The following is a 133225-nucleotide window of genomic DNA, read 5'->3' on the forward strand; positions in this document are numbered from 1 at the left end:
TTTAGCAGAGAATGAGATCCATTTATAGGCTGCTTTGCCTGAGTTAAAGCAGCAATCAACCTCCACATTTTAAATGTTAAACAAAATAAAAGATTGTATTTTTATTTTTATTTTTATTTTTTTAAAATATATTTTATTGATTTTTCACAGAGAGGAAGGGAAAGAGATAGAAAGTTAGAAACATCGATGAGAGAGAAACATCGATCAGCTGCCTCCTGCACATCTCCCACTGGGGATGTGCCCGCAACCCAGGTACATGCCCTTGACCGGAATCGAACCCGGGACCTTTCAGTCCGCAGGCCGACGCTCTATCCACTGAGCCAAACCGGTTTCGGCAAAGATTGTATTTTTAAAGTTAAATAAATAATGCCCTTTGTTTAATTATCACAGCCTCTGGTAAGGTTGGATATAATCCAATAGCCTCGATCACAAAAGATCAATACTTCACACTCTATCAGGCATGAGAATTCATCAATTCAAAAGGAAATTGATAAATACTACTGAAAATAGTCTTCATACTTGAAAAATATCCAAAGTGCAACATGAAAGCAGATGCAACATTCTGTCCCAACTGCTTGCAATGCTCAATAATGATTAGGTATGCTATGTCACACTGACTGTAGCAACAAATGCATTATTAATTTTATTATAATTGAGAATAGGTCAATCACAAGCTGTTCTGTAAAAACAAAATGCTACTGAAAAAAAGACACTGAAGGCTGACTCCCTAGCAGCCTTTTATTCTGTGAATTCTAATATTTATGCTAAGCATGGCCTGTTCAGATATTTTTAAAAATGAAGGAAAGTCAAAATTGAATAAAAGTGCTAGGGATTCATATATGCACCATTTCTTAAACAAAATTGTATATTGTTAGTTTGAGGGCATCTAGTTGAAATAATTTATTCAGCTTAAACTTCTGCCAGTAAAAAATATTTGCACCCATGGTAATACAAAAAGGACTTAAAAATCTGTCGCACATTTGGTTCAGAGAGCATACTGAGGCCTTGTTTATATTTTTTCCCTTTGGTATTCATATTCCTCATTTATAGACAGACAAGCAATTTATTAAATCACTTAGTTTTTTTTTTCCAATTAGGTGTGCATTAAAATGGTGGATAACGATGAACATACAATTTTTGACTCCAGAAAAATGGTTCACTTTTGTCTTCCAAATTGTCATCTGACAGGGGTACTTTATATTTCACAATTTCAAAACTTGGGGCAGAGAAGACAACCCTTCGGTGTTGCTTTATATCTGGTCTGTCTGTCCAAGGTTCCTAGGTAGAATTATAAATGAAAGCAGAAAGTGTTTTATATTTGCTTTTTATTACTTTGTTTTTATAATTGACTTTTTGTACTTAGCCTCATCTCAATAAATGTATAACATATTAAAGAATTGCAAAGCAATACATGAATACATGTGCATTATAAATATTCCTATGATGTAGGAGTATACTGAGGCAGAATTTACACAGTATAGCTTTCATATTTTTAAAATATGTTTTATTGATTTCAGAGAGGAATGGAGAGGGAGAGAGAAACATCAACGAGGAGAGAGAATCACTGATCGGCTGCCTCTTGCATGTCCCGCACTGGGAATTGAGCCTGCAACCCGGGCATATGCCCTGTCCGGGAATCGAACTGTGACCTCCTGGTTCATAGGTCTATGCTCAACCACTGAACCATAGCTTTTTTAACTTTATTTTTATTGATAACACTAATACAGATGTCCCTATCACTTCCTTACCCCCAACCCCCACCTAGCCCCTTCACCCAGCCCCTGACCCTCTTCCCTCCGGCCAACACCACACTGGTGTCTGTGTCTATGGGCTATGCATGTATGTTCTTTGGCTAATCTCTTCACTTTCTTTCACCCAGTCCCCACACCCCTCCCCCCTCTGACAGCTGTCAGTCTGTTCCATGTATGCACGCCTCTGTTTCTATTTTGTTCATCAGTTTATTTTGTTCATTAGAGTCACACTATAGCTTTTAAGAAGTTCATATAGAAATGACTTCCACTCTGAGAAAAGCACCATTAAAGATGTGCTGACTCATCAGTGTCAATATATAGAGGGTTTTTGGGTTTTTTTGCCAGCTCATGCTGATGTGAAGCCTGAACGACTGGTATTAATCAGGTTTAAGAATTTCAAAAATATGTGTTACCAAGAGAAATGTAGCTTTATACTATACAAAGGATATAACAAAGGGTTTTCAGCCTTGAACATGTAGATTAGAAAAATTCTACTCATAGAAGTAGAATTACTTGCAGTTTGCATATTACCCAAAACAATGAATTCAGTACAAGTTAAACTTACAGTCTTCACAGAAGTGCTTGCTTTTTTCTCCTTCTCATAAGCTTTTTTCATTTTTTCATTTTTCATTTTTGCTTGCTTGGATCGACGACCCAGATGTTTAAATTGAACTTGCTTTTGGAAGGGCCGATATAAACGTTGGCTACTCAACAGAGGTAAGTACCTTGGAAATATTTGTATTGCAGGCAGAAAAATTGTACAAAAGAAAAGTTAAACATACAGCAAGTTCCAAATTTTATTAAAGCATCCTCTAGCAAATATATCATAGATCTCAGTATTTGCAGCAATACTGCATATATATTTTTAGGCCAAAGTTATCATTTCTACTTTAGTTACATAGCACAGTTCTTTATCTGCCACAATGACATTGATATAATGATAAAAATTATAAAACGTGATTATCAATTGAAAATCAGTTTTCCTGGAAAATACTGTGTAGTAGCCATTTGAATATTTTTTTAACCCTATACTAACACAAAAAAGTATTAAATCTCATAATAGCTGAGAAAACACACACAAACTTTTTAAATCAGTGTTGGGCTCAGACATAGTTTGTACTATGCCCGTAGTCCCCTGGCTTTACCACTGCAGGGCACACAGCCCCAACTTCCAACTGCTAGCACTGATCTCACTCAGCCTGTGAGCTTTCTCGTGAAAACAAGAAGCCATGTTCGGGGAAACTGCCTGAGAATTAATACCGCCTCTCCTAAGCAATCCTTAACCAATGACTAATGGCCATTGGTGTACAAATATCCCAACTCCTTTGCCCCCTGTGGGATAACTTGAGTTGCATGTTCTGTACAGGCTCAGACATTCCCAGGAGAGATTCAGCTCGTTACCCACAGTGGTAGCTTGCTTGCTAACACACACTGTTTTGACTGCCTGCCCTTCCCCATTTCACTTCTCTACCCCCCTCTTATCAGTAGTTCCTGGGATAACCCCCCCCCCCCCAATAAACTACTCATACTCAAATCCTTGTCTCACTGTTTGCTTCTGGGAGATCCCAAACTAAGACTACATTTGAAAAAACCTTTAAGAAAGTCCTTTCCCCTCTTTAATTGATTTAGAATTTTGGCTACTTATTTGGTTTTTTAAAGCAACTCATTCTTGGATAATCAGTAGCATGAGTCCAAACAGCTAGGAGTCTAGGGTTATATATGGTGGCAGAGAAAATTACATCATTTATTTCACATTGGTGGTAATAGGGTTAAGTTCTGTATTCAGTGCTTACACGGATGAGTGAGAGGAAATCTATTTTATGATGACAGACTGTGCCCTACACCAGGCCATCTGTCTGGCAAATGTATAGTCTTGATCATAAAAATAAATGGGCTAAATTATGTTATTGGGTCAGCACCACTCTTCTCTACTGAAAAAAAACCCCACAGAACAACAAAACCCAGCATGTTTGTGTGACAATGGGTCACCAGTGTTTTCTTCAGGTACTAAAGGAGTATTTTTCATTTCAAATATGACAGTGTGAAAATGGACTACCAATAGGTCCTCTTCAGTCTTATTATCTTTTTCTTAAGAAAGAAAGCTTAATCTGTAAACAAGATGGGTTAGGTGAGACTTGGTAATGGAAGGAAAAAAGATATAATTGGAGTAGGCATATTCTGTTCATGTTGTTCAGATCATAATACAGTCCATTTCGCTACAACATGCATTTCTATAATGTGAATTGGCTCACATGCTATTGGTAAAGAAGGGAATAATGTCACTGTGATTTATATGCAATTTATCTTCAGCAAGGCGAGGCAGAGTAGCAAGAGCAGAATTATAACCTTCAGCAGAAAGGAAAAAGTCCTGAGCTCTGTGCAGCATGGGCAATGGGAGCCCCTCTAGATGTATTTATAAAAACAACAGTTAGCACCTGCACTAGAGCTCTCTCCCCAGGGAGGCACCCCACCCCCACAGTCCACCCTTACTGTCCTCCACCCTACTCCCCACCTTGGGTGGCTCTCGGTTCTTGGCAAGTTGCACTGACTCTCATGTCCACTTAAAAGGCAACCACTCTGGCCCAAGGCTCCACTTCTATCTGCACTCTCTCGATATCCACTGCTTGCTCTAATTAAAGAGTTGCCAGCATCTCTACCCTACATTTTTATATTTGCTGTGGTGGCCTCCAGCCATCCTAAACTGCCTGTCTGGTGATACAAGTCACCTCCCCAGGTAGCAATTGTCCTTTTTGTTGGTGCTATGTTTACAAAGTTGCATAAATTTTGAGCAATCTGCCTCAACCCTGTTATTACATTCTGTGAACTATTTGGCAGAATATGAACATTTTCAGAAATGTCTCTAGTATCATAACCCTAGTGAGGGGTCACTTTTACCTAGCTTGGGTAATAATCCGCATCTGGTTTTGACGCATCTCTTCTGTTCGTGGTCTCTGTAATAAGTACTTCATTTCTTTTCGCAGACGTCTTGAGACTACTCTAGACTCTGCATAATCAATTATGTCATACATTATCATTGTCTTGGGAATGTTTTTGAGGCTCAGTCTTCTCCAACAGTTATTTCTTCCACCAGAATATGCAGGGGTCTTATCCAGAACACTGGAATACTACAGGGTGGAACCAAAGTAGGTTTACAGTGATGAGTATGCGAAACACAGAGTTTATACTTGTATTATTATTTATTAACTAGAGGCTCGGTGCATGAAAATTCATGCACTGGACGGGTGTGTGTGGGGGTCCCTCAGCCCAGCCTGCCCCCTCTCACAGTCCGGGAGCCCTCAGGGGTGGGAGGCGACCTGGCGATCAGGGGAAGGCGACGCCCCCATCACACCTCTGCTGCTGCCACTGCTGGCAGCGCAAGCCTTGGCTGGCCCTGGTTACCTGAGCCTTGGGCAGCCCTGGGTGGCTGGGTAGCCACCGTCGGCAGCTTGCCTGTGCCTCAGGCCGGCCCTGGGCAGTTGGGCAGCTGTCATGTGAGGCTTGCCTGCGCCTCGGGCTGGCCCTGGGCAGCAGCCACCACCATCTGCGGCTTGCCTGAGCCTCAGTCAGTGGGGGGCGCAGGAGGACCCGAGGCCCCCAGTGGGGCTGAGGGGATTCCAGTGGCAGGTGCGCAGAGTGGCCAGCCCTGCCCCCGCTGCGGGCGCTGCCATCTTTGTGATGATGTGACAGTCAATTTGCATATTACCTTCTCATTATATGGGATTATTATAGTATTTTCCATACAAACAACTATAAACCTACTTTTGCCCCACACAGTGGAAAGAACAATTACGAATGATTGGTTGTGGTGCTCTAGAATGGTTTTAGACACATTTCTCAAGGTTCCACTCAAATGTCACTTCATTCTAAAGGTATTCCTTGAACATCTCTGATTTGATTGGTATCTCTCTTCTATGACTCTTACTGCTCACTAATTGATGTTTTAGCTGTCTGTGTATATCTTAGCTCCCCTACTGGAAGGCAGAATCCCTGTCACATAGAATCATGTACATGGTACCACACTCACTACATATTTCTTTAATGTATAAACATTTTAATGGCAAATATAACTCACATAAAAGGCTCTGATCAAAAATGGCAGTGGAGTAAGTGGAAGCTACACTGACACTCTTCCAGGATAAAACTGGAAATACAACCAAAATACAGAAAATATACCCTGAAAAGTCAACTGAAGACCAGCTGGAGAGAACCCTGATAACCAAGGGTGGAAAGTGGAGACCGCACAGAGACTGGTAGGAAGGGTGGAGGTGCGAGAGGGCTGGCTGGGCTCCCACAGACAACAGCTGAAGGTCTGGAGGGATAGCTTAGCTGTGGGGGGTTCCCACTGAGAACTCTGGGGTCTAAACCCCAAGCTGGACCCCCCAACCTAGAGCACCAGAACTGAGAAAGGTGCCCACATAACACCTGGCTGTAAAAAGCAGCAGCATTGCTGTCTGTCAGCCAGAGACTACTGGAAATGCAGGCACCGTCTTAACGGACCAATGCACAAAATTTTGTGTGCAGCCACTCACTTTGGGTTCTGGCAGAGGGAGGGCAGAGTAGACTGAAGCTGTGTGAGGAGAGTCCAGGTTTGGGGGCTTTGGGATAGGAGCTTGGATGGCAGCCACCCCAGTTTCCTGTGCTGAGTCATTCCCTCACACTGCGGAGGACATCATTCTCTGGGGACCTTTGCTATCCAGGCAGTTTTGGCCTGGGGGAAGGCAGTTATCACACCCTGCTGAAAGACCTCTAGTATCCTGTGGTCCATACCCGAGGCTAATCAAGGCTGATAACAATCATACTGCAGGTAGAGGCGGAACTCTGGAGGCTTTGAGTCTTTGCTGACCTCCTTCTGGGCCCGGGGCTAGGAAAAGCAGACCCAGGTGTACATCTTGGTCCTTTCCAAAGGCAATCAGCCACAGCAGAGGGACCCACTAGCTTCAGTTTGCTGGTAGCCCCAAACGGGGTACTCAGGGCCAGTCAGAAACAGCGTCTGACATTGTCCTGCAGTAGAGGCTGGGAGTTGTAGATCTACCTAATACATAGACACAAACCCAAACAGGAAGCCAAAATGGGGAGATAAAAAACAACCCCAAAATGAAAGAACAAGAGAATTCTCCAGAAGAGCTAAACAAAATGGAGATAAGAAATTTATCTGATACTAGAGGCCCGGTGCACGAAATTAATGCACAGGTAGGGTCCCTAAGCCTGGCTGGTGATCAGGGCCGATCTGTGGGCTAACCAGCGGGTGGTCAGGGCCCCCCACTCACACCTTCCTTGGCCGGCCTGGTGCTGCCCACTCACTGGCCCCACCCCCCCGATGCTGCCTGTCCCCTCCCTCTGTGGGGCAACTGGCGGGGCAATCGGGGCATGCCCATTCACACCCGCCTTGGCTGGCCTGGGGCCTGCAGGCTGGGGGCAGCTCCTGTGTTGAGTGTCTGCCCCCTGGTGGTTAGTACACATCATAGCAACCAGTCGTTCTGCTAGTCATTCCACCGTTCTGTCAATTTGCATATTAGGCTTTTATTATATAGGATAGAGTTCAGAATAATGATGGCAAAGATGCTCAACAGCATGAGAAAAGATATAGTAACTATGAAAAAAGACCAGTCAGAAATAATGACATAACACTAATAAAGAACAAATTGGAAGGAATACTCAGCAGATTAGGGGAAGCCAAGGTTTGGATCAGTGAATTAGAAGACAGGGCAGAAAAAAAATCACTCAATCAGAGAACCAAAAAGAAAAAAACAATTAAAAACCAGTACAGCTTAGCCGGCATGACTCAGTGGTTGAGCATTAAACTATGAAGGAGTGCACAGTTAGATTCTCAGGGCACATGCCTGGGTTGTGGGCTTGAACCCCAGTGGTGGTTGTGTAGGAGACAGCCCAATCAATGATTCTCTCTCATCATTGATGTTTCTCTCTCTCCCTCTCCCTTCCTCTCTGAAATCAATAAAAATATATTTAAAAACAAAACAAAAAAACAGGTGACAGCTTTAGGGAGCTGCTGGACAACATGAAATGTAACAATATTTGCATAATTGGAGTGCCAGAATTAGAGGAAAGTGAGCAAGGGATAGAGAAGGGGTTTGAGGAAATAATGGCAGAAAACTTCCCTAACCTCCTGAAGGAAAAAGTCACACAAGTCCAGGAGGCACAGAAAGTCCCAAGTAAGAAGAACCCATACAGGCTCACACCCAGACACATCATAATTAAAATGCCAAACATTAAAGACAAAGAGAGGCCGACACCGATTTGGCTCAGTGGATAGAGCGTCGGCCTGCGGACTGAAAGGTCCCGGGTTCGATTCAGGTCAAGGGCATGTACCTTGGTTGCGGGCACATCCCCAGTAGGAGATGTGCAGGAGGCAGCTGATTGATGTTTCTCTCTCATCGATGTTTCTAACTCTCTAACTCTCTCCCTTCCTCTCTGCAAAAAATCAATAAAATATATTTTAAAAAATAAATAAAGACAAAGAGAGAATCTAAAGGCGGCAAGAGCATTTTGTAGCATTTTGTTACCTACAAAGGAGCTCCCATAAAGCTGTCAGCTGATTTCTCATCAGAGACTCTACAGGCCAGAAGGGAATGGAATGAAGTATTCATGGTAATGAAAAGCAAGGATCTAAAACTAAGCTTGCTATGCCCAGCAAGGCTAACATTCAAAAAAGATGGTAAAATAAAGAGCTTCCCAGATTTTTTTAAAAAGAAAAGGCTAAAGGAGTTTATCACCACCAAATCAGCACTGCAAGAAATGTTAAAGGTACTGCTGTAATGAGAAGAAACAGAGAGAAACAGAGGCATACAGAATTAAAATGGCAATAAATAAATACCTATCGCTTGGCTAGCATCACTCAGTGTTTGCACGTCAACCTATGAACCTGGAGGTCATGGTTCGATTCCTGGTCAGGGCACATGCCCAGTTGCGGGCTTGATCCCCAAAGAGGGGCATGCAGGAGGCAACCAATCATTGATTCTCTCTCATCATTGGTGTTTCTATCTCTCCTTCCCTCTCCCTTTCACTCTGAAATCAATAAAAAATATATTTTTTCGAAAGTATATATGCACCCCTATGTTCCCGGCAGAACAATTTACAATAGCTAAGATTTGGAAACAACCTAAGCGCCCATCAGCAGATGAGTGGATTAAAAAACTGTGGTACATCTACACAATGGAATACTACACTGCTTTAAAGAGGAAGGAACTCCTATCATTTGCTACAGCATGGATGGACCTGGAGAGCATTATGAGAAGCGAAATAAGCCAGTCAGAGAAAGATAAATATCACATGATCTCACTCATTTGTGGAATATGATGAACAACATAAACTGATGAACAAAAACAGATCCAGAGACAGAGAATCATTGATCAGACCGTCAAACGGGGAGGGTGGGGAGAAGGGGAGAGATCAACCAAAGGACTTATATGCATGCATATAAGCATAACCAATGGACACATACACTAGGGGGCTGAGGACATGAGTGGGGGGTGGGGTGGGGAGAAATAGGTGGATAAGGACACATATGTAATACCTTAATCAATAAAGAAAAAAATATGTATTTTTAAAATGTACCTATCAATAATAACCTTAAATGTAAATGGATTAAATGCTCCAATCAAAAGACATAGGGTAGCTGAACGATACAAAAACATGACCCAATTATATGCTGTCTACAAGAGATCCACCTAAGAACAAAGGACTCACATAGGATGAGAGTGAAGGGTGGAAAAAAATTTTCCATGGAAATAGAAATGGAAAAAAAAACACTGGGGTAGCAATACTCATATATGACAAAATAGACTTCAAAATGAAGGCCATCGCCCTAGCCGGTTTGGCTCAATGGATAGAGCATTGAACTGCAGACTGAGAGGTCCCAGGTTTGATTCCAGTCAAGGGCATGTACCTTGGTTGCGAGCACATCCCCAGTAGGGGGTGTGTAAGAGGCAGCTGATCGATGTTTCTCACCCATCGATGTTTTAACTATCCCTCTCCCTTCCTCTCTGTAAAAAATCAATAAAATATATTTTTTTAAAAATGAAGGCCATCACAAGAGACAACAAAGGCCGCTACATAGTACTAAAGGGATCAATCCAAAAAGAGGCTATAACCCTGATAAACATATATGCACCCCATATAGGAGTACCTAAATATGTAAAAAAACCCAAAAACCTAGAGCAGTGGTTCTCAACCTTCCTAATGCCGCGACCCTTTAATACAGTTCCTCATGTTGTGGTGACCCCCAACCATAAAATTATTTTCGTTGCTACTTCATAACTGTAATTTTGCTAGTTATGAATTCTAATGTAAATATCTGATATGCAGGATGTATTTTCATTGTTACACATTGAACATAATTAAAGCATAGGGATTAATCACAAAAACAATATGTAATTATATATGTGTTTTCCGATGGTCTTAGGCGACCCCTGTGAAAGGGTTGTTCGACCCCCAAAGGGGCCGTGACCCACAGGTTAAGAACCGCTGTTCTAGGGAACTTTAAGGGAGAGGTTGACAGCAATAAAGTCATAGTAGGTGACTTTAACACCCCCTGATTTCACTGGATAGATCGTCCAGACAAAAAATTAACAAGAAAACAGTGACTCTAAATGACACACTGGATCAGATGGATTTAATTGGCATTTATAGAGCATTGCACCCCATAGCTGCAGAATATACATTCTTCTCTAGTACCCAAGGGTCATTCTCAATGATAGGTCACAAAACAAGTCTCTGCAAATTCAAGAAGATTGAAATCATATCAAGCATCTTCTCAGATCACAATGGAATAAAATTAGAAATCAACTAGGGTAAAAATACTCAAAAACTTTCAAACACTTGGAGGCTAAATAGCATGTTATTAAACAACTAGAGGCCTGGTGCACTAAATTTGTGCATGGGGGAGGACCCCTCAGCCCAGCCTGCACCCTCTCCAATCCAGGATCCCTCTTGCAATCCAGAAACACTGGCTCCTAACCGCTCACCTGCCTGCCTGCCTGCCTGATGCCCCTAACTGCTCCCCTGCTGGCCTGATGGCCCTAAATGCTTTCCCCTGCTGGCCTGATCTCTCTAACTACTCTCCCCTCCTGGCCTGATCCCTCTGCCTAACTGCTCTCCCCTCCTGGCCTGATCCCTCTAACTGCCTATCTGCTCTCCGCTGCTGGCCTAATCCTCCTAACTGCCTATCTGTTCTCCCCTCCTGGCCTGATCCTCTGTCTATCTGCTCTCTCCTCCTGGCCTGATCCCCCTAACTGCCTATCTGCACTCCTCTCCTGGCCTGATCCCCCTAACTGCCTATCTGCTCTCCCTTCCTCTCCACACCCTTCTTGGACTCTGCTGCAGCCCTACCCCCATTCTGATAGGTCCTTATGTGAGGGCGTCCTGGCCAATTTGCATATTCCTCTATTATTAGTATAGATGAATGGGTTACCAATGAGATCAAGAAAGAAATAAAAAACTTCCTGGAAACAAAGGAAAATGAACACACAACAACCCAAAATCTCAGGGACACAGCAAAAGCAATCTTGAGAGGGAAGTTTATAGCACTACAGGCCTACCTCATAACACAAGAAAAATTAATAATAAAATGATTTAACTCAACAACTTAAAGAATTAGAAAAATAACAAGAAAAGCCCTCGGACATCCTTAGTGCTGCCACGGAGGCAGGAGAGGCTCCCGCCACTGGTGCTGTGCTCGCCAGCCATGAGCCTGACTTCTGGCTGAGCAGCGTTCCCCTGTGGAAGTGCACTGACCATCAGGGGGCAGCTCCTGTGTTGAGCATCTGCCCCCTGGTGGTCAGTGCACATCACAGCAATCAGTTATTCTGCTGTTCGACTGATTTTCATATTAGCCTTTTATTATGTAGGATAATGAATTCTCAGAAAGAGAAACTGCTGGGGTCCGACCCCAGCAGGTCCAGGGGTTCCCCAAAGGTGTGGACGGAGTCAGCGAAGAAGGAATGACATGGAAACAGCGTTCAGCTGATCAGCAGCCTAGCCAGGATCTCTAACCAAGTTCTGGTCAGGATCTCCAGCCAGGTTCTGTGTCCATGTTCTCTTGCTAGGTTCTTCAGCCAGGTTCCCCAGGTTCCCTAGCCAGGTTCGGTCACCAGATTCTGTAGCCAGGTTCTTCAGCCAGGTTCTGGCTAGGTTCTCCAACCAGGTTCTGTAGCCATGTTCCCTCGCTAGGTTCTCCAGCCAGGTTCAGTCACCAGGTTCTAGTCAGGTTCTCTTGCCATGTTCTATCCAGGTTCTGTAGCCAGGTTCTCTCGCTAGGTTCTGTGTCTAGGTTCTGTGGCCAGTTTCTGTCCAGGATCTTTTGCCATGTTCTCTCTCTAGGTTCTGTGTCTAGGTTCTGTGTCCAGTTTCTGTCCAGGATCTTTTGCCATGTTCTCTCACTAGGTTCTGTGTCTAGGTTCTGTGGCCAGTTTCTGTCCAGGATCTTTTGCCATGTTCTTGCCAGCGAAGTTCTTCTGTCTCTAGGTTCTGTGTAGGTTGTGTGTCTAGGTTCTGTGTCCTGTTGTCTTGTTACATCTGTATTTATACCAGTTGATTCCAATCCTATCAATCTCTATTCCAAAGGTTAGGGCGTTTCTTATCTCCATTCCAGGGAGTAAAGATTATGTAGCTTAAGCATGATTGTTTGTAGTTAAAGTGATTAATTACCCGCCTGGCACTTAGTTAAGGGGTTTTATTCCCTCCCTATCTTCAGGGGAAAATCCCTACCTGGGGAAACAACCTTTCTCAGAGAGGTGACCTTGGTTAAAACACATAGTGCCAAGAAGGTGAGCAAACATATTAAGAACAGTATGCCATATATGCCAGTTCCCTTGAAACAGCAAGGATGGACCGGCTCCCGGCAAGAAACCAAGCAAACAATCCTATTTACCACTGCAACAAAAAAAATTAAGATACTTAGGAATAAACTTAACCAAGGAGTTAAAAGATTTGTACTTGGAAAACTACAGGATATTGAAAAAAGAGATAGAGGAAGATACAAACAAGTGGAAGAATATACTGTGGTCATGGATTGGTAGAATTAACATAATTACAATGTCCATACTACCCAAAGCAATCTACATATTCAATGCAATCCCTATTAAAATACCAACAGCATATTTCACAGATCTAGAAGAAATACTCCAAAATGTTATATGGAGCCAAAAAAGACTCTGAATAGCTGCAGCAATCTTGAGAAAGAACAAAGTTAGAGGGACCACAATACCAGGTATCAAGTTAAACTACAAAGCCACTGTAATCAAAACAGCCTGGTACTGGCACAAGAACAGGGATATAGTTCAATGGAACAAAACAGAGACCCCAGAAATTGACCCAAGCCATTATGCGCAATTAATATTTGACAACGGAGGCAAGAGCATAAATGGAGTAAGACAGTCTCTTCAATAAATGGTGTTGGGCCCTAGCTTCTTTTGCTCAGTGGACAAAGCACCGGCCTGTGGACTGAAGGGTTCAGGGTTCAATTCCGGTCAAGGGCATGTACCTCGGTTGCAGGCTCCTCTCCAGCCCAGGCACTGATCGGGATTCATGCAGGAGGCAACCAAACCATGTGTTTCTCTCACATCAATATTTCTCTCTATCTCCCCTCTCTCTTCCACTCTCTAAAAATCAGTGGGGGGAAAAATAAAATAAACGATTCTGGGAAAACTGGACAGATACATGCAAATAAATGAAACTAGACCACCAACTTACACCATACACAAGAATAAACTCCAAACAGATAAAATACTTAAATGTAAGTCGTGAAACCATCCAAATCCTAGAAGAAACCACAGGTAGCAAAATTGCAGATATCTCTCGTAGCAGTATGTTTACGGATACATCTAGGGCAAACTAAGGAGAAAATAAACAAATGGGACCACATCAAAATAAAAAGCTTCTGCACAGCAAAAGGAACCATCAACAAAATGAAAAGGGAACCCACTGTATGGGAGAACATATCTGGCAGTGATACATATGATAAACAGATAATATCCAAAACATATATATATGGAACTCATGTAACTTAACAAAATCCAATTTAAAATGGGCAAAAAATAGAGGATAAAGACTAAAATCCAGGAAACCAAGATAGCGACATAGGTAAACACCGGAAATTGCTGCCTCGCACAACCACTTCAAAAATACAACTAAAAGACAAAACGGACATCATCCAGAACCACAGGAAGGCTGGCTGAGTGGAAACTCTACAACTAGAAGGAAAGAGAAAAGCACACTGAGACTCAGAGGAGTTGCGGTGTGGAAGTAAAGTGCAGAGATACGGAGGCGCACGTGGAAAGGGCTGTCAACAGGATGCGGTTGTCTTTTTCAATCGGGAGAGAGACACAAGCTCCCAACTGCTCTGAACACCAGTTGCGGGTGAGTCTCTGGGTGCCAGAAGCCGGTCCATCCTTGCTGCTAGACACAGTCGCTGCAGGATAGAAACATCTGCACAGCATATGTTTCAAGGGACCTGGCGTATATAGCATACTGTTCTTAATATATTTGCTCCCTTAGCGCTGTGTGTTTTAACCAAGGTCACCTCTCCGAGAAAGGTTGTTTCCCCAGGTAGGGATTTTTCCCTGAAGTTAGGGAGGGGATGAAACTCCTTAACTAAGTGCCAGGCGGGTAGTTAATCACTTTAACTACAAACAATCATGCTTAAGCTACATAATCTTTACTCCCTGGAATGGAGATAAGAAACTCCCTAACCTTTGTAATAGAAATTGACAGGATTAAAATCAACTGGTATAAATATGGATGTAACAAGACAATAAAGAGCAGAACCTCTCTGGAGATCCAGACCAGAACTTGGCTGGAGAACCTGGACAGAACCTGGCTACAGAACCTGGATAGAACATGGCAAGAGAACCTGACTAGAACCTGGTGACTGAACCTAGCAAGAGAACATGGACACAGAACCTGGCTGGAGATCCTAACCAGAACTTGGCTAGAGATCCTGGCTAGGCTGCTGATCAACTGAACACTGCCTCCGTGTCCTTCCTTCTTTGGTGATTCCGTCCACACCTTTGCGGACCCCTGGACCCGCTAGGGTTGGACCCCGGCATCTGGGGACCCAGACTCATACGGGGAGAAACTGGACTGTCTGGCATCGGGCAGAACTCGAGGGTGGAGAGGTGCTTGCAGTGATTACCTCGGAACAGTGAGACCTGGGGACTCTTAGGGTAGGACTGAGGATCAGCCATAGCTGTTTGCTCCACCCTGTTGACTCCCTGAGAGCCCGCCCCACCCAAGCTGTGAGCAGAGGCTTTTGCATATGAATGCCCTGGCCCTTTGAAATCTAAAATTACCTAACTAACTACAGCTGGGTCAGAGAGACCCAGAACATTCAAAAGAAGGCCCAAGGCCCCACAGCAGCTTGCATTGCTTCACAGCTGGGCCTCATCCGGGCACCTCCAAACTCCAAACTCCAAACAAAGAAGAGGAATCTGCAGATCTCTCCATAGCTCCTGCTGGGTAGCCTCAGGCAGAGGCTAAATTAGCACCTCCTTAGAGATCCAAGAGCCAGTATACCCAGTGGTCAGAGTGGACCATCAAGATTACAACTCCTGCCGAAACCGGTTTGGCTCAGTGGATAGAGCGTCGGCCTGCAGACTGAAGGGTCCCAGGTTCGATTCCGGTCAAGGGCATGTACCTGGGTTGCAGGCACATCCCCAGTAGGAGATGTGCAGGAGGCAGCTGATCGATGTTTCTCTCTCATCGATGTTTCTAACTTTCTATCTCTCTCCCTTCCTCTCTGTGAAAAATCAATAAAATATATTTTTTAAAAAAAAGATTACAACTCCTCAGATCCATAAGGGACACACTCAGGGGGCAGACTCGGGGAGCACCAAAGCCCCACTGAAGCAAGTCTTGCCCCATAAGGGTGTCTCCAGCACAGAAGTTCTCCCACCATAACCACAGCTGATTCTCATAGCCAATTGGCCTGGAGGTCAATTCCTCCCAGTGATACCAACTACAATCAAGGCTTAACTACAACAAGACTGTGCACAAAGGGGTGTACCAAGAGTGTCCACCTCAGGTAATTGGGGAGGCTGAACCATTGGGCCCTATAGGACACCTAGCACAGAAAGCCACTCTACCAACACAGGGAAGCAGCCAAAATGCGGAGACAAAGAAACAGGTCACAAATGACAGAAATGGAGGAAAGCAAACTACTGGATATAGAGTTCAAAACCAAGGTTATAAGGTTTTTCAAGAATTTTCTAGAAACTGCCAATAAATTTAGTGAGACCCTCGAGGATATGAAAAAGGACCAACTAGAAATTAAGCATACACTGACTGAAATAAAAAATATTATACAGAGACCCAACAGCAGACTAGAGGATCCCAAGAATCAAGTCAAAGATTTGAAATACGAAGAAGCAAAATACACCCAACCAGGAAAACAAAAAGAAAAAGAATCCAAAAATATCAAGATAGTGTAAGGAGCCTCTGGGACAACTTCAAGCATACCAACATCTGAATTATGAGGGTGCCAGAAGAAGAGAGAGAGCAAGATATTGAAAACCTATTTGAAGAAATAATGACAGAAAACTTCCCCTACCTGGTGAAAGAAATAGACTTAGAGGTCCAGGAAGCGCAGAGAACCCCAAACAAAAGGAATCCAAAGAGGACCACACCAAGACACATCATAATTAAAATGCCAAGAGCAAAAGACAAAGAGAGAATCTTAAAAGCAGCAAGAGAGAAAAAGTTAGTTACTTACAAGGGAGTACCCATATGACTGTCAGCTGATTTCTCAACAGAAACTTTGCAGGCCAGAAGGGAGTGGCAAGAAATATTCAAAGTGATGAATACCAAGAACCTACAACCAAGATTACTTTATCCAGCAAAGCTATCATTCAGAATTGAAGGTCAGATAAAGGGCTTCACAGATAAGAAAAAGGTAAAGGAGTTCATCACCACCAAACCAGTATTATATGAAATGCTGAAAGGTATCCTTTAAGAAGAGGAAGAAGAACAAAAAGGTAAAGATACAAATTATGAACAACAAATACACATCTATCAACAAGTGAATCTAAAAATCAAGTGAATAAATAATTTGATGAACAGAATAAACTGGTGAATATAATAGAATCAGGGGCATAGAAAGGGAGTGGACTGATTATTCTCAGGGGGGAAGGGGTGTGAGGGGTGTGGGAAGAGACTGAACAAAAATCATACACCTATGGATGAGGACAGTGGGGGGGTAAGGGCAGAGGGTGGGGTGGGAACCGGGTGGAGGGGAGCTATGGGGGGAAAAAAGAGGAACAACTGTAATCTGAACAATAAAGATTTAATTAAAAAAATAAAATGGGCAAAAAAATAGACACTTCTCCAAAGTGAACATACAGATGGCCAAGAGACAAAAAGTGCTCAAAGTCACTGATCAACAGAGTGATGCAAATTAAAATGACAATGAGGTACCACCTCAGACCTGTCAAAATTACTACCATCAGCAAATCAACAAATGACTAGTGCTGGTGAGGATGTGGAGAAAAGCAAACCCTAGTTCACTGCTAGTGGGAATGCAGACTGGTGCAGCCATTATGGAAAACAGTATGGAGTTTCCTCAAAAAACTAAATATGATTCTAACTGGTTTGGCACAGTAGATAGATCGTTGGTCTGTGACTGAAGGGTCTTGGGTTTGATTCTGGTCAAGGGCACGCACCTTGGTTGTAGGCTCTGGTCGGGGCCCTGGCAGGAAGCAACCAATCAATGTGTCTCACATCAATGTTTCTCTTTCTCTGTCGCTCCTCCTCCCTTCCACTCTCTCTAAAAATCAATGGAAAAATATCTTTGGGTGAGGATTAACGAAAAATAGAATTTTAAAAAATTAAATATGGAACTGCCATTTGACCCAGTGATCCCACTTCTAGGAATATATCCTAAGAAACCCGAAACACCAATCAGAAAGAATGTATGCACCCCTATGTTCATAGCAGCACAATTTACAATAGCTAAGATCTGGAAACAGCCCAAGTGCCCATCAGATGAGTGGATAAAAAAGCTGTGGTACATTTACACCATGTTATACTATACAGCAGTAAAACAGAGGGACCTCTTACCCTTTAAGACAGCATGGAGGGACCTGAAGAGTATTATGGTAAGCGAAATAAGCCAGTCAGAGAAAGACAAGTATCACATGATCTCACTCATATGTGGAATCTAATGAACAAAATAGATCCAGAGACATAGAAACATGGAACAGATTATTGAATTTCAGAGGGTAGGTGGGGGTAGGGGGAAGTATGGGCTGGAAAAAAATCAACCAAAGCACTTGTATGCATATATGCATAAGCCATGGACACAGACAAAAGGGTGGTGAAGGCCTGGGGTTGGGGGTGGGGATGGGCTAGAAGGAGTCAAGGTGGGGAGAAAGGGGACCTATGCAATATTTTCAACAATAAAGATTTAATTTAAAAAATATAATACATCTAAATTAGACTCAGGATGAACCTAACATTTGATAATAGCTATGTGATCTGTATACCTGGTAGTGCTCCTTCATGACATGCTTGGGTTGAGATGACATTTGCATAAAGCTTTTTAGAAATAATGAGTTCGTATTTGGTGCTAAATGGCAAATTTCACTATTTTCATTTGAAGTATTTATAGAAATCCCACTTTTCTTTTTAAAATATAAAATTAGGAATTTTAAAAGTACAAATATATATAATCAGTTCAACCTTATAAATGCTCATTTAAGAGACAGGAATAGGGAAGGACGATCTATGATGCTAGGAAATGGACTAACAGCAAGACAGTTAAGGTATATACACACACAAACACTCACAAACACTCTCACACATACAGGCCACTCTCCCTTTGTATTATTTAGGCATCCATGAGTTTTAATTAGCACTATTTAGTTGAATAAGCCCAGTCCTCCAACACATGATTCAAATTTCAGTTACCACAGTATAATTGAGTAATTGCATAAAGTACAAACTCTGCTGCTAGCCCTTCAGTCCATAGATCACTGCATAAATAACAGATGTGTATGGTGATTATGACAAATCATGTCACTTCTTTCAAAGTGTGTCAATGATTGGTCACTGTGGGTCTGTTATTTAATTCACACACAGACAGCAAAGTAAATAGTTGTGTTGCCTCTTTGTCCCCTAGTAACAACAAAAAAATCAAAAGAGGGAATAGGCCAAAAAAGTAACAAAAAGTGATAATGCTGTAAGTGAAACTCAAATCCCATGTAAATGGACTTTTAGAAGAAATAGGTGACTGTGGGGATGTTGATGCAGCCATCATTCAAGAGACTGCACATAGGCAGCTAGAGGAACCTGGCGAAAGTGAACTTATCAGCATAAGTGAGGAAAGAGGCTGTAACAAAAGGGATGAAGCTGTCCCAGAGGAAGTGACCCTGACAAAAAAAGACACTTCACAGTAAAGGAACTCTGAGATATACACAACATTTAACGTCCAAAGGATAAGCCCTAGCCAGGTAGCTCAGTTGCAAACACTAAGGTTGTGAACTCAATCCCAGGTTAGGGCACACACAAGAAGCAACCAAAGAATGCATACATAAGTGGACCGACAAATCGATATTCATTCTCTCTCTTTCTCTCTCTCTCTCTCATCAATTAAAAAAAATTAATGTCCAAAGGATAAAATGTTGGTGGGTAATCCAAACTTAAAAGTATGACAATTTACCAAGGCATAGAGAAGATGCATTGTAAGTTGCATAAGAACAAGAAGGCAAGCCCTTTAAACTACTCTAGATAAACTGTTTTTTAGTAGCTTTATTGAGATTCACATCCCATACAATTCATTTATTTGTTTATTTTTAAATATATATATTTTTACTGATTTCAGAGAGGAAGGGAGAGGGAGAGAGAGAGATAAAAACATCAAAGATGAGAGAGGATCATTGATCAGCTGCCTTCTGCATGCCCCCTACTGGGATCAAGCCTGCAACCCAGGCATGTGCCCTTGACCAGTCCACAGGCTGACGCACTATCCACTGAGCCAAGCCAGCTAGAGCCAATTCACCTATTTAAGGTGTATAAGTCAGTGGTTTTCAATAGTTTAATTTTTTTTTTACAAAGAAATAAAACACTTTACAATGAAATAAAACACTATACTGGTACAGTGAGGACTGCCTGTATATTTTATTTCCCAAGAGTGGAGTAGTAAAATGGGTAAACATCTCAGCACTGTCAATAATCTGCTCTGCACTTATTAGCTATGTGACCTTGGGCCAGTTTTTAAAAAATCTCATTAAACTTAATTTTTTCTCATCTGTTAAAGGGTCACATAATTTATGAACGTGAAGATTAAAGGATATAAGAGGCATATAAATAGCTGAAGTCTGTGCTGTGTCCATAAAGTGCTCAATAAATATCAGGAATCACCATCTCTCTCTCTTCCAATATGTCAATCTGGGAACTTTTTTCTATGACACCAGTCCTTGGCATAGCCACGATCTGCAAGTATGAGACCCATGTCCTTAGCAAAGATAGTTGGCACCCCCAAGCTCTAGTTATTTCCTGGTCCAATGCCTAATCTTCTAGGTTAAGGCTGTGAAAGTAAGAAAACAGAACTGGGAGTCTCTAAGGCGCTATATTAATTTCAAGTTTCACATTGAAGCAACTGAGTAAATAGTGAAGGCCATGTGTTATTATTATGAGCTAGAATTTTGAGATCCCTTAGTCTTTAGAATGTGTGAAACAGGGTAATAATAATACCTATCTCTTAGGGTTGTTATGAGAATAAAAGGAGTTGGTATTACAGTTATGTGCTGCATAATGATGTTGTGGTCAATGACAGACCACATAGATGATGGTGGTCCCATAAGATTATAATGAAGCTGAAAAATTCCTTTCACCTAGGGACATCATAATGTACTACTCACATGTTTGTGGTGGTGCTGCTGTAAACAAACCTACTGTACAAAAAAGTACAGCACATACAATTATAGTAGCAAGCTATACCATCTAGACTTGCATAAGTGCAATCTATGATGTTCACACAATGCTAAAATCCCTAATGATGCATTTCTCAGAATGTATCCCTATCGTTAAGTGGTGCATGACTGTACATCGGCATTTGCTATTATTATTATTTAGGTATCTAGTGTAAGTTCCCTGATTCAGCACTGCTGTCCTATTAGCTACACAAACCAGAAGACTAGGAACCATATTAAGGAAGGCTAGGACACCTTTCTTTAATTTACCATCCTGTCACCAAGGCTAACTGCTTTTTTTTAAAAAAATAGATTTTTTTATTGATTTCAGAGAGGAAGGGAGAGGGAGCAATAGAAACATCAATGATGACAGAGAATCTTTGATTGGCTGCCTCCTGCATGCCCTCACAGAATTGAACCCAGGACCCTTCAGTCCTCAGGCTCACTCTCTATCCACTGATCCAAACCACCTAGGGCAAGGCCCACTGCTTTTATTCCCTAACTAGAGGCCTGGTGCACGAAATTTGTGCACTGGGGAGGGGGGGGGATCCCTTCAGCCTGGCTTGTTCCCTCTTGCAGTCTGGGACCCCTTGGGGGATGTCCATGTGCCTGCTCGCTGCTCCTTACCGCTCAGCTTGCTACTCCTTAGCGCTGCAGCAAGGTGAGGAGAGGCTCCTGTCACCGCTGCTGCGCTTGCCAGCTGTGAGCCTGGTTTCTGGCTGAGCAGCGCTCCCCCTGTGGGAGCACACTGACCACCAGGGGGCAGCTCCAGCATTAAGCATCTGCCCCCTGGTAGTCAGTGCACATTATAGTGTCCAGTTGTTCTGGTCTTTCAGCTGTAACAGTCGCTTAGGCTTTTATTATATAGATTATCTCTTGCATCTCCAGCCTCACTGCCCTAAACCAATATACCACCATCTCTCCTAAAATACTGCAGAAACCTCCAAACTAGAAGGCTGTTACTGTACTCTATTCTATATTCTACATTGCAGCCACATGGATCTCCTCGCTCATTGGATTCATCACCTCATTTCTTCTTCTTTTTTTTTTATTATTGCTTAAAGTAATACAAAGGGTATTACATATGTGTCCATTTCCCGCCCCCCCCCCGCCCTAGACAGTCCCCTGGCCTCCCCTATCCCCCAATGTCTTATGTCCATTGGTTATGCTTATATGCATGCATACAAGTCCTTTGGTTGATCTCTTACCCCCCTACCTCCTGTCCCCCAACCCTCCCCGGCCTTCCCGCTGCAGTTTGACAATCTGTTTGAGGCAGCTCTGCCATTATAAACTTTCATCACCTCATTTCTTGAAACACTGTACCAGCTTCTCATTGTACACAGAATCAAGAAATACCTCCTCCAAATAAAAAAAACAAAAACAGCCGAAACCGGTTTGGCTCAGTGGATAGAGCGTCGGCCTGCGGACTGAAAGGTCCTAGGTTCGATTCCGGTCAAGGGCATGTACCTGGGTTGCGGGCACATCCCCAGTGGGAGATGTGCAGGAGGCGGCTGATCGATGTTTCTCTCTCATCGATGTTTCTAACTCTCTATCTCTCTCCCTTCCTCTCTGTAAAAAATCAATAAAAAAAAACGAGAGAAAAAAACAAACACCTTACTATGGTTGAAAGCCCTGTATGATGATCTTAGTGGCCCTCCAGCCTGACTACATACCACCACACTCTGCTCTCTCTCCTCCAGTCCCACAGACCTGCTTCCAGGCCCCACAGCTCCTCCTGCCACAGAGCCTTTGCCTTGGGTATGCCACCTGCTCAGCCCCAGACTGAAGCTGTGACACATTGTTGATTGCCTACCCTTCAACCACTTCCCACTTCTCCCTTGCTCCTGGAGCCCTGATTTTTTTTTTTTCAGGTATGGTCCAGCAATATACTCTGGGAAGGAGAGCCCCAGCACACAAACCAGTGTTTGGTTTAGGGGGGAACATGCGATCTGGTTCTGACCAATGGGGCCTGAGGGGGTCTGTTGGGGTCTTCTGGGAGTTTTCTTTCTGAGATAAAAAGACTGATGGAGTCTCCTTCTCCCCACTTCTGATTGTAGTTGAGAATGTGATAGTTAAGCCAAGAGAACTGTAGAGAAGCTGACTCAGAACATTAATGTTCTTGAGCTGCCACATTAGCTAGTCCAGGACCCTCCGATCTGGGAACTTCTTGCATGAGACAATAAATGTCCTTTCCGTCTAAGTCTCTTGTGGCTGGAAATATTCTGTTACTTGTAGTAGAAAGCATCCCAACAATAAAAAGAATCCTTCCTTATTAGGTCAAATCCCCATGCACTCTCTTAGCACCATGTATTTATTTTTGATTTTTAATTGAGATAACATTTATATAAAATTCACCATTTTAACCATTTTATAGTGTACACGTCAGTGGTTTTTAGTAAATTCACACCATATATCACCACTATCTAATTCCAAAACATTTCCACCACACCAAAGAGAAACCCCACATTCCTTAGGTATCACTCCTCAGACACAAAAAGCCATACATTATATGACTGTATTAGTATGAAATATCCAGAATAGGCAAATTCAGAGAGACAGAAGGTATATCAGTGGTTGATTAGGGCTGTAGTGATAGAGGAATCAGGAGTGACTGCTTAATGGATGTGAGGTTTCCTTTTGGGGTGCCAAAAGGTTCTGGTACTAGATGGTGGTGAAGTTTGCACAACACTGTGAACGTACTTAATGCCACTGAATTGTTCACTTTAAAAATGGAACATTTTAGCCGAAACCGGTTTGGCTCAGTGGATAGAGCGTCGGCCTGCGGACTGAAGGGTCCCAGGTTCGATTCCGGTCAAGGGCATGTACCTGGGTTGCGGGCACATCCCCAGTAGGAGATGTGGAGGAGGCAGCTGATCGATGTTTCTCTCTCATCGATGTTTCTAACTCTCTATCCCTCTCCCTTCCTCTCTGTAAAGAATCAATAAAATATATTTAAAAAAAATAAAAATGGAACATTTTGTATTGTGTGTGTTTTTAAATAATATTTTTATTGATTTATTTTAGAGAGAGGGAAGGGAGCAGGAGAGAGAGAAACATCGATGTGAGAGCGTAACATCGATTAGCTGCCTCCTGCACACCCCATACCAGGGATCGAGCCCGCAACCCCAGCATGTGTCCTGACCAGGAGTTGAGCCAGCATGAGATGCTGCCCAACCTACTGAACTACATCAGGCAAGGCTACATTGTGTGTATTTTACCATGAAAAAAAAAAAAGTATGATTCTTGGAAGATAGGGTAAGAAGGCTTTTTGTTGTTGTTTGGTTTCAATATCTAAATCTAAATTCCTTACTGTCACGTAATCTTGCACGGTGATAATATCTATTTCATCAGTTATTTTGAACTTCTGGAAAAGATATTCATCTTCTAAAATTAGTTCAAGAAACTTCTTCCTCCCCATAATTTTGTAAGCATCATATGACGCCTATAAAAAGAACAGAGCACAGACTTTTAAAATAGTATAATAGCAATAATAATCAGCACATACTTTATGTATTTTTCTGACAAATACATAAAATATTGTTCTTTTCTTCCAACAGCTTGTATTCAATAAAAGGATAGTATTTTTAAAGAAAATATTATATAGGGATTTTAAAAACTACCTAAAATTTGTTCCTATAACCATATCTACGTAGTTTTAAAATGCAGCTAGAGCCCTAACCGGTTTGGCTCAGCGGATAGAGCGTCAGCCTGCGGACTCAAGGGTCCCAGGTTCGATTCCGGTCAAGGGCATGTACCTTGGTTGCGGGCACATCCCCAGTGGGGAGTGTGCAGGAGGCAGCTGATCGATGTTTCTCTCTCATCGATGTTTCTAACTCTCTATCCCTCTCCCTTCCTCTCTGTAAAAAATCAATAAAATACATTTAAAAAAATAATAAAAAAAATAAAATGCAGCTAGAGGAGCTGAGTCTACAGTCCTCGGAGAACCAGTTTTTAATTTTTTTTAAAAAAATTCTCATCTGAGGATATGATTTTAGAGAGAGAAGAACGGAGAGAGAGAAACATTGATGAGACACATCTATTATGTGCCCCAACTTGGGATCGAACCCACAACCTAGGTATGTGCCCTGACTGGGAATCAAACCTGCAACCATTTTGGTTTACAGGATGATGCTCCAACCAACTGAGCCACCTGGCCAGGGCAAGGACCAGTTTTTAAAAGATGTCTTTTACCCCTTAAAAAACATTCCTTTCCCTTAAAACAAAACAAAACAAACCTATAACACCATTCATGCTGTCCATGCAGAAAAAATTTATTTGATCTGCAAGAAAAGGTATCACTCGGCCAACTATCTTTTCTTTTTTCAAAAATATATTTTATTGATTTTTTACAGAGAGGAAGGGAGAGGGATAGAGAGTCAGAAACATCGATGAGAGAGAAACATTAATCACCCGCCTCCCGTACACCTCCCACTGGGTATGTGCTGGCAACCAAGGTACATGCCCTTGACCGGAATCTAACCTGGGACCCTTCAGTCCGCAGGCTGACACTCCATCCTCTGAGCCAAACCGGATAGGGCATAGACCAACTATCTTTATGTGTTAGTTAATATATAGTCCCCAAATGGCAACATGTACGTTTTAGATTGCTCAGACCTCTTTCTCCTTCAGACTTCATTCTCAGTAGCCAAAGATTGGCAAACAAAGGGTTTTTTACATTTGCTGCTCAAGGAAAGTACCCGAAAGGGCAAAGACAGAAAAATCATAGAAAATACTGACGCTCAAATCCTGTCTGGCCCTATCGGTACCAAACTCTTCCATGCACATTTCTCCTTGTTCCAAGAGCTATACATAGACTGTGAGTAGAGCTTTAAGTACGCCCCACCCTCTTTCCCACTCCCCATAGTATGCACTGCTTCTTCTAACACATATTTGTACTATGCATCTGTGCTTCTGGCCACAAAGGATATGCTTATGTGAAGGGAGACTAGCGAAGATGAAGATTTAAATATCTTTTGATTTCAGATCAGTCTCACTTTTCCTTTGTATCTCAGAATGTGACGCTAGTGAAAGTATGGGAACCCTGTGTTATATAATGCTGATGTAAGGCCACAGAGGAGTCACTGAGATAGGGTTGACTCAGAATCTGTTCTTTTTACTTACCACACAATACAACAGCGAGCCTTGATGATTTTCTATTTCAATTCTCACTTCTGTTATCTAGAATATTCCTGTTTAATTTTTTAAGTTTCTAAGCTTAGGACACAGATACATATGAAAAATAAAAGAAAATACATGGTGGCCCGGCTGGTGTGGCTCAGTGGTTGAGCATCGACCTGTGAACCAGGAGGTCACAGTTCAATTCCCGGTCAGGGTATATGCCTGGGTTGCGGTCTTGATCGTCAGTGTGGGGCATGCAGGAGGCAGCCAATCAAGGACTCTGTCTCATCCTTGATGTTTCTGTCTCTCTTTCCTTCTTCCTTCCTCTCTGAAATCAATAAAAACATAATCTATTTTTAAAAAGAAAATAGCCCTAGCTGGTTTGGCTCAGTGGATAGAGCGTCGGCCTGCAGACCAAAGGGTCCCAGGTTCGATTCTGGTCAAGGGCACATGCCTGGGGTGTGGGCTTGATCCCCAGTGGGGGGCGTGCAGGAGGCAGCCAATCAATGATTCTCTCTCATCATTGATGTTTCTCTCTCTCTCCCCTTCTCCCTTCCCCTGGGAAATCAAAAAAATATTTTTTAAAAAAGAAAATACACACTGAGGCAAAAGTAGGTGTATAGTTGTGAGTATACAAAACACAGTTTATTCTTGTATTATTATTTATTATTGTATTATTTCCCATATGAACAAATATAAACCTAGTTTTGCCCCACCCTGTATTCAAATGGTTGTAGTTTTATTCCTAAGGCAGTAAATTAAAGGGACAGAAATAGTTTACTAAAAATGTGATGGAAATTTCCTTTGGGCAGATCATTTTGGTTTTCCATTTCATTCGTTTCTTTCTACACTATGCATCTAAACAAAAGGCAGTATTGGCACGTAACTCCATTATGCTTTTTTTAAAATATATTTTTATTGATTTTTTTACAGAGAGGAAGGGATAGGGATAGAGAGTTAGAAACATCAATGAGAGAGAAACATCGATCAGCTGCCTCCTGCACACTCTCCACTGGGGATGTGCCCACAACCAAGGTATATGCCCTTGACTGGAATCAAACCTGGGACCCTTGAGTCCATAGGCCAACGCTCTATCCACTGAGCCAAACCAGTTAGGGCATCCACTATGCTTTCTTGCAATTAATTTTATGAGGGTCCTAATTAACCATTCCCACAGTGACTCTAAAGGTAAAAGCAAATAGATATACACTGAACAGGTCTGAAAAACCACTTAACTTCTGCTTTGAGCATTTCTTTAGATATAATTATATTTTACTTTAGAACAAGTTACTTAAAAAGGCACTTGTTATTTCCTCCCTACTCTACTCCACTCTGCCACCACCACCAATCTCTCCAAGCCCTGGTGTCTTTATTTGTACAGGGCCTCAGCTGTGTGAGGCCCATCCCCGTCTCTCAGTCAAAACTCTCTATGCCTGGCAGCACATGGCAGGCCTGCTGCCTACTTGTGACAGGGATTTGAAAAAGTTTGCCCTCCTGTGGCCAAGATGTTCTTTCTCATACCTCTGTCGTGTATGGCCAGATTCAGGAAAGTCCTTCATTGAAAGAGATGGGAAAGCAGAGCCCAGCCCCAAAAGGGAAGGGTAAAAACTAGGCAATGCTCTAGCTTGATCCCCAATTGGGGGTGTGCAGGAGGCAGCCGATCAATGATTCTCTCTCATCATTGATGTTTCTATCTCTCTCTCTCTGAAATCAATAATATATATGTGTGTGTATATATATATGTGCACGTGTGTGTGTATATATATATTAATTATATATATATATATATATATATATATATATATATATATATATAAAAATAAAAATAACTCCTAGCCCTGGCCGGTTTTGCTCAGTGGATAGAGTATCGGCCTTGGACTGAAGGGTCCTGGATTCCATTCCGGTCAAGAGCACGTACCTTGGTTGCAGGCTCAATCCACAGCCCTGGTTGGGATGTGTGTGGGAGGCAACCAATTGAGAGACACATCAATGTTTCTCTCTCTCTGTCTCGCCCCCTTCTTTCCACACTCTCTAAAAATCAACGGGAAAACATCCTCTGGTGAGGATTAATAAAAAAACAACACAAAATAAAACAAAAAACTAGGCAAGGATTCCAGGATAGCCGCCAATCAGACTAAGATTCAAGAGGCAGGTTCCATTCTTAGTGGGTGACTCAAAGGGTCAGAGGGGGGCATCTCTAAATTTGACACCTCCCCTGATACCCCGCATCAATGTGGCCTAGAAGCCCCCCCCTCCCTGTGGCTACTTGCTGGCCTAGATCCATACTTGGGCTATCAAGTTACTGTAACATCTCAAGTCTCTTCCCTGCCTGGCTGGAAATTCTTATTCATGAAGGTGGTAATAACTAGTATCTCTGCATGGGGACAGTTTATTGGTTTGAAACAGTTCAATTAGATACAGGCTCTGAATTAATAAAACCACCATAACGGCCTCAAAATGTGCACAGTACGCAGAGAAGTGTTCAAGTCTCAGTTCTGCCCCTGACAAGCCTCTCTAAGTTTCAGCTTCCTCATAGGCAAAAAGGGAATAACATGTTATCAGTGGTCATATAAGAGAACGTATTTAGTGGGGTTGCTGACTAAGGAGTGGTTAAGTGCATGAACTATGAAGTCAGGCTCACTGTTTTGTTTTTTTAATATATATTTTTTTATTTTAGAGAGGAAGGGAGAGGGAGAGAGAGCTAGAAACATCAATGATGAGAGAGAATCATTGACCGGCTGCCTCTTGCACACCCCACACTGGGGATCAAGCCTGTAACCTAGGCATGTGCCCTGACCGGGAATTGAACCGTGACCTCCTGGTTCATAAGTCAATGCTCAACCACTGAGCACACTGGCTGGGCAGGCTCACTGGGTTTTGATGTCAGTTCCTTCACTTTCTAGTTATGAAACCTTAAGTTACTTAGTCTCTTTAAAATGAAGATAACAGAATCTACATTCTAGAGTTTGTGAGAATTAAATAATAATGCACATAAAATGTTACACATCATACTTGATACTGTTCAATAGGGGTAGCTATTATTAATATTAATGTTTTTCTTTTTTACATAAATAAACAATCCTCAAAAAGAATGGGATCTTCAATTTAAAATAATAGTTACTGAATGTTAATATTTAAGAGCTGTCAGTTACCCAGAGGGGTTCCAGACCATGGTGGAGGGCACATTTAGGACAGTGCTCATGAAAATATATTGTGCCCAGGGTCACTTGGGCATCTTGTTAAAGGCAGATGCTGATTCAGTGGGTCTTGGGTAGGGACTGAGAGTATGTGTTTTTTGGTCAATTCTCACCTGAGGATATTTTTTCCATTGATTTTTACAGAGTGGAGGAGAGGTAGAAAGGGGTGAGATGGGGAGAGAGGGAGAGAGGGAGAGAGGGAAGGAGGGAGAAACATCGATTGATTGTTTCCCACATGTGCCCTAACCAGGGCGTGGGATTGAACCTGCAACCCTGGTACATGCCCTTGACTGGGAATCAAAATCACAACCCTTTGGTGTGTGGGCTGACGCTTTAACCACTGAGCACACTGGCCATGGCTAGGGATTATGCATTTAAAAAAAATATTTTTTATTGATTTTAGAGAGAGAAAGGGAGAGGGATAAAGAGAAACATCGACAAGAGAGAAAACTGTTGGCTGCTTCCTGCACACACCCTCACTGAGGATAGAGCCTGCAACCCGGGCATGTGCCCTAATGGGGAATTGAACCGTGTTGTAGGTCAGCAGGCCACACTTTGAGTAAGTCGCAAGGCTTTAGAATATTCTAAATATAGTTGGTGGACTAACCACAGTGACAACCCTCTGTAAATAAGTATTGCTCTGAAAATAGATCATCGAAGTAGGTAACTGAAATAAGATCTCTTTTTTCTACACACGACTATACAATTGTTCTCATATCATTTGAACTGTCTTGGCACCTTTGATGAAAATCAATTCATCATCTATGTGTAGGTCTATTTCTGAATACTCTATTCGCTCTCATTGATCTACATGTCTATATGTTATCACTACACTGCGGGGATTACTGTGGCTTTTTAAGTCTTGAAATCAGGTAGTATAAATTTTCTAACTTTCTTCTTCTTCTCCAAAGTTTGTTAGGCTACTCTATATCCTTTCACTTGTTTTTGCTTTTTTTTTTTTTTTTTTTTTTTTGGTGAACACATGAAAGATGCCTTTGGAAAATAAGGAAATGAAATTAGAAATGGCAATAAAAACAAGAGAAAAGCTAGAACAATATCCTGTGAAGCACCCCTCCTTCGTAAGTGAACTTAGATTAAACATCTGAGTGGACTAAAACTTAGCAAGTTGGATTAGTCTGCTGAAGACATAATTTCTACATTCAAAGAGCAAAGGAGTTAAGTAAACTTATAGTGAGAAAAATTCTACTTCTATCAACCATTAATCCAAGAGTTACCAGTTTGTTTTGAAGCTGAACTGAAGGGAAACAGGAACCCTAAACTGCTCTCCAAACTGGGTATGTCCTCATCATTTAAAACCCGTATACTATTTAGTGAAGAACTCAAGCTGAATGATATGATTGCATTTTTACAATAAGAACAAAAACAATTAAAAATATATCTGTGTGTGTATTTTCATGGGAAAAACATGAAGGGGTGATGGGAGCAGGCTAGAAGAGGTTAAAGGGGGAAAAAGGAGGACCTCTGTAATACTTTCAACAATAAAGATTAAAAGAAAAAAAAGAAAGAAAAACATGAAGGATACAAAGCAAACTGTTAACATTAATCACCCCAGGCGAGTGAAAGTTGCAGCACAGAGAAGAAAGCCATAAAGGCATATTTTCCTTTTTTTTTTTTTTTTTTAAAAAAAACCCTCTCTGTCCTATTTCCTTTTTAAAAACAGTTACTTTGTAATTTAAATAAAAACTGAAGTTATTATACAGCATTTTACAAGTTTTAATATACACACAGTGCTTTCCAGTCACAGCGTCCAAGGTTCTCATTTGCTCCAGCCTGGGGACAGTATGGGCCTCTAGGAGCTGACCCAGGAGAATTGCAGTTCCTGGAAAGGCCCCATTATGTAACCTCAGGAAAGCAGCAACTGATGCTATTTTCTAGGGCCAACTCTAAGCTTATTCTGTAGATTAATGTGGTATGAACATAAAGTAAATATCTACTTTTGTATTTGAAGTCCTCCTATATACATGAAAAATATTAATGTTTCTGAAACACTATATTCCATATGAAAACACATAATCCAGTTGATACATTTCTGAAACAGCGTTAAATTTTTTCCGATATTGCCTGAGAACAGAGAAAAGCAGTCTCTTTTCCTTTTCTAATATTCTTTGGAGAAGTGTTACACATGTTGGAGCTGATCAGAAACTGCTAGGCTGCGTGGTCTTCTATCCTGTGTTCATGCCATTACTGATTACTTCAGATGGCCCATACTTTTCATGTAAAATATTTCCAGAAGGCGACAGGAAAAGAACCTTTTATGGTTTATAAAAGGCTAAATATGAGTCCTAGCTGGTTTTTCTTAGTGGTTAGAGCGTCGGGTTGGATTCAGGTTAAGGGCAAGTACCTTCGTTGCAGGTTCGATCCCTGGCGGGAGGCAACCAATCCATGTGTCTCTCTCACATTGATGTTTCTCTCTCTCTGTCTCTCCTCCTCCCTTCCATTCTCTCTAAAATCAATGGGGGAAAAAATATCCTCGGGTGAGGATTAAGAACAACAACAAAAAAAGGCTAAATGTGACAATGCATATAAATATATTTTTTTACTCAATTACAGTCATATATAAGGGTCAACAGAATAAAACCTGTGTTGTAGATCCTTGCTATTAAAAGTGTGGTCCATGGGCCCTAGTTGGTTTGGCTCAGTGGATAGAACACTGGTCTGCAGACCAAAGGGTCTTGGGTTCAATTCCAGTCAAGGGCACATACCTTGGTTGCAGGCTCCTCCCTGGCCCAGGCCCTGGTTGGGGCTTGTGTAGGAGGCAACTAATCGATGTTTCTCTCTGTCTTTCCCTCTCTCTTCCACTCTAAAAAAATCAATGGAAAAATATCCTCAAGTAAGGATTAAAAAAAAAAAAAAAGTATGATCCATGGGAGCTGGTTAGATTCAGACCCCATCCCAGATCTACTGAATCAGAAACTGCATCTTTAACAAGATCCTCAGGTGATTCCTATGCTGCAGACAATTTTGGTGAATATTCATGAAACTTAAAAGAACACAGATAAAACAGGATAAATATTTTAAAAGTTCATTTCCAATAGTCCAGCATGGCTTTTTCTAAAGATGCTACCAGAATTGAAGAAACAATGATAAAATGCCATTCAGACAAAACTGAATCAAAGGTTATGCATAATTTTAAAGCACTGACCAATAGGCCACTTTAGTCCGTTACAGGGTTGGGCAAAAGTAGGTTTACAGTTGTGAGTATGCAAAACAGAAAATGTATTCTTTTAAAAAATATGCCATGCTGGTGTGCCTCAATGGTTGAGGGTTGACCTGTGAACCTGGAGGTCATAGTTTGATTCCCGGTAGGGGCACATGCCCAGGTTGTGGGCTCGATCCTCAGTGGGGGTATGCAGGAGGCAGCTGAACAATGATTCTCACTCCCTCTCTCTTCCTCCCTGAAATCAATAAAAATATATTTTATTGATTATATTTAAAATATGTATATTTATTGACTATATTTAAAATGTTTTATTATTATTATAGTTATTATTATTAACCTACTTTTTCCTACCCCTGTCTTAACAAACCAAAAATTTAATATTAAGAATAATGGTGGATATTTTTTAGAGCCTTATATATGTAATTACTCCAAATATTTTTTAGCTAATAAACAGACACTTTGAAACATATGGTTAAGAAAATACTAACTGCCTGCTGGGATGTTTAATGGTGAAATAATAGTCTGTATACTTAAATGCAATCCAGATACTACATATCTATGTTATCATGTTAAGATGTGTAAGAAGCTAAATAACATGAAATGTACAGTGTGAAACATCACCTTACTTGACGGCTTTAACATATTTTTTCCGCTGAAATACTTGTAACCATAGCCTCCAGTATGTAGAAAAATTTTAAACACAATAAAAGGTGGAAATTTTTCACCACTGAATCTGAAATAAAGATGAAAAATGTGTCATTTGGAATCAGGTTTGGGGCTCAGTTACTGCTCCCCCTTGTGCTTAAGATAGTTTCTTGCATGCAGGATAAAGGCTATACCAGAGCATAGAACAAACTGGTAATGAAATGGATTATAGAAGATGAAAGAGCCACACCTAGGGGCGTGTATCCTCACCTCTATTCTCATATGTGTGACAGGCTGGACACATCACGGGACACGAACTACTCTCAAGGCAACTTTTGGCCTAAGAGTCATGCCTCAGTTTCTTTACATAATAAATGTAAATAAAAACACATTTACTTTGCAGTAATATACTGAGAAGTTGTGAGGACTTAAGAAAACAAATATCTAAGATTGCTTCATATTAACTAAGTACTTCTTGAAATAAATCAGCATAGAAATATTACCTGAATTTAACTTTACACTTATTGCCAGCATCTTTAAGAAACTCAGCCTCCATGGGGCTCACATTCTTCAGTATATCATATGTCACACAATATTCCTGAAATAGATGATGGTGCTATAAATGGAAGGTGGTACCTTGCCCAGTTGCAATTTACTGAAAATAACAGAGACGGCATGATAAAGTGAACGGTATACCAGACTTGGGAGTTCTGAAGAACTGGGTTCTAGTGTTGGCTTCTCCACTTATCACCTGTGTGGCCTTGGAGTCAGTTACTCACTCTTTTGGCCTCCAAGTTTGGGTATGTGTTCCTCCTCAAGATCCCAGGCACTGTTCTTTCCCTATGATAACACTTCTCACAATCTACTGTAATTAACTACAAACTCCTTTTTATCTCCTGCTAGACCAGGGGTGGGCAAACTTTTTGACTCGAGGGCCACAATGGGTTCTTAAACTGGACCGGAGGGCCGGAACAAAAGCATGGATGGAGTGTTTGTGTGAACTAATATAAATTCAAAGTAAACATCATTACATAAAAGGGTACGGTCTTTTTTTTTTTAGTTTTATTCATTTCAAACGGGCCGGATCCGGCCCGAGGGCCGTAGTTTGCCCACGGCTGTGCTAGACTATAAGCTTAATGAAGGTAGGGGCAGTGTCCTTCTTCTTTACCACTGTATTCCCACCACCTAGTATAGTGCCTGGAACACAGCAGGTGCTTCACAGTATATGATACGAAATGAATCACTGTAAATGAGGATGATCATAGTACTGTTTGTAGCTTTTAAGCACTTTATATACCACATACTATGTTAGGTACCTTATACACATAACCTCATCTAATCCTTATAACTCAGCAATATTATTTGAATACTAGAGGCCCGGTGCACAAAAATTTGTGCACTGGCACGGGGGAGGGGGTGTCCCTCAGCCCCACTTGTGCTCTCTCGCAGTCTGGTACCCCTCGGGGGATAACGACCTGCTGGCTTAGGCACTGGGTGGCAGAGGGCAGGCCCAATCTCTAGGTGCAGCCACTGGTCGGGCTCAGAGCAGGGCCGACTGGGGAGTTGGGGCACCGCCCCCTGTCATGCACAGAGCAGGGCGGATCAGGGGGTTGCGATGCCACCCCCAGTGATGCTCAGGGTAGGGCCAATTGGGGGGTTGGGGCACCGCCCCGTCACACTCAAGGCAGGGCCGATGGGGAGGTTGTGGCGCCGCTCCCTTTCACGCACAGAGCAGGGCCGATCAGGGGGTTGGGGCACCACCCCGTCAGGCACAAAGCAGAGCGGATCAGGGGGTTGGGATGCCGCCCCATCACCAACAGAGCAGGGCCGATCTGGGGGTTGTGGCGCCGCACCATCATGCTGCTGCAGGGGCCAGGAGGCCTTGTGGCTCCGCTGATCCCTGTGCTGGGAGGCCTCGCAGCTCCACTGATCCCGGGGCCGGGAGGCCTCCTGGCTCCGCTGATCCCGGGGCCCTGAGGCTTCGCGGCTCCACTGATCCTGGGGCTGGGAGGCCTCGAAGATCCGCTTGACACCGGTGCTGGGAGGCCTCGTGGTTCTGCTGATCCCAGTCCCGGTAGGACTCGCGGTTCCATTGATCCCGGGACGGTGAGGCCTCGCTGCTCCGCGGCTTTGGGGCTGTTTGGCTTTGCTCCACCGCTTGGAGCCTGTGCATGCAAATTAACTGCCATCTTTGTTGGCGGTTAATTTGCATATCACCCTGATTAGCCAATGGGAAGAGTAGTGGAGGTACAGTTAATTACCCTTTTTGTCTTTTATTAGATAGGATTATCATTCCCATTTTATAAATGAGCAGGCTCTGGAAGTGTCTGTAACTTATCCAAAGGCATACAGGTAGTAAGTGGGGAAGCCAGGATTCAAACTTCGATCTGTTTGACTTTAAAGTCCCCACTTTTCTCCCATATGACCCTGTCCAACATTTATGCCTATGACAATCACATAAAAATGTATACCAAAGGGATTTTAAAATGACAAAGCAGTATTAATGTAAGGTAGTAACTTGAAGTATTAGGATAAAATAAAAAAAAGAATTTCATTCTTTCTGTCACTAAAAGAATCTAAAATGATAACAAAACCTGTATGATCATACTTAACACATTGTATGCGGGAAACGTATTTATACGTTTTACGTATTTATACGTTCTACCAGTGTAGTAGAGCACGGGACACGTATTAATACGTTTTTTATAGACTAGTGGTAGAATGTGGGTAACGTATAAATACGTAAACTAAAGTTATCGTAATTTTACTGAACGTTGCCATTTGCGCAAAAAATTAGCAAAAATGGCCCGCGCCACCTGTTAGCGCGCGATAAAAACTACCCGCAAACAATGTGTTAAATACAAATTCCATATGTGAAGACAATGAACCTGCAATGTCACAAGTTGACCTGGGTGGGTTTTCTCTGAGGTACTTTGCTGTCACTGACATCACAAATAGGTCTGTGGGGTCAGATGGTGAAGAGGTGTACACAGTGCTCAGACTGTATCATTTTTTCAAAGGGGCTAAAATTCCCTTAATATGACTATCTACAATAATAAAAGCATAATATGCTAATTAGACTGGATGTCCTTCCAGACAACCTTCCGGACGAAGCCAGAGCTGCGAGGGAAGCCTGGGTCCCGGGTGCCTGCCGGTGGCCGGAGGGAAGTCCGGGTCCCGGGTGTCTGCCGGGGGCCAAAGGGAAGCCTGGGTCCCAGGTGCCAGAGGGAAGCCGATGCCGGCAGCTGGGGGAAGGAAGGTCTACTCTTGCACAGATTTCGTGCATCGGGCCTCTAGTTACTAATAATAGACTACTATAATTATGGGTGATTCTATTAGAGTATTTGGTACTGTATGACAGAAGTTCTAATACTCTGCTAGGGTTGACAGAGTTTTTCTTTGAGGGGTTGGGGGATATGCATTTTATAGGACTGTATTATTTATACTGTTCTGCACTTGCCTTTTTCACTAGCACAATATCTTAGCTATCTTTCCACTGCAGAATTATATGCAAGGCTTCTAGGTTTAACACTATGAAAGCACCAACACTTACTTAACCATATAATTGATGAACATTACATGGTTTTACTTCCTTTGCTGTTACAAACAATAAATACTGCAGTGAAATGGTACATAGATTATAGAAGAGAGTCCTAGAAGTGAAATTGCTAGGTGGAAGGTAAGAGCATGTTTTTTCTTTTTATTGTGGTTAATTCTCACTGAGGATATTATTTCCATGGACATTTAGAGAGAGTGAGGGGGGCAGGGGAGAGAGAGGGAGGGAGGAAGAGAGGGAGAGGGAGAATGAGAGGGAGGGAGGGAGGGAAGGGGAGAGAGAGAGAAAGAAAGAGAGAGAGAGAGAAAGAGAGAGAGAGAGAGAGATTAATGTGAGAGACACATCGATTGGTTGCCTCCCACATGCACCTGGATTGGGGTCGGGGATCTAACCTGCAACCCAGGCACATGCCCTTGACTGGGAATCAAACCCGAAACCCTTGGTGTCACTGAAACTACTAAGCAACACTGGCCAGGGTGGAAAGGGCACTTTTAATTCAGAGATTTTTATTGTTGGATGATCACTGTCTCACATCGTCAAATAAACTGAATTTAAAAATACCATGTGAGTTTCAGAAAAAGAAATAATAGTAACCTATGTTAAAATAAATCCAGAAATATGCATTTAGGGCTAATCAAAGAAGCAATCCCAGAACCCTATACAATAATATTAGATTTAAATAGGAGAAAAAAGGTTACATATTTTATCCTTATTTAACAGGTACTTTAGCTTGATAAGTAATTAAATCTGTCAGAGAAAATAGAAAGCAAGATACATACTGCTGCACAAATTGTATGCTTTAGGAGTTGAAATATTGTCCTGTCCATATAAGATAGCCAAGCTCTTTGTATCTTGAGAGCTGAAATATCTCTACGAGTTCTGAGAGAAAAAAAAGAGGTTAAGATTTATGAAGTTGTTTTCATTTTCCTAAAATCTTGGGGAACTCTGAATTTATGCTTCCTCTTCCCTGCACCTCCCCACTCCCACCCTAAAACTGACCTAACGAGGAACATTTATATGTGGTCATTGGAGTTGGTTATTTGCTGAATCTAGTTAGAATGGGGATATGAAATACTTGCGAATATTTCCATTGAGATTAAAAAACCATTCTGATAAAAACTTTATCATCAAAAGGCATATCTACATATATAAAAAGAAGTAACATGCAAATGAGGTCTGGACTTCAGAACAGTCACAACCAGGGCCCTGAGCCTGAGAGAACAACACGCAGGTGCGGCCCGGAGCCTGAGAGATCAACACAGAGGGGTGCCTGCTCCAAGCCTCCGAGGCGCGGCTGGGGGCAGGCCCCCAGTGAACACACACACACACCCACAGGGGGCGCCTGCTCTGATCCTCCGAGGCGCGGCTGGGGATAGGCTCCCAATGGACACACACACACACAGGCGCCTGCTCTGAGCCTCTGAGGCCAGACTGTGGCTTAGGCCCACTCCCCATGGGGCAGGCTGGGCTGAGGAGCCCCCACCCCCACCCCCAGTGCATGAATTTCATGCACTGGGCTTTTTGTATATTATAAATAATGTATGAGGAGACAAACTTGTTTTCTAAAATCATCCATGACCTAAAATGATTTCTCTGTAGTTAGTTCTTAAAAACACTGTCCAGCCCTAACTGGTTTGGCTCAGTGGATAGAGCATCAGCCTGCGGACTCAAGGGTCCTGGGTTCGATTCCAGTCAAGGGCATGTACCTTGGTTGCGGGCACATCCCCAGTAGGGAGTGTGCAGGAGGCAGCTGATCTATGTTTTTCTCTCATTGATGTTTCTAACTCTATTCCTCTCCCTTCCTCTCTGTAAAAAATCAATAAAAAATATATTAAAAAAAACACACCACTGTCCAACTGCCCTAGCTGGTTTGGCTCAGTGGATAGAGCGTTGGACTGCGGACCAAAGGGTCCTGGTTCAATTCTGGTCAAGGGCCCTGGTCGGGATGCGTGCAGGAGGCAACCAATCGATTGTTTCTCTCACATCAATATATCTCTCTGTCTTTCCCTCTCTCTAAAAATCAATGGAAAAATATCCTCAGGTGAGGATTAACCAAAAAAAAAACAAAAACAAAAACAAAAACTGTCCAACTATTTCAAGTGCTAAGAAAATACAATGTGGAATTGTTGAAGTTTATAGTAAGCCCAATTTTCTTCTGAGAGCCGATTACCAGCCCTAGAAAAGAAACTCCTTTGTGATCTATGCTTGAACCAGGTTCATCCTAGTCAGGCCAGATAATTATTTTACTTTTGTTCATATCCCAGCACTGGCAAGTCACAGGGATCTCCTTCTCCCCAACCTCCCAACCCCATCATTACCCCACAGGGCTGCAGGCACAAAGAGAGGTATTCCTGTATAGCATCACTGTTGGCTGGCAAAATGCAGACTACAAGGTGTAGAGTAGAAAAAGCCTGGAGTATGGAAACAGTCCTTTGAATCTGAGTCAATGCCATTTATTAGCTGTCTGACCTTCTGCGAACCACCTACCTTTTCCCAGTTGCGGCGTCCTCATTTATAAAATGTAATAAGACAGCTTCACAGGGTTGTATCGGGATCAAAGAGATGTGCATTAACATGCTTTATAAATTATGAAATACTATCCTATGTAATAAAAGGCTAACAGGCAAATCGACTGAACAGCCGAACGACCGGTTGCTATGATGCACACTGAACACCAGGGGGCAGACGCTCAATGCAGGAGCTGCCCCCTGGTGGTCAGTGTGCTCCCACAGGGGGAGCACAGCTCAGCCAGAAGCCCTGAGCTGGGCTCACAGCTGTTGAGCGCAGCGGTGGTGTGGGAGCCTCTCCCGCTTCTGTGGCAGCACTAAGGATGTCCAACTGCCAGCTTAGGCTCGCTCCCTCATCAGTCGGACATCCCCCGAGAGCTCCTGGATTGCGAGAGGGCACAGGCCAGGCTGAGGGAATAGCCCCCCCCCCATCAGTGCATGAATTTCGTGCACTGGGCCTCTAGTAATTTTAATAATTATCCAAAAGTAATTTGAAAACACACAAAAATCTATAATTGATAAAACAAGAAGTGTTTGATGTTAGCTAGGTAAAAACTGTATGTAAACTGTCCAGTTGTGGAAAACGATACAAGGTGAAATTTGGCTACTCACGGTCGTACTGGCTTTGTCTTTTTAGTATTTGGCAAAGGTGTTTTGTGGCCTTTTACCACCGTTGGATCAGCTGATTTTCCATCACTAGTGGCCCCTGCCTTTGAAGAACCACTCATTTTTCTTATAATGAAGTAATCTGAAACTATATAAATTAAGCATTTGAGGTCATAATTTGTATTATTACATTGTTTGGATGAGACTCAAGTGTCATTGACTGTTGTACTAATTCCAGAACTCCTTAAAAAGGAAGGCATCATGTATCTCTTAATATTCTTACAGTTTACAGTCTTTGTGTACTAAAAATATTATAAGGAATGTGGGAAAGACAAAGGAATCTATCCAACTGCCTTCTAACTGGTCTCCCTGTCTCCAGGATCTTAGTCTTCCTTAGTCCTTCATTTTCCACTCTGCAGCTGGAGTTAACTTTTTAGAGCAATATCCCAACCTCATCACTCCCCAACTTAAAATATTTCAGGGCCTGGCCGCAGTGGCTCAGTCAACCTATGAACCAGGAGGTCACGGTTAGATTCCGGGTCAGGGCACATGCCTGGGTTGTGGCCTCGATCCCCAGTGTGGAGTGAGCAGGAAGCAACCAATCAATGATTCTCTCTCATCATTGATGTTTTTTTAAAAAAATATATTTCTTTATTGATTTCAGAGAGGAAAGAAGGAGAGAGAGATAGAAACATCAATGATGAGAATCATTGCTCGGCTGCCTCCTGCTCGTCCCCTACTGGGGATCGAGTCCTCAACCCAGGCATGTGCCCTTGGCCAGAATTGAACCTGGGACCCTTCAGTCCGCAGGCTGACGCTCTATTCACTGAGCCAAGCCAGCTAGGGCTCATCATTGATGTTTCTATCTCTGCCTCCCTCTCTGAGATAAATAAAAATATATTAAAAAAAAACAACACAAACTCTTTCAGGGTCACCTCATTTCCTCCAAGCTGAAGTCCAGACTCCCAAGTATGCCGTTCTAGCCTTTTCACAATCTAGTTCCATTCTCTGTCAAATCTCAAAATACCAACTTTCATCAGCATTCCTTGCTACACTCTGTGAGAACAGGAACTTCTTGCCAAAATCAGTCAATGTTTTACAACTCCGGACTGCTGATCAGGCCATGTCCTCTACCTGGAATGACTTCCCTGCTACCAGCAAACATCAATTTATCCTTGAAGATGCCAGCTCACTGATGTCTCTTAAGTTTTCCACCTTTTGTTTTTTTACAGAACTGCTCACTCCTGTCTCCAAGGTCCCATAGTGCTGTATATGTTTTTCTTTTAGAGTACTTCTCATATTGCATTATTATTTATTTTCCTGGCTGTCATCCTACTAGTTCATTGAAGGCAGGAGGCATATTGCTAACTATGGACTCCCTAATGCCTAGCAGAGTGCAGGGTTTTCACATGCTAGTCTAAAAAATTTCTACCCTGATTTTGTCATGGAATAGCTGTGAAACTTTGGGCAAGTCCCTTAAACCAGCGGTTGCCAACCTCATGGACCACCAGTGGTCCGCGGACCACCGGTTGGCGACTGCTGCCTTAAACTCTCAGTAACACAGTCCCCACCTTGGTAAAGTGAGATGGTGTGTACTAAATGATCTGATTCCATCTCTGATTTTCTATCCCTTGATGCATTACTCCAATTTGGATGCAGTTCCCAAATTCTTGGTCACTGCTTAGTCTCTTCTACTAAATCAGGGGCTCTTTCTCTTTTCTTTGGGTGTTGTGAATCCCTAAGGGCAGACTCCTTACAAGAACTATGCTTTTAAAAATGCACAACATAAAATATGTAGGATTCCAGAAAACTTCAATTATATTGAAATCACTGTTGCACTATTTTCAAAAACCAAATTACAGAGATATGTGCCTTCTTTCTGCATTAAATAAAATGAGAGCTCTAGTCACTATTGTACTTGTGAAGTGGTAAATGAGCAGAAATGATATCTCAAGAAATCTTCCATGACTAGAACATGATATGAAGACATCTGCGCTTTCTATTAATGACCAAGTCACAGGTACTGCTGATATTACTGTGGTTTGTTGCCTGCACTATAATGGAAAGAAATGGTAAAGTTCAGTTAGAGGTTAGTAAAAATAAAGTTGTAATTTTTTCCCATCCAAGTTCACATACTTCCCAAATTAAAAACTCCTGTCCTAATTTATCAATATACTTCACATTTTTATATACATATGTCATTCCATTACTAATGCAGAGTCTTCTCAATATTTCTCCTTAGGGATGTGGATGGGGGTAGCTTGGAACATACAATTCACTTGAGAAGGAGAAAAGCAGCCTTTAACATCTGGCACTCACAGCTGGGATTTGGTGTTACACTGGCTTCCTAACCACACCCAATCCAGAGCAAAGCCCGTTTCCTTGAACTTGCCCCAAAATCACCCAACGAAGCCCAAATCCTGTAATAAATCTTTCTAACACCCTCTTACTGAGATGTCCCACTGTGTCCCAAAGTGTGCGTTTTCCTTGCAGCAGTGAGAAATAAACCCAACTTGTTAAACCACACTGGTGTTCCAAGTGGTCTTTGACTGGAGGGCAGTGATGCCACCACACAAACCTCCCAAATCTTCCGGATGCCTGCCTGGGTGGCTTTACACTTCCTATGGGGTTAGGACATGAAATACAGGATGAAATATGAACACCCCCCCCCGCCCCATTATGACACATTAATACCAATTATTCACGCAAGATCACAGGCTTTAAACGTAGACTAGCTAGGTTTGATCCTGGCCTCCCACTTTCCTTCTGTGTGGCCTTTTACAAATTACTTCTCTATGCCTCAGTTTCGTCATCTATTAGGTTGGGAACAATAATCAGGCCCATCTACTTTGGTTGTCCAAAGTGTTAGATAAGTATGTGTAAGTAGTTGAGGGCTGAGCTGGGCACATAGTAAACGCCGTGTTAGAGCTTACTATCCTTGTTAATAGGATAATTATTACTTATTACGTATTAAGGGACAAACGATTGATTGCCAGTGAGGGGCATGCACTTAAGTATATCAAAGAGAAGACTAAAGGACGTAGCAAATTAGTTTAAGACCTCAGAACTCTAGCCCACCGTAAAAAAAAAAAAAAATCTGAAAACCTTTTGAGAGGTAAATCCAGGCCCCCGAAGTCGGCGGCTTCTGGGTCCGAGGCTTTCCAAGCGGCCCAAGGCCCTTCGGGCGCCCTCGCCCAGAGACCTCGCGCACAAGATTCTCAGCCCACGCCGCTAGGTGGCCAATCAGGCCTGCGAAAGCCGATTCCCAGCGCCGCGAGGCATCCTGGCGCCTCCCACCTCGCTCCCGCTAGTTCCGCCCACACTGAGCCGGCGCTTTCTGGCCGCTTAGCAACCACCGGCGCAGGGGCGGAGCTTCCGGGAGGCGGGCTTAAGCTCGCCCGTCGCGCGAGGCGCGACGCGCGACGCGCTGCAGCTTAGCGACGTCGCTTCTCACCCTCGCTTCCGAACTAAGCTTTCGCGGGACCAACTCGACTGTACCACCACCACCCGCACGGCGGCCCGCTGGTGGTAGGAAGAATCAGGACCCTATCCGGCCGCCGTAGCCGCCTCTCTGTAGTGGGCGGGGCCTAGGTCGGGGTGACCCCGCCAGAGCCGCCGTTGCCAGCGACATGTTCAAGGTGAGAGCGTGGAGCCCGGTCACAGCTGTCACCGCTCCCTCCCGGTATCCCGGCGCCTCTCTGGGGACCAGGCCCTACTCGCCCTGAGGTTCTTCCCGCCTCCGGGCCGGCCGCATCTTGGTGCCGCGGTTCATTCACCTGTCCGCTCGGAGCCAACGGCTGCCGGGCGGAGGCGTGAGACTCCGGGGAGGGTGGGTGGGGCCATTTGGGTCTCATTCTCGTGAATAAAACACTTTGAAAAACTAAAGTACCCCCCAAAGTACCCACCCTCTCCCCGTTGTGCCCTCTTGGGTTTGTGGGTAGGATGAGGCCATCTCGGAGCTTTGCGGGGTTCAGCTTTGGTTGCTTGGCAGGGTCAGATTTCAGAACCTTGTGTATGAATGGGGGAGGGCCACCCTCTTGAGAAGCTGCTGTAGGATGTTGGGGGTTGCTGGCTTAGGAGAAGTTGGGTGAGGGGGGAAGCTGGAGTTTTACTCTCCTCCTTAATGAACATTATTTAGTGTGGACAAGTCGAACTTTTTTTACATTTTATGAATTCGTGTCCTCCGAAAGAAATTGACTTGTACAGTGAAGACTTTTATCGAAAATCTGCATTTTAACAAAGTTATTATTCTACTACTTAAAAAAGTAAATGATAGTTTCTGTCTTGAAAAACAAATCACAAGCTACCAGAAATTTTTCTGCAAAAAGCATAACACCCATAAAATAATGCTAATGAAATTTCAAAAATATTGCTCAAAACTTTTATTGAGCTCCTGCAGTGTGCTTTGGGTGCATTAATATAGGCTATAAAACCAGAGCATAGATTTTTGCCTTCTTACCCTGGCATTGCCATTTTCTAGCTGTGTGACCTTGAGCAAGTCACTTAACCTCTTTGTACTTGTTTTTCTGCTAGTGAAATTGTAATAGCATGTACCTCATAGGGTTGTTATAAGAAATAAATAAGTTAGTGCAAAGCACTTGGAGGTCTCTGGCACATAGAGTTACCATCTAAGCATTCACTTTTATTTTGTCTTCAGGCAGCTCACAGTTTAGTCAGCATGAGATCCCAGACAACTTGCATTTATTTAATTTGTGTTGAACACCTATTATGTGCTGGAAGCTCAGCTCAGTTTTAGGGCTGCAATGACAAAGGATATGCTGTGATCAGTTTACATGGGTATCAACAATGTACTGTGTGGTAGTTAAAAGGAGAGCAGGATATACTCTGCCTAACCAGGACTTCTTAACATGTGGTCCTCATCCCCTCAAAAGTGTTTGGATAGAATCTAGGGAGTCCCTGATCTCTGATGGAAAAATAATATATTTTTTACCAGTCTCTAACTGAAATTTAGCAACTTCTCCTATTATGAATGTAGATAACTGTGTCAGTTATCTATTGCTGGAGAATGATCCACTGCAAGTCAGTGCCTTAAAACAACTGATTTATTCTATCTGTGGGTTGGCTGGGCAGTTTTGCTGGCATCTGCCAGCGGATGAATTCAGTTGGTGGCTATACTACAAGGTGATCTTATTCTCAAGTCTGGGGGCTTGGTACTCCTCAATGTGCCTAACTTGAGCTTCCTCACATGGTTCCTGGGTTACAAGAGGGCAAGTCTCAATGTGCAAACTTATTGGCTTGTATCACATTTGCTGATGTCAAGACAAGTCACATGACCAACCCCAGCGTCAATATGGTGGGGGACTACATAAGAGCATGGATATAAGGAGGTGTGGTTCAGTAGGAGCCATTAATTTATTAAGCTACTATAGCAACAAATCACAATAGTATTAGCAGTACCTGTCACCAGTAGAAGTCCAAAACCAATGCAAGTCATAGACTTTTTCACATCACATTACAGTTGTTGCACATGTCATTTATGCTCATCACTACTTCAAAATGACAGTAGTTATAGGACTCACTGTTAGATCTTTTTATTTAATGAGCTAATAATGAAGCACATATTACTATATCAGATTTTGGGTTTTAAAAATATTTTTAATAACTTGCAATATAATTAGTGTTTTATGCAGTTAGAAGCATTACTTTGAGAAGGGGTCCAGAGGGCTCACCAGACAGCCAAAGAAGTCTATGGCACAAAAAGGCAAGGAACCCATGGGGACTTCAGGAGAGGCTTCAAAGAGGAGACATTTAAGTTTACTGATGAAAGACTAGTAGGAGTTCCTGAGTTGGATGAGTTGTGGAACATTAGCACTGGTATTCCATTGGGGGCAATGCCAGGAACTCAGTTCTGCTGTGTCAAGGGAAATATAGAGTGAGATAAATAATTCAAATATGTAGTTGGAGTAGAAAAGATGCAAGAAACCTTGGAGAATACCAACATACAAGGAGTAGGCAGAGGAAGAGGGGAGGCCAGAGATGGAGAAGCAACTTTTTTTTTTAAATTTTGTTTTATTGCTTAAAGCAGTGGTTCTCAACCTTCCTAATGCTGCGACCCTTTAATACAGTTCCTCATGTTGTGACCCCAAACCATAAAATTATTTTCGTTGCTACTTCATAACTGTAATTTTGCTACTGTTATGAATCGTAATGTAAATATCTGATATGCAGGATGTATTTAGGCGACCCCTGTGAAAGGGTCGTTCGACCGCCAAAGGGGTCGCGACCCACAGGTTGAGAACTGCTGGCTTAAAGTATTACAAAGAGTATTACATATGTCTCCTTTTTTTTTTTCTCCCCTTGACCTTCCCCTGGCCTCCCCTCCCCCCCAGTGTCTTGTGTCCATTAGTTATGCTTATATGTATGCATACAAGTCCTTCGGTTGATCTCCACTCCCCCCAACCCTCCCTGGCCTTCCCGCTGTAGTTTGACAGTCTGTTCGATGTTGCTCTGCCTCTGTATCTATTTTTGTTCGTCAGTTTATAATGGTCTTAATGATCCATAAATGAGTGAGATCATGTGGTATTTTTCTTTCATTGACTGGCTTATTTCACTTAGCATAATGCTCTCCAGTTCCATCCATGCTGTTGCAAATGGTAAGAATTCCTTCTTTTTTACAGCAGCATAGTATTCCATTGTGTAGATGTACCACAGTTTTCTAATCCATTCATCTGCTGATGGGCATTTCGGCTGTTTCCAGATCTTAGCTATGGTAAATTGTGCTGCTATGAACATAGGGGTGCATATATCCTTTCTGATTGGTGTTTCTGGTTTCCTGGTATATATTCCTAGAAGTGGGATCACTGGGTCAAATGGGAGTTCCATTTTTAACTTTTTGAGGAAACTCTATACTGTCTTCCATAGTGGCTGCACCAGTCTGCATTCCCACATAGAGAAGCAACTTTTGAGAAGTAGAAGCACAAAACAGTGATGTTTAGAAAATTAAGGGAGGAAAGTTTCGAGAAGGACAGGCTATGCTAGGATACTTTCAGCTGGGAAAAACCAGTTGTTTAAATAGTAAGGCAAATTATCTCACAAAGTCCAGAGGAAGGGTGGACTCTTGTGGGTCAAACATGTTATCCAGGACCCAGTCTCTTTTCTTGGCTTTCAGCAGTAAGATTGATTCCCCTATGGTTGCAAGATGACTGTAACACATGCTTTCCCACTCACTAGAGCAAGAGAGAGGTGGCAAAACTGCCATGCTTGGATTATGCTCTTTCTTCAGCCTGATTGGACCAACACAGATCAGGTGTCTGCCCCTGACCTTTAGCGATCGCTACGGGAATGCTGTGCTCTGATTGGCTTAGCCACAGGATCATGTCTGAATACGGTCACTTTACCTTAATCACACAGGAGAAAGGAATTCATGAACACTGGGGGAATGGATATGTAACCAACAATGTCCATTGTAGAAAGATAGGTTAATTGAATTTGGAGAAGTTCATTGATTTGGGCAATTTGGAAAGCTTTCATGATACAGGTTTACTGATGGAAGTGAAAGCTAGATTAGTATGGTTGGTGCTTGAGAGATGTATAAATGTGCACAATGTTTGATAAGCTTGATTGTCAAGCTAGAGGGACATGTTGGGTCAGGATTCTAGAGTTGTCTTGTGGTTGTTGCAGTATTTCAAGATTTGACAATGTTTATGGCCTAGGGAGGAATGTGGGGAGGGAGCTTTTACAAGAGAGAATTCTTCAACTTTAAAAGGAGAGATAATCCCTCCCTCCTGTGAGATGGAAGGAGAAGGATGACAGTGATTGTAGACTAGTGGTTCTCATCTGGATGGTACTACCCCCTCTACGTACTTGGGTTGTTCTTCACATCTTTAATTTAGTTGTGTTGAACATTTATATAATGAAATCTAATTCATACATATCTTTCCTTTTTGTTCTCCATTATGTTACCATCAAATCAGTATACTGGTCTCTTTTTTGGACTTAAGTGGGTGATAAATTTTATTTAAAGACTAGAGGCCCAATGCACGAAATTTGTGCAAGGGGCCTGGCCTCTGCTACCTTGGCAGCCGCTTCTGCTTCAGCCCCCGCCCACCGTGTTGGCTGCCTCTGCCTCGGCTGCCTTTGCCTTGGCCCCCTCTGCCTCAGCTTCGTCTGGAAGGTCATCCGGAAGGACATCCGGTCTAATTAGCATATTATGCTTTTATTATTATAGATAGCAAAAGAATTACTTTGCCTAGCCGGCTTGGCTCTAGGCTTGGCTTAGTGGATAGAGCGTTAGCCTGCAGATTGAAGGGGTTTGATTCTGGTCAAGGTCATGTACCTCGGTTGTAAGTTCCTTCCTGGCCTGGGCCCTGATTGGGGCACGTGCAGGAAACAACCAATCGATGTGTTTCTCTCACATTGATATTTCTCTCTGTCTTTCCCTCTCTCTGAAAATCAATGGGAAAAATATCCTCGGATGATGATTTAAAAAAAATAAGGAATTACTTAAAAAATATTTGTCATAAAATGGTGGTGTTAGGTAGATGTTGTAGTTGAGAACCAGCACTTCTCAAACTGTAATGTGCATGTGACTCTTCTTAAAATGCAGCTTCTAATTCAGTAGTCTGAGGTGGGAGCTCAGATTCTCCATTAAAAAAAAAATCCTCACCTGAGGATATCTTTATTGATTTGAGAAAAAGAGAGATAGAGAGAGAGAGAGAGAGATTGGTTGTCTCCATTTGGGCCCAACTGGGACCAAATCGGCAACCTAGCTATGTGCCCTGACTGGGAATTGAACCCAAGACCCAGTCAGGGCAGATTCTGTATTTTAAACAAACTCCTGGGTGATACAGAGGCTGCTGGTCCCCTGTCATACTTTAAATAGCAAGAACTGAGGCAACTTGGTAGATGAATGGTTTCTTGTGTTTTCAAGGTGAGTAATTTTATGACTGCGGTGGGATTTGGAGGAGCACTGACCAAGGAACAAAAGAGATAAGTGAGAGGCTGAGAGCTGCTAGGGCAGGTGTATCATGATTGTAGCCCAGGAGTGGGGACAGAGCAAACAGTAGGATTGATTTGGGTTTGGGTGTTATCAGCTTGGGTCACCTGGGACCTGAGGGCAAAGGAGTTGATAGTATAGGTGTTGGTGGAAAAAGTACAGTGTGTGTGACTAGTTATGTGCATATACAATTAAATATTTGAACTGGAACAGGTTTTGATCTAGCTATTCATCTTTAGGCCAGCAGAGGGCACTGGTGGATTATAAAACACATTTGAAAGGCTGCCCAGTATTTGCATTTTATTGCAAGAAGCAGCTTTTCAGGGTGCTGCTTCAGGAAGCTTGAATATGTAATACATACACCCAAACCCCAGATTCACATTACTAGATTTCATTCATTACACAAATGCTTACCATGGTCCACCTATGAGCTGGGCACTGTGCTGTACCCTGGCGGGTACAATTGAAAAGACCCTGTTCTTACCTAGGAGTCTCCAAATTTGACCACACATCATAATTCGTCAAGAGAAAAATAGTTTCCAGGGCCTTGGCCACAGGTCATATTTAGTATATAAGTGAGGTTCAGGAACCTCTCTCTAGTTTTGAAACAACAACAACAACAAAACCCCAGGTGACTGTGAAACTTCCCTTTCAGGGTCTCACAATGCTGTTAGCAGCACAAACATAAACAGCCCATTCTAATGCAGTGGGGTAAGTGCTCGAATGTAAAAGTGTTGGGGAAATATAGAGCAGTGGATCTCAGTCTTGACTGCGCATTAGAACCACCTGGGGAGCTTCTATAAGTCCCATTGCCTCGGTTGCACCCAGACCAATGCCATTAGAATCTCTAGGGTTGGGATCTAGGCATCTAGGTTTTAGACTTGCAGCCAACTTTGAGAACCACTGACTTAAGGAGCAAGCACCAGCAGGGGGCATCAGGAGACTTTGTAGAGGAGACTGTGCTTGCGTTGACCTTTGAAGCTGGACAGACAAGGTTGAAAGGGCCTTCCAAGTAGAGCAGAAAAGTGCTCCCAGGGACACAGAAGTGAGAATTCAGCGGAACTGTGGGCAAGATACCAAAGTTCTCTGTAGCTGTATCCTCATCTGTAAAACAGGATGAGACTAGCACCAACCTCAAATTATTATGTGGATTAAATTAACTCAGACCTAAAGCTTAGCCTGGTGCTTGGTACAAAGTAAGTCTCGATAAATGTGAGCTGTTAGTAACTTTTAATTGGCCTCTTAACTTTTGATTGGCTGTAGGAGGTTGCCACAGCATTTTTTTCCTTTTTATTTACAGTAGTGTTATGGTGGTACACATTCTTGATGCTTTCCAAAAGTATTTATTCAAAACTTGGTAGTTGAATGGATGTGGCAGAGGAGAGAGAAAGAGAATTCAAGGATGCTGTTCAAGCTTTTGGCTTGGACAATTCAGTGGCTGTTAGAACCATTCATTGAAATGAGAAAGTGGAAGAAGGCTGAGTTTGGTTTGGGAGAAGACGATAATTTGATTTTGAAGAGGTTGGGCTTATTGTAATATCTGTGGACAGTAAGAGGTGAGATTCAGTTGGGATGGAACCCAAAAGTATGGAGTTTTCATGAGAGAGATGTGGGCTGGAGATGGGAGAATCCTCAGACGTCTCGACCTGAGAAGAGGAAATATAGTGAAAGCTGGTCTGTATCAGTTCCTTCGGTAAAGACAGATATGTGACTTGTACTCAGAGGTGACCATGTTTTGGGCTGTAGAGCATTATTACCTCACATATTCTTTGTGGTTGTTTGGTCTTTTAAAAAATATATGTTTTATTGATTTCAGAGAGGAAGGGATAGGGAGAGAGAGAGAGAAACATCAGTCATGAGAAAGAATCATTGATCGGCTGCCTCCTCCACGTCCCACACTGGGGATCGAGCCCGCAGCCCAGGTATGTGCCCTGACCAGGAATCGAACCGTGACCTCCTGGTTCGGTGATGGCAAACCTATGACACGCGTGTCAGAGGTGACACGCGAACTCATTTTTTTGGTTGATTTTTCTTTGTTAAATGGCACTTAAATATATAAAATAAATATAAAAAATATGTCTTTGTTTTACTATGGTTGCAAATATCAAAAAATTTCTATATGTGACACGGCACCAGAGTTAAGTTAGGGTTTTTAAAAATGCTGACACGCCGAGCTCAAAAGGTTCGCCATCACTGTCCTGGTTCATAGGTCGATGCTCAACCACTGAGCCGTGCTGGGTGGGCCTGTTTGGTCTTGATGTAAATGCCTTTATTGCCTATCTTACTTTCTGAAATTAATTTCCTTACCCTGAATAATATGTTACTGGTATAAACTGAGGGGAGAATTACACTGCTAAATGGAAAGGAAAATCATCTGTAAACTGGAAAAGAAATACTATAACTTCATTTTACTTGAATATTATTTTAAATGCCACATATCATGGAAGATAATTTAGATTCCCCCCCTTACAATTTAAGCATCTCTGAGGCAATTCTCCATGAGGAATTATAGTGAATACATTTTTACTCACATAAATACCTACTTATGTGAAGAACTAATTGGATGTTTTTTCCTTTTTACCCTTCAAAGATGTTGGGCGGTAGATCACAAAGAAGAAAAAACTGCCTGCACCGCTGGATGCAGTCAGATAGCACAGGCTGGCTTCTAGTTGTAGTGTTTCTGGTTTCTGAGTGGCCTTAATGAGGTTTCTTTATCTCCGAGTCCCTTTATCAAGGTACTGTGGGGACAGTAATATGCCCCTTCATATCAAACAGGATATTTGGGAGGTTCAAATGAGATAACGTATGTGAAAAGCATAGTAAACTACAAAGCACAATATGAATGTAAAGTATTTTCAGTTCCTGCAGCACATCTGTCCACTGAAGTGATCTAGAGTTTCAGGTTAGCACTGTGAACTTAGGACGGTATAAAGTAGATCAGCCCTGGCCAGTGTGGCTCAGTTGGCTGGAGCGTCATCATCCTGTGTACCAAAGGGTCTCGGGTTTGATTCCTAGTCAGGGCAGTTTTGGTTTGATCCCTGGTTGGAGCACATGCAGGAGGCAACCGATTATGTTTCTCTCTCTGTCTCTGTATCTCTCCCTTTCTCCATTTCTCACTTCCTCCCTTCTCCTTTCCCTCCCCCTTCCTCTCTCTAAAACTCAATTAAAAAAATAATAAAGTCTTTGAATATCCCCCTTTAAAAAAAAAGTTGATCAGACTTTTCAAATTCACTTCTCATTTGGAACTGACTTCTGCTTAGGTCACTGTAACACACTCTTCCATCTACTTCTAAAATGCAAATAGCCTCTCAGGTGCAGCTAACACTGGAAGAGGATACGGAAGAAGTAGATGAATTACACTTTAAAAGAATGAGGGGGGGCAGAGACAAAATGGAGAACAGTAGATAATACGTTAGACATTTTTGATAAATGAATTTATTATCTCATGAGACCTATGCATATTTGTAGGCTTTTATGATATATAGGTTTAATTTATAATCTGTATGTATATGTGCTCCACACCCATGTCCTTTCTAGATTAAACTGGAACTTCTTAGAGGCTAGGAAATGAATTTTGATATTTGCTTGTGTGGTACATTTAAAATTACTGCAAGTAATTCGATTGATAAGAAATCTCTAAAAAAAACCTCTATAGCAAATATATGTATCTATTTCAAAAATTTGAGAGTTGGGTTATTTGTAATATGACAGGAAGGTACCAAAAGTTTTTTTTTTTTAAATGAAAGGATTAAAAGAGTTTATATCAGTTGACTTTTCTGCAATAATGCTTAAGTGGAATTTTAGAGTTAGTGCATATAACAAGAAACTAGGCAGATATTTTCAGGGGAAAGTCTCAGTCTAAAGATATATCTTTGAACTTGAAAGTTGTTGTTTTTTGTGTTTTTTTTTTTTTTTTTTTTTTTTACTTTTGCTGATTTTTTCTTAATTTTTGCATGGCCTCATGCCAGTTTTATTAGAAAGCTTGAACAGTACCAATTTCTGCCTCCTGCACACCCCACACTGGGGATCGAGCCCGCAACCCACACATGTGCCCTGACTGGGAATCGAACCGTGACCTCCTGGTTCATAGGTCGGTGCTCAACCACGGAGCCACGTAGGCCGAGCTTAATGTAGCAGGTTTTAAAACTTGTGTCCATTGTACACAAAAACTTGTATACGCAAGAATTTAGTGGAAGGGTTGTAGAGTTTTCAGTATGCTGAGAGCCTGTAACTTTGAATATTAAGCTGTATCTTCATGATAATAGCATTATAGATAGTATAGTTGTATTTTGAATGAATATTGTCTTAAAGGCACTTTAAATACAGTCACCCTTTGTTTGCCTACTTCTTTCTGACTCATGGAAGCAATGTAGTGTGTTTTTTTAAAAAATATATTTTATTGATTTTTTATAGAGAGGAAGGGAGAGGGATAGAGAGTTAGAAACATCGATGAGAGAGAAACATTGATCAGCTGCCTCCTGCACACTCCCCACTGGGGATGTGCCTGCGACCAAGGCACCCTTGGGACCCTTGAGTCCGCAGGCCGACGCTCTATCCGCTGAGCCAAACCGGTTAGGACAAGCAATGTTGTGTGTTTTATTCAGAGCCCACACTGGTTCCAACTTACGGATGTCTTTAGTTGGGTGAGGATGAGAAGCCTTCTGTGGGAACTAGAGATAGATTCACAAGTGCATGTTCATTGCTTTAATGGGAGGGATACCCAGTGGTCTCTTTTTTTCAGATATGTCTATTCATACCTTTGAATGGTCTTTTAAAATAGGATATATGAAAATAACAAGGTACATTTTTCTTTTTCCCCCATTCCACAACTGTCAGTCCTTTCTGAATAACAGCCTGTTTCCTTTATGCTTGAAATGAACCTCCTCTTCCACTAGAGGGGCTGCTTCACGTGTTGCATTATGAAACGGGATAAGCTGGTGAGTAAGTAAGCACCAAGCCATAGGGGGACTCCAACAAGTTTACTAAATCCTCTGATGATGGCTTATCTCACTTGGCTAATATTTATTCTGAGCCGGCTTATGAAGTCACATCATTTGGGAGCACTGTTAAAAATTGTTGTAACCAAAGGACTTGTATGCATGCATATTAGCATAACCAATGGACACAGACACTGGGGCGGTGGGGGCTTGCCCTGGGTGGGTATGGCTGGGGTGGGGTGGGGGGTGTCAATCGGGGAAAAAGGAGACACATGTAAAACTTTAGACAATAAAAAGTAAATAAATAAATCGTTACTGAACCTCTTAAAAATTGTTGTATACAGTACAAATACTGACTTTTCTTGTTTTTATTCCTATTTTATTTTTAAATTATTTTTATTTATTTTTTAAAAAATTATCCTTATTGTTGCAGATGTCCTCCTTTTCCCCCCATTGACCCCCTCCACCCTGATCCCACTAAGCTATTGTCTATGTCCATGGGTTATGCATATATGCATGTAAGTTCTTATTTTAGCAGAAAGCTTCATTATGAATCCAGATTATTGTAGCTGAATTGAGCCTTGCACATGATTTTTTTTCAAAAAAATTTTAGGTTTTCTTTTCCTTAAAGATGAAAAGCCAGTCACTACCTGAGATGAGGTGGAAAACAGTTGTGGCCAGTGAATTTGGCATTCTCTGTGCACACAGTGGCCTATTAGGAAACGAAACCTATTAGGAAATGTTCTGTGTACACACAGTGATCTATTAGGAAAGAACCCTAAATAGACTTTACTTTGGCAGAATAGCTCTTCCTCTTAGAAGATGTAGATTTTTTTTTTTAGTTGCTTGAAAATATAGAAGCATTCAAAAGGCAAGCCTTGAAGTAAATGTTCCCCTGTGATTTTTTTTCCTACCTATGTTCCCTAACTCAGAAAAGAATAAGTGGATTTAGGGTGCCATCCATATATATATATATATATATATATATATATATATATATATATATATATATATGTGAGATTTAGATAAGCAGTGGTAAACTTTTGTCTGAATGAGGGAGTTGAAAAATATTTGAAACATGGTACATTACATGTCATCTGTGTTCCAATTGTGTGAAGCCAGTACAGCCTAACCAGATGACTCAAAATCTGTCTGAAGAAACAATTATCTCATTCTTTGCCCCTGAGGTTTCTTCCTTCCTGTTTATCAGACAAATTTATGACTTCTCTGTGTGAATTTAATAAAATCTGATAAGTATTTTTAATGAGTAGGAAATGAAATAATTATAGGTGAAACATAATTTCTTTGCTTTGCTGACCTAATTTTGTGGTGAATTCTGCCTTCTAAAGATAAAATAGAAGTTGGTTTTCTGTAAGAAAAAGGAAAATGTTAATCTTGAAAACAGCCTCATTTTTTTTTTTCTTTAGTCATCTCTAGATCACAGCGTATTTATAATGGATGAGAAAGAACTAGGGAATATCCATTACTCCAGAACAGAATTGAAAGTTTGTCATAAAATACTTACGTGTTTGTCATAGTTAGAAGACAGTTCTTTTTGTTGGCTCAAGTCTGAACTCTTAAAACGTTGGCTTCATAATCCCTTCACTGTGGAACAGATTGAAGTGATTGTGGTTTGTATTGTTGTTGAAGTTTAAGTGCTCCCAAATGTATACATTCAAGTGAGTGTCCATTAAAACAGTTATTTTGAAAGGACAGATTTAATTATTCTGTCAATATATTTCTTCCAAACACACAGTCACTGATCAATATAATTATTTCAAAAATATCATCACTGATCAAAACGTTTTTCCCATCTTCTTTTGGTGTTATCCTCATACTTTTTGGTAAATTCTTTTAACCCTCACCCGAGGATATTTTTCCATTGATTTTTAGAGAGGGTGGGAAAGAGAGGGAAAGACAGAGAGAAATATCAATGTGAGAGAAACACATCGATTGGTTGCCTCCTGCACAACCCTCACCAGGGCCCAGGTGGGGGGAGGAGCCTGCAACCAAGGTACCTGTCCTTGACTTGAATGGAACCCAGGACCCTTCTGTCCTCAGGCTAATGCTCTATCCACTGAGCCAAACCAGCTAGGGTGTAAATTCTTTTTTTAAAAAAAATAAATCTTTATTGTTCAGATTATTACAGTTGTTCCTCTTTTTCCCCCCCATAGCTCCCCTCCACCCAGTTCCCACCCCACCCTCTGCCCTTACCCCCCCCCCCACTGTCCTCATCCATAGGTGCATGATTTTTGTCCAGTCTCTTCCCGCACCCCCCACACTCCTCCCCCCGCCCCCCGAGAATTGTCAGTCCACTCCCTTTCTATGCCCCTGATTCTCTTATAATCACCAGTTTATTCTGTTCATCAGATTATTTATTCACTTGATTTTTAGATTCACTTGTTGATAGATGTGTATTTGTTGTTCATAATTTGTATCTTTACCTTTTTGTTCTTCTTCTTCCTCTTCTTAAAGGATACCTTTCAGCATTTCATATAATACTGGTTTGGTGGTGATGAACTCCTTTACCTTTTCCTTATCTGTGAAGCTCTTTATCTGACCTTCAATTCTGAATGATAGCTTTGCTGGATAAAGTAATCTTGGTTGTACGTTCTTGGTATTCATCACTTTGAATATTTCTTGCCACTCCCTTCTGGCCTGCAAAGTTTCTGTTGAGAAATCAGCTGACAGTCGTATGGGTATTCCCTTGTAGGTTACTGAGTTTCTTTCTCTTGCTGCTTTTAAGATTTTCTGTTTGTCTTTTGCTCTTGGCATTTTAATTATGATGTGTCTTGGTGTGGTCCTCTTTGGATTCCTTTTGTTTGGGGTTCTCTGTGCTTCCTGGACTTGTAAGTCTATTTCTTTCACCAGGTGGGGGAAGTTTTCTGTCATTATTTCTTCAAATAGGTTTTCAATATCTTGCTCTCTCTCATCTTCTGGCACCCTTATAATTTGGATGTTGGTACGCTTGAAGTTGTCCCAGAGGCTCCTTACACTATCTTTGTATTTTCGGATTCTTTTTTCATTTTGCTTTTCCGGTTGGGTGTTTTTTGCTCCTTCGTATTTCAAATCTTTGACTTGATTCTTGCGATCCTCTAGTCTGCTGTTGGGAGTCTGTATAATATTCTTTATTTCAGTCAGTGTATGCTTAATTTCTAGTTGGTTCTTTATCACAACATCGAGGGTCTATTAGATTTCTTGAGGGTCTCATTAAGTTTGTCGGCGGTTTCTAGAAAATTCTTGAAAAACCTTAAAAGTGTGGTTTTGAACTCTATATCCAGTAGTTTGCTTTCCTCCATTTCTGTCATTTGTGACTTGTTTCTTTGTCTCCGCATTTTTTTATGCTTCGCTGTGTTGATAGAGTGGCTTTGTGTGCTAGGTGTCCTATGGGGCCCAGTGGCTCAGCCTCCCCAGTTACCTGAGGTGGACACTCTTGGTGCACTCCTTTGTGGGCTTTGTGCACAGTCTTGTTGTAGTTAAGCCTTGATTGTAGTTGGTATCACTGGGAGGAATTGACCTCCAGGCCAATTGGCTGTGAGAATCGGCTGTGTCTACAGTGGGAGAACTTCTGTGCTGAAGACACCCTTATGGGGCAAGACTTGCTTCAGTGGGGCTTTGGTGCTCACTGAGTCTGCCCTCTGAGTGTGTCCCTTATGGATCTGAGGAGTTGTAATCTGGATGGTCCCACGCTGACCACTGGGTACACTGGCTCTTGGATCTCTAAGGAGGTGCTAATTTAGCCTCTGCCTGAGGCTACCCAGCAGGAGCTACAAAGAGATCTGCAGATTCCCCTTCCTTGTTTGGGGTTTGGAGGTGCCCAAATGAGGCCCAGCTGTGAAGCAATGCAAGCTGCTGTGGGGCCTTGGGCCTTCTCTTGGAAGTTCTGGGCCTGTCTGGCCCAGCTTCAGCTTTTTAGGTAATTTTCAGATTGCAAAGGGCCAGGCCCTTCATATGCAAAAGCCTCTGCCACAGCTTGGGTGGGGCGGGGTCTCAGGGGATCAACAGGGTGTAGCAAGCAGCTATGGCTGATCCTCAGCCCTGCCCTAAGGGGCCCCGCATATTAGTGTCCCGGTAGTTGCTGCAAGCACCTCTGAGAAAGCCGCTCTCGAGTTCCGAGTTCTGCTCGCTGCCAGACCGTCCAGTCTCTCCCCACACGAGTCCGGGTCCCCAGAGACTTCCCGGAACCGGAGTTCAGAGCAGTCGGGAGCTTGTGACTCCCTCCCGATTCAAAAAGACAGCTGCGTCCTCAGTCGTCAGACCTTGCTACGTGTGCCTCCATACCTCTGCACTTTCGCACCTCCTCTGAGTCTCAGTATGCTTTTCTCTTTCCTTCTAGTTGTAGAATTTCCACTCAGCCAGCCTTCCTGTAGTTTTGGATGATGTCCGTTTGGTCTTTTAGTTGTATTTTTTTAATTTGTTGTGGGAGGCAGCAATTTCCGGTGTTTACCTATGCCGCCATCTTGGTTTCTCTGCTTTTTTAAAAATATATGTTTTTATTAACATATTGTTTGCGGGTAGTTTTTATCGCGCGCTAACAGGTGGCACGGGCCATTTTTGCTAATTTTTGCGCAAATGGCAATGTTCAGTAAAATTACGATAACTTTAGTTTACGTATTTATACGTTACCCGCATTCTACCGCTAGTCTATAAAAAACGTATTAATATGTGTCCCGTGCCTTACTACACTGGTAGAATGTATAAATACGTAAAACGTGTAAACACGTTTCCCGCATACAATGTGTTAATTTCAGAGAGGAAGGGAGAGGGAGAGAGAGATAGAAACATCAATGATGAGAGAGAATCATCGACTGGCTGCCTCCTGCACATCCCACAATGGGGATTGAGCCCGAGCATGTGCCTTGACCGGGAATCCAACCGTGACCTCCAGGTTCATAAGTCAATAAACGCCTAGCCACTGAGCCACGCCGGCCAGGCTTTTTTTGGTTTTTTTTTGTTTTATAGTGACCATCCTAAGGGATGTGAGGTGAGAAAATGCCTATTTAAAAATTGTATAAGTAATACTGAAATAACTTTTCTTTGAAAAAAAATCAAAACAGTGCAGTGAAAGTAATGATCAGGTTTCGATTGTCCACTTCCCTCTAATCCCCTTCTCAGAGAAGCCTGTTACCAGTTTGGCATGTGGCCCTCCAGATGAGACAGGATTGCTGCATAAAATATAGGTACTGTACTGGATGCTTCTTTTGAGGGTGAGGGCAAATTATTTTGGTATATCAAGAATATGGACTCATTTAGTTTCTCTTTATTTTTAATTCAATTTATGACAAATTACTAAGGACAACAATGTAGCCTGATTTGGGCATAATTGTTGATTGTTTGAATCATTTTTTTTACCCTAAATTCTTTCACATAGTTTATTTTTGTTTTATGTTCTTTTTTAGAACAAGAATAAACTCAACTATATTGTTAGTTTTCAAAGACCCTTCTTAAAAACAAATTCATTTTAGATTTTTACTTATTAAATAACTGAAAAGAATCAGATTAAAAGCATTTTGTTTTTACATGAAAAATGCTTTCACATGAAAATTATTGCAGAAAATATTGATTGAAGATCAGAGAACCAGTGTAACATGGTGGGTGATACATAATTGTGCCTCATTTCCTATAAATAGGGGAATACCTAATTTTAAATGGCATTTACTTTAAAATGTCCCCAAATACATTTATTTTCCAAAGTGATAGATATAAAAATGATCTGATGCAATAACTTTGGAAACAGCTGTACATTTTAATGTACAGGTTATATAAGAGCTAAAATGCAATAATTAAAGCATTAGATTGCTCTGGCTGGGTAGCTCAGTTGGTTGAGCATCATCCCGTACACCAAAAGGTTGTGGGTTCGATTCCCATTCAGGGCACATACCTAGGTTGCAGGTTCGATCCCAGGTTGGGGCTCGTATAGGAGGCAGCTGATCGATGTTTCTCTCTTTCTATCTATCCTCCTCCCTCCTTCCCTCTCTTCTCTAAAAATTAATAAAAATTTAATAAAAGTATATCCTCAGGTGAGGATTTTTAAAAAAGCATTAGATTTATTTATGCAGTTTTTGATACCAAATTATTTTGAGTGGATTATCATCGAAACCCTATCTGACCTTGATGTATATGTACAGTGGAACCTCATTTCTTGAACTTAATTCATTCCAGAAGGCTATTCAAAAACCAAATCATTTTTTCCCCATTAGAAATAATGTAAATTGAATTAATCTGTTCCAAGCCCCCCAAATGATTCCATGTTTTAACCTTTCTTTTTTAAAAAATATATTTTTATTGACTTCAGAGAGGAAGGAAGAGGGAGAGAGAGAGAAACATCAGTGATGAGAGAGAATCATTGATTGGCTGCCTCCTGCACGCACCACACTGGGGATTGAGCCTGCAACCTGGGCATGTGCCCTGACTGGGAATCAAACCTTGACTTCCTGGTTCATAGGTCGATGCTCAACTACTGAGCCACAGGGCTTAACCTTTCTTATGTACAGTACATGTCTGTTGTACTGTTTAATCTATAAATAAACACTTTAAAAACAAAAAGGATATGAAATGTAAATGAAAATTTAACAAAAAGGAAAGGAAATGTACAGTAAAAAATGAAAATTTGACAATAATTGTAAGCAGCAAAAAAACACAAAAATATTCACAGCCCAATATCCTGATATTTTAACAGGTATAAACTGACTCATGTTTGCACATTCTCTCCTTCGTTTGTCACCTGAGAGATGTATGACATCATACAGGTATCAGCATGAAAGGGTTGCGAGGTTGAGAATCGAATTGTTCGAGAAATGAGGTTCCACTGTATATATTTTAATCCTCACCTGAGGATATCTTTTCCATTGATTTTTAGAGAGAATTGAAGTGACAGATAAAGACAGAGAGAGATAAACATCAATGTGAGAAAGACACATTGACTGGTTGCCTCCAGCATACACCCTGACCTGGCCAGAGGTCGAGCCTACAACCTAGGTATGTGCCCTTGACCGGAATTGAACCTGGGACCTTTCAGTCAGCAGACCAACATTCTATCCACTGAGTCAAATCAGCCAGGGCTCTCACCTTGATTATAAAAGGGGACTTTTAGATTTAGAATGTTTTTGATATTAAAGTAGTATCTGTGGTTTATGGTTGCCTATATTTGCTCTGTATAGCAGTCGAATCTGCTCATGGGTGTAGCTGAAAAGATTGTGGTGTGTCAGAAATCATCCTCATGTTCCAAACCTTTGGTTTCTTTTGTTACTTCTCTTTATAGCACCTATTCCTGGAGACACTGAGTCTTGGCATCGGTCTGTTGGGTGACTGCTAAAAAATAGAAGCGAGGGTGGCAGGAAGGCAGGCATAAACTTTCTGATTGTTGATTCCGCCTTTTCTCAGCAGTTGTTTCCCAGAATTTCTAGTTGTGGTACATTATTCCTTTTTCTTTGTTACTCCTGCCCCTTGTCTGTTAGTGCACTTCCACAGGTGGTGTGGTGTAATTATTTGTTTATCCGCTTTATTAGACTGCGGAGGCAGTGACCACATCTTATTGTTTTTGAAGTTTGTTTTCATGAAAGAGTTGCTTTGATGTTGTCCTTTGACTGTGTGGCTTGCCCAGCCATTAAATGAGGTAGGGAAACTCAGAGAAAAACAGGTTTCAGAGAAAGAAAATTCATTGTGAGGAAGTAATTGAAAAGCCTGGTGAAGATATCCATGGGGAGTTAAACATACAAGCCTGAGACTTAGGGAGAGGCCCGGTTGGGAATACTGATTTAGGCATTAATAACATAGGATTGGAGTTAAAGACTTAGATATAAATGAAATTGGCTCTGGAGTGAGAAGAGGAGAGGGCTTGAGGAGAGGGTTAAGGACTCATCAACCTTGAAGAGATGGACAGAGGAAGAGAAGGCCCAAAAGGAGAAAGAGTGCCCTACAAAGCTTGCAGAATGAAGCTAGAGGGGCATCTTGAAACAAAGGAAGAGAGAGCTTGAAGATGGTGGAGTGGTCACCAGTTTCAAGGTCAAGCAAGATGCCAGATGTCCATTGATGTTTACAGAACTGGGAGGCCTTGGGAAGAACAGTTTTAGGTGCCTTGAGTAGTGAAGGGAGGAAGGACTAAAGTAGAGAAAGCAAACAGTCTGTCTTTCTAACTCTGTGTTGAAATATACATACAGAAGAGTGCACAGATCACAAGTGAATTTTTACAAATTGACCATACTAGTGTATCTAGCACTCTAGAAGCCTGTTAATGTAAAAATCGTTCAAACCTGTAAAGACTATCTATGATTTTATTTGAGCCAAACTGCAGACAATTACTGGGAAGCAAAATCTCAACAATTTGAGAGAATGCTCCTGAAAATGGCAGTTTTACTACTTATTTTATACATCAGAATCCATTGATGGTAGACTGGGGAGGCAGTAGAAAGCAAAGTGCTTCGTTTGCTTGCACACTTTCCTGAGGGTGATCTCTGCACATCTTAACAGCCTGTCCCTTTTTAAATTCTGATATTGAATGGGTTAGCCCAGTGGTTGGCAAACTGGCCCCTTGAGTGTGGCTCTTCCACAAAAATACCACATGCGGACATGCATGTACAGTGTGATTGAAACTTTGTGGCCCATGCCACGGGGCCAAAGAGCCGCATGTGGCTCGCGAGCTGCGGTTTGCCGACCACTGGGTTAGCCTGAATACTCATTATGAATTCTACTAAATTATGATAGTCACCCAGCAGGAGTCCAGCGTCCACAATTTCCATTTGTGATAACATCTGGTCAGGTCCAGGCGGAATGGGGTGGTTTTTCACTAGAAAGAGCCCCCTTTGATGCCAGAAAGGGAAGTGAACCACCCAAGATGTTGGGCAGTACATCAGCACAGGCTTGTTTGCCTGTGGACCTTTTACCCAGGCTCCTCCTGTAGTTTTCATCACACATTCAATGCACCTGTTCTTTACCACACTCGGGTGTGCGCCTGACTCCTTCCTAGGAATGACCATTGGCCTGCAGTTGTTACCCATATGTTGGCATGAATTTGGCACAGTTTATGTGTGCATAGATTCCTTTTAAAATAGAGTTTGCATACAGTGTGATGCACAGATTTTAAGTTGTACAGATCTTACAATCTGATTTTTGACAACTTCTGTATACACCTTCTGTAACCCGCACCCCAATAAAATACAGATCATTTCTGTCATCCCAGAAAGTTCCTTTGTGCCCCTTCTCAGTAAGTCCATCCCCCCTCCACACATTACCCCCAGGCATCGACTGCTCTGACTTCTATGACCATGGATTAGGTTTGAGGCCATAGAGTTCAAAACATAGAGTTCCTTAAAGTCTGGATGGTAAGAGATATCAGCAAATACACTTAATTCAAGTAAATCAGTGCTTCTCAATGGGGCTGGGGGATGCCCCCCAGGAGACTATTGGCAGTGTCTGGAAACATTTTTTACTCATGCCGGGAGGCATTCCTGGCATCTAGTGGGTAGAGGCCAGGGATGCTGCTAAACCTCCTACATGCACAAAAGGCCTCACAACAAAGAATGATCCAGCAGTATCTCATATAATCTCTGCCCTGGGGAATGTTAATCTGTGGATCTCCCAAGTCTCCTGGGATGGCCTTTGTTTTGTTTATTTGTTGAGAGCCTGCGGGAAGCTGAAAGAGTGACTGCCGGAGGGAGCTTTGTTGGTTCTACTGACTTGTGGACACAGTTCTTGTTGTTGAGTGGGAGTGAGGGCGGACTTGGGGGGTAGACTAACAGGAGAAGTGGAAGAAGAAAACAATTTGGGCAATAAAGGGGCAGGCTTAGCGTAATGTTAAAACGAGAACAGTGGAAAAGACGGAAAAATAAAGTAGACATTAATAATCAAAAATCCAATACATTGTTAAATTTTAAAAGTCAGCAAGTTGAGATTGAAAATAAAAGATGAACAGCAGAATAATCATTTAAATTAAGAATTTAAAAAGTAGAAATCTGATTAAAATGATAGGCGGCCGTGAGATGAAAAGTGAAATATGTGGAAAGTACATAGGATTAAGGATCGAAAGCAGGAATAGAGACTTCAGAAGGTCAACATAAGACATTACACCAAAGGAGGATGAATGCCCTGACTGGTTTGGCTCAGTGGCTAGAGCAGGGGTGGGCAAACTTTTTGACCTGAGGGCCACAATGGGTTCTTAAACTGGACCGGAGGGCTGGAACAAAAGCATGGATGGAGTGTTTGTGTGAACTAATATAAATTCAAAGTAAACATCATTACATAAAAGGGTACGGTCTTTTTTTTTTTTAGTTTTATTCATTTCAAAGGGCCGTGGGCCATAGTTTGCCCACGGCTGGGCTAGAGCTTCGGCCTGCAGACTCAAGGGTCCCAGGTTCGATTCCGGTCAAGGGCATGTACCTTGGTTGCGGGCACATCCCCAGTAGGGGGTGTGCAGGAGGTAGCTGATCAATGTTTCTCTCTCATCGATGTTTCTAACTCTCTATTCCTCTCTCTTCCTCTCTGTAAAAAATCAATAAAAACAATAAAAATGACAAAGGAGGATGAAGATAGGGGTCAATATGAACCTAAAATGCTGGATGGGGAGTGAAAGGGGGCGGGCAGCTAGTACCCACGAGGAAGAGAATCAGAAACAAAGTCCAGGGTGGGGCCACCTGGCTCAGTGGAAAGTCTCCAGCTCAAGCAGTGTTGTTAGTAGGTCTGGGACAGACTCAGAGGGCAGAGAACACTGAGTTCACACCTCCAGATATCAGCAGCCTAATAGGCCCTCTCCTAGGGTGCGGGGAGGGACTACAGTAACTGTCAGCAGTAGCTGGCCAACCTTTACCCTGGAAGCAAAATAAAATTTTTTAAAATATATTTTACTGATTTTTACAGAGAGGAAGGGAGAGGGATAGAGAGTCAGAAACATCAATGAGAGAGAAACATTGATCAGCGGCCTCCTGCACACCTCCTCACTGGGGATGTGCCCGCAACCAAGGTACATGCCCTTGACCGGATTCAAACCTGGGACCTTTCAGTCCGCAGGCTGATGCTCTATCCACTGAGCCAAACTGGTTAGGGCAGCAAAAGAAATTTGTAGCAATATTTTCTTGAAATGAAGACCTTTCAAGATGAACACATAATACTTTCAGGGTGTGTTAATTATTTTTAAAGCAGGTAAAGTAATAATCACTTAAAAAAATAACTTCTAGCTATTTGCTTCTGAAATATGGGAATTTCCTTTTTTGTGTGTGACTCCAGGCATATATTGCAACAGACATTTTTGTTCTGGTTTATTTGTGTTTTGTGAGTATTAAGAATAGCCTAGTCTTTCACATTACAGACACTGCAAATCTCAGCACTGTGATTTCCGTGAAGCTGAATCATGCCAAAGTACATAGAATAAGTCAACCACTTATTTATATTTCACCTCTCTTCTGTCCATTTAGGCAGGCAATAAACAGTCAGCATTTGTTACGTGTGAGGCAGTCATGGGCACTAGAAATACAAAGTAAGACATGGCCCTATCCCGAAAGGGCTTCCAATCTGGTAGAGAGAACTTGATAAGCATAAATAAATGGACAGATAAGAAAAGCAATGAATCTCCCTGCTTTTTAAAAAAATCTTTATTGTTCAGGTTATTACAGATGTCCTCTTTTTTCCCCCCATAGCTCCCCTCCACCCGGTTCCCACCACACCCCAGGCCCTTGCCACCCCACTGTCCTCGTCCATAGGTATTGCATACATGCATATAAGATCTTTGTCCCATCTCTTCCCACACCCCCCCACATTTCCTTCCCCCCTAGAATTGTCAGTCCGCACCATTTCCATGCCCCTGATTCTATTATATTCACCAGTTTATTCTGTTCATCAGATTTTTTATTCATTTGATTTTTAGATTCATTTGTTGATAGGCATGTATTTATTGTCACTTTGTTGTTCATAATTTTTTATCTTTACCTTTTTCTTCTTCCTCCTCTTCTTAAGGAATACCCTTCAGCATTTCATATAATACTGATTTGGTGGTGATGAACTCCTTTAGCTTTTTCTTGTCTGTGAAGCTCTTTATCTGCCCTTCAATTCTAAATAATAGCTTTGCTGGGTAGAGTAATCTTGGTTGTAGGTTCTTGTTATTCATCACTTTGAATATTTCTTGCCACTCTCTTCTGGCCTGCATAGTTTCTGTTGAGAAATAAGCTGATAGTCGTATGGGTACTCCCTTGTAGGTAACTAACTGTTTTTCTCTTGCTGCTTTTAAGATTCCCTCTTTGTCTTTTGCCCTTGGCATTTTAATTATGATGTGTCTTGGTGTGGTCCTCTTTGGATTCCTCTTGTTTGGGGTTCTCTGCGCTTCCAGGGCTTGTAAGCCTATTTCTTTTACCAGGTAGGGGGAGTTTTCTGTCATTATTTCTTCAAATAGGTTTTCAATATCTTGCTTTCTCTTTTCTTCTGGCACCCCCATAATTCGGATGTTGGTACACTTGAAGTTGTCCCAGAGGCTCCTTACACTATCTTTATATTTTTGAATTATTTTCTCTTTTTGCTCTTCTGGTTGGGTGTTTTCTGCTTCCTTGTATTTCAAGTCTTTGACTTGATTTGGGATTCTCTACTCTACTGTTGAATCTCTGTGTATTATTCTTTATTTCAATCAGTGTATGCTTAATTTCTGACTGATCCTTTTCCATTTTATTGGCATTCTCACTAAGATCCTTGAAGGTCTCAGTAAGTTCCTCAAAGGTCTCACTAAGTTTCTCGGAGCTTTCTAGAAGATTCTTGAGTAACCTTACTGAAAGGGCGAGTAGTCGCAGGGCCTGACCACGCTGCTGGTGGCCTCGGGCACCGACTCCCCAGCCCATGGCGGGAGCCCGGCGCAGGCTGCCACCCGCCCGCCGCCCCCGGCGGCGGCGGCGGCAGCAGCGGCGGCAGGGCGGGGCGTGTGCCCTCGCCCGAGCAGATGGAGGAGGAGGCGATCGCCAGCGCCCCCGGGAACGAGACGGAGGACGTGGACTTCCTGTCTGGGCTGGAACTGGTCGATCTGCTGGATCCCCAGCAACCGGACTGGCCCCTGGAGCCTGGACTCAGCTTGCCCTTGGGGGGGCGAGGACTGCGCCCTCCATCTTGCCCTGGGTCCTCCATTTTTGGGGCGGCCACCATGTGCTCAGGAGAGTGCCTTCTTCCCGGAAGCCCAGGCCCCTGCTGGCCACGCCCAGGATTTCTTTAAACTAACCAATGACAACCAAGGGACGTGCACGCCAGAGAGATGACCACATCCTGTGTAACAAGACCCGACTCGCGCCTGGCCAATTGGCGGGGCCCACAGTCCCCTCCCCTGCCCTTACTATAAAACCCACAATCCCATCAGGCCTCGCTCTCTCTCGGCCACTGGAGCTTACCGTTGCATCGGTGAGTGTGGCAGGGGAGCCAAACCTAGGTTTGAAATGAATGACTCTTTGCTTTTGCATCGGACTGATGGGCTCCCTGTGGGGGTTCTTGGGAATCTTGAAATCTGGGCACAACACTTACAACTGTGGTTTTGAACTCTCTATCCAGTAGTTTGCTTTCTTCCATTTCTTTCATTTGTGACACGCTTCTTTGTCTCCGCATTTTGGCTGCTTCCCTGTGTTTGTTTACCTCCAGGCCAGTTGGCTGTGAGGACCAGCTGTGTCTACAGTGGAAGCGCTACGTGCAGGAGACACCCTTATGGGGCAGGACTTGCTTCAGTGGGGCTTTGGTGCTCACTGAGTCTGCCCCTTGAGTGTGTCACTTATGGGTGTGAAGAGTTGTAATCTGGAATGGTCTCACACTGACCACTGGGTACACTGGCTCTTGGATCTCCAAGGAGATGCAAAGTCAGCCACTGTCTGGGGCCACCCAGCAGGAGCTACAGAGAGATCTGCAGATTCCTCCTCTTTGCATGGGGTTTGGAAGTGCCCAGATGAGGCCCAGCTGTGAAGCAAGGCAGGGTGCGGCAGTGCTGGCCTTTGCCTTCTTTTGATAGCTTTGGGGCTCTCTGACCCAGCTGCAGTTTGACAGGTTTTAGGCTGAGAAAGGACAGGCCATTCATATGCAAAAGCCACTGGCACAGCTTGGGTGGGGTTGTAAATTGGGTGGGGTCTCAGGGAGTCTCCAGGGCAGAGCAAACAGCAAGGGTTGCCAGTCGGTCCTGCACTGGAGAGGTCCGACAACTGCTGCGTGCACCTCTGCCTGGAAGAAAGCTGCCCCCATGTTCCTGCCCTGATGCCAGACAATCCAGCTTCTTCCCGTATGTGTCTAGGTTTCCCAAAGTCTCACCTGGCACTGGAGCTCAGAGCACATGGGTGCTTGTATCTCCCTCCTAATTAAAAAGTGGCACACCCAGGTGCCAGCCGCTTCCGCACTTCTGCACCTCCTCGCCGTCGCACCGCCTTCCAATTTCAATGCTCTTTCTTCTTTATTTTTCTAGTTGTAGTTCTTCCACTCAGCCAGGTTTCCTGCGGTCCTGAATGTTAGTTGTTATGTATTTTAGTTGTAATTTTGATATGGTTATGGGAGGCAGCAAGTACAGGTGTTTACCTATGCAGCCATCTTGGTTCTCCATTGAATCTCCCTGCTCTTAGGCAAGTTGTGCAGAAAGATAAAGCCAGTATAGAACGTTCCAAGCAGAGGAATTAGCATGTGGGAACCCATGAAGCTGTGAAACAGTATGGGAGAAATATAGGGAATTCAGGTTTTGTGGGAGAAGGCAGAATGACAGAGATCAGGTTAGAGAAGGTGGTTGCAGTGAGATTATAATGGACCTTGTTTAACCCACATGAAAGTCCTAGGTGATGAGTTCCAAAGGATCTCAAATAAGGGTAGAAGATAATCAGGTTTGTAGTTTACAAAGGTTATTCTCTGGCAGTGTAGTGGTTTGAGCCATCAGAGGCCAGGTGAGCAGTTAAAATGCTGCTAAACAGTCCAGGAAAGAAGTGAGGGCCAAGGTGAAAACTCTACAGGAGGGGATGGAGAAAGTGAATTGAGGTCATTCAGTAGGCAGAATTAAGAGGACTTAATGACCAATAGAATGGGATGGCAGTGAAGGATGACCTCAGAGTTTCTGATTAGGTTTTCTGGCTGGGTGATAGCACCATTCCTGAGAAAGTAGAGGAAGAGGGGCACATCTAGGAACAGATGCTAGATGATCAAGTGCTGTGTAAATATAGGGGATTATTGAGAAAAAGCTTTCTGACTTGATTCCACAGCACACATCCATGCATTAGGCCTCGTGTGGACTTGGAGGTACAGATAAGATCCTGATGAGTTGGTTTTGGACATTCTTGATCTGGGAAGCTTGTGTCCCATCTGAGTAGAAATGTCCAGAAATCATAGGGTGAGTGAGTTGGTAGCTCAGGAGAGAGTTCTGGGCTGGAGTTGTATATATCTGGAAGTCACTGGGCATGAGTGACCCCAGTCAGGGAGAGCAAGGCACAGAAAGAGATTGAGTTTGGGAACTGAGATCGGGGAGACCAGCTCTGGATGGGAATGGAAAGGGGGAGCTTCTGAAAGTTTGATTAGCAGAATTACAGATATAATCTTCACTCTATTCAATGAATTGCTAGGTGAGATCATGAAAAACTCCTTCCCTTGTTGTTGGGAGATATATATATATTTTTTACTTGAAAGGCCAAGTAGAATAACTTAGAACCTACTGTCTTTGGGAAATTAAGATAAAGGTGACCTGAAATTTGAAGTACATGAAAACATGTTTTCCAGGCAGGAGTGGCTGAGGTTAGGAACATGCTTATGTTGTGCACATTCATTTCATAGCATTGAGATAAGGCTTAAGATTGCTTCTGTGTTTCAGGTAATCCAGAGGTCCGTGGGGCCAGCCAGTCTGAGTCTGCTCACCTTCAAAGTCTATGCATCACAGAAAAAGGACTCAACTCAAAAAGCTTCTGTGAACATTAGTGAGGTAACATGCTGTTCATGTTGTGATCTATTTTGAGCATCTGATTTACTGACCATAGGAAGTATACAAATTGTGTATCCGGAAGATACAACATTTTAGAGGATATTTAATAGGAGAAAATACATTTCCTTATAGTTTATTATTCTTTGTGAAGTAACCTGGCTTTTTCAACAGATAAATTTTAATTAATGGTACTTAGCGTAGGGCATAATATTTACTAATTTTTTAGTGGGGAATCTGCTGTGTCCCAGTAGATTGTAAGCACAGTTTGCTTCTAAATGACCTGCCCAATTCCAGACTGCTTATCATGTCAAGAAAATATTTTTCTTTTTCATCTCTAAAAAAAGAAAAAAGAAATTAAAGACCTGGCCTCATTCTGCTTCTTGGCCAGATTAGAAGCTCATAAATAGATGCTTAATGAATACTAAAGAAATAAAACAAGAAATCTCTCCATTTACATCCTTTTTTGTCTGTACTTGCCACTGATTATTTTGGATATTTGGTTTCTGTTGACAGTGAGTAAAGTGGCATAAACATCTACCTTCAGATGTGAGCAGGGTTACTTAAATGTGTTTACATAAAACTGAATAGTTTATCTCTTACCCTTTACTATCTTCTTCTCAGGCCTTGGGGCAGTGGAATTTTTGAGGGTGAGGAAGGCTGCCAGTAGTGGCTATAAAAAGTTTATTCTTTGGGTGGGGAACAAACCTGCTATCCTCCTTTGATTAGCACCAGACTGATCATTTGAACTAAGTAACATGCTCTTTAGTTATGCTGGAACTTTTTTCTACTCCCCTCCAGTCTACCCTTTAGAGCAGCGGTTCTCAACCTGTGGGTCGCGACCCCTTTGGCGGTCGAATGACCCTTTCACAGGGGTCACCTTAGACCAGCCGTGGGCAAACTATAGCCCGCGGGCCGGATCCGGCCTGTTTGAAATGAATAAAACTAAAAAAAAAAAAAAGACCGTACCCTTTTATGTAATGATGTTTACTTTGAATTTATATTAGTTCACACAAATACTCCATCCATGCTTTTGTTCCGGCCCTCCGGTCCAGTTTAAGAACCCATTGTGGCCCTCGAGTCAAAAAGTTTGCCCACCCCTGCTAGACCATCCTGCATATCAGATATTTACATTACAATTCATAACAGTAGCAACATGACAGTTATAAAGTAGCAACAAAAATAATTTTATGGTTGGGTCACAACATGAAGAACTGTATTTAAAGGGCCAGAAGGTTGAGAACCACTGCTTTAGAGCAAGCATGTCAAACTCACAGCCAGTGGACCTCATGCCTCGTTTAAATGAGTTTGACCTGCTTGATTTAGAGTAATATTCTTTTTTAAAATGTTTTTTTAAATTGATTTCAGAGAGAAGGGAGAGGAAGAGAGGTATAGAAACACCAATGATGAGAGAGAATCATTGACCGGCTGCCTCCTGCACACCTCACACTGAGGATTGAGCCCGCAACTGGGCATATGCCCTGACTGGGAATCGAACTGTGACCTCCTGGTTCATAGGTCGATGCTCAACCCCTGAGCCATGCCGGCTGGGCTAGAGTAATACTATTCTTTTCCCAAACTAAATCTAAGGTGGAACACCAAATTTCAATATATAAAACAGATAAAGGGGAGCTACTTTGTCTGCTACCAGTAATGGGGGGAGGACAGTAAAACACCTCATAGCCCTTGCTCTCTTGGCCTTGGCCTTATTGATTAAGGAAGTAAGGTGCAGAGATCCTGTGAAGCAAGGTTTAGGGCGCAGTTTATGAATTATTAGAAATACAGTGCCTACAAATCTGATCATTGATTATGTTATCTCATTGCTGTATAGACATTTTTATTTCTTTTTGTTCTGTTTTGTAATGTATGCAGCTTTCACTCTACTCTGTTCCCGAAGTTCAGTCTAAATATGTGGAGGAGCCAAGGACTCAACTTGAAGAGAGCATCTCACATCTCCGACAGTATTGCAAGCCATATACAAGTTGGTGTCAGGTACAGCTCTTCTGAAAATGGAGTGAACACATTTCTGTTTAGAGTCAGTAGTGAGAAGTCTGAATCAGCTGCATGTTTTCAGAAAAAGGCACGATAAAGGGTCTCAAGTTAAGAGTGCACAACTTACAAATGTTCATCAGTGCCATCTCGGGTCGGGGTGGGGGGAGCAGAGAGCTTCCTGGTGGTGCAATGGCCATAGCTGCACAGAGAATTTCCTTCCCACTGGGCAGGAGTGGAGGGCTGGTGAGTATCTTGGTCACAGCTATGAAAACACTATTGTCTACAGGGAGAGGATATGAAGTTGGAACTCTGAGGAAGGAAAAGAATACAATATAATGATTTTATGTCAAAATTGGGAAGTCCCCCCTAGAGATTCTACAAATCACAACTTTAAACAGTAATGGTTACAGAACATTTTGAATGCTATAATAGGAGGGTAAATAACTAACAAAGGGTAGAATTACATATTGAGTACTGAACTATTTGCCCCAATAATCCAACAACTACTGTACAAATTGGCTTCTACCACTGCTCAGGTTTTAGATCAGGCATTTGTCATTATGTTCACGAAGGCATTTCTGTGATGTTTAACATCTAAAATTGAAATTTACAGTCTACAGAATGCTTTTGTGGGCTTTGATACATATATTTGCTATACTTGATCTTGATTTTGAAAATTGATGGAAAATTAATAAGAAGCATGTAGATATGTGTCACCTGGTCTAGATTTACGTTGCTTGAGACTTACAAACTCAATTTTTATCCAGAACTTACTTAAAAATTTTAAATTTTCACTGTCTATATCAGCGCTGAACCAATTTAGAAAGAAAATAGTAAGCACAGACTCTATCAACAATATAATTAGGCCATTATACTTAAGTATCATAACCATATTATTGTTATGAAATACCTAAAGACTATATATGAGTTGTAAAACACTTAGACTTTATTCTCTTGTTCTAGAATATTTTTAAACCATCGGCTAGTGGTTAAGATAAGGTCAGCAAAGTTGTGCAAATATTTTTGTATTTGCATAGCTGCTGTTATTTCTCTCCTTTTTTTGGTTATGAAAATACTTTGTGTCTTGCTTTCAATCTAAGGTTGCTTTTTACTTTTTCATCTGTATATGATACTCAGTGCAGGAAAATACCTCTGTAGATGATAGAATAGTTATCAACATGTTTATTTGCACTAAATAATTTTTGTGATTATAATCATCTTATTTTCCTATAGAATAAAGTCTTTAGGAAAATAAGATGATTATAACCACAAATTAATTTATGGCTCCTTTTTTCAGGCCAAGAATTTTTAGCCCCTTTCTTCAAGAACTAATTTAATTTTTCTTCATAGTGAAAAGATTATGCCAGCAAAAAACATGGGCAGTCACTCTAGACATTGATCTGTAGCTTTGCTTTTTTTTAATGGGCAGCAAAAATCAATAAGTTTTAATGAAGTGATAATCAGTTTTTAAATGTTTTTTATGTCCCCCTTCAAATTTAGCATTTATTATTTAAGTCCATTTAACAGTATTAGGATAACTTGTTTTGATTTGAACTAAATTATATAAAACAAATCCTTTTCCAAGTGACAACTGGTTCTGATACCTTCTGATACCTGCAGATCTCTTTTCCTTTCTTCACTGGTAGACTTCTTGAAGGTGGGTACCTTCTAGGTAGTCTCTTGTTCTCTTTAGGATCATTTGATAGTCATGTCCAAAGCCTTTTTACTGTCATTGTTAAGGGAATGATAACACTTCATTTGCTTTGGGACTAGGGTAAATATCTCTTCAAACTTAGATACAGACTCCTTTGTCCCAGTAAAGCTAGTCATTCCTTCTTCAAATGGGCAGTTTTTTAGACATAGGCTTTAAAATCATGGCAACTCAGGAATTAGAATATGAAAGGACATATTTAATTTCACATGGAAAGGATTAATTATTGAGGGTATTGATTTTTGTCCATTCTCCTCAATTTTAACAGAGAATGAAAAGGCTGGGTTGTTGAAACCACTCTACTTGAAATCTTTGTTTCCTGTGGCAATCATAAGCCATTCTGCTGAACAATTTGTGGTAAAGGGGAAATTACAAAAGAAAAAAACACAAAAAACCCAGATAGACACTATATTTGTTTGAAGAGTGTTGATAATATGATAATTTATTCAGTAAGGGCAAATATATTTATTGTTACTTTATAATCAATAAATTCTACTCATTCATTTTCTTTTCACCCTTTTAGGAAATGTATTCCCAAACTGAGCCCAAGATGCAAAGTTTGGTTCAGTGGGGGTTAGGTAAGTTTATTTTTAATGAGATATAATCAGTTTCTTCATTAAAATTGGACCCTTTAACCAGGGTTCCATGGATGGCTCCAGGAAATGTGTGAATTACTTAAAATTGTATGCAGAATTTTAGAGAGCTATGTAGGTTTTTCTGGAAAGATGATTTATTATTTTCATCAGATTTCAGAGGATTTGTGTACCCACACACTCAGGTAAGTCTCTTCAAGATCATTAGGATTGTTGGGTTAGCAAATGCAGATAGATATACTGGATTTTTTTTCTTTAAATCTATTCCTGGTACAATGTCCTTAACTCGCACTAATCCACACTGACTCATCAATAGGTTTTCAGAATCAGGAGAGCTCTTTTGCATAGCTATTAATACATTTTATAGAAGTTTAAATGCAGGAAGGAAATGGGTTGGTGTGCCTCAGAAAGGCCTTATTGCATAATTAGTAGTGTTTTTGTATTTTTTTTATTGGTTCTTATTTTTTTCAAATTATAAAAGAAAGTTTATTTAAGAAATCACAGAAAGGTGAGCCAGCTGGGCTGTGTGGGCTCAGGAAACGAGTTACGGAGGCAAAAGAAGTGCCCTAGAAAGGTCCTTGGAGCTGAGGGGAAAGGGAAAAGTAATGCACCTGGGAAAGGAGAGGAGGGAAAGGTTCGGTCATGCTCCAGACAGAGAGAGACAGAGACAGAGAGAAAGAGTGTGTCTTCATTGTATTTTTAATTGTTGACAGTATTACAGATGTCCTCCATTTCCCCCTTCCCCTTTGCCCACCTCCTTCATTGTTTTTTTATTGTTCTTGATTGTTTTTCACAAGCACTTATCACATAGACGTATAAACTGGGTTCACCGTCTATGTTTTGACTAATCTCAGCCAGGAACTGGTAATATATTTCATTCCTCATATTGGACATCTTGGCAAATCAAACTCTTATTTTTACAAGTGCTTGTTTCCATGACAGAATAAAATAAAATGAGTATAGTTTATTTCTTGTGAAGATCATTATAGAGTGTTGATGTGCTGATAACCCTTAAACTACCAGATAAATAATTTTTCATTTGAAGACAGACATATTAATAGCCTACCGGTTCTTTAAATTATTCATGTATGTTCATAAGTAACATCTTAATTTTATTAATTTTATAAACACTTATTTAGTGCTTATTATGTACCAGGAACTAGTCTCAGTACTTTAAAAATATTAATTCATGGCCCTGGCCGGGTGGCTCAGTTGGTTGGAGCATTGTCCCATGCACCAAAAGGTTGTGGGTTCAATCCCCGGTCATGGCATGTACAGGAGGTAACTGATCGATGTTTCTCACATCCATGTTTCTCTCTCTGTCCCTCCCTATCTCCCAGCCTCCCTTTCTCCCCCTTCCACTCTCTAAAATCAATAAAAACATATCCTCGGGCGAGGATAAAACAATATATTAATTTATGTATAATCCTCATCACAGCCTTGACAGGTACTTTATTACCTTCTCTTTTTTTGAGGAAGGAAGAGAGGGAGGGATGGAAGGAGGAGAGAGAGAGAGAGAGAGAGAGAGAGAGAGAGAGAGAGAGAGAGAGAGAGAGAGGGAGAGAGAGAGAGAGAGAGAGAAAGAGAAAGAACGAGAACATTGATGTGAGAGAGAAAGATCAATTAGTTGCCTCCCATATGCACCCAAACTGGGGATTGAAGAACCTGGATATGTGCCTCGATCAGGAATCAAACCCACCACCTTTCAGTGTATGGGATGACGCTTCAACCAACTGTGCCACACTGGCCAGGGCTATTACCTTCATTTTTTTAAACCTAAGGAAACTAAAGAACTCCTGATCTTTTATCTGGATGTGTGTGACTGGACATGTGTCATTGTTACCTGTTATTTCCCATTGATTCAGAACAGTAGTCATTATTTGCAACATGTAGTTTTTTCTTCTCTTGAACTCATAGTTCAAGAATAAAGGTTCTTAAGAAATACTCCATTATGAGTTGTGTTGTTGTCTGCCAAGGCAATTAGTCCATTCCCCAGCACTCATAGCCAAGTCATGTTACCAGAAGCTAGGCTTCAGCTTCAGTGCAGTCCTATAGTGTCTCTTCTTTCCCATTTCTTTGTGATTTACCCCCTTCAGCTCAGCTCACCAAAGCCATCTGGTTGTCCTTCTGTCATCTGCTCTGTGTAAAATTGAAAACACCATGCTGATAGGCAGAAAATAAATGGAAGTAGAAAATTGTCTCAAATGACCCACGCAAAAAGATGGAAACTTAAAACTAGGTTAAAAGCAAAGTAAGCAAAAGGCCAGACAGGAATTAGTACCAACAACACAAGCCCTATAGCAGTATTTAAAATGACCACATTTCCCAAAGAACCCAGGAAACGGAAAACTAGGATGTGTCTGGTATTCTCTGGGGGAGAGAATTACTGAGTACTCCAGTTCGTTCAGTTCCGCATACGTCACCATAATGTCAAGCATTGAAGATCAAGGCTGATTAAGACAGTGGTCCAACCACTGCTGCGTATAATAAATCATTCAATATTAGTGCAAACACAGAGGTGGTCACAGACCACTGTAGAAGGTACAGAGGAAGGAGCCTGGTTTAATAGAGATTGGGGAGCTGGAAGCAGACAGGGAAGGATCTCTGTGATTAATCTTGAAGAAACCGAGGTAGCCACACCAAAACATGGGGGTAAGACTTGGGCAGCATTCCACACAGCAGGCACGGCACCATCAAGGCTTGGATGTATGACTCAGTGTTGCGTGTGCCGGGAACTGGAAGCAGATAGAGAGTGCTGAAGATGAGGTCGAGAAAGAGATGTGAAGGCTTTTTAAGTCATGACCCAGCTAAAAGCTATTTGTTAATTTCATGCATTATTCATCAATGCCTGGCAGTGTTTTTAATAAATTATCTGTTGTACGAACATTCACTGTTACCACTGAGGAAAGTCACATAGAAGTCTGAGCAGTGCACCATTAAGGATTGTATGTTCTTGTGGAGACATAAAATACACCCCTGATTGATTAAACACAAGGTAGAAGTAGTATCAAATTATGGTACAGAGAATAAATATGAGACTTTAGAGGAGGAAGAGAGGTGTGGGCCGTTGAGCATAGGAAAGGCTTTTCTGTGTGATTAGGACTTAAGCTGGCTGTTATTTGATGGGATTGGGAGAGGAGATGTGGCATCATGCAAGTATAAGGCATGTTCAGACGTGGCAGATAGGCCTACGTGTTGCCTTTATTTTTATTTATTTTATCACTATCAATAGTGACTATTTGCCACATATACTTGTGCTACAAGTTTCCTTCATTATCCAAATTTATTCTCTTCTTGAGTTCGAATAATTTCAGATAGCAAAGTATGCTTTTCCCCCTGAGCCTAATGTTTTTAGTTCCTTAGTCTCAGAGAGCAGGCAGCAAAGCTTCAGAGAGTGATAAATTTATCCAAATCTATAGGCTTACCCCATTTTCTTGTGCTTTACTTTATTGCATTTTTTTTTTTTTTTTTTTACAAATTGAAGATTTGTGGCAACCCTGCTTAGAGCAGGTCTATCGGTGCCATTTTTCCAACAGACTTTAGATGATGGTTAGCATTTATTAAGCAATAAAGTATGTTGTAATTAAGGTATGTACATTATTCCTTTAAACCTAATGCTACTGCACACTTAATAGACTGCACTACAGTATAAACATAACTTTCATAGGCACTGGGAAACCAAAAAATCATGTGGTTTGCTTTATTGTGGTGGTCTGAAACCAAACTTTTTTTTTTTTTTAAAGAGTTCTTAGATTTTAGATGAACAAATGGTTTGATGAAAATCTTTAGTTATTTTTTAAAATATTTTTATTGATTGCAAAGAGGAAGGGAGAGGGAGAGATAGAAACATTAATGATGAGAATCGTTGATCAGCTGCCTCCTGCATGCTCCCTACTGGGGATCGAGCCTGAAAACCCCGACATGTGCCCTGACCTGGAATCTCCTGGATCACAGGTCAATGTTCAACCACTGAGCCACAACTGGCCGGGATGAAACCAAACTTTTTATATCTCTAAGGTATTGTGTTTGGATGACAAGAGTTTGGATAGCAAGGATCTCTATTTGTATTTCTCCTCGTGTGAATAGTTGATTCTGGTCTGTAGCCTTTAGGAATATGAAGGTAATCTGACATTACTGTCAGTAGGTTGTCAGACCAAAAGTGTTTGGAAATTGGATACTTGGTATGTGAATAGTAAATCATAAGGCATGTTTTGGCATGGCAGATAGGCCTATATGTTGCCTTTATTTCATGTTTATCATATAAAAAGAATGTGTTGAAAAGAAGCATATTAGCAGAAAGCCAAGAATACATTATTTAAAAAGCATCTGATACTATATATACTAGTTATATTTAAGATATTTTGGTTTGTTTTTTAATGGGCAATTTATGGAACTGTTTCCTGGTCTGATTCTGTTGTAGACAGCTATGAATTTCTCCAAAATGCTCCTCCTGGTTTTTTTCCAAGACTTGGCGTTATTGGTTTTGCTGGCATTGTTGGACTCCTTTTGGCTAGAGGTAGGTACAATTTTGTGAGTTAAAAAAAAACACCAGTTCATAAGGGAGAGAGAAGATACATATTTGGTTCTTTTCATTTACCAGTTTTTAGAATGAGTTCGATCCTGGGTATGGCCTTCTTAATATATAATTGATATAGTTGTTTTCTCCAATATATTTGATTTTAAGCATATATAGAAATTGTAAAAAACCAAACAAAACAAAACCTTGAAAAGTTATATATTCTTGGTTGAAAAAAAATTAGTTATCCTTTATAGGCACATTTACTTGATCAAGTTACTATTGCTCTTGGTACAGAAAGAGTGAAGTTTTGTTAACCAAAGTCTGTCATACCTGAGACGCTGTTTTTAAATTTTCCACTCTTAAGAATAGGCTATTAATCACAGTAAATAGAACAGTGATTTCATAGAAATTTTTTAAATTTTTTGATTTATAAATTTTTTGTAGCTTTAGTCCTTGAGCATATAAAATTTTTTAAACACTTAAAAGTAAAAGCTAACAAATGCCAACGTAAAAATATTACTACACTACACTGATGGACTATAAAACATTTATAGAAAACCAAGGATGAAAACATCGTTCACTATAATGAAATGAATTTGTTATGCACTACTTGATGATTCACTGATTGTGAAATCCAGATTTTACATAATGTCCTAAAATAGAAAGTTTATGAACTCTGTAATCAAATCCCCATAAAAGGTAACTATAGACACTATAGTTTGGTATCCATTCCTCCACTTTTAACAATCTTCGCTGTACATGCCTTAACGGTAATATTAGAATCTGGAGAAACGCAGCACTGGTGCCACTCCCCCAACCTGTGAAATGAACTCTTGTTGGAGTTTCTGCGCCATCTTCCCATCTATATCAGAATTAAATTTAGAGCCCTGACTCAGTTGGTTGAGCACTAAACGTCCCATGCACTAAAAGGTCAAGGGTTTGATTCCCAGTCAGGGACATACCTGGGTTTCGGGTTCAATTCCCAGTCTGGCTGGGTGTGTATAGGAGGCAACTGATCGTTGTTTCTCTCTCTCTCTCTCTCTCTCTCTCTCTCTCTCTCTCTCTCTCTCTCTCTCCCTCACCCCCCTTCCTTTCTCTAAAATCAATAAAAAGCATTTCCTTGGGTGAGGATTTAAAAATACACACACACACATAAAACCAATAAACAGCCTTTATATGTTATCCTGTGTAAGTATTAATAATAAACATCGCACTAGCATCTATATGCATCCCATGTAAAAACACGTGTCTCTCAGTGGAGACTATTTCTCATGTCAAGTCAATTTCAAGTGTATTTCCCTGTTTCACCCTCTACATGTTTTCTTAACCTCATTCTCAGGTTTTTCCCAGCTCTCCATCCTGCTCAATTCCCCTTTTCCCCAGGCTGCAATCCTCTCAGTCTGGACTGACATTCAGCACAGCTGTTTTCTTGGGACACGGCTCCACACTCTGTTGGGTGTGACCCCCTTTTCCGGTTCCATGTCATCATCTCCTTGGTTTGCTCTGCCATGCTGTTGAACTACATGCTTAAGTCACTTTCAAAAAAGCCTATGTTGGAGGTAAACTTTCCAAGTCCTTGCAGGTCTGAAAATTGCGTTCTGCCCTCATACCAAATGATAGTGTGGTTGGGCATAGAGTTTGTTTTCCATCAACGCTTTGAAGGCCACGTATTCTAGCTCAGGAGTTGCAGATGTGAGAGTCAGAAGCCAGGCTGGAAGCTTGTTCCTTTTGAAGTAATTCCTTTTTTTTTTCTTTTTATGGAAGCTTTGAGGAGCTTCTCTAATCTGCAGTGCTCTGAATTTCCATGGTGCTGTGACTACATATAGTTGTTTCATTCCTGGTTAGGCATTTTGGTGGCTTGCAGTCTTCAGCTGCAAAAAGGCATCTATCTACTAGTATCTTGTATTTCTTTGAAAATTTACTCTTATCTTTTTCCTTCCCGGACTCATATGCATTAGTAATTAAGTTGTTTAAACTAGCCCTGTATATATTCTTATTTTATTTTATTCCTTTTGATTTTTTTTACTTGGCCATTTGCAAGACCTCTTTCTTGTTCTCTGAATGTTCCTTTTTCTTAGAACTTTTTTATAGTAGCTTCTTTTTTTTTAAATATATTTTATTGATTTTTTACAGAGAGGAAGGGAGAGAGATAGAGAGTTAGAAACATCGATGAGAGAGAAACATTGATCAGCTGCCTCCCGCACATCTCCCACTGGGGATGTGCCCACAACCCAGGTACATGCCCTTGACCGGAATCGAACCTGGGACCCTTCAGTCCGCAAGCCGACGCTCTATCCACCGAGCCAAACCGGTTTCGGCTATAGTAGCTTCTTGAATTTATTTGATGATACTTAATTATAGGTTTAGTTTTGTTTTTAATTTCTTGTTTCCTATAGGGTCATTTTTTCCTTGCTTATCTCAGTTTTCTCTTTTACATTGCAGGCTTTCCTCAAATGACTAGTGATCCTTGGTTGTACAGTCATGTTTAAGAGCAAAGCGATTGAAATGCCAATAGGAACTTTTTGGGTATAGATGGGGCTTGCTGGCAGGCAGGTTCTACCTCGGGATGAGCTAAATGGAAACTGACCTTAATATGAAAGGTGCCTACCCTTAGTGCCTGAGTGAGGAAGACTCTATCTACTCTCAGGCACTCACATGTATGTGCGCACTACACCACATATCTTGGTTCTCAACAAAAATCAATGGCATTTCTTTAGAGACAACTCATCCACTTTTAAAAATTTATTTTTTTATTATTGATTTCAGAAAGGAAGGGAGAGAGAGAGAGAAACACCAAGGATGAGAGAGAATCATTGATTAGCTGCCTCCTGCACACCACACACTGGGGATCGAGCCCATAACCCAGGCTTGTGCTCTGACCGGGAATCGAACTGGGACCTCTTGGTTCATAGGTCGACGCTCAGCCACTAAACCACACTAGCTGCGCCATTCCATCCACTTTTTAAATTTTTGCCTGGAGAGACGCCTGGCCACAGGCAGTTTTGCGCTGGGCTGGTGTGGGGGAAGGAGAAGGTCAACTGGTCCATGCACAGGACTTGAATTTATACCCCTGTCTTTTGTTTTGTTTTGTTTCGTTAATCCTCATCCAAGGATATTTTTCCATTGATGTTTTAGAGCAGCGGTTCTCAGCCTGTGGGTCGCGACCCTTTGGGGGTCGAACGACCCTTTCACAGGGGTCGCCTAAGACCATTGGAAAACACATATATAATTACATATTGTTTTTGTGATTAATCACTATGCTTTAATTATGTTCAATGTGTAACAATGAAAATACATCCTGCATATCAGATATTTACATTACAATTCATAACAGTAGCAAAATTACAGTTATGAAGTAGCAACAAAAATAATTTTATGGTTGGGGCCACCACAACATGAGGAACTGTATTAAAGGTTCGCGGCATTAGGAAGGTTGAGAACCACTGTTTTAGAGAGATTGGAAGGGAGGGGAGAGAGACAATATTGGTTGCCTCCCACACCCACCCGGACTGGGGCCATGGGTCCCATGGAGTTTGCAACCAAGGTACATGCCCTTGACCTGAATTGAACCTGGGATCCTTCATTCCCCAGGCTAATCTCTATCTATTGAGCCAAACAGCCCAGGGCTACACCCATGTCTTGATCCCTGATTGCCCTCTCCACCTTCCATAATACCTGCCATATCTGGGCTGCTGGGACATCCTGCTCCCTCCTGTGCTACAGCCCCTCTCTCCTCAGGACTTCAGGGCTGTGTGTCCTCTTGCTTCCGTCCACTCTTCATTTTCTTTCTTTTTTTAAAATATATTTTTACTGATTTCAGAGAGGAAGGGAGAGGGAGAGAGAGATAGAAACATCAATGATAAGAGAGAATCATTGATCGGCTGCCTCTTGCACGCCCCACACTGGGGATCGAGCCTGCAACCCAGGCCATGTGCCCTGACTGGGAATCAAACCGTGACCTCCTGGTTCATTGATCAATGCTCAACCACTGAGCCATGCTGGCTGTGATGGGGAAAATGAGACATTTCTGGGGGCTAGCAGTCTGAATCTGTGCCATTAACCTAATGCACATTCTTATTAGCCTATAGTCTAGCCCAGGGGTGGGCAAACTTTTTGACTCGAGGGCCACAATGGGTTCTTAAACTGGACCGGAGGGCCGGAACAAAAGCATGGATGGAGTGTTTGTGTGAACTAATATAAATTCAAAGTAAACATCATTACATAAAAGGGTACGGTCTTTTTTTTTTATTTTTAGTTTTATTCATTTCAAATGGGCCGGATGCGGCCTGCGGGCCGTAGTTTGCCCACGGCTGGACTCTAGCCACTGCCCCTTTAATTGTCTGGTCCTGCAAGACCTGTTTACTCCCGTTCCAGAGAGGCCATAAGCTATCCCCAGATGGAGTTATCATTGCTGGTGCCAGGCCAGGCCTTTAGTTGTGGTCTCAAGGCCACAGCACATGGGACTCTTTAAGAACTTGCAAAGGGGACTGGAAAAACCCTTATTTGGGCGACAAAGAACTGGAAAAAGCATAAATAGGGAAAGCTTCCTCCATGATTTTTTGCTCAGAATTTGAAAGACATTTTTCTCTGGGCCCGTGCATAATAATAATAAAGTATAACTCCATTTCTCTAAGCGTCTTGGTTTTTCTCCAGTCTTATGTAACAGCTGGGTACACTCTCCATTTTCTAAAAATTGGTTGATACTTCTTATCTGTCGGTGCCCCCTCCACACATTTCCTCTTTGTTGTGGGTTTATTATCTGTATTTTCGTCTTGTACTGTTATTACCACGGAGTATTAGAAAGGAGAGGAGAGGAATGCTTGTGTTCGGTATGTAAGTAGGAATTCAGTTTACTATAAAAGAACATACAACCTTAGAAACCAAAATTTCATGTGGTTTTTCTTTTCAAAACAATCTTTTTTCCTGCTTCCTTGAAAATGGTGGTTCTCTTAAACATTGCACTGATGAAAGAAGCCAGTCACAAGGACCACATATTATATAATTCACTTATATGAAATATCTAACTAGGCCAATCCTTAGAGATAGAAAGTAGATTAGTGGTTCCCCAGGACTGGGAGTGATGGGGGAATTGGGGGCAACTGCTAATGGATGTGGGTTTCTTTTGGGGGTGATGAAAATATTCTAAAATTAATTGTGGTGATTGTTGCACACCTCTCTGAATAACTAAAAGCTGAATTGTACACTTTAAAACACTTTGAACAGGTAAGTTGTGTGAATTCTATTGCACTGAAGCTGCGAAAATTTGGTGGTCCTTTTTTCTTATTTAATATATTTTTTATTGATATTTTACAGAGAGGAAGGGAGAGGGATAGTAAGTTAGAAACATCAATGAGAGAGAAACATCGATCAGCTGCCTCGTGCACACCCCCCGCAGGGGATGTTCCCGCAACCAAGGTATATGCCCTTGACCGGAATCGAACCCGGGACCCTTCAGTCTGCAGGCCGACGCTCTATCCACTGAGCCAAACCAGCCAGGGCATGTGGTGGTCCTTTTTTATGTTTGATATTAGTAGGTACATTTTTCTGTCAATCTTAGGACCAAAGAAATTTTATTCAGTATTAGATATACAGGCAAATTGTGATGGTAAAGGTGGACCTTTTATTTAATAGGTTCAAAAATAAAGAAGCTGGTGTATCCACCTGGTTTCATGGGATTAGCTGCCTCGCTTTATTATCCACAACAAGCCATCGTATTTGTCCAGGTAAGTTAGACCCAGTAAGTTAAGCTGTCCCTTATTCTTGCTTATGTATGTATGGGTTTACTGCTTACTTTTATTTTATAGCTTTTATAACACCAGACTAAAGTTTATTTGCACATATAAATGAATAGAGCAAATTTAAATGTTCTCCACTATGTACTTCAGCTCTGGCTCTCCTTTCAATCATGTCATTATTCAGAAAATATACAGTAATTTGGATATTAATTAAAAAAACACCTTAAGATCCTTTTTTTGCATGTTGACATGGAAGTCTAGAGACTCAAATTTCAAAGTTGATATTTATGGGTCATTCTCAGTTCAGGTGTCTCAGGCCACAGCGCCCTCCTTGGAGTTGCAGGCCTGGGCCTGTGCTCGGCCCTTTGTGCCTTCTCCCTGATCCTGGAGCTGGCCTCGCTTCCCTTGCTAGGTACTTCAGGGAGTGCAGTCCCGTCTGCTGGGAGCACTGCTCTCAGGGCTCTCAGTTGGCTACTCCTTTCTCATTCTTCAGGCCTTAGCTTGATGGCATGCTGGCAAGTAGAATACAGTGGCAGGCAACATGGATGGCTACAGCTGATGTCTTAGTCAGCTCGAGCTGCCATAGCAAAACACTACAGACTGTGGGGCTTAAATATAGAAATTTATTTTCTCACAGTTATAGAGGATGGAAGACCAAGATCAAGGTGTCCTCAAGGTTGGTTTCTCTTGAGGCCTCGCACCTTGGCTTGCAGATGGCCGCCTTCTTGCTGTGTCTTAACGTGGCCTTTTCACTGTACACTGTAAACCTCATTTAACATTAAAAGGCCCTATCTCTAAATATAGTTATGTTGTGGGGTAGGACTTCAACATATGAATTTTTAGGGCACATAATTTAGTCCATAACAGCTGATCCCTGGACCAGCAATATCAGGATCACCAGGGAACTTGTTAGAATTGCAAATTCTTATGGAACCTGCAGGAATCATCCATGTGGACAAATGAAAAATGCCTTTTGTCTACAAATTGCAGTGATCCTACATAAACATGGAGGCTTCTGTCTGGCTTAGGACAGCTGGCTAAGTCTGAGGGTTCCCCTCCATACAACCTTTAAAACCAGCACTCCAGGTGCTGCTTAGTTTAATAACTTGCCAGTTAAGTGCACTGGATTATTAATGGACAACCAAGTGAGGTTTCTTCTATGTCCATCTTAACTGGTTTTTGAAAATAGTAGTCCACTGTGCTGATTGCTGCTAACAGGGTACAGTTAATGACCCAGAGTTGATGTGAAGAGTTTACACAAGTTAAATCATATTTGATTCTGCTGAAATGCACCTGAAGCTGACAATGAGAGAAGACAGAAGGTGTCACGTTGTGTCTCTCCCAACGTCACCATGGGTTTTGGATTGTTTGAGTATTTTTTCTTTTACTCTTTTCCTCCTTTATGACCTCTGCTGACATGGAAATACCCAGGGAACACTCCCCCGTCAGTGTAACTCTATAGACTGCTGCGGTTGGTGGTGTGGTTATCAAATTTTTGTGATAAACGCATTCTTTTTTTTAAACACATTTTTTTAAATTACTATTTTTTAAAAAGTATTTTTTTTATTGATTTTACAGAAAGGAAGGGAGAGGGAGAGAGAGAAATATCGATCAGTTGCCTTAACCAGGGATCGAACCTGCAACCTGGGCAAGTGGCCTGATTGGGAATTGAACCGGTGACCCTTTGGTGCACAGGATGATGCTCAACCAACTGAGCCACACCGGCCAGGGCAAGAGAAACTCATTCTTTGGATAAAAATAAATGAAATGTTTTTAAAGTTGGAGAAAGAAATGCAAATTCTCAGGCCCCAACCCAGACCTACTGACTCAGGCACTGAGAGTTAGGGCTAGCAATCTGTGTTTTAGTAAGCCACCAGGGGATTTTAATCTATATGAAGTTTGAGAACCACTGATACAAACTGGATTCCTTTAGGGCAGTGATGTCTGAACGTAGTGGAACTCTAGACATGGTGTTCCTTGGAAAATTGGCAAGAATGAAGCAACCTGTAGGTTTTGAGTTCCTGGACAGCTGATGGAGACAGGGATCAGTTGCCAGAACTTGCGTATCACATGGAGACTCGGTCCTAGGAGGAGGAGCAGTGCTGCCACCAGAAATGGGCACTGAGGGCTCTGAGCCAGGCTGACATGACACTGAGCTCCCTGGAGTCCTCGTGACAGGATTGAGTGTAGATTCCTGGATTGTGCTGCAGTTGTAGATGGGACCTTAGTGATTCCAGTTATGGGAAATTGATGGCTTTGGTGGAAAATTCCAGTAAGATCTCTCTAGCATGGTGTTGACATTTTTTATTGAAGCCCTGAAGGCAGACAGTTTATGTTCCTCTGTCTTTCAGCCCCAGCTCAGGAACACTCTGTCTGCTCTAGGTCATAAAAATAATCTAACATCATGTCAATCTGCTATGGTTTAAACAGTAAATGGATAGGGTGGGCCTGGCTGCTGATTGACAGGCACAGGTGGCTGCCCTCTGAGTAAAAGACTTTTAAAAAATCCTATATGCCATAGCATATGTTGAAAAATATATTTTGTGTTCACAAACAAGATAGTAGGATGCAAATCTGAGTTGTATTCTAATTTATTTTTAAAGTCAGTGGGAAGGAGTTTTGTCTTTTATTTTGTACCTAGGGTAAGTCAGAACAAAACAATTAACTTTATTTTCACTAGGTATAAAGCATTAGTGATCCGTTTGGGATGTTGAAAAGTTCCAGAAATGGATAGTGATGATGGTTGCATACATTGTGAATGTATTTAATGCCACCAAATTGTACACCTAAAATGGTTAAAATGGTAAATTTTATGTCATGCTTATTTTGCCTCAGTAAAACAAAACAAATATCAGTGATTGAAAAAGATTTTCTGATATCATTTTAGTGTCATTTGGTTCCTATTTCATAGTTTAAGTTTTGTGTGTTTTTCTATGAATAGTGTGACTTTGGACAAACCTCTTAATCTACATTCTGTTTTCTGTTCAGTAGTGTTTGGATGAAAGTACCATAGAAAACCCTTAAAGTGATGGTGAATGTTATTTTCCTCTCAGAAATTTATAACACCGGAAAGTGTCATATATGTGGTAAATGTTTGACATGTCTCCCTGTGGGTCCGAGAATCATATCATATATTTTAAGAATGGTTGGAGCACCTGGAAGAATATAACTTGTAAGAAATCAGCATGTTACAACTACCACTGGATTTACTAGCACTGTGTATAGAATAGAGATAATTCATGTGAATGTGCTTTGTAAACTAAAATGCTATATATGGATAAATTATTACAAAAATTAGGAGGAGAATAATAACTTTTCTGAAAATTTGAATTACTGTCATGTGGAAGAGTAATCAACATTCTTTGTCATAAACAGGATCAATGAGTGCAAATTACTGGAAGCTTTTTTTTTTTTTTTTAAGAAAGCTCAATAATTTTTTAAAAAATTTCCAACCATTAAATCTAGCCAAAGGTGGACAAGTGCCTTTTAGGTAGTGAACTCCCTGACCCCTAAATATTCTCTGACTCTGGGGCCTACATCTCAGGATGTTGTAGAAAGGATTTTGGATCAGGAGGCAAAATCCCTGTAGAAACTTGAAGACTTTATATTTTGAGGGACCTGGGAAGACTGAGAGCATCTTCATTGGGTTCTCCAGTTTTTTACCTAAGCCCCTAACATGAATGATTGATTTTCAGCTTGGCAGTGTGACTTTGATTGGCTGTTATTTGCTAGATGTGGTAGGTAGAAGCCTTCTTTCTGTGTCTGATTTTCAGGAATTTCCCATGTCAGCAGTGATCTACATTTTTTCCCCTTGAAATTATGAAAGTTTGCAATATACACCTAATTGATGGCAGATTATTTTAAATAACTACACACAGCAAAGTATTTTTCTTCTTATTCTATCCCTCTTACTATTTTTTATTTGCTCATGTTGCACAGTTTTAATGTGTATGTATGTTTCCAGACTTCTGTGGTGATCATATGCTTAAATATAGTTCTATTGGAAACAGGAAAGTGGAAAATTCTATTCCTTACCAGTCATGTACTGACTAGCAGTGGATCTTTTCTATTTTGTTTCAAGGTCAGTGGGGAGAAATTATATGACTGGGGTTTACGAGGATACATAGTTGTAGAAGATTTGTGGAAAGAGAACTTTCAAAAGGTAAGAAAGACCTTTTTCATTATCTTCCTTTTGGTTTAAATATGTGGTTTCTCTAGAGCAGGGGTGAGGAACATCTGGCCTGTGGGCCATATAAGGCCCGAGAAATCATTTGGTCTGGCCCTGCCAAGGCATTAGGGCTGAATAAATTAAAAGTTTGACCAAATATAGCAGGCTAATTTTTAAGTTGATAATTTTGTATGCCCATGAATGATGTTATAAATATCCAAATGGCTCTTGGCAGAAAAAAAGGTTCCCCACTCCTGCTCTAGGATTTTGTAAAATTCTTGATAACCCTGTTGTTCAATCTTGCCTTTTCTGTTTATTTATTTGACCTCTTACTCAGATTCTCTGGTGACCATTAGTGGAGAAGCAATAGAACTTCTATGCTTTTCCTTATTATCAGCAGGTCTGAATAGATGGTAACCATAAAATGCATTCCACAGCAGTCTTATACCATAATTGCCATTGTATTATATTAATAATTTGTTTAATTAGATTGTAGCATAGTATCTGAAAGTTTTATCAAAACTGGATAGGAAGGGAACATTTGTGCTGCTAGGCCAAAGACATATAACCAAGTCTCCTCTTGCTGTTTTACCTGCCATGAGCTCCTGTTCTTTCCTCTAGCAATACTGTATCTCAGCTACAGACAAGATTATCTATCTGGCTGATGGACACGTGGCAGAGGTTGCATAACTATAAGGAGGTGTCATCGTTTATCTTTTCTTACAGCCATATAGCTAATAGATGTTGCCCATGTTTACTGGAATTTTCTCTTTTCCTGATAAGAATGAGCACAGAACAAGACATCATGTCTCCTTCAGGCACTCAGAGGCACAGCTTGCTAAGGAAGAATTAGACTTCTTATATTAGCATAACTTCTGCATTGTAAATTGAAGGAAGTTAATTTTGACTACTATCATCTCAAATCACAATAAAAATATAAATATCTCAAAATTAAAAACCAGAATTTGGTAATTTGGAAGTAATGTTATAGAATAAATTTATAAGCCCTCCTCATTGTATACATAAATAATCTTCCAGTGAAATCTTTTTTTTGTATTTGAATGCTTTTTTAAAATTATTGACACTATTACAGATGTCTCCATCGCCGCCCCCCCCTTACCTACCTCTGCTCCCCGTCCTCTGGCCATCACCACTTCCAGTGAAATCTTGACAAATTTTTGTACTGGTTTCTAAAGGAATTAATCTCTATTGAGCCTATTTAAACCAGCTCTTGAGTAGGAAGTTCTGTATTAATATCAAATGCCCTTTGGTAATCCCTTTTAAAGACTCAACACTCATTGTTTTACTTTCATTTCTCTGACATTTTCTTTAGAAGCTTCCTTTCCTGTTTTAAAAATTCCTCAAGTCCACACTGATTTTTATATGGGAAAGAAAATACTAGATTGTCAGGGAAGCTATACACAGCCCTAGAAAGAAGTGTGAAAAGTGAAACTCAGCCTCAGTTGTGCGTGTTTACTGTGTGGTCAGGCCAACACATGCACACCAAAGCCAAGCGGGGTTCCCCTGGAGCCTCTCAATTGGAAATAGTTTTCTCTGTTCTGATTCAGCCCAGCGTACAAGCAATGGGACCATAATTGGATTGCAAGTCAAACAGGCCAGCATTTTATGATAATTGGAAAATGTTAGATTTTAAAGCTACTCAAATTTATATACTTGCTTTTGGGGAGTGAGATAGTAAGGGGAGTGTGATAGTAAAAATCTTTAATTAGCTCATGGTTGCTCTGCATTTCTTTCTCTTGTTTGTTTTTTTAAGCCCTTGCTCTCTTCCGAGTCATAGAGAACTCATGTTCTTCCATTTGTTTATTCTCAAAACATAATTTTCTTAACAGCTGTTTGTTCTCAATAAAAGGTAATAAAGTCAATGATGATCACCTAAACCTTTAGCGCAAGTTTTAAATGAAAAAATAGCACAAGGCTCTAATCCAAGATTTGATATACTTAGATTTCAGGAATTATTTGATAAAGAAATGCCTTTGTTTTTTATTGATTTCTCTGCCCTCCTCTTATTTGATTTTGTGAGTTTCAGTGTCTTTTTTTGTTTTATTAACAAGAACAAAGATTTAACCTACCCTGGAACAGAAATCTTTTAGGTCCCAGGAACTATCTCTTTGATGGAAACTGGGGGACACTTGCCTGGCTGGTGTGGCTCAGTGATTGAGTGTCGACCCATGAAACAGGTCACAGTTGGGTTCCCCGTTGGGGTGCATGCCTGGGTTGTGGGCTCGATCCCCAGTAGGGGGCATGCAGATGGCAGCTGATAGATGATGTTCCTCTCTTATCAATGTTTCTGTCTCTCTATCCCTCCCCCTTCCTCTCTCTCTAAAAGTCAATTAAAAAAATTTTATACAAAATTTAACAGCTGATAGCTCAATTTTGAAAATGAAAAATGTATTTTAATAAACACTGCATTTGTAATTATTCAAAGTGTATGTTTACATTTTGGGGGATACCATATATATATATATCAAAATATAAATAAATACATAGTTTATCTAGAGGGAGTCTTACTATATGTCATTTTTAACTTGTTTTGTTCCCTTAACATTATGTTCATTGGCTATACATGGCTGTAGCTGCTTCATTTTCACTGCTATGGAATATTTCTTTGATGGAAAATGCCCATGTTGATGGCTGGTTGGGTGGTTTTCATTGTATTGTTGTTGCACACAGACCTGTAAGCGTTTTTGTACCTGTGTCATGGTTTATTAAGAGTTTTATAAGGCTTGGATTCTTTTTTTTTTTTTTTTTAATTGATTTTTTACAGAGAGGAAGGGAGAGAGATAGAGAGTTAGAAACATCCATGAGAGAGAAACATCGATCAGCTGCCTCCTGCACATCTCCCACTGGGGATGTGCCCGCAACCCAGGCACATGCCCTTGACCGGAATCGAACCTGGGACCCCTCAGTCCGCAGGCCGACGCTCTAGCCACTGAGCCAAACCGGTTTCGGCAAGGCTTGGATTCTTGATTCATAGGGTCTGCACCTCAATTTTACTAGGTGGCTCCAAGTAGGTTTCTAAAGTGGTTTCCATTTCTGCCGGTTGGCTGACTTTAAAATAGTTTGTGGGTGTATGTGTGGTTTTACTTTATCCCCCAATTTTTATTTTGAAAAATTCTCAAAACTACAGAATAGTTGCAGGAAGAATACAATGACTATACCCCTCCCTTAGATTCACCAATTAATACTTTGCTACAGTCGCTTTATTTTCTTGACACATGCGCGGGTGCTCACACACACTTGAGCTTTTCTGAGCCATTTGAGAGTTAGTTGTAGATGTCATTGCACTTTCCACTCATATCTAATTCAGCACGTATTTCTAAAGAACATGGACATTGTCTCATATAATCACAATAGCATCACTGTATTCAGGAAAGTTAACATTTCGCTGTTTTACATGAACATTACCTAATATACAGTCCATATTCAGTTTTCTCCAGTTGTCCCAAGAATGTGCTTTCCTTCAACAACTTAATTTTTTCATAGCTGAGGGTATTACTATAAGGCAAACACCCTTAAACCCATCATCATTAGGACAAAAAACGAGAACTTTGCCAACCAGAAGCCCCTGCATGTAGTCCACCTCAATCTCAGTCCTCTTCCTCCACCCAAAAATACCTACCATTCTGACTTTTATACTAATAACTCTCTTCTCTTTTTTTTTAATATATTTTATTGATTTTTTACAGAGAGGAAGGGAGAGGGATAGAGAGTTAGAAACATCGATGAGAGAGAAACATTGATCAGCTGCTTCCTGCACACCTCCTACTGGGTATGTGCCCGCAACCAAGGTACATGCCCTTGACCGGAATCGAACCTGCAACCCTTGAGTCTGCAGGCTGACGCTCTATCCATTGAGCCAAACCGGTTAGGGCTTCTCTTTCTTTATGGCTCTTTCATCTAAGTATTTATCACTATCACTTTAGTCTTGCCTGTTATTATTTCTGGCTTCATATGTCTTTTACTATCCCAGTTTTATAAATGAGGGAACTGCATTTTGGAGAAGTTAATTAATTGATCAAAATAATTCAACTGGTGAGGGACTCAGAAATTTAGGGGGACTGCTGTACCTCAGAGGTTTGGCTGGAAATCCCTTTTCACATGGCAGAGCATACTAGTTAGGAAGAAATGTTTTGATTAAAACAAATATTTCAATTTTGCTAATATAAATTATCATTCATGCTTGTGGACAAACATGAATTTTCTACTATAGCCTAGCCAAGCTGACACATCAAACTAACCATCACTGTGTTGTTTAACTTATTCCTCTAGCCCTGTGTAGTCCAATATGGCAGCCACTGGCTGTTGAGTACTTGAACTGTAGCTAGTCTGAATTGAAGTGTGCTATAAGTTTAAATTCACACCAAATTTAGAAGACATGATAGAAATAAAAAGAATGTAAACAATCTCATTATTTTTATATTGATTATATGTTGAAATAATATTTTACATACGTTGAGTCAAATAAATGTATTGATTACTAAAAGAACAATGAAACCTAATATATATATTAAAATTAGATTATAAGGAGAATGATAGAGTTGTAAAATATTTTAAATAAAATTATTTCTCTGAACCCATGGGCATAGAAAATAGTGTGGTTAAGGCCTGGGGTGTGGGCTAGAAGGGGTCAATGGAGGAAAAAAAGGGAACACCTATAATACTGTCAACAATAAAGATTTTTAAAAATAATTATTTGTCTGAAAATGCAAAAAAGTTCATTTCTGGCTTATGCTAAATCACAAACTGTCTTTTGAAGTTAGAATGTTGTTTTTTTCTGAGATCATGGAGGTTTCTGCCAAGAGAGATCTGATTTGTAATAGGGTAGATATTTCTTTAGTGAGATATTTGACGGTCATGCTTTGTTATACTATAAATGATATGTAACCAAACAAGAAAATTTTCTTAGCAACAGAATTGTTTTCCTCAACCAGAAAAATGTTTATATATGCTCATTTCCTCTTTAAAAAATATTTTTTATTGATTTTAGAGAGAGAGGAAGGGAGAGGGAGAGAGACAGAAACGTCGATGAGAAACATTGATTGACTGCCTCCTGCACTGGGGATTGAGCCTGCAACCTGGGCATGTGCCCTGACCGGGATTTGAACCGGTGACCTCTTGGTGCATGGGTCAGTGCTCAGTCCACTGGGCCACACCAGCCAGGTGTGCTCATTTTCTTAATGTCCAAAAGATAAAAAAGCTTATGAAGTTAGCCTCTTAAATTTTTTTTTAAAAAATATATTTTATTGATTTTTTTACAGAGAGGAAGGGAGAGGGATAGACAGTTAGAAACATCGATGAGAGAGAAACATCAATCAGCTGCCTCCTGTACACCCCCTACTGGGAATGTGCCCGCAACCAAGGTACATGCCCTTGACTGGAATCGAACCTGGGACCCTTCAGTCCGCAGGCCGACGCTCTATCCACTGAGCCAAACCGGTTAGGGCATAGCCTCTTAAATTTTTGAGATTGAGATTCTGGCAAGTATAGATAGTAGAATATATAAGAATGTCACTAGAAGTACTTGCGAAGCATTGTGTTAAGGTAAATCAGACCTAAAGTATATTTAACTAGGTAGAGAACCACATAGTGTGTGTTTTTTTTTAAATCCTCACCAGAGGAAATATTTTTCCCCATTGATACTTAGAGAGAGTGGAAGGGAGGGAGGGGGAGAGAAAGAGAGAGAAACGACAATGTGAGAGAGACACATCAATTGGTTGCCTCCTGCACATACCCCGAGTGGGCCGGGATTGGGCCTGCAACCCAGGTACATGCCCTTGAACCAGAATCAAGCCCGGACCCTTTGGTCCATGGGCTGACACTCTAACCACTGAGAACACCGGCGAGGGTGAGAACCACATAGTGGGTTTTTTTTTAAATACATATTTTTATTGATTTCAGAGAGGAAGGGAGAGGGAGAGAGAGATAGAAACATCAATGATGAGAGAGAATCATTGAACGGCTGCCTCCTGCACGTCCTCCACTGGGGATGGAGCCCGCAACCCCGGCACGTGCCCTTGATTGGAATCGAACCTAGGACCCTCCAGTCCGTAGGCTGACGCCCTCTCCACTGAGCCAAGCCAGCTAGGGCCATAGTTTTTATGACACCCAATTGTTGGACATAGTTATCTCATCTCCATAAGTCTCTTTTTAATTTTTCTTGTTCTTTATTAATTACATACCCAAACTTATTTTATATACAAATGCTCGAATATGGTGTTTTAGGAGGTCCTAAGGTATTGTGCCCGCGTGAAGCTTATATATTAGTGAAAGATTCAAACATGAGTGTACGATTTACCCAAATCAGGAAGCTCTTGGGTGCTACGAATGTGAATAAAATGTTCTTATCTAAACCAAAGGGCAGTGGACCGGGGAAGCCTAGATCTATATTTCGGTGGGCAAAAACTGGGATTGATCAATCTACGTCAAGGGGTACATTTTGCAAAATTCTCATCACAGAAAAGAGCTTGGCAAATTGAAAGAGCAACAGCAAGAAGGCCTGTGGGAGTGTGTGTGCGTATGAGAGAGAGAGAGAGAGAGAGAGAGAGAGAGAGAGAGAGAGAGAGAGAGAGAGAGAGAGAGAGAGAATGGCTCTGGAGGAATAGAGTAAGGCACACAGGTAGTGAATGCTATAGAACTCTGTTTAGAGCAACAAGTAGACTGGGGTATTGTATAATGATCCATCAAACAATACATATGGCCTTGTTCCCCAGAACTTAATCATCAAGTGGATATGGTCTGTAGATATGGTTGGTGATCATGATATAATTTATCCTCCAAACTAGGGTACTTTAGAGCAGGGCTGAGGAATGTCCGGCCCGTAGGCCATATAAGGCCCATGAAATCATTCAGTCTGGCTCTGCCAAGGCATTAGGGTTTAATTAAATGTTCGACCAAGTATAGCGGCTAATTTTTAAGTTGGTAATTTTGTGTGGCCCACAAATGATATTATTAATATCCAAATGGCCCATGGGAGAAAAAAGGTTTCCACCCCTGTTGTAGAATGTGAAAGGGTACACTGTTATGCTGGGACAATGGGTATAAACCAGTATAACTTGGGCAAGCCAGGGTGTATGATCCCCATGCTTAGAGACCAGTTCTCAAACACTCCAGTAAGCCTGAAGTTGCCTAGAAACCATGCTCTGAAATTACAGGATTAGTCACATGTTTCTGCTTTCTCACTCCCTCCACCTCCTTCACCCATGGGTAGGAGAACCTGCACCAAGTCTAGACCACAGAATCACAGCCCCATTGCCCACTTAACTGCAGCCTAATGTTTTTCAGGTTGCCACCTCATGAGAGCTCAGATCCTTGCTGTACATCAGGCCTTACTAAAATTAAAGTCTTAAAAACATAGGAAAGATAGTAAGGCCTTAAACACTTAGCACATAAACTCCCACTAGAAACTTTCCTACATCACTTCTCATGGATGACATGACCTAATTATATGTTCCCAGATGGCGGCCAGGCAGAATGGGTGTGATCTGATTATAAGCTTTTTCAGAATAAACATGTTTTGTGACTTGGCCCCTATGGTGGATGATACACAGAGTGGCGTACCTACAGGACGCATCCCTGTAGTTGTAAACCTTGTTTAACAATGACTATGACATGAAGTAGTCCAGTAATCTTTTCACTGCTGGTTTTATTTTATTTTTTATAGAGTCAGCTGTTTGGCTGACTTAGTATAGTGAGTTTTGATGGAGTTTTATTTCCTGATCCCCTCTGTGCCTGTCACTCTTTACAGCAGGGCCCTCCTGGAGCCTTAGTAATTCCTTAAGTTTACTGAGAAATGGGTCACTTTGTATTATAATATTTAGTGTTTGATTCAACCAGATGCTGAAGACTGGCACTATTTCCTTTCAAACTGTACTAATATTCTTACTTTTTGTTTTACAAGCCAGGAAATGTGAAGAATTCATCTGGAAATAAGTAGAATACTCCAGGTTCAGCCCATTTTAATCAGGTAAAGAATAGGAAAATTCTGGTTATTTTAGTATTGTTAACACCAGCTAAAATGAGCTCTTTAATTAATTTAATCAATTCTATAAATGAATTATAGCAGTTTCAACTTTATGTGGAAACATAGGGTCAGGATGGTATTTCATTCCATCTTTAATTTCTGGGTTTAAGTGCCACGGCATATAATGGTGTTTGTTCCTGAGAGGTACCTGGGTTTTTTAGACACGATTTCAAACAATTGAAAAATGCCATTATTTCTTAAGTTTCTTTTTTCAGACTTCACTATAGTAGGTACAGTTGTACTCATCTAATACTCATTCATTAAACATTCGTTGAATGTATCACTGTTGTAGAGAAGCTCTAGATTTAATAGAGATATTATCATAATTGACAGGGAATTCATAGGTGTACTTAATTCCTTCTTTAAAGATTGAGTAACCTGAGGCTGGGGAAATTTAAGATGACGACAGATGAAGTCAGAAAAATCAGTTTGATTTCTTCTGGTCTTATGCTCAATTTACCATTTATTTTCATTCATTTAATATTTACTCATCAAGTACCTACTAAGTACAAAACACTAGTTATATTATTTTTGGATACATATTAAAAATTGTATGGTAGCACTTGGATTTCCAGGTAATTAGACCATATGGAATTTGGAAACAATCTAAATAATCAACTGTAAGAAAATGGCTTCTCATGGTATATCCATAAACAGGAATGTTATTATGTTTTAGTAACATTTAATTGCATGGTAATATGTACACAATTATTGTTAAGTGGAGAAAAAAGGAAAGTATGATACACTTTTAAAAAATTTTATTGATTCATTTTAGGGAGAGAGAGGAAGGAGGCAGGGAGGGAGCGAGGGAGGGAGAAAGAAAAACAATGATTTGTTGTTCCACTTATTTATACATTCATTGCTTCTTTTTTTCCCCCATTGTTTGCTTCTTGTATGTGCCCTGACTGGGATCAAACACACAACCTTGGTGTATTGGGACAATGCTCTAACCAACTGAGCTACCCGGCCAGGGTGATAGTATGATACATTTTTTGAGAGGATAAGGCCCAGGAAATACAGCAAAATATTTAAGTAGTTCTCCCTTATTCAGAACTTCGATTTCTGTGATTTTAGTTACTTGTGGTCAACTGTGGTCTGAAAATATTAAATGGAAAATTCCAGAAATAAACAACAGTGATCGAACTCCCGGTCTCCTGGTCAAACTCCTGAGGGGACACTTTGCATAGTAGCCTTCTCTCTCTCTCTCTCTCTCTCTCTCTCTCTCTCTCTCTCTCTCTCTCTCTCTCATAATATATATATTATGGCTGCAATTTAAAATTCATAAATACCCCAGGTTTGAGGTTTTTCTCTTTCAAGCTGTCTCCCTAAGTTTGGAGACCCAGAGAGTCATATAATCTTTGAATTTGAGAAGGGTCATCTGACCCAATTCCCAGCCTCAAGTGTGTGCTCCCACTTTTCACCTTCCCTGATAGAAAACTCACCCTACACACATGCCCAGTTGCAGGTTCCATCCCCAGTTGAGGGCCTGCAGGAGGCAGCCAATCAATGTTTCTCTCTCCTTGATGTTTCTCTCTCTCCCTCTCCCTTTCTCTCTCTCTCTCTCTCTCTCTCTCTCTCTCTCTCTCTCTCTCTCTCAAACCAATATATTATAATAATAATTTTATACTTACTACATGTTGAAATTATGGTGGTATTTTGGATATGTTGGGTTAAATAAAATCTATTATTAAAATAAAAAAAAGAAAACTCACCCCACAGAGCAGCCATTTTGCATAGTTCTGATTTTTAGGAAGCTGTTTCTTATACTCAGTGAAAATATGTCTCCTTATAAGTCCTACACAGTGGTCCTGATCCTGCGTTAGGGATCACAGGAAACAAAAGCAGATCTGCTTTCACATCACAGCCCTTCATATAGTAACCCCAAGTTAGCAGTTCTCAGATTTTGTTAAACAAACAAATTATCCAGGCAACTCACTAAAAGGCAGAGGCCTAGGCCCTACCCAGAATCAGCATCTCTAGCAAGTGGGGCCAAATGTGCATCCAATGTGCCTGTTAGAAGAGAGACTAGAGGGCGAGTAGTGAGGAAGACACACTTGTCCTCCAGAGACTTTACATCAGTGGTTCTCAACCTTCCTAATGCCGTGACCCTTTAATACAGTTCCTCATGTTGTGGTGACCCCCAACCATAAAATTATTTTCGTTGCTACTTCATAACTGTAATGTTGCTACTGTTATGAATTGTCATGTAAATATCTGATATGCAGGATGTATTTAGGCGACCTCTGTGAAAGGGTCCTTCGACCCCCAAAGGGGTCGCGACCCACAGGTTGAGAACCTCTGCTTTACATTGACTATGCTTATATTTCTCTACAGGGACAATGAGACATGGAATAAAGGAAACTATGTAAATATCCATTTCATTTTCCAAAAATATTCTGTGCCAGAGTTCAACTTATGGCATACACAACCTTGATTTCATTCTTTATCTTTTTAGGTCTTTATTGGAGATGTTTGTTTTTCTTTAATTCTCACCCGAGGATATTTTTCCATTGATTTTTAGAGAGAGTAAAAGGAAGGGGTGTGTGGGGGGGGGAGAAGAGGGAGAGAGAGAGAAAGAGAGAGAGAGGGAGGGAGAGAGGGAGGGAGAGAGACATCGATGTGAGAGAAACTGATCGACTAGTTGCCTCCCATATGTGCCCCAACCAGGGCCAGGGATCAAACCTACAACTGGGGTACATGTCCTTGACCAGGAATCGAACCCGAGACCCTTCAGTCCGAGTGTTAACACTCTAACCACTGAGCAAAACCGGCGTGGGCAAGATTTTTTTTAATTATACAAGTGATGCATATTTTTGTGAGGCGAATGTGATAACTACTACACTACGGAAACGCGCTAGTTATGCATATTTTTGTAAAAAAAATTTTTTTTTTTTAAATATATTTTATTGATCTTTTACAGAGAGGAAGGGAGAGAGATAGAGAGTAAGAAACATCGATGAGAGAGAAACATCGACCAGCCGCCTCCTGCACACCTCCTACTGGGGATGTGCCCGCAACCCAGGTACATGCCCTTGACCGGAATCGAACCCGGGACCTCTCAGTCCGCAGGCCGACGCTCTATCCACTGAGCCAAACCGGTTTCGGCTTGTAAAAAAATTTTTTAAAAAACTTGCCTTATATTCCTTTCCTAGAGGTAATTTCTGTTAATATTGTGGTATATCATTCTAGACCTTCTCCCTATCTATTAATATGCATCCATGTGTACTTTTGTTTTTTTGACAGAATAAGATCATATTCCTTGTATTGTTTCACAAGAACACTGAAAACTCCATGAAGGCACATATTGCAATTTTACTATCACACTTAAAGAAATTAACACTAATTCCTTAATATCATCCAAATAGTCAGACAATAAGCAGACTTCCCTGATTGTCTCATTAATAACTTTTTATACTTGGTTTGTTTGAATCAGGATCTAAACAAGATCAGCTCATTGTATTTGACTGATAGGTCTCTTAAGCCCCTTTTAAACTGTAATAGTTCCTTCTCCCTCATTTTTCCTTGCTATTTATTTGTTGAAAACCTTGGCTTATTTGTCCTTAGGATTTCCCATGTGGCTGTGGCTGAGTATATCCATTTAGTGTCATTTTGTTTATCTCTTGGTTCCTCTCTTCTGTGCATTTCCTATAAACTGATGGATCTGAAGGTTTAATCAGATTTAGGTTCAATTTTTTTTTTTGGTAAGAATATTTCATAGACCATGCAATGTTTAACTATATTGAATTAATGAACTTGCCTTTTTTCACTTAATATATTGTGTACATTTTCCTTGTTGGTACTTCTGAATCTATGTCACTCCTTTAGCTACATAATAATTTCCCAGTATGGACTACCATGATCTATTGAATCCTTACTAGTATAGATTGTTTCCAGTTTGTGGTTTTTAGCAGTTCAGTAAATCTCTTGAATTCTTAGAGAAGTCCAAAACAGATTAATGAACTGAGATAGAAAAGGTAAGCTAGTGGTTTACATGTTTAATTTAATAATTTTTGGTGTTATCTTAGAAGATCAAAGGAGTAGTCACTGGCCTCTAAAATATTTATAAACCTCTAATTGCTAAGTAGATTCTTTACATACTAGGAGGAAAAGCACTATAGAGAAGAGCCGGTTTACCTTTGGTGTGTCTGAATTGCTGTGTATCTCATTCCAGAAAAGAATGATGGGGTGATGCGAGGAAAGGTAGATGTCAGACTGACAGTAATATAATCATGTTCTCCAACAGATGAACAAAAATAGAGTTGTTTAGTTTTCAGAAAGGGTGAGGTGGGTGTTGCTGTGCCACTTAAGCATTTATTTATTTAATGTTTTAATTGATTTTTTAGGGAGAAAGAGAGAGAACATTAGTGTGAGAGGGAAACATTGATGTGTTGTCTCCCACACACACCTCAGGTGGGGATCGAACCCCAAACCTGGGGGTGTGCCCTGACGAGGAATGGAACCCACCACCTTTCCGTGCATGGGACGGCACTCAACTAATTGAGCCAGGACTAGGCATTTATTTATTATTTATAAATCCATCCATCTGTTTAATTAGCTCAGATACACAGCCAGTTGAAAATATGAATGTGGTATTGATGAAACACAAAACCTTTCTGGTATTTAGTGCCTGTCTATAAAATGAGAATAATTACGCTTTTCTCTTGCTCCTTATGAGCCTCATGGTCGTATAATGCTAATGGAAATATTTGTTACGGTTTCTCTGTGTAAACCTAAAGAATTTTCAAAGTGCAAATTGTAGCATTGTTTTTATTTATTCTGGCAAAGTTTACTTACGTTATTTTTCTTTTAGTTATAGGTAAACATTGGAAACTCCATACAATAAACCAGTGTTTCTACAGAAAAATGGAAGAGATGTCATTATTGAATGTAGTAAACAGGCTTTTTTCTTCAGGAAAAACTACACTAGGCCTCAGTGTTACCTTGGGTGATGTCATACTACAAAGGGACTAACCTGAAATCTTTTCACCTCCAGATAATGTACATGCCTTTGAACTTATTGTTCTCATGTTGCTATTTATGTACATAATTAAAATTCCAAGTTAAAAAAGTTGTCCTGCTTCCCCTCCCCCATATTATGGAGCGACTGTTCAAGTGTATCTAGTGCCATTGTGTGTATGTGGTGTATGTGTGGTGTGTCTCGAGTATACATTTATGTGTGTGTGTGTCTCTGAGTGTGCATGTATGTGCTGCGTATATGTGATGTGTGTCTGAGTATACATGTATGTGTGGGTATGTGTGGCATGTATGTGGATGTCTCTGAGTATATGTGTGTTTGGCTTGTATTGTGTTGTGTATCTCTGAATGTACATGTGTTTGTGTATGAGTGTGTATGTGAAAACTTTATTCTTTTAAAAAAATACATATTTTTTAAAAATATATTTTTATCGATTTCAGAGAGGAAGGGAGAGGGAGAGAGCGAAATTATCAGTTATGAGAGAGAATCTTGATCGGCTTCCTCCTGCACGCCCCACACTGGGGTTCGAGTCCACAACCCAGGCATGTGCCCTGACCAGGAATCAAACCGTGACCTCCTGGTTCATAGGTCAATGCTCAACCACTGAGCCACACCGGCTGGGCTAATTTACTCTTCTTAGAGCAGCATCAGCCAGCAATCTGCAGAGTCTGTGCCCCACAACAGAGTCGAGTCTAGAAGAGTGGCTCTGGAACCAAGAGACAATGCTTCAAGGGCCAGCACAAGGAACAAAACCTGTAAGTAACAGTCTGCCTGACTCTGGTTATAAGACATACAAAAGAAAATAGTGAGTGGGAACCCTTGTGTGCTGTTGCCTCCCAGCTTGTACAGAGCTTCCAGTTCTTCATTGCCAGTGGGAGATGCTTAATGAAGTAGGCTTTGTCCTCTGCCAGTGTGGGAATGCTATGTGCTTGTGTGTGTTGGTTCTCTGTATGTAGGCCTTGTATTCGCCTTTGTGGCCACTGAATGCCCAGCTCATTGAACTCCATGTTCCCAGTGCTGGTGAGAATAGCAGGAGCCTCTTTTGACTTGTCAGCCAGCCAGGAAGGATGGTGGGGAACAGTATGTGAAAGATTTGGAAATTAAAAGTCATTTTTGTATTCCTGTAGCATCAATTTAATTCCTAATTGTTGACCTTCAAGAATTGATAGGAGTTGGTAAAATAGTAATACGCAAATGGAACATGCACGTGTTAATATTAAATATATTTGAGCCCTAACCAGTTTTGCTCATTGGCTAGAGCGTCGGCCTGCGGACTGAAGGGTCTCGGGTTCGATTCCGGTCAAGGGCATGTACCTTGGTTGCGGGCACGTCCCCAGTAGGGAGTGTGTAGGAGGCAGCTGGTCGATGTTTCTCTCTCATCGATGTTTCTAACTCTCTATCCCTCTTCCTTCCTCTCTGTAAGAAATCAATAAAATATATTTAAAATATATATTTGATAGATTCAAAATGACAGGAATGGTGCCAGCATTGTTACTGGATTGATGAGCTGAGACACATTTGTCCCTATAATAATCCTGCTAGTGACCCAGAAGTCTTTTACTTCCTTTTATGCTGAAATACTTTTGTGTTACTGTAACAATCACCCTATATAATAAAAGCCTCATGCTAAGCGTTCGACCATTCGACCAGTCACTATGATGCACACTGACTACCAGGGGCAGACGCACCGATCAGTAGGTTAGCTTGCTACTGGGGTCCCGCTGATCGGGACTGGGCGAAACAGGCCGACAACGCCCTGGAGCCCTCCCACAGTCCCTCCCCGGCCCTGATCGTGCACCAGTCGGGTCACTCTGACTGGCCTGCGCCCTCTCGAAATCTGGGACCCCTCGGAGAATGTCGGAGAGCTGGTTTCGGCCCAGTCCCCACCGGGCAGGCCGAGGGGCCCTGCCGGTGCACAAATTTGGGCACCAGGCTTCTAGTTTCAATATAGTAAAGCTGTGCCTAAATTATATCTCATTATATTTTCTTTTTTTTTAAAATATATTTTATTGATTTTTTGCAGAGAGGAAGGGAGAGAGATAGTTAGAAACATCGATGAGAGAGAAACATCGATCAGCTGCCTCCTGCACATCTCCCACTGGGGATATGCCCGCAACCCAGGTACATGCCCTTGACCGGAATCGAACCCGGGACCTTTCAATCCACAGGCCGACGCTCTATCCACTGAGCCAAACCGGTTTCGGCTATATTTTCTTATTATATCTCATTATATTATTATTTCAGGCCTTTCCCATTGACTTGTCTTCCTATGTCACCTCCCAAAAGTAGAGATTCCACAAGTTTCCTTGTTCTTGAGGTTGCTTGGTCTAAAGAAGATGAAGAAATGGCCCACATCATAGCATGCTCTAGAGATCATTAATCAAAAGGTATCTGAGCCCTAGCCAGTTTGGCTCAGTGGATAGAGTGTCGGCCCACGGGCTGAAGGGTCCTGGATTCGATTCCAGTCAAGGGCACATACCTTGGTTGGCGGTTCCCCAGGACTGGCCCTGGTTGGGGTGCATGCAGGAGGCAACCAAACTATGTGTCTCACTCACAGTGATGTTTCTCTCTGTCTCTCCCTCTCCCTTCGACTCTCTCTAAAAATCAATGGAAAATATCCTCAGGTGAGGATTAACAACAACAACAAAAAGTATTTGAGTGTCTCCTAACTGTAAGGTATTACTTCCCCCTTTTAACTGTTCATTCAATATTAAAAAATTGCCTTAAAACCTCTTAACTCCTCCGAGGGGGATGTAGAGGTGGGGGAGGGAGGGTGGTCACAGAGCTGGCTCCTAGTGGTACCTGGCCCTTACCTAGGACAGCAGGAGGCTCATTCCCAGCCAGTATAACTCAGTTACCCTTTTTACTATGATCTTTCCCTTTTGTGGTTTTTATGTCCAGTGCTGCCTTCTTTTTATATTTAACACTTTTTGCATGCCTTCCAGGAACACCCAACTGTAGGGAATATAAGATTTGCAAATCATAGTATCTTGCATTTCTCCAGCTCCTTATACTTTCAGAGCGCTGTTTTATTTCTTTTCTTCCTTGGTTTATTCCTGACTTCAGTATACTTGTACTGTTTTTCTCTGTCCTGCAGGGATACTCTACTTAGTGTTTATACTTTTTATTCTGTTTCCTCTGTCCATTTCTCCTTATAACAAAACTATGAACTTCAATCCAATTTATGTGTAACTTAGTCAACATAGTTCTATCTGAATAACTTTAGGGAATTTAGAAGGAACATTCTCTACCAAACAGTAATTTTAGCTCACCTAAGGAGAAAAATGTGGTGTAGTCTGTTCTGTGATAATGTGGTAATTGGAGTCCTAAGAAAAATTACTTCGTTGGAAATCAGGATTTAAAGGCAGTTGCTTCAGTGGGAACAAAAGGGAGTAGGGGCAGTAAAGAATATCTTCATGCCTGGCCGGTGTGGCTCAACGGTTGAGCATGGACTCATGAACCGAGAGGTCCCGATTTGATTCCCGGTCAGGGTACATGCTCCGGTTATGCGCGTGGTCCCCAGTGGGGGGGGGGGGGTGTGTGTGCAGGAGGCAGCCGGTCGATGTGTCTCTTCATCGATGTTTCTCTCTATCCTTCTCCCTTCCTCTATCTCTAAAATAAATAAAAACATATGTTTTAAAAAAAAGAATGTCTTCATCAATGTTGTCACTGGTGGCACCTCTTGGGACAAAATCAAAACAGTAGTAGTAGGGCCCTAGCTGGTTTGGCTCAGTGGATAGAGCGTCAGCCTATGGACTGAAGGGTCCCAGGTTCGATTCCGGTCAAGGGCATATGCCTGGGTTGCGGGCTTGATCCCCAATAGGGAGTGTGCAGGAGGCAGCCAATCAATGATTCTCTCATCATTGATGTTTCCATCTCTCCCTGTCTTTTCCTCTCTGAAATCAATAAAAATATATTAAAAAAAAACAGTGGTAGGGTCAGCACTTTTTGTCCTAAGTGCTAGATTCCAGCCCAGTAGCACATCCCTAATGGATCAGTGACATATCCAGGTGGCCTAGAGAAAATTCAGTTGAGGCAAAATGCCTGGATTCACATATACAGATGGAAAAATGTGGCTTGTTTGTGGTTTACTACCAAATCAATGGCAGTTAGAATTAGGCCAGGTAGTGAGTATTACTACTGATTTGTATTAGTTTTAAAGATAAAATTCAGAATCTTTGAATTCAGTGGGAAAAGAGACAGAGGCTCTGTTCTCTTAGTTGTCTGTTCTGTTTTAATGAATCCACTCATCTTTTGGGGAAGGCTTGATAGTTTGAGAAACAGTTTTCTTTGTGACTAATAGTATCCATGCTTATTATGTGAGCTGAATGATTTATCCCGAATGTAAAAGTTTTCACTTTTTAATTTATCACACCCACCCAGCCTAATACAGACACCACTGACAGGGAGACCAACTATATATTTGTGGGACTAAACTCTCACCCAAGGCTTAATTTTAATTAAGGTAAATACTTGAGTTAATGGTTCCATTCACCACTGGTTGAAAGAAACTTGCTTGAGGTTTTGGTTTTTACCCTGTACACCTCCTGTCTGATGTTTTGTTTCCCTTCTGATAGGTTCAGATTTCAGGTCAGTAATTAGCCAGCTCATAGTTCTAAAGGTACAATTAGGTCAAACTCCAGACGTGACCGAAGTTCAAGCTTATTTATGTTTATGAAATGATAGCCAAGGAAATTTCTGGATGGAGAAAATGCTTGTTTTCATAAGGCAGGCATTTCACTATTTCACGGTTTGTTTGCTTAGCAGTGCTGAACAGATTTGGAAATTAAAAGTCATTTTTAGTTTCTGTATTTCACATGTCTCTTCTAAATCATAAGAAAGTGGCCTAAGTGTCAGAATATATACATTATTTTCTCCTGAAACCCCAGGAAGACTAGAGGAAGGGAATTTTGAAGATGACATTAGCATACAAGGAAAGAATGGGAAGAGGGAGAAAATGGGATTTTATTTTTTGCAACAGAATTAGTGATAACTGACTTTTCTTTAAAAAGTTGTTGACACTATTACAGATGTTTCCCATTTTCCCTTCCCTTTTATCCACCTCCACCCAGCCCCAACCCTCCCCCCTCTGGTCATCACCACATGTTGTCTGTGTCCATGGATTCAGCTAATCTCTTCACCTTTTATCCAGTCTCTCTCCCGCATCCCCTCTGACCTCTGTCAGTGTGTTCCATGTATCCATGCCTCTGGTTCTATTTTGTGCATCAGTTTATTTTATTCATTAGATTCTACATATAAGTGAGATTATATGGTATTTCTCTTTCTCTGACTGGCTTATTTCGCTTAGCATAATACTCTCCAGGTCCATCCATACTGTCACAAAGTGTAAGATCCTTTTTTACAGCTGTATAATATTCCTTTGTGTAAATGTACCACAGCTTTTTAAAAAAATATGTTTTCATTGATTTTTAGGGAGAAGGGGAGAGATAGAAACATTGATGAGAGAAATAGCAACATCAATTGGCTGCTTCCTGCTTGGCCCTGCTGGGGATCAAGCCCACAACCCATGCATGTGCCCTGACCAGGAATCAAAACCAGTGACTAAAAACACACACACACACACACACACAAAAAGAATGACCTCTTGGTGCGTGGGCCGTTGCTCAACCACTGAGCCCCACAGGCTGGGCACACAGCTTTTTTTATCCACTCATCTACTACCGATGGGCACTTGGGCTGCCTCGAGATCTTGGCTATTGGAAATAACATTGCTATGAACATAGGGATGCATATATTATTTCTGATTGGTATGTTGGGATTCTTAAGATATATTCCCAGAAGTGGGATCGCTGGGTCAAATGGAAGTTCTGTTTTTAATTTTTTGAGGAAACTCCATCTGTTTTCCACAGTGGCTGCACCAGCCTGCATTTCCACCAGCAGTGCACAAGGATTTCTTTTTCTCCACATCCTTGACAACACTTGTTGTTTGTTGATTTAGTGAGGGTAGCCATTCTGACAGGTACAAGGTAATATCTCATTGTGGTTTTAATTTGCATCTCTCTGATGACTAGTGATGTTGAGCATTTTTCCATATGTCTATTGGCCATCTGTATGTCCTCTTTGGAGAAGTTTCTCTTCAGGTCTTTTGCCCATTTTTAAATTGTCTTCCTGGTGTTGAGTTGTATGAGTTATTTATATATTTTGGAAATCAACTCCTTATCAGATGTGTCATTGGTAAATATGTTCTACAAAATAGGTTCCCTTTTCATTTTGATGCTGGTTTCTTTTGCTGTGCAGAAGCTTTTTAGTTTGATGTAGTCCCATTTGTTTATTTTTTCCTTTGTTTTTTTTCTGGGAGATGTGTCAGCAAAAATATTGCTAGGAGAGATGTCTGAGATTTTACTGCCTATGTTTTCTTCCAGGATTTTTATGGTTTTGCACCTTACATTTAAGTCTTTTATCCATTTTTTGAGTTTATTCTTGTGTATGGTATTTATTGAAGGTCTATTTTCCTTTTTTTCGCATGGACCTATCCAGTTTTCCCAACACCATTTATTGAAGAGACTGTCTTTCCTATATTGTATGCTCTTGCTTCCTTTGTAAAATATTAATTGACCATAGAGGCTCACTCTTCTGTTCCATTGATCTGTATGCCTGTTCTTATGCCAGTACCAGGCTGGTTGTTGTTTTTTAAATCCTTTCCCAAGGATATTTTGTCCATTGATTTTGAGACAGAGTGAAAAGGAGGCGGGGGAGAGACAGAGAAACATTGATGTGAGAAAGACACATTAATTGGTTGCCTCCTGCATGAGTCCTGACCCGGGCTGAGGATCGAACCAGCAACCAAGGTATGTGCCCTTGACCAGGAATCAAACCCTCAACCCTTTGGTCTGCGGGCTGACGCTCTAATCACTGAGAAAACTGGCCAGGGCAGTACCAGGCTGTTTTGATTACAATGGCTTTGTAGTAAATTTTGATATCAGGTATTGTGATACCTCCAACTTTGTTCTTTTTTCTCAAGATTGCTAAGGCTATTCAGGATCTTTTTTGGTTCCATATAAGTTTTTGAAATATTTGTTCTAGATCTGTGAAATATGCCATTGGTATTTTAATGAGGATTGCATTGAATCTCTATAGATTTCTTGGGGTAATATGGACATTTTAATGATGTTAATTCTTCCATTTCATGAACACAGTATATGCTTCCACTTAATTGTATCCTCCTCAGTTTCTTTCTTTAATGTCCTATGATTTTCCGAGTACAGGTCTTTTACCTCCTTGATTAAGTTTATTTCTATATACCTTATTTTTTGTTGTAACAGTAAATGGGATTGTTTTCTTAGTTTCTCTTTCTGATAGTTCATTATTGGTGTATAAAAATGCCACCGATTTCTGAATATTAACTTTGTATCTTGCTACTTTGCAAAATTCATTTATTAGATGTAGTTTTTTGGTGGAGTCTTTAGGGTTTTCTATGTACAATATCATGTCATGTACAAACAATGACAGTTTTACTTCCTCCTTTCTAATTTGAATGCCTTTTATTTCTTCTTGTCTGATCACTGTGACTAGGACTTCTAGTACTATCCTGTATAATAAAAGCCTAATATGCTAAGTGTCCGACCGTTCGTTCAGCAAGTCGCTATGATGCGCACTGACCACCAGGGGTCAAACGCTCCATCTGGTAGGTTAGCTTGCTGCTGGGGTCCAGACGATCGGGACTGGGTGAGACGCGCCCTTGAGCCCTCCCATGGTCCCTCCTCGGCCCTGATCAGCCCTGATTGGGACTGGGTGATATGGGCCAGACATGCCCCAGAGCCCTCCCATGGTCCCTCCCCAGCCAGCCAGCCCCAATCAGCCCCGATCAGGACTGCGTAAGATGGGCCAGACACACCCTGGAGCCCTCCCGTGGTCCCTCCCCAGCACCGATCGTGCACTGGTGGGGTCCCTCAGCCTGGCCTGCACCCTCTCGCAATCCGGGACCCCTCAGGGGATGTTGGAGAGCCAGTTTCACCCAATCCCTGCAGGCCAGGCCAAGGGACCCCACCAGGGCATGAATCCATGCACCGGGCCTCTAGTTGTGAATAACAGTGGTGAAAGGGGACACCCCTGTCTTGTTCCTGTTCCTAAGAGAAACACTTTTAGTTTTTGCCCATTGAGTATGATGTTGGCTGTAGGTTTGTTATATATGGCCTTTATTATGTTGAGGCATGGTCCCTCTATTCCCACCTTGCTGAAAGTTTTTGTCATTAAATGGGTGCTGGATTTTACCAAAAGTTTTTTTCTGCATCTATTGATATAATCATGTAATTTTTATCTCTCATTTTGTTTATGTGAATGTATCACATGTATTGATTTATAAATATTGTACCAACCTTGCATCCCTTGAATAAATCCCACTTGATCATGCTATATTATATTTTTAATGTATTGCTGGATCCAGTTTGCTAATATTTTGTTGAGGATTTTAGCATCTATGTTCATCAGGAGTATTGGCCTAAAATTTTCTTTCTTGTAGTGTTTTTATCTGGTTTTGGAATTAGGATCATGCTGGCCTTGTAAAAAGAGCTTGGAAGTCTACCCTGCTCCTGAATTTTTTGGAATAGTTTGAGGAAGATAGTGTTTGGTAAAACTTGCCTATAAAGCCATCCAGTAGATGACTTTTGTTTGCTGGGATTTCTTTTTATTATTGCTTCATAAGGTGTTATTGGTATATTCAGGTTTTCTGATTCTTCCTGATTCAGTTTTGGAAGATTATATTTTTCTAGGAATTTTTCCATTTTGCCCAGCTTGTCCAGTTTGTTGGCATATGGTTGTTTATAGTATTTGCTTACAATCCTTTGTATTTCTGTGGAGTCAGTTGTTACTTCTCCTCTTTCATTTCTGATTTTATTTATTTGAGTCCTCTCTCTTTTTCTTGATGAGTCTGGTTAAAAGTTTATCAATCTTGTTTATCTTTTCAAAGAACCAGTTCTTGGTTTCCTTGATCTTTTGTATTATTTTTTTAGTCTCATTTATTTCTGCTCCTGTCTTTATTATTTCCTTCCTTCTACTTACTCTGGACTTTGTCATCCTGTTTGACTCTTGAAACCCTGTGCCTATATAACATTGACACAAATAAAAATGACAAATTATAAGAAAAACAAGGAAATTTATATTAAAAATCTCGTTTACTTTGTAAATTTTGGTTCCTTGTGTCAAACAGGGCCCATCCTGTAATGAATGCAATATGATACATTTCTTTCCATCTATTAAAGTTTTAGTAGGTTATGGTGTGTCTTCATATCTATGGTATTTGCGGGTCATAACTCTGACTCATTTTCTGAATCCTTTATCAGGATGCTTATTACAACATTGCTTATTACAACATTGCTCAAGTGGGAGGCTGTGATCTGTTTGAGGGCATGTTCCCTGGGATTGAAAATCAGGTTGTTTCCATGACGAAAATCAGAGACTGCTTAGTGCATTGTTAGCCCTGCAGAGGCCCTTCAGCCCCGGAATTGGCCGTTGTGCACCAGGGCTTTCCCTGCACTATGCACCCCATTTGCCTGTGTTGGTGAGGGTGGGAGAGGAAAAAGTGTCCTTTCTGTTCTGTTAAGCAAACCTGGCGCTGTTTACCACTCCTCACTTCGTGTTACTGGCTTTTTGGTGGTCCCGTTGACCTAATGATGCTTAACTTATTACTAATTTATTTCTTTGTGTGATTGCTGTTTTCCCCTTGGGACACCTTCTGTTCTTGTTACACATTTCAAGTATCAAGATGTGAGATTTAGGGAGAGCTTGCACCCTTGTAAAACCTTTTTACCTTGTTTGTACTCCTGGGGAATTCACCATCACGCTTACACTTCTGAAGAACTGAGTTTCCAGACATGAAAACCTTTTCTTTCTGAACTCCTGGTTCACTTTCTAGATTTCTTTTTGTTGTTGTTGTTGTTAATCCTCACCCAAGGGTATTTTCCCATTGATTTTTAGAGAAAGTGGAAGTAGGGGGACAGACACACACACAGAGAAACATAGATATGAAAGAGACACATTGATTGGTTGCCTCCCGCATCTGCCCCGACCAGGGCCAGGGATCTGGCCTGCAACTGAGGTACATGCCCTTGACTGGGAATCAAACCCAGGACCCTTTAGTCCGCAGGCCATCAGTCTATCCACTGAACCAAACCAGCTAGGGCCACTTTCTAGACTTTTTACGGCCTCATACATACTCTACCCTTGTTAGTTCACATTTGATCTCTAGTAGACTGTAATATCCTGAGGCTGGGACAACTATCTTTCTTCTTAGTGTACCCACAATGCTGACCTAATGCATTGATGTATGCATTGCAAAATTTGTGCTGAGGAAATTATTTGAAGTTCAAATTTTTGTTATGATTTGGTTTCAATCGAGCCTTTGAGGGTACCCATCGGCATTGGATTTGTCAGCAACAAGAGAGCATGTGTCCCTGTGTTTCTGACTTCCAAATCTAAAACCAGAGGGGGTTGGGCTAGGTGCTGTCTAAAGGCCTTCAGTCTCTGTGACTCTCCCCGCTCTCGACTTATTAAGCACCATTGAGTGCATGGTCCGGATCAGCGGTTCTCAACCTGTGGGTCGCCAACCTGTGGGTCGCGACCCCTTTGGGGGTTGAACGACCCTTTCACAGGGGTCGCCTAAGACCATCGGAAAACACATATATCATTACATATTGTTTTTGTGATTAATCACTATGCTTTAATTATGTTCAATTTGTAACAATGAAAATACATCCTGCATATCAGATATTTACATTATGATTCATAACAGTAGCAAAATTACAGTTATGAAGTAGCAACGAAAATAATTTTATGGTTGGGGGTCACCACAACATGAGGAACTGTATTAAAGGGTCGTGGCATTAGGAAGGTTGAGAACCACTGGTCTAGATAGTCTGTTATGTTGGGCAGAGGGGAGAAATACAGTTTACAATTCAGATACGAAGACAAAGAGCAGCAGCATCATAAGACACAGATTAACAACCTGATAGTGATTCCAATATTGGTCTTATGCAAAGAAGCACCCAAGGATATTTATCTAATACATAAATTCAATGTACATAGGCAGTTGTTTTTGTTTTACATTTTTTGTTTACACTAACTTCTTTAGAGAAGGAAGGAGAGGAACCAGAGGAAATGAGTCTGATAAAACAGGAACCATTGGCTTTGGATGGATGATTTTACTTTTTTGTGTGTTTGTTTGTTTGTTTGTTTGTTTGTTTTGTTAATCCTCACCCAAAGGCATTTTTTTCATTGCTTTCTACAGAGAGTGGGAGGGAAGAAAAGAGGGGTGAGAAAGAGAGAGAGAAACATCTGTGTGAGAGAGACACATAAATCGGTTGCCTCCCACATGCTTCCCAATGGGGGCTGAGGATTGAACCTGCAACCCAGGTACCTACCCTTGATTGACTAGGAATCGAATCCACAACCCCTTGGTGAGCAGGCTGATGCTCAAACCATTGAGCTGCCGACCAGAGCTGGATGATTTTCCTTTTCCTGAGTTAGGACCTAACTCACACTCTCCACTGTTTTCCCCTTAGAACACCTGTTCCCAGCAAGTCCAGCAAGAATGAGCCCCGGGTTGGGCTTTTGGGGCCCCTTGTTGCATTTCTCTAGCTCATTCCTTAATGTTATTATATGTAGACAAGATAAACACCTGTCTGAGGATAGCACCAGTTGAAATCGTGTAGGTTCTGCTTTAATGAATACATATGGTTAATTAAAAATCTATATGTTTGTATAAGAAGATATACCACTGTCCTTAAAAATCTTTTAGTACCTTAAACATACTATAATATAATATATTAATAACTGTTGTAGTGTACTTATTATTTATTCATAGGTAGGATCAACTTCAACCCACTGAAATGATGACAAATTTGAATGTTTCCATAAGTAAACTTCAAATTAGAGCTTGAGTGAGTGCCATGGTCTCTGTGTAGGTCTTAGAGATTGTGCAAATGATGTGATTTACTCAAATACCTGATATCCTCCTGAGATTCAAGAATTTTGGTAGTTCCTGGGCAGAGGGTGCTTGTGTGACCGGCCCCCAGTAAAAACCCTGGGTGCTGAGTCTCTAATGGGCTTCCCTAGGCAAAGCATTGGCTGCTTTTGTTTTCTGCTGGGAAAGGAGCTTACTTCTAGGCTGGGAGGTAGAGCCTCCAAGGCCTGTGCATGGATTTACCCAGGTTGCACCTGAGTTTTCTTCCCCTTGCTGGTCTCGTCATGTACCCTTTGCTGTGAAGGACCTAAGCCATTAGTATAACTATATGTTGAGCCCTGTGAATCATTTTAGCGAATCGCTAAAATGTGTGGGTGATATTGGGGGACCCCAGCATGTTGAAATGGAATTTGTTTTCTTATGTTATATCATCTTCCCCTCAGCTTTAGAGGAAAACCATAAATACAAGGATTATTATATTTACATTGAATATTTCCAGGTCACAAGACCTTAAAAAACTGTTTGTATTCATCCTCCTCAAGCAAAGAGAAAGTAGTTTTTGAAAGCCACAGAAAACTCTAAGCTCCCTTGTTTAGACCAAATTAGTGATTAGATTTTTTCCTGATTCTCACAATAGAGTCTTTCTTCCGTCCCTCATGCTATGGAAGCAAGCTGTTTAGGCTGGTTCATAAGTAAATGGGTCATAAACTTCACTCCATTCAAAAGTGACGTACTTATGAAAGTATTTATTTGTCCTACAGAGAGAGAGAGAGCACTGGCTCATTTCAAGTATTGTTCTCAGCCTAGATCAGAATGCTAAAGAGCATACATCACACATTTTGTTTTAAACACAATAGTCTGATTGTTCATTTTTCAATGGTGTGATAAATATTTCCCTGGGAAGGCACTACCAAATAGGTAAGACTTTTAGAAGACTGTTGGATCATAGACCTAAATGTGAGAGCTAAAACTAGAACTCTCAGAAGACAATGCAAGAGTAAATCTCAGTAAAGGAGTAAATCGTGACCTTGGATTTGGTAATGGTTTCTTCAGTACAACACCAAAAGCACCAGTGACAAAATAGAGTTATTGGACTACCTCAAAACTTAAAAATTTTTGTGCTATAAACAATACTATAAAGAAAATTAGCAGACAACTCATTGAGTATGGGAAATATTTACAAGTCATATCTGATAAGAGACTATATCCCTATAAAGAACTTTATAACTCAACAATAAAAAGACAAACCAATTAAAACTGGGCAAAGGATTTGAACAGACCTTTTTTCCAAAGAAGATATACAAACGGCCAATAAGCACATGAAAAAGATGTTTGCCCTAGCCGGTTTGGCTCAGTGGATAGAGCGTCGGCCTGCCAACTGAAGGGTCCTGGGTTCGATTCCGGTCAAGGGCATATGCCCGGGTTGTGGGCTTGATCCCTAATAGGGGCATGCAGGAGGCAACCGATCAATAATTCTCTCTATTCGGGGGTGGGAGTGGCCGGAGGGGGGGGGTCAATTGGGGGGAAAAGGAGACAGATGTAAAACTTTAAACAATAAAAAGTAATAAATAAATAAATAAATAGCTACCTAAATTAAATTTCTTCAAAAAAATTATCTCTCATCATTAATGTTTCTATCTTTCCCTCTCCCTTCCTCTCTGAAATCAATAAAAATATATTTTTAAAAAGGAAAAAGATGCTCAATGTCATTTGTCATTAGGGCAATGCAAATGAAAAGCACAGTGAGATACCGCTTCACATCTACTGTGATGACTGTAATAAGAAAGACAGACAGTAACAAGTGTTGATGTGGATGTGGAGAAAATAGTTCATCAGTTCCTCAAAATGTTAAGCAAAGAGTTGTGATATGACGCAGAAATTCCACTCCTGCGCATATATTGAAGAGAAAGGAAAGCCTGGTCTGCATAAAAGCTTGTACACATGTCTATTGCTTCATTCAAACCAGTCAGACAGTAGAAACAAGTAAATGTCCATCAACAGATGAATGGTTGCACAAAATGTATTTTCATACAATGAAATATTAGTCATAAGAAGAAATGAAAAAAAGAGAAATGAAGTATTGATATTTACTGTCAATGATACTTGAAAGCAGTATGCTAAGTGAAAGAAGCCAGTCACATATTGTATTGTAAGACCACATATTGTATGATTCCATTTATTCGTAGTGTCTAGAGTAGGCAAATTCATAGAAAGTAGATGAGTAGTTCCTTAGGACTCGCAGGTAGGAGTGGAGTAGAGTGAAGTGTATCACTTGGGGTTCAATGAGAGAAAATAGAACAAGTAGGTATTATATATTGAGAGGTTTATTGTCAGGAGTTGGCTTAAGTGATTGTGGAGGTTAGCTAGGCAAGTCCAAAATCCACAGGGCAGGCCATCAGGAAAAGCAGGCTGGAACTCTCAGGCGTGAGCTGAAGCCATCCACAAATGGAATTTTTTCTTCAGGGAAATTTCAGTCCTCATCTTAGGCCTTTCAACTGATTGACTCAGGCCCACTTACATTAAAATCAACTGCTTATGGACTTTGATCATATCTCAAAATAACGTTCACAGAAGTACAGCACCTAGATTACTGACAACCTAGATTAGTGTTTGAACACCTGGGGACTCTAGTCTAGCCAAGTTGACACATAAAACTGGCCATCATGGAGGAGGAGTGACTGCCAATGGGCTTCTTTTTGGGGGTGATGAAAATGTTCTAAAATTGTGATGGTTGCACAACTCTGAATATATGGAAAACTGAACTGCCCTCTTTAAATGAGTGAATTGTAAGGTTTGTAAATTATATTTCAGTAAAAATGTTTTCAAGCCCTAGCCGCTTAGGCTCAGTGGATGGAACATCAGCCTGAGGACTGAAGGGTCCCAGGTTCGATTCCGGTCAAGGGCACATGCCCGTTCAGGCTCGATCCCCAGTTTGGGGCATGCAGGGGGCAGCCAATCAAGGATTCTCTCTCATCATTAATGTTTCTATCTCTCCTTCTCCCTTCCTCTCTGAAATCAATAAAAATCTTATCTAATAAAAGAGAAACATGCAAATTGACTGTACCTCTGCTACACTCACAAGCCACGCCCACAAGCTAATCAGAGCGACTATATGCAAATTAACCCAACCAAGATAGCAGCTGGCAGCCACGGAGCTGGAGCAATCAGGAGGCTTGGTTGCTCCGGTGATGGAGGAAGCCAAGCTTCCTGCCTGCCCTGGCTGGCTGTAACCTTCGCAAAAGGCAACAAAGTTCAATTACAGAAGATAAATAAATCCCAGAAAGGAAAAAAAAAGAAAAAATGGAGAGGCTGGGAGCTTGGGTTGCCTGGGGGTGTGGCCAGCCTGAAAACGGCCCACAGCCCCTCATCCAGACTGTCCAGGCACCCCAGCGGGGCCCCCACCCTGAGCCTGGACACCCTACAGGGCAAACCAGCCGGCCCCCACCCATGCACCAGGCCTCTATCCTATATAAAAAAAAGGGTAATATGCAAATTGACCCTAACAGCAGAACAACTGGGAATGACTGGTCACTATGACACACACTGACCACCAGAGGGCAGATGCTCAATGCAGGAGCTGCCCCCTGGTGGTCAGTGTGCTTCCACAGGGGGAGCTCTGCTCAGCCAGAAGCCAGGCTGATGGCTGCCAGCACAGTAGTGGTGGTGGGAACCTCTCCCACCTCCTCAGCAGTGCTAAGGATGTCCGACTGCAGCTTAGGCCTGCTCCCTGTTGGCAAGTGGATATCCCCCGAGGGCTCCCGGGCTGCCAGAGGGATGTCTGACTGCCAGCTTAGGCCCAATCCCCAGGGGAGCAAGCCTAAGCCAGCAAGTGGACATCCCCTGAGGGGTCCCAGACTGCGAGAAGGCACAGGCCAGGCTGAGGGGACCCTCCCCCCCGAGTGCACAAATTTTTGTGCACCGGGCCTGTAGTATATTTAAAAAGCCTATGTAGCCCTAGGCAGTTTGGCTTAGTGGATAGAACGGACTGAAGGGTCCCGGGTTCAATTCTGGTCAAGGGGATGTACCTCAGTTGCGGGCTTGATCCCTGGCCCTGGTTGGGGTATGTACAGGAGGCAACCAATCAATGTGTCTCTCTCACATTGATGTTTCTCTCTCTGTCTCCCGCAACCCTTCCACTCTCTAAAAATCAGTGGGAAAATATCCTTGGGTGAGGATTAACAAAAATAAAAAGCCTGTGCATTTGCAAATCCATGTTCATAAGAGCACTATTCACATTAACCAGAAGGTAGAAGCAACTCAGTTGTCCACTGAGCTATGAATGAATAAACAAAATGCGATAAATCCATACAATGGAGTATTACTGGGCCTTAAAAAGGAAGGAAATCCAAAACATACAACAATTAAACAAGAAAATCCTGTCACCTGCTACAGTGTGAATGAATGTTGAGGACATTATGCTCAGTGAAATAAGTCAGTCACAAAAGGAAAAATACTATGTAATTCCACAGATTCGCTGTATCTAAGATGGTCAAATTCATAGAAACAGAAAGAATGGTGTTTGCCAGGATCCAGGGGGAGGAGGAGATGGGAGTTCTTATTTAATGGGTACAGTTTCAAATTTGCAAAATGAAAAAATTCTAGAGATTCGTTGCATAACAATGTGAAAATACAGGGTGGGGCAAAACTAGGTTTACAGTTTATATAGAAAATAATACAGTCATTAATAAACAGTAATACAAGTATAAACTGTGGCCCTAACCGGTTTGGCTCAGTGGATAGAGCTTCGACCTGTGGACTGAAGGGTCCCAGGTTTGATTCCAGTCAAGGGCATGTATCTTGGTTGCAGGCACATCCCCAGTGGGGGGTGTGCAGGAGGCAGCTGATCGATGTTTCTCTCTCGTCGATGTTTCTAACTCTCTCTCTCCCTCTCTGTAAAAAATCAATAAAATATATTTTAAAAAAGAATAAACTGTGTTTCCTGTACTCACAACTGTAAACCTAGTTTTGCCCCACCCTGTACTTAATACTGTCAAGCTATACACTCGGAAATGGTGAAGATGGTCAATTTTATGTTAGGTATTTTTTTTATCACTATTTTAAAAATGGGAAAAAAGAGACTTTGTGTCCTGCATTGCCGGAGCAGCACCCTGCTGTCTGAACTCTTCCCTGACACCCTGTTCTGTCCCAAACAGTGTTGTATATATACTCTCTGAAATGAGAATGGGGGAATTTCTTAAAATATAATCAACATCTACCTAGGGAGTCTAAGTGACATTGGCTCACTTGTTTCTCTTTGTGGCTTATTTAATTTCATTAACCTATTTCTTGGAAGCTGATGATATTTAGAGATGATGACATTACAGGATAAACAGTTGAGGTAGAGTTGTTCATGTTTATTTTTTCTAATTAAGGCAGCTGCTAAAAGCAATTAAAAATCTGGTCTTGAATGATAGAAATGTGGCTGCCTGGCCCTGTCCGGAGTTTGGTGGACAGCAGGGAGTCCCCTTCAGGGAAGTGACCCAGAGCCCAGACCTGCGTGTCCTTCTGTATTCTGAGACTATCTGGCCCCAGTTTCAGGATGTGAGTGAGGCAGAAGAGCAGCCCATGACTGAAGCGTTGAACCAGGAAGTATCCCCACTTCCTTGTTTACCCCTTTCTTCTTTCTGATCTATTGCTACTTGTCAGTTAGAAAATTCAGCCAGAAGGAGGACAGTTGGAACTGGTGAGGCCAGGCAGGCTGGGGACCTTGTTCCTTCTGCCAAGAATGCTTTTGCCTGAGCCCAGTGGTTTTCAGTCGGGTGATTCTCCCCACCAGGCACACTCGACAGTGTCTGGAGACATTTTTGGTTGTCTCATCTTGGGAGGCTGGGTGCCACTGGCATCTTGTGGGCAGAGTTCCATTGATGCTACTAATAAATTTCCTCCAGCCCTAACCGGTTTGGCTCAGTGGATAGAGCGTCGGCCTGCGAACTAAGGGTTCCAGGTTCGATTCCGGTCAAGGGCATGTACCTTGGTTGCGGGCACATCCCCAGTAGGGGGTGTGCAGGAGGCAGCTGATCGATGTTTCTCTCTCATCGATGTTTCTAACTATCTCTCTCCCTTCCTCTCTGTAAAAAATCAATAAAATATATATATATTTTTAAAAAACTTCCTCCAGTGCACAGGACAGCCTCACAACAAAGAATGATCTGGAACCAAAGGTCAGTAGTGCTGGCAGTGAGCAACGCTGCCCTGGACTTTTATAAGGCTAGGTCCTGGTCATCCAGGTCTTGACCTACATTGATCTTTGGTTGCATGGTTTTTGATCAGTCAGCATAAAGGTAGTTTTTTTGTGTTTTTGTTTTTAATATTTTTATTGATTTCAGAGAGGGAGAGAGAGAAAGAGAGAGAGAGAAACATCAATGATGAGAATCATTGATTGGCTGCCTCCTGCATGCCCCCTACCGGGGATCGAGCCCGCAACCCGGGCATTTGCCCCTGACCAGAATCGAACCCGGGACCCCTCAGTCTGCAGGTTGACGCTCTATCCACTGAGCCACACCAGCTAGGACCATAAAGGTAGTTTTATTTTCCTTGTTGCACTATCTCTATATTATGTATTTTCTACCTTTTATCTATATCATCTTCCAACTTTCCCCCACATGCAATATAATAATGACTAATGTAAAATCCAAAGTCTGCAAAAATTAAAGACCTTGTTCCTCCTCACTGCTGTATCCTCAACTTCATTCGTAGTGTTTGGGACCCAGTGAGATGTAATCAATATTTGTTTCATTAATGAATGAAAAGAATTTAACTTGCTCTAGTAGCTCAGCCTCCGGTTCCCACCTGTGAGAGTTTCAACCCTGACATATGTGGTATGTGGTCACCAGTCCACATACCCCCAGGACATGCCAGCTCCTCTTTCTCTCTTGGTCCTGAAGCCCCTGGCCCTTTCCTGCCCACCCACCCCTCCTCCCATGGTGGGAACAGGAGAGGAGTGAAACACCTAGGGACGTCCCCTGGGGGAAGCAGACCTGCAGCGCTCAGGGGAAGTCTCTGGGGCATTCCCCATCAGGGGAGTGTGGATGAGAAAGGACTCCAGTGAAACTGTATTTTATTTTAAAAATATTTTTACTGATTTCAGAAAGGAAGGGAGAGGGAGAGATAGAGGCATCAATGATGAGAGAATCATGGATCAGCTGCCTCCTGCACGCCCCCTACCGGGGCCCGAGCCCGCAACCCAGGCCCGTGACCGGAATCAAACCCTGGACCCTTCAGTCCACAGGCCGATGCTCTATCCACTGAGCCAAACTGGCTAGGGTGCAAGGGAAATTTTAAAAGCTAAATGGAAAAGGATGGGGTGGTGAGTCCCAGAGTGTCTGCTATTCAACATTTTTGAGTGGAAAAGAAAGGAACAGCATTTAGTGAGTGCCTTTTAGGTGCAAAGCAAAATAATCTCATGTAATAATTCTGAGATGAGGACACTCAAGTCCGGCACAATCAAATAACATATCTAAGGCCCCACAACTAGGAAGTGGTAGAGTTGAGATTGAAATCAAAGGTTGTGTGGTTCCAAAGGCCAACCTTCTTAAATCTTTTGGGGAGACCAGATGCATTGAGTTATGTCCTTAAAAGAGCTTCTAATGGGGTGGAGGGCGGTGGTCAGGCAAGCCCACAAATTAGCATATGGAAGTTGTAGCAGGTATGACCTCATCACCAGCTTGGAAGTACAAGTGTCACTTCCCTGTAATCAAATTAATTGCTCAGTCACCCACATATGCAAATTAGTAGGTAGTTCAGTACTTCTCTCTCTCTCTCTCTCTCTCTCTCTCTCTCTTTTTCTCTCTCTTTCTCTCTCTCTCCCACACACAGCCCCCCACCAAATTGTATTCAAGAACCCCAGAGGTTTACAAGGTCTGAATTGGTCATTCTCAAATGAAAGACACACATGTGGTCATTACCGCCTCCTCACTACTGAAATTAGTCATTGTAAGGGCTGTAGTCGTGGCCCAAGGTTACCACTCTATACTCATATAGCTGATTTATACTCATGAACTCAACTCTTGTCCCAAAGGGTTATTTCAGCTATTGTCCTAAGGTGGTTTCAGCCTCAGAGAACATACCACCAAACCTGTTATGAACATATATGGTCACAGCTATATTTCTGGTTCTACATATTCCTGTATAACCTGATTATCCCTTCCACCAAAATGTGGAGACGAATTCTCCTCCCTTTGAATATGGGCTGAACTTAGTGACTTCCTCCTATAGGAATGGATGCAGCAGAAGTGATGCTGCATGATGTCTAAGGTTGGGTCATAAACAGTGATGTGGCTTCCACCTGGTTACCTCACTGTGCTCACCCTCAGAACCCAGTCATCATGCTGGGAGGAAGCCCAGGTCACATGGAGAGGCCATGTGGAAGTGTTCAGCTGGCAATTCCAGCTATCATCTGGGCAGAACAACCAGCATCAACTATCAAACGTGTGAATGATTCAGCCTTCAACTCTTTCAGCTGAGACGTAGAGGAGTAGTGACAAGCTGTCGCTGCTGTGCCATGATGAAATTGATGACTCACAGAATCTCTGAGCGTAATGGTTATTTTTGTGCCTCAAGTTTTGGGATAATTTGTTTTGTAGCCATTGCAACCGGAACCCACCCCCCCCCCCATCTATGAGAGTTTCAGCCCTGCCATTGAGGTCACCAGTCCAGATACCCCATCTTCATTGTTTTTAAAGGCCTAGTCAAGGGTCAACCTTTGTATAATCATTCTGTTGCCTCCTAGGGAGAAATCACCTGTGTTGCCTCTGTTTTGTCATAATGTTCATCGTATTGTATTAGAGCTACTTGTGTCTGCTTCCCAGGTCAACTGTGAGCTCTCCTAGAGGATGGGCCCACATTGTATCTTCTCTCTTTGCTGGTACCTGATATATGGCAAGGCTAACAGGTCCTTATGTACTCACTGCATGAACCCTAGACTCAAGATTCAAGCCCCGTGTACAGTATCAGATAGCTTCAGTAGCTTTGTTTATGTATATATATACATGGGGGTGTATGTATATATTTTTTCTTTAAAAACTATTCCTATATACATCCACACAATGGAACATTATTCAGCCTTAAAAACAAATGAAGTTCTGACACAGGCTACAACATGGCTGAACCTTGAAGACATTACGCTAATTGAAAGAAGCCAAAAGCCAAACGCAGAAGGATAAATGCTATATAATTCCACTTATATGAGGCACCTAGAGTAGTCAAATTTATAGAGACAGAAAGTAGAAGGGTGGTTGCAAGGGGCTGTAGGGAGGGGAATGAGGAGTTAGTGTTTAATGAGATGAGACTTTCAGTTTGGGAAGATGAAGAGTTCTGTGGATGGATGGTGATGGTTGTACAACAAGGTGAATATATTTAATGACACTGAATTGTATGCTTAAAAATTGTTAAAATGATCAATTTTGTGTTACATAAGTTTTACTATATTAAAATAGAAATTTCCACATAACCTGTTATTTCTGAATATCACCAAGAAGATATGGGAGCCATACCAGAAACTCAGCCCTAGAAGAAACATTAGAAATGCCATCTGGACTGTTTCATATGTTCCTTGGAAGCCTTCCTGAAAGGGCCACATGAGACAAGTCATGTGCACACAATGTGAGCTGCTTCGCTTTCTCATCATGTGCCCCTCAGAGCCTTTGGGTTGAAAGTTCATCATGTGATCCTCTCCATGTGCTCCCCGCTCCTGTGGCTTCCTGTGGCCCAGGCTCAGAACAACCCATTCCAACTAGGCAGCACTCATAGGGTGCACCTCTCACCCTCTACATGCTCTTTGTGGTGACCTTGGACTTGGTAACACTGATTATGAAGTGGTGTGCTCAAGGAGTCTGACCCCTTGTCTTGAAGGAGAGAATTCTGAACTAGGAGCTATAAGGCCTGGATTCATGCCCCAGATATGTGGTCACTGTCTGTGTGACCTGGACACATTGTTTTACAACCATGTTCCACTTTCACTCTCCCCCAACCTGTTACAAATGCATTCAGAATCACACACTCATACAGTGTTCCCTCCTACCCTTCTCCCCAGATGAGACCACAGCAATCCCCCATTATCTGTGCTTTCTCTTACTGTGGTTTCAGTTACATGCAGTCAACCGTGGTCCAAAAATATTAAATAAAAAGTTCCAAAAAAAAAAAAAAAAAAAAAAAAAAAAAAAAAAAAAAAAAAAAAAAAAGTTCCAGAGATAAACAATCTGTACATTTTAAATTGTGCTCTGCCCTGGCTGGTTTGGCTCAGTGGATAGAGCGTCGGCCTGCGGACCAAAGGGTTCAATTCCGGTCATGGTTGCAGGCTCCTCCCCAGCCCGGGTCCTGGTCGGGGCTCGTGCAGGTGGCAATCAATCGATATGTTTCTCTCACATCGATGTTTCTCTCTGTCTTTCCTCTCTCTCCCCCTCTCCGTAAAAATCAATGGAAAAATATCCTCTGGTAGGATTAACAAAAAAATAAAAGTTGCACTCTGTTCTGAATAACATGTTGAAACCTCATGCCATCTGTTCTGTCCCACCTGGGATGTGAATCATCCCTTTTTCCAGCATCCATTAGTCACTTAGTAACCATCTCAGTTATCAGATTGACTGTCGTGGTATCGCAGTGCTTGTGTTCAAGTAACCCTTATTTTATAAAAATTATGGATATGATCCTCAGATGGAACGCAGCATTGAAATCATCCATATGATCACTAAAGGATTACAACCTCTGTAGCAACACTTCAATGAGTTGAAAAGAGACAACTACTTCTGATTACAGTGTTCTCTCAAAGGTTTTGGCAAAATAACCACCTCCACATTGGAGAATCCCCATCCAGTGGCATCATCTGTTCATTGGCATCCAGCTATCAACATTGTCTTGGTTCAATGAGCCAGAGGTACCTGAAGCAGACGATCCTCCTTCTGATGTATCATCAAAAGGTCATTAGTAGTACCCCAGCCGGCATGGCTCAGTGGTTGAGCATCAGCCAATGGACCAGAAGGTCACAGTTCGATTCCCAGTCAGGGCACATGCCTGGGTTGCAAGCTCTATCCCCAGTGGGGTGTGCAGGAGGCAGCTGATCAATGATTCTCTCATCATTGATGTTTCTATCTCTCCCTTCCTCTGAAATCAATAAAAACATGTTTTTAAAAAAGGTCATTAGTAGCCTAGTGCTATTTCACAATGCCTACGTCATCCATCTCATTTCATCTCATCACATAGGCATTGTATCATCTCACATCATCACAAGAAGAAGAAAGGTAAGCACAGTGCAATAAGATATTTTGAGAGAGAGACCACATTCATGTAACTTTTATTAGCATGTATTCTTTAACTTGTTCTATTTTATTATTAGTTGTTGTTAATCTCTTACTGTTCCTAATTGGTAAATTAAACTTTGTCGGAGGTAAGCATGCATAGGAAAAGAACAGTATAATAGGGTTCAGGACTCTCCATGATTTCAGGCAGCCAGTGGGGGTCTTGAAACATATCCCCTCAGATAAGGTGGGACTGCTGTATCAGTCATTCACTCTCTTATTGTGAATCAGTTTAATCAGACTGCAAGGTGGTGTTGGACTAGTTTGCCATATGGAAAAGGCAGACCTAGAAGAGGTCAGGAGTGAGAGAGGTGGATAGGCCCAGGGGAGTCTTTGGTAAGCAGCATGGCTTCTTTATTTCAAAATATATTTTTATTGATTTCAGAGAGGAAGGAAGAGGGAGAGATAGAAACATCAATGATGAGAGAGAATCATTGATTGGCTGCCTCCTGCACACCCCCCACTGGGGATCGAGCTCACAACCCAGGCATGTGCCCTGACCGGCAATCGAATCAAGACCTCCTGGTTCATGGGTCAATGCTCAACCACTGAGCTAGGCCAGCTGGGCTTCACCATGGCTTCTAGAAGCAAGGGAAAGGAGTCAGGAACTAGGAGACTACCAGTCAGTTAAACTGCCTTTGCTGTTATACAGGAATACACTGAGTGGCCAGATTATTATAACCGGCCAGATCATTATGACCACCCCATTAGTACTTTATTGACACTTCCAAAAATACTGAATATTGAAAACTTCCTAAGCAAATATTCTCAAGGTTTTATTATTATTATTTGCATAACTAAGTCACTTCATTGTACTGATGGGGTGGTCATAATAATCTGGCTGGTCATAATAATCTGGCCACTCAGTGTATATCATGAAAACAATCTAAGCTGGGATGCCTTTGTTGTGAGGTACAGGATGGGGACCCTTCCTAGAATGAGTTTGATGTCTTGAGAAGAGGAAGTAGGTTGTGAGACTGCTCCTCTGGGTCTGTATTCTCTGAGATCACAGCTATGTTAGATAGGATTGGTTTTAGCTGTGAGTAAGAGAGACCCCACAACTAGTGGCTAAAAAGACAGAAGTTTCTCAAATAAAAGAAGTTTATAAGTAAGCTGTCCAGGGCTGGTGTGACAGCACCATGGTCATAAGGAACCCAGGGTCCCTCTAGCTTTTACTATGCCAGCCATCCCTAGGATATGGTCCTCATCCTTATGGTCTCATAGGGCTGCTGGAGCACCAGCCATCACATCATAGTTTCAAATAACAGAACAGAAGAGAGGAAGAAACGCATGCCACTTCCCTCCTAAGACTTCCTGGACCTTCCGCCCATTATTTCAGCTTGTTTACTATAACATAAACCCAACTGCAATGGAGTCTGACAAATGTAGTCATTTAGCCTGGAAGCAGTATGCTAACTGAAAAAAACTGGGATTCTTTTAATTTCAGAGAGAATTGGAGAGTAGATATTTGGTAGGCAGCTACCACAACAGCTTGAAAGGTCACTAGGCAAGGTCGCTTGGAGATCTAGTTCATTCCACCACACATTCCCTTAGCATGTATTGAGCAGTTGTAATGCAACAAGCACTTTTACTTTCAAACTTTTAGCTCCTGCCTGGCCAGTGTGGCTCAGTGGTTGAGCTTCAAATCCCGGTTCGATTCCCAGTCAGAGCATATGCCCAGGGTGCGGTCTCGATCCCCAGTGCAGAGCATGCAGGAGGCAGCCGATCAATGATTCTCTCTCATCATTGATGTTTCTAGCTCGCTCTCCCTCTCCCTTCCTCTCTGATATCAATAAAAATATAGTTTTAAAAAATGTTAGCTCCTTTTGATGTGTTGTGTATAAAGATACCTAATTTCTTTATCTTACTCATTCAACAAACATTTAGTGAATCAATTGCAAACATAGCATTGGAGATAAGTAGGACACAGTTTGGAGCCCTGCCTCACTTGATCACCACTGCTCCTGTGCCTAGAGCTGTGCTGCTTCCCCTAACTCTACACACCCTTGTTTTGAAAGCAGCTGTGACCCACGCAGGAGGGGAAATCTCATATCTTGTGGGGGAAGAGAGGAGGTCATGACATTTTAGGCAGCACTGAGAAACCAGAAGCCATGGAATGCAGTGTGAATATCTATTGTTTCAAACTGAAGAGAGCTGTGTCCCTGAAAAGGAAAAAATTAGATTTAGTACTAAGAATAGAGCAAGAGAAACATCAGTCCAGTGCCTTGGGCTGAGAACTGAATTTCATTAGAGTCACAGTTATTGTCTATTGTCCCCTTTGGTGGTTCTGGTTGGGCTGAGATCCGATTTCCACTTCAGTTCTCACAGTTGGCATTATTACTTCCTTTTGTAACTTTTGGGAAAAATTCAATATGAATCAGATTTTGTTTTGAGTTCCCACCAAAGAGATTTTTTTTAAAATACAATGAGAACAGACGCAGACTTAGATCAACAGACTTATCACAATGGAGTATCTTTTAGGAGCACTGCCGATTCCTCTGCCTTCATTGTTTCAGAGTCTGTAATCGCATGACTGTTCCTGTCCTGATTTAGAACGGACTGCACCTGCTGCCCAAACCCTTTGACTTCCTTTAGCTCAGCCTTCCTTAGTATTTTTGTTTTTCCTTTTTATGAAATTTACAAGCCTGAGATTTATTACTGGATGCTTCCCAGTCAATGAGACAACATAAAACTCTCAAACTTCCAGGGAACACCCAATTTCCTGATTCCCAGTCTTGCTTGTTTTTATTGCCAAAGTTTGGATCTTCAGCCTTCCCAGAGATTCCAGGAGCGATCAAATAGTCTTCCAAAAGAGTCTTTCTTGAAGTTACCCAGATTGAAACCAAGATATTTTTTTAAATTATGGTAAAAAACTTATGGTATAAAATTTGTCTTCACCATTTTATTTATTTATTTTTGTTAACCCTCACCTGAGGATATTTTTTCTTTTTCGTTTCTTTTTTTTTTTAGATGAAAAGCACAGAAACTTTATTGCAAGCAGAAACTACCTCTGAAACCTTAATTCTAAATCCTTTTTTTTAAAAATTAAATCTTTATTGTTCAGATTATTACATTTGTTCCTCTTTTTTCCCCCCATAACTCCCCTCCTCCCAGCTCCCGCCCCACCCTCCGCCCTCACTCCCCACCCACTGTCCTCATCCATAGGTGCACGATTTTTGTCCAGTCTCTTCCCGCATCTCCCACACTCCTTTCCCCCCCAAGAATAGTCAGTCCATTCCCTTTCTATGTCCCTGATTCTATTATGATCACCAGATTATTTATTCACTTGATTCTTAGATTCACTTGTTGATAGATGCATATTTGTTGTTCATAATTTGTATCTTTACCTTTTTCTTCTTCTTCCTCTTCTTAAAGGATACCTTTCAGCATTTCATATAATACTGGTTGGTGGTGATGAACTCCTTTAGCTTTTCCTTATCTGTGAAGCTCTTTATCTGACCTTCAGTTCTGAATGATAGCTTTGCTGGATAAAGTAATCTTGGTTGTAGGTTCTTGGTATTCATCACTTTGAATATTTCTTGCCACTCCCTCCTGGCCTGCAAAGTTTCTGTTGAGAAATCAGCTGACAGTCGTATGGGTATTCCCTTGTAGGTAACTGGGTTTCTTTCTCTTGCTGCTTTTAAGATTCTCTCTTTGTCTTTTGCTTTTGGCATTTTAATTATGATGTGTCTTGGTGTGGTCCTCTTTGGATTCCTTTTGTTTGGGGTTCTCTGTGCTTCCTGGACCTGTAAGTCTGTTTCTTTCACCAGGTGGGGGAAGTTTTCTGTCATTATTTCTTCAAATAGGTTTTCAATATCTTGCTCTCTCTCATCTTCTGGCACCCCTATAATTCTGATGTTGGTACACTTGAAGCTGTCCCAGAGGCTCCTTACACTATCTTCATATTTTTGGATTCTTTTTTCATTTCGCTTTTCCAGTTGGGTGTTTTTTGCTTCTTCGCATTTCAAATCTTTGACTTGATTGTTGCGCTCCTCTGGTCTGCTGTTGGGTGTCTGTATAATATTCTTTATTTCAGTCAGTGTATGCTTAATTTCTAGTTGGTTCTTTATCACAACATCGAGGGTCTCATTAGATTTCTTGAGGATCTCACTACATTTATCGGCGGTCTCACCAGTCTTTTCGAGGGCCTTACTAAGTTTATCGGCAGCTTCTAGACAGTTCTTGAGAGACCTTAAAAGTGTGGTTTTGAGCTCTATATCTTCCATTTCTGACATTTGCGTCCTGTTTCTTTGTCTCCGCATTTTTTTTATCTTTTCTTGGTGCACCCCCTCGTGGTCTTTGTGCGCAGTCTTGTTGTAGTTAAGCCTTGATTGTTGTCGGTAATACCAGGGGTGATTTGACCTCCAGGCTAACTGGCTATGAGAGTCAGCTGTGTCTGCAGTAGGAGAGCTTCTGTGCTGAATCTCTAGGGCGGTGCTAATCTAGCGTTTGCCTGAGGCTATCTGGCAAATGGCTCTGCACAGGGCTTGGGCAGGGCGCGTCCCCAGGGATCTACAGGGCGGGCGGAGCAAGCAGTTATGGCTGCTCTCAGTTCTGTCCCTAGGGGCTCTGCCTCTCAGAGTCCCAGCAACCGCTGCAAACCTCGGAGAGAATGCTGCCTTTGAGTTCCGACCGAAGCCAGACAGTCCCGCTTCTCCCGTTTGAGTCTGGGTCCCCAGAGACTTGCCCGGATCTGGAGCTCAGAGTCTGAAACTCCCTCCCGATTGAAAACAACAACCGCACCCTTGCCGCCAGCCTGCTCCGCGCGCACTCCGCACCTTAGTATTTCACTTCAGCACTGCACCTCCTCTGAGTCTGGGTATGATATTCTCTTTCCCCCTAGTTGTAGAATTTCCACTCAGCCAGCCTTCCTGTGGTTCTGGATGATGTCCGTTCTGTCCTTTAGTTATATCTCTGAAGTGGTTGTTCGAGGCAGCAATCTCCGGCGTTAACCTATGCCGCCATCTTGGTTTCTCCCACCTGAGGATATTTTTTCTATTGATTTTTTAAAATTTTTTAGCGAGAGTTGAAGGGAGGGAGATGTTGATTGCCTCCTGCATGCACCGGGGCCAGTGCCCAAACCTGCAAGCCAGCTTCGTTCCCTTTACCTGGAATCGAACCCGACACCCTTCGGTGCTCAGGCTGATGCTCTAACCACTGAGCACACCAGCCAGGGTGGCCATCTGAACCATTTCTAAATGTGTAGTTCAGTAATATTAGGTATATTCACATTGATGTGGTGGACAAGCTCTTCTGAATTTTTTTTATCTTGCAAAACTAGAACTCCATACCCATTTCATGACAACTCCCTGTTTCCTCCTTCCCCCAGCTCTTGGTAACCACCATTCTACTTTGTTTCGATGGATTTGACTATTTTAGATACTTCATATAAATGGAATCATATAGTGGTTGTCTTTTGTGACTAGCTTCTTTCACTTAGCATAATATCCTGGAGGTTCATCCAGTTGTAGGGTGTGACAGGATTTTCTTCCTTTTTAAATGTTTATCCATTCATCCATGACAAACACCTGAGTTGCTTTTACTCTCGGCTATCATGTATGATGCTGCTGTACACATGAGAAGGCAGATATCAATTCCAGACCCTGCTTTCAATTCTTTCAGTGGAAGATCCAGAGCTGGGATGGCTGGATCATGTGGTGGTTCTATCTTTAACTTTTTGAGGAAGCTCTGCATTCTTTTCCTCTTTCAGTTTTAATGAAAAGGTATGTAAGTCTTAATCTCCACAGATTCTGACATGTAGGTACATCAAGAAAACACCAATGTTTCAGAAGACACAGAAAAAAGGGTGGAGCATAATTTATATCAAAATGAAACTATATCAAAATGAAGTTATAGCGAAGTCACAGCAGTGAGCCTTTCATTTGGAGATCAGACTCTTGAAAATTTTCTATCTGATTTCACTTTTTTTATATATATATATTTTATTGATTTTTCACAAAGAGGAAGGGAGAGAGACAGAGAGTCAGAAACATCGATGAGCGAGAAACATCGACCAGCTGCCTCCCGCACATCTCCCACTGGGGATATGCCCGCAACCCAGGCACATGCCCCCGACCAGAATCGAACCTGGGACCCTCCAGTCCGCAGGCTGACGCTCTATCCACTGAGCCAAACCGGTCCCGGCTGATTTCACTTCTTTATGCTAATTTTGGCCTTTTCTCATTAAACCTCATTTTTCTTTACTAGAATGAGCTCTCAGATAGGAGTTAGAGATCACTTTTTTCTTTCCTAAAGCTTTCTTTGTTAGGCACGTGAAATAAAACTAGACAGAAGTCAAAGCCCCTGCATGCGCACCATTGCATACATTTTTGTTTTTAATGATATATTTTTATTTTTTGTACATCCCAGTGACCAGACATTACATAACTTAATATGTGATCATCCCAATAAATCCTGCACTCGTCCAGCACCATGCCTAGTTATTAGAATACTAGAGGCCCGGTGCACAAGATTCATGCACTGGGCGGGGGGAGGGGGGGCCCCTCAGCCCGACCTGTGCCCTCTCACAGTCTGGGAGCCCTTGGGGGATGTCCGACTGATGGCTTAGGCCCGCTGCCCCTGAGGAGGGGGCCTAAGCCGGCAGTCGGACATCCTTAGTGCGGCCATGGAGGCGGGAGAGGCTCTTGCCACCGCCACTGTGCTCGCCAGCCATGAGCCCAGCTTCTGGCTGAGTGGCGCTCCCCCTGTGGGAGCACACTGACCACCAGGGGGCAGCTCCTGCATTGAGTGTCTTCCCCTGGTGGTCAGTGCGCGTCATAGCAACCAGTCATTCCACCATTCAGTCAATTTGCATATTAGCCTTTTATTATATAGGACTAGAGGCCCGGTGCACAAAAATTTGTGCACTCGGGGGGGAGGGGGGTCCCTCAGCCCGGCCTGTGCCCTCTCGCAGTCTGGGACTCCTCGGGAGATAACGACCTGTTGGCTTAGGCCTGCTCCTGGGTGGCAGAGGGCAGGCCCAATCCCTAGGTGCAGCCCCTGGTCGGGCTCAGAGCAGAGCTGATTGGGGAGTTGGGGCGCCACCCCCTGTCATGCACAGAGCAGGGCGGATCAGGAGGTTGTGATGCCACCCTCAGTCACGCTCAGGGTAGGGCCGATTGGGGGGTTGGGGCACCGCCCCCTGTCACACTCAAGGCAGGGTCGATGGGGAGGTTGCAGCGCCACCCCCTGTCACGCACAGAGCAGGGCCAATCAGGGGGGTTGGGGCTCTGTACCCTGTCACGTACAGAGCAGGGTCGATCAGGGGGTTTGGGAGCTCCCCCCATCACACACAGTGCAGGGCTGATCAGGGGGTTGAGGAGCTCCCCCCTGTCACTCACAGAGTAGGGCCGATAGGGGAGTTGGGGCACTGCTCCCTGTCACACACAGACAGGGTGGATCAGGGGGTTGGGGCGCCGCACCCTGTCACACTCAGGGCAGGGCCGATGGGGAGGTTATGGCTCTACCCCGTCACACACAGAGCAGGGCCCGTGGGGGGCGGGGGTTGGGGCGCCGCACCCTGTCACACACAGAGCAGGGCCGATCAGGGGGTTGGGGCGCTGCACCCTGTCACACACAGAGCCGCAGGGCGATCAGGGGTTTTGGGAGCTCCCCCCTATCAGGCACAGAGCAGGGCTGATCAGGGGGTTGGGTCGCCTTCCCCGTCATGAACAGAGCAGGGCCGATAGGGAGGTTGTTGCCCCGCCCCCTGTCACACACAGAGCCGCAGGGCGATCAGGGGGTTTGGGCGCTGCCCCCTGTCACGCTGATCCCGGTGCCGGGAGGCCTCTCGGCTCCGCTGATCCCGGTGCTGGGAGGCATATTACCCTTTTACTATATAGGATAGAGGCCTGGTGCACGGGTGGGGGCCGACTGGTTTGACCTGAAGGGTGTCCTGGATCAGGGTGGGGGGTCCTGCTTGGGTGCCTGGCCAGTCTGGGTGAGGGGCTGAGGGCTGTTTTCAGGCTGGCGGGTGACTGAAGCTCCCAACCGCTCCTTTTTTTCTTTTTTTCTTTTTTATTCTAGGCCAGCTTTAGCTCTGAGGCTTGGCTCCAGCTCTGAGGCCTCTGCTGCTGAAAGCAGGTATCTGGTTTGTTTGGGTTCTATAATCGAAACACTGTTTCAACTCCAGCTCTGAGATCCCGGCTGGCTGAAAGCAGGTTTCTGGAGTTTGTTTAGCTTCTATATTTGTAACAATGTTTCAAACTGCAAGCTCAGAGGCCGGCAGCTGCAGGCGGGGAACATTGGCTACCTCTGTCACTGAAGCAAGCAAGCCTCATGTTCGCTTCAAGCTACCTGGCTGCCAGCCACCATCTTGGCTGGCAGTTAATTTGCATATCGCCCTGATTAGCCAATGGGAAGGGTAGCGGAGGTACGGCTAATTACCATGTTTCTCTTTTATTAGAGAGGATTATTGACTATATTCCTTATGCTGAACTTTACATCCCCATGACTATTCTCTAACAACTGATTTATACTTCTTAATCCCTTCACCTTCCCCCCACCACACACATATTTTTAGGGTTACACGTGCTTTTGGCCAGACAGTGCTAACAGTGAGTTTGATGTCAAGCACTGCTGTGCTACACCTTTACACCACATTACTACACACACCCACACAGCATCCCATCTTGAACAGTCTCATTTTGGACATTTATTATGTCCTAGGGGGACCCAGGCTTCAGTATTTTTGTAAAGCTCCTCAAGGCTGGGAACCACTGTGCCGAAGAGGAAGCCTAGGGGACCCAGGCTTCAGTATTTTTGTAAAGCTCCTCAAGGCTGGGAACCACTATGCCAAAGAGGAAGCACAGGTTGCTGCTGCTTCCCCCAAGCATGACTTGTAAATTTACCATTCAGGTGCACACTTCTATAATATACCATCTGTATATTCTATTGTGTGCTCACCATCCCAAGTCAAGTCTTCTTCCATCACAAAATATCTGACCCTCTTCACCCTCTTCATTGTCTCCCCACCCCCACTTCCCTTCGGGTAGCCACCATTCCGTTGTCTGTGTCTATGAGCTTGTTTT

At 41.9% G+C, this 133225-nt stretch overlaps 2 protein-coding genes and 1 non-coding gene across 5 annotated transcripts; 2 read left to right on the forward strand and 1 right to left on the reverse strand.

Annotated features, from left to right (window-relative positions):
* Nucleotides 1-327: 327 nt before the first annotated feature.
* Nucleotides 328-42735, reverse strand: CUNHXorf58 (chromosome unknown CXorf58 homolog). The gene is made up of 9 exons (XM_036305895.1): nt 42584-42735; nt 39485-39626; nt 37145-37244; nt 33313-33407; nt 32786-32897; nt 23979-24110; nt 4647-4876; nt 2317-2476; nt 328-1278 (listed from the first exon to the last, which is right to left on the reverse strand). The coding sequence occupies exons 2-9, from the start codon at nt 39598-39600 to the stop codon at nt 1105-1107; spliced, it is 1119 nt and encodes a 372-aa protein (XP_036161788.1). The 5' UTR covers nt 39601-39626; nt 42584-42735; the 3' UTR covers nt 328-1104.
* A 122-nt stretch (nt 42736-42857) lies between these two features.
* Nucleotides 42858-101084, forward strand: APOO (apolipoprotein O). Of its 3 annotated transcripts, XM_036305770.1 has the most exons (9): nt 42861-43116; nt 69150-69257; nt 71127-71246; nt 73481-73535; nt 77971-78066; nt 83701-83792; nt 87886-87966; nt 95891-95956; nt 100824-101084. In XM_036305770.1, the coding sequence occupies exons 1-8, from the start codon at nt 43108-43110 to the stop codon at nt 95924-95926; spliced, it is 597 nt and encodes a 198-aa protein (XP_036161663.1). In that variant the 5' UTR covers nt 42861-43107; the 3' UTR covers nt 95927-95956; nt 100824-101084. The 3 variants fall into 3 exon arrangements, with proteins under 3 accessions (XP_036161665.1, XP_036161664.1, XP_036161663.1); XM_036305772.1 differs by lacking the exon at nt 77971-78066 and having other exon boundaries at nt 42858-43116; XM_036305771.1 differs by lacking the exon at nt 95891-95956 and having other exon boundaries at nt 42859-43116.
* On the forward strand, nt 84731-84870 carry LOC118654901. Its single transcript, XR_004967144.1, has one exon.
* Nucleotides 101085-133225: the final 32141 nt, after the last annotated feature.

Source organism: Myotis myotis, unplaced genomic scaffold (genome assembly GCF_014108235.1).
Source record: "Myotis myotis isolate mMyoMyo1 unplaced genomic scaffold, mMyoMyo1.p scaffold_m19_p_4, whole genome shotgun sequence".
NCBI classification, from domain to species: Eukaryota; Metazoa; Chordata; class Mammalia; order Chiroptera; family Vespertilionidae; genus Myotis; species Myotis myotis.

Bases quoted from the DNA above. Each gene is read 5' to 3' on its own strand.
- APOO (XM_036305770.1), top strand. The intron at 69,258-71,126 runs GTAACATGCTGT...TAATGTATGCAG, and splicing joins CTTCTGTGAACATTAGTGAG to CTTTCACTCTACTCTGTTCC. The intron at 71,247-73,480 runs GTACAGCTCTTC...TCACCCTTTTAG, and splicing joins CATATACAAGTTGGTGTCAG to GAAATGTATTCCCAAACTGA.
- CUNHXorf58 (XM_036305895.1), bottom strand. From the start codon at position 39,600: ATGAGTGGTTCTTCAAAGGCAGGGGCCACTAGTGATGGAAAATCAGCT. The intron at 32,898-33,312 runs GTAATATTTCTA...TCTTTATTTCAG, and splicing joins AAGTGTAAAGTTAAATTCAG to ATTCAGTGGTGAAAAATTTC. The intron at 1,279-2,316 runs GTAAGTTTAACT...AATTCTACCTAG, and splicing joins CAAGCACTTCTGTGAAGACT to GAACCTTGGACAGACAGACC.